The sequence below is a fragment of the Scyliorhinus torazame genome, chromosome 14 (assembly GCF_047496885.1).
Source record: "Scyliorhinus torazame isolate Kashiwa2021f chromosome 14, sScyTor2.1, whole genome shotgun sequence".
NCBI classification, from domain to species: Eukaryota; Metazoa; Chordata; class Chondrichthyes; order Carcharhiniformes; family Scyliorhinidae; genus Scyliorhinus; species Scyliorhinus torazame.
Genome location: NC_092720.1, coordinates 37,210,596 through 37,354,774, shown reverse-complemented (window position 1 = coordinate 37,354,774; position 144,179 = coordinate 37,210,596). Strand labels below are relative to the sequence as shown.

At 48.9% G+C, this 144,179-nt stretch overlaps 1 protein-coding gene across 6 annotated transcripts; it reads right to left on the bottom strand.

The window, feature by feature from the left end:
- Nucleotides 1-35,670: 35,670 nt before the first annotated feature.
- On the bottom strand, nucleotides 35,671-140,928 carry zbtb38 (zinc finger and BTB domain containing 38). Of its 6 annotated transcripts, none has more exons than XM_072473963.1 (2): nucleotides 140,873-140,928; nucleotides 35,671-41,263 (listed from the first exon to the last, which is right to left on the bottom strand). In XM_072473963.1, the coding sequence occupies exon 2, from the start codon at nucleotides 41,234-41,236 to the stop codon at nucleotides 37,097-37,099; it is 4,140 nt and encodes a 1,379-aa protein (XP_072330064.1). In that variant the 5' UTR covers nucleotides 41,237-41,263; nucleotides 140,873-140,928; the 3' UTR covers nucleotides 35,671-37,096. The 6 variants fall into 6 exon arrangements, with proteins under 6 accessions (XP_072330064.1, XP_072330063.1, XP_072330059.1 ...); XM_072473962.1 differs by lacking the exon at nucleotides 140,873-140,928 and adding an exon at nucleotides 108,826-109,257; XM_072473958.1 differs by lacking the exon at nucleotides 140,873-140,928 and adding an exon at nucleotides 108,672-108,792.
- Nucleotides 140,929-144,179: the final 3,251 nt, after the last annotated feature.

Genomic DNA, 144,179 nt, shown 5'->3' with positions numbered 1-144,179 from the left:
GAACATTCTTTATGAGTCTACCCTGTTGGAATTTTCTAACTTTCAATGAGATCCCCTCTCACTCTTCTAAACGCCAATTAATATAATCCTAACCGATTTAGTCTCTCTTCAGATGACAGTCTTGCCATCCCAGGAATCAGCCTGGTAAATCTTCGCTGCACTCCCTCCATAGCAAGAATATCATTCCTCAATAAGGATACCAAAATAGCATGTGGCCTCAACAATGCCCTGTACGGAAGAAGAACTAGGGGAGGAGATAGAGGAGGGTATGTGGGCTGATGCCCTAAGCAGGGTAAACTCCTCTTCCTCATGCGCCAGGCTTAGCCTGATTCAATTTAAGGTGCTACATAGAGCACACATAACGGGGGCAAGATTGAGCAGGTTTTTTGGAGTGGAGAACAGATGTGGGAGGTGTGGCGGGAGCCCGGCAAACCACGCACATATGTTTTGGGCGTGCCCGGCACTGGAAGGATATTGGAAGGGAGTGACGGGAGTGATCTCGCAGGTGGTGAAGACCCGGGTCAAACCAGGCTGGGGGTTAGCTCTATTTGGAGTTGCGGAAGAGCCGGGAGTGCAGGAGGCGAAAGAGGCCGATGTCATGGCCTTTGCGTCCCTCGTAGCCGCGCGGCGCAGGATCCTACTCATGTGGAAGGAGGCGAAACCCCCCGGACTGGAGGCCTGGGTAAACGATATGGCGGGGTTTATTAAACTGGAGCAGATAAAGTTTGCCCTGAGAGGATCGGCTCAAGGGTTCACCAGGCGCTGGCAGCCATTTCTCGACTACCTAGGGGAACGTTAGAGGGAAGACAGATGACCAGCAGCAGCAACCCAGGGGGAGGGGGGGGGGAGGGGGGGAGGAGGTTTAGTTGAGTTTAGGTCAATAGAGAATGAGGTTTTGTTACTTGTGTATTATTATTATTATTATTATTGTTAAAAAGTTAAAAATTTCTGTTTTGTTATTGTTATCGTTTTGTTTGTTTTGTAAGCGGGAAAAATGTTGTTCAGGAAAAAAATTTCAATAAAATATATTTTTAAAAAAACAATGCCCTGTACAATTGTATTAAAAACATTCCTATACTCAAATTTTCTCACTGTGAAGGTCAACATACCATTTGTCTTCTTTATTCCTGCTATACCTGCATGCTTACTTTCAGTGACTGATGCATGAGGACATCAAGGTCTCGCTGAGTATCCACCTCTCTCAATTTATACCTAGTCACATAATAATCTGCCTATGATTCTATGATTCCTATTTTTGCTACCAAAGTGGATAACTCACATTTATCCATGTTATATTGCATCTGCCATGCATATGCCCACTCACTTAGCCTGTCCAAATCCTGCTGAAGCATCTCTGTATCCTCCTCACCGTTCACCCACACACCCAACTTTGTATCATCTGAAAATTTGGAGATAATACATTTAGTTCCCTCGTCCAAATCATTAATATATAATGTAAACAGTTGGGGTCCTAGCACAGATCCCTGCGGTACCGCACTAGCCACTGCCTGCCAGTCAGAAAAAGACCCATTTATTCCAACTTTTTGCTTCCTGTCTGCTAACCAGCTTTCTATCCATCTCAAGACACGATCTGCATTCCCATGCACTTTAACTTTACATAGTAATCTGCTATGTGAGACCTTGTTGAAAGCCAGATGAAAGTCTAAATAAACCATATCCATCGGATCTCCCTGGTCAATCTATTAGTTACATCTTCAAAGAATTCCAGTAGGTTTGTCAAGCATGATTTCCCCTTTGTAAATCCATGCTGACTTTGTCTGATCATACCCCTACTTTCCAAATGCAATGCTATGAGATCCTTGATAATGAACTAGCAACTTCCCTACTACTGATGTTAGGTAAGAAGTCTTACAACACCAGGTTAAAGTCCAACAAGTTTGTTTCGATGTCATTAGCTTTCGGAGCACTGCTCCTTCCTCAGGTGAATGAAGAGGTATGTTCCAGAAACATATATATAGACAGATTCAAAGTTGCCAGACAATGCTTGGAATACGAGCATCAGCAGGTGATTAAATCTTTACAGATCCAGAGATGGGGTAACCCCAGGTTAAAGAGGTGTGAATTGTGTCAAGCCATGACAGTTGGTAGGATTTCGCAGGCCAGATGGTGGGGGATCAATGTAATGCGACATGAATCCCAGGTCCCGGTTGAGGCCGCACTCATGTGTGCAGAACTTGGCTATAAATTTCTGCTCGGCGATTCTGCGTTCTCGGGCGTCCTGAAGGCCGCCTTGGAGAACGCTTAATCGGAGATCAGAGGCTGAATGCCCTTGACTGCTGAAGTGTTCCCTGACTGGAAGGGAACATTCCTGCCTGGTGATTGTCGCGCGATGTCCGTTCATTTGTTGTCGCAGCATCTGCATGGTCTCGCCAATGTACCACGCTTCGGGATATCCTTTCCTGCAGTGTATGAGGTAGACAACGTTGGCCGAGTCGCACGAGTATGTACCGCGTACCTGGTGGGTGGTGGTCTCACGTGTAATGGTGTTATCCATGTCGATGATCTGGCACGTCTTGCAGAGATTGCCATGGCAGGGTTGTGTGGTGTCGTGGTCACTGTTCTGAAGGCTGGGTAGTTTGAACTTCAGAACAGTGACCACGACAGCCTCTGATCTCCGGGTAAGCGTTCTCCAAGGCGACCTTCAGGACGCGCGACAGCGCAGAATCGCCGAGCAGAAACTTATAGCCAAGTTCCGCACACATGAGTGCGGCCTCAACCGGGACCTGGGATTCATGTCGCATTACATTCATCCCCCACCATCTGGCCTGCGAAATTCTACCAACTGTCCTGGCTTGACACAATTCACACCTATTTAACCTGGGGTTACCCCATCTCTGGATCTGTAAAGATTTAATCACCTGCTGATGCTCGTATTCCAAGCATTGTCTGGCAACTTTGAATCTGTCCATATATATGTTTCTGGAACATACCTCTTCATTTACCTGAGGAAGGAGCAGTGCTCCGAAAGCTAGTGACATCGAAACAAACTTCTTGGACTTTAACCTGGTGTTGTAAGACTTCTTACTGTGCTCACCCCAGTCCAACGCCGGCATCTCCACATCACTGATGTTAGGCTCACTGGTCTATAGTTCCGTTTTTTTCTCTATCTCCCTTTTGGAACAGTGGGGTTATATTAGCTACCCTCCAATCTGTAGGAACCATTCCAGAGTCCAAAGACTTTGGGAAAATGACTGCCAATGGATCCACTATTTCTAGGGCTTCTTCCTTAAGTACTCTGGGATGTAGATCATCAGGATATGTAGATTTAGCTGCCTTCAATCCCATTAATTTCCCTGAAACATTTCTCTACTAATACTAATTTCCTTCAGCTCCTTACTAAAACTTGAGTTTCTCAGAACTTACGGTACATTATTCATGTCTTCCTTTATGAAGACAGAAGCAAAGTACGAATTTAGTTCCTCAGCCATTTTTTTGTTCCCCGTTATGAATTTCTGACTGTAAGGGCCCTACATTTGTTTTTAACAATCTTTTTTTCTTTACATACCTATAGATCAGGCTACCACTAGTTCTCCAACTGCTGGAGAGGACCCCAGTTGCTCAAATTAAATTCCGCCCATTGTATGCAAATCCATACTACTTAAGAAAAATGTATAGTTTCATCTTCTCAGTTAGCTGTTTCGGACTGCTGCAGATTAGTTTCCTGTGCCAAAATCTTTCACTATTTCAGGATCATCATGCAAAGCAAAGATAACCTGACTTCTTTTCTCCTTCATGAACCGTCTTCTTTGACAGCCTCTCCCCTTCCTCTTTACTCAACTCCAACAACAAATGTTAGGAGCTTATGAATTTCTGTCACTAAAATTATTATGTTCCATTCAGCTGCATCTCCCCTATTTCCTTAATCACCAAACCAAATCTCCTTCAGAATTTATCCGTGCGACAACAACGATCTCACCTCTTTCTCTCATTTCACTTCCATCTCCTTTCATGCCATTTACTTCTCGCTCATGTGGTCTCTGAGACCCACTTCCTGCTGTTAACCTGATGACTCAACTTTATTTCCTGGTCACCATGCTAATTCATTGTAACTGGTTCCTTCTCCTCACATATCGTCACTCTCCCTTTCAAAGTTGATATAATTATTCCATTCTTCCAAAACCCATCAATAACCCCTCTGTCCTTGCAAACTACTACCCCATTATCAACCTCCTTTTCCTCTCCAAGGTCCTTGAATGAGTTGTTCCCTCTCAAATCCATACATATCTTTCCCTAGACTTTATGTTTAAACCTCTTATTACAATCACAGGAGTCCCAAAAAGGTTTAAAGCAGATTGGTTTATTCCAAAAGTAATTGCAAGCTGCAAAGCAGGGAGGAGTACAACTCGTACCATTGGAAGATGCCCGTTCCCTTCCAGGCCGGCTTTTATCTGTGGAATTTAATGAGCCCTGCTGTTGGGCCTCAGCAGGGGAGCTTGTGTTCCATGAGCCCCATGGGGAGATCAATTGGGTAATCCCCATGGGTCTTATGGGAGTTAATAACATCCTTCCTCTCCCCAAGGCCCCAAGACCTTCTGTTGTAGAGGACGGAGGAGACCACCTTCTCCGCTTCACCCGTGGTAGCGCTTCCAGCAGTTGCGGGCTGGGTCAGGGGGAATATAATGGGTTGGGAAGCGACGCTTCTGTGCTTATCATCTGGGGGGTGCTGTTGGAAACTGCTCCCTGGGGAGTGTTGTGTCTTGGCCTTGGGCAGGAAGGATGGAGGGCTGACTCATCCGGCAGGGCAAGTCCAGGTACAGGCTTCCTGCTTTGAATGTGCTTTTGCACCATCCATTCCTTGGTTTTCTCCATGTATAATACCGGCCCAGTCCTACCCACTACGGCCACGGATATCCACCGGGCACCGGCACCAAAGTTTCGGACATGTACACAGTGTCCCCGGCTGAAAACCTCTGTCCTGCGTCTGTCTGCTGTGGTATTGTTTCTGGAGATGCTGTCTCTTCTCCACTTTCTCGCCAATATCGGGGAATGTCAGGCTAAGTTGGGTCCTCAGCCTTCGGCCCATCAGTAGCTCCGCCAGTGCCACCATGGTCGTTATATGTGGCATGGTACAGTAGCTGAATAGGAACGTGGCAATTTTGTCTCCATGGATCCCATGGCCTGCTTCCTCTTAAATATCTGCACCACCTGTTAAGCCAGGCCATTTGATGAATGGTGGTCTGGGGCGATCTGAATGTGTTTTACCCTGTTCAACTTCATGAAGTGAGAGAATTTCTCCCTTGTAAAAAAAGTTCTGTTATCTGTTACCAGCACCTCTGGGATACCACAGGTATTGAACAAGAGGGGCAACCTCTTGATGGTAACCCTCAAGGTGGTGAACGGCATTCGATTGACGTCTAACCATTTGGAATGGGTGTCCAGAGCCTTGAAAAGGTCTGACGAAGTCAGCATGCACCGTAATCTTGGGGTGGCCTGGCCATCCCAGGGTTGAAGGGGTGCTGTTGGTGGGAGCTTTTGATGTTCCTGACACACAATGCATTGTTTCACCATCTGCTTGACGTCGACATCAAGTCCTGGCCATTAGATGTAGCTCCTGACGAGCATCTTCATCTTGGGCACTCCCGTCTGCAGGTCCTGCAATATAGTTTTTCTTCTCGTCTCGGGACCACAACACGAGCTTCCCACAGAAGGATGCTGTCCTCCACATTAAGCTGTTGCTGCTTAGTTGCGAAAACCCGCAGCTCCTCAGGCAGCTTTCCCTGCTGTTGCCCTGTGTGGGACGATGTGCGTAACTTTGCTAAGGTCGGGTCCTCTTGCATCCCTCATGCACAAATCTGCGAGGCAGTGACCAGCAGGGTGTCCTTATAATTTGAGGCCGCTGCAATTTAATCTGCCACTGGTGCAGATGGGGGCCATGTCAACAATGGGATTGTTTTACAATCATAATGGACCACAGACCATTGCTTACTTTGTTCAAGGAGGATAGAACAATTCCACCGATAGCTTAGCCTGGGCACACTGTTAGGCGCTACTATTAACGGCAGACGAGTATGTGTTTGAGTATTACCCGGGTGTGCTGATCGCACATGCAGATGCTTTGAGCTCTGAATTAGGATGGGCCAGTTTATATTAATAAATTACTGGCCTCGATTCCGGATTTGTATACACATCAGCTAATCTTGGGGGGGGGGGGGGTACTTTAATTATGTTTTGGATCCTAGACTGGACCAATCTATGCCTAAGTCTTTAATTCCTTCGGGGTGCCTAAAGCATTGGTGATTTTCATAGAGCAGATGGGGGGCAGACACTTGGCAGCTTTTACATCCGAGGAACAAGAACTTTTCATTCTTCTCCCATGTTTATCAGGTCTATTCTCAAATAGACTTTTTTGTGCTGGATAGGTATCTCCTCTCTGGAATGAAGAGGGAGGGGAAGGGGGGCAATTGTTATCTCACACCATGCTCCATACTTTGTGGATTTAGTGTATAAGTCTGGTTCCTTTCAATGCCCAATACCGAATATTTATTGACAGCGCAATATTCTCACTCTCCTCGATTCATATTATTCATTGGCAGTTTTTACTACCACAACAATAATGCTCATCTATTTGCAGAATAAATTTTAAAAGAAACACTGATCACTTTTGTTGTGGTAGTAAAAACTGCCAATGAATAATATGAATCGAGGAGAGTGAGAATATGTGCTGTCAATAAATATTAACACCCAAGATTATGCTGAAAAACATTGTTGAGAGATTGAGTATGAGTCAACAAATTCCGGTGCTTTAGTAGCCTTGAATGTGATAACTATCACCTTACATTCGCCAGGCTAGAAGTACTGGCGAGGAACCAATCAAACATGTTGCCATGAAAACAGCAGGTCACAGCTGCCTTACTGAAGTAAAAAAAATCTTTAAGCAGCAAAAGCTCAGTCTGATGATGTTGCTGAGTTTCAGAGTATTGGGTCATCAGCTGCACATTTTTCTCAGAAAAAAACTTCTGCATCCCTAAGTACTTTGCCTTCTGAAAACCTAAGTGTTGAGTTGGGTGTTCCGATGCACAAATGATCCAACACGGCTGTAGATGGTACAACTCTGTTTTATTGTCTTAACAACGACAACTACTAACTGCTGGCTTGGGTACATGCTTCACCAGCTAACCTGTGGACGCAGCCCTATCACTATCTTAGGGAGGCACTCAGCACATGATTTATGTCTGAGTGGCGCGCTGTGAGCTCTGTGCTCTGAGCTATCTCCTGGTAGAATGAGCGGGAACTGTGGTGTTCCCTGTTTTATAGTGCGTGTGCTCTCACTGGTGATTGGCTGCGATGTTATGTGTGTGCCGGTTGGCCTAACTACCTGTCCATCAGTGTGGGTGTGATTGCACCATTATATGCTGATGTGGATATCATGACATCCTCCCCTTTCACAAGGATATGTGCCTACATGCTAATAAATAGAAATGTGTACTGAGTGCATCTGAGTATGTGTGTGCAATATTTACAACATGTACATGAGGCTAAACTATATACAGAGGAAGGTGTCAGGTGCAACAGAACAACGAGGATGTACCAATAACAGAACAAATGCAATCAGCAAACGACGAGAGAAAACTTCTGGAACAATGAACGACAAGAAAAGAAACTCGTCAACAGTACTGTAAAACAATTCAATGAGTCCAATGTGCTAACAGGCTCATAAGTCAAGTCTCGCAGGTGGGCGAAGAATTCGGGTTGATCGCCTCAAGGGTGGGTCAGGATCCACTGGCTGAGGAATGGACCTGGCCACGGGTGAGAGAGGAAGAGGCAGAGTGGCAGGCAGCTCAACAAAGTCGACATCAGGGACAACAGGAGGGCATGGCACTGGTGCATGATCTTGTAGCAAGCGCGGAACCAGACGAAGAGCCTGCCGATTACAGCGGCGAATGGAGCCATCAGGCATGCGAACCAGGAATGAGCAGGGAGCCACGTGGCGGAGAACCTCGGCGGTTGCCGACCAGCCACCCTCCGGTAGGTGTATGCGTACGTTGTCTCCAGGCGCCAGGGCAGGAAGATCAGTCACCCAAGCGTCATGTGCCACCTTCTGCTGAGCACGCTGTTGTTGCATCCTTCGCAATACTGGAGCATGGTCGGGGTCAGGAACATGAATGGACGGCACAGTGGTCCTGAGGGTGCGACCCATCAACAGCTGGGCTGGCGAGAGGCCCGTGGACAGTGGGGCCGAGCGATAGGCCAGGAGGGCTAAACAGAAGTCAGACCTGCATCAGCAGCCTTGCAGAGGAGCCGCTTCACAATGCCCTTTTCCGCCTTGCCATTCGACTGAGGATGCAAGGGACTGGACGTCACGTGTGTGAAGTTGTATGAAGTGGCAAAGGAAGACCATTCGCGGCTCGCAAAGCAAGGGCCGTTGTCAGACATGACGGTGAGGGGAATTCCATGGCGAGAAAAGGTTTCTTTGCATGCCCGGATGACAGCTGATTATGTCATGTCGTGCAGGCGTATGACCTCTGTATAACTTGAGAAGTAGTCAATCAGAATAATGTAGTCCCTGCCGAGCGCATGAAAGAGGTCCACTCCCACCTTCACCCAGGGGGACGTGACCAACTCATGGGGCTGAAGTGTCTCAGGGGGTTGCACCAGCTGAAACCTTTGGCAGGTGGGGCAGTTGAGCACCATGTTGGCGATGTCGTTGCTGATGGCCGGCCAGTACACAGCCTCTCGGGCCCTCCGCCTGCACTTTTCAACTCTGAGACGGCCTTCGTGCAGTTGTTCGAGGACAAGCCGGTGCATGCTGTGTGGGATCACGATACGGTCCAACTTCAAGAGGACACCATCAATGACGGCCAAGTCGTCCCGGACATTGTAAAATTGTGAGCACTGCTCCTTGAGCCACCCTTCCGTCATGTGGCGCATTACACGCTGTAGAAGGGGGTCAGCCGCAGTCTCACGGCGAATGTGGGCCAGACGTGCGTCAGTGGCCGGCAGATTGGCCGATGCGAAGGCTACTTCTGCGTCGACCTGACAAACGAACCCCTCCGAGTCGGATGGTGTGTTAACCGCCCTGGACAGAGCATTTGCGATGATGAGATCCTTCCCCGGGGTGTAGACAAGTTGGAAGTCGTACCTCCGGAGCTTGAGCAGAATGCGTTGGAGGCGAGGAGTCATATCGTTGAGGTCCTTCTGAATGATACCAACCAGGGGGCGATGGTCGGTCTGCACAGTGAACTGCGGAAGACCATATACATAATCGTGAAATTTGTCGATGCCAGTCAACAGGCCTAGGCACTCCTTCTCAATCTGCGCATAGCGCTGTTCTGTGGGGGTCATGGCCCGCGACGCAAAGGCGACCGGGGCGCATGATGCGGTGTCGTCCCATTGCAGGAGTACCGCCCCAATGCCGGTCTGGCTGGCGTCAGTTGAGATCTTTGTTTCCCGCGTGGTATCGAAAAATGCCCGGTGGTGAGCTTGACCTTGAGCTCCTCCCATTCACTCTGGTGTGCGGGCAGCCACTGGAATTCCGTTGTCTTTTTGACCAGGTGGCGAAGAGCAGTCGTGTGCGAAGCAAGGTTAGGAATGAACTTCCCCGGACTTCCGGTTGCGGCGATGCGGAGCTAAGCCGTGCGTTTCGGCAGCTCCCGCGAAAACGGACTTTCGGGCTCGACAGAGGAGCCCCAACGGAGCATTTTTTTTGGTTGATCCCGTGTGGGAAGGAGCAGTGAGGACCCCCCCACAATATTTGGCAGGGAGCAGCGGTGGAGCAACGAGGGAAGAGGCCATGGAGCAGAGAACAAAACGAGGGGAAGAAGGCAAGATGGCGGAGGGCGGAGTGCAAGCAGTGTGGGGGCCAGACCAGCAGGAGTTCTTCATGAGATGTGTGGAGGTGCTGAAAAAGGAGGTGCTGGCGCCGATGCTGTTGGCGATCGAGGGGCTGAAGGAGACCCAGACGACCCAGGCGGTGGAGCTTCGTGAGGTGAACGATAAGGTGAACACCAACGAGGACGATATCCAGGGCCTGGCGATAAAAATGGAGGTGCACGAGGCGGTGCACTGGAGGTGGGCCGAGAGAATTGAGGTCCTGGAGAACAGGTCGAGGAGGAAGAACCTCCGGATTCTGGGTCTTCCTGAAGGAGTGGAGTGAGCTGATGCTGGGGCGTATGTGAGTGCGATGCTCCATTCGCTGATGGGTGCGGAGGCCTCTCCGACCCCCCTGGAGCTGGAAGGGGCTCACCGGCAGATGAGCCGCCAAGGGCGATAGTGGCAAGGTTCCATCACTTCGTGGATAAAGAAAGTGTGCTGAGATGGGCCAAGAAGGTGCGGAGCAGCAGATGGGAGAACGCGGTGATCTGAGTATACCAGGATTGGAGCGCGGAGGTGGCAAAGAGGAGAGCTGGATTCAACCGGGCCAAGGCGGTGCTGCATAGAAAAAGAGTCAGGTTCGGCATGCTGCAGCCTGCGCGACTGTGCGTCACTTACCAGGACAGACACCATTATTTTGAAACGCCAGAAGAGGCTTGGACCTTTATACAGACGGAAAAACTGGACGCGAACTGAGGGGATGTGGTTGTATATGGGGTTGTAAATATGGGTAAAGAATATTTTGTGGATGGGATGATGGATGGGGATGTGGGTAGTGTTCTGGTTAAAATTCCTAAAATTTCCTTTTTTCCTTTCTGTGGACAAAATGATGATGATGGGGAATGTGGGCGTCGGTCCTGGAGGGAGGTGAGACTCGGGGATGAGGGAGCTGGGGTTTTGGCCGCAACAGGAGCTGCGCCACAGGGGGCGGGGCTGGTTCAGGAAAGCGCGGGCTTTTTTCCCGTGCCAAAAAGGGGGGGGGGGGGATGGAGGAAGGTAAGGAGGAGGAGAGACTCCCACACGGGGGAGATCAACGGGGAGGCGGGGGAAGCCGGGGTCAGCAGAGGTCAGCTGACTCACGGAAGTAATATGGGGTGGGCAAAAGTGCTAGATGTGGATCTAGCGGCGGGGGGGGGAGAGATTCTAGGGTTGCTGCTGCACTGTCCGAGGGGGAACTGAAAATGGAAGAGGTGGTCGGGGCGGGGGTTCCCCACCTGGGGGACTGGAGGGTGTGGGAGGCGCGAGCACGGGACTGGCCTAAGATAGGAGATGGCTAGTCGGCGGAGGGGGGGGGGGGGGGTTAACCCCCCAACCCGGCTGATCACGTGGAATGTGAGAGGCCTAAATGTTAAGAAGACCCGAGTGTTCGCGCACCTAAAGGGACTGAAGGCAGACGTGGTCATGCTTCAGGAGACACATCTGAAGGTGGCAGATCAGGTCAGGTTAAGGAAGGGATGGGTGGGACAGGTGTTCCATTCAGGGTTGGATGCGAAGAATAGAGGGGTGGCAATACTGGTGGGAAAGCGGGTGTCATTTGAGCCAAAGAACATAGTAGTGGACAAGGGAGGCCGATACGTGACGGTGAGTGGTAGGTTGCAGGGGACGGAGGTGGTGCTGGTGAATGTATATGCCCCAAACTGGGACGATGCTGGATTCATGAAACGGATGTTGGGGCGTATTCCGGACCTGGAGGTAGGGAGTTTGATAATGGGTGGGGATTTTAACACGGTGCTGGACCCAGCATTGGATCGTTCCAGATCTAGGACGGGGAGGAGGCCGGCTGCGGCCAAGGTGCTTAGGGGGTTTATTGATCAGATGGGGGGACTAGATCCGTGGAGATTTGCCAGACCTTTGGCCAGAGAATTTTCTCTTTTCTCCCATGTACATAAGGCCTACTCCCGGATAGATTTTTTTGTTTTGGGCAGGGCACTGATCCTGAAAGTGGAGGGAACGGAGTATTCGGCCATAGCCATTTCAGACCATGCCCCGCACTGGGTGGAGCTGGAGCTGGGGGAGGAGAGGGACAAACGCCCGTTGTGGAGGTTGGATGTGGGACTGCTGGCAGATGAGGAAGTGTGCGGGAGGGTGCGGGGGTGTATTGAAAGATATCTGGAGGCTGACGACAATGGGGAGGTGCAGGTGGGAGTAGTATGGGAGGCGCTGAAGGCGGTGGTCAGGGGAGAGTTAATCTCCATCAGGGCTCACAGGGTGAAGAGAGAGGGCAAGGAAAGGGAGAGGTTAGTGGGGGAGATTTTAAGGGTGGACAGGAGCTATGCAGAGGCTCCGGATGAGGGACTACTCAGGGAGAGACGAAGTCTCCAGACGGAGTTCGACCTGTTGACCACAGGGAAGGCAGAGGCACAGTGGAAGAAGGCACAGGGGGCGATGTATGAATATGGGGAGAAGGCGAGCCGGATGCTGGCACACCAGCTCCATAAGAGGATGGCAGCGAGGGAAATAGGTGGAGTCAAAGATGGCAGGGGAACTACGGTGCGGAGTGCAGGGAAAGTGAATGAGGCTTTTAAGGCCTTTTACGAGGAACTGTATAGGTCCCAGGGGGAAAAGAGGGGATGCGGCGATTCTTGGATCAGTTGAGGTTCCCAAGGGTGGAGGTGCAGGAGCTGGCTGGTCTGGGGGCACCAATTGGGATGGAGGAGCTGGTTAAAGGACTGGGGAGCATGCAGGCAGGAAGGCCCCGGGGCCGGATGGGTTCCCGGTGGAGTTTTACAGGAAGTATGTAGACCCGTTAGCCCCGTTGCTGGTAAGGACCTTCAATGAATCAAGGGAGGGGGGGACCCTGCCCCCGACAATGTCGGAGGCGACGATCTCTTTGATCGTAAAACGGGATAAGGACCCACTGCAATGTGGGTCATATAGACCGATCTCGCTCCTTAATGTAGATGCTAAGTTGCTGGCAAAAATGTTGGCCATGAGGATTGAGGACTGTGTTCCTGGGGTGATTCATGAGGACCAGACGGGACTCGTAAAGGGTAGGCAGTTAAACACTAATGTGCGAAGACTGTTAAATGTGATAATGATGCCATCGGTGGAGGGAGAAGCGGAGATAGTGACAACCATGGACGCGGAGAAAGCCTTTGATTGGGTAGAGTGGGAATATCTCTGGGAAGTGTTGAGGAGGTTTGGGTTCGGGGGAGGGTTTATTAGTTGGGTTAAGCTCCTGTATAAAGCCCCAGTGGCGAGTGTGGTCACGAACCGGCGGAAGTCGGAGTATTTCCGGCTGCATCGAGGGACGAGGCAGGGGTGCCCCCTGTCCCCTCTGCTGTTCGCATTAGCAATTGCACCTTTGGCCATGGCGTTACTGGAGTCGGGAAAATGGAAGGGGGTGGTTCGAGGGGGAGAGGAACATCGAGTGTCGCTGTATGCAGACGACCTGTTGCTGTTTGTGACGGATCCAGTGAAGGGGATGGTTGAGGTAATGCAAATCTTACGGGAGTTTGGAGACTTTTCGGGCTATAAGCTCAATATGGGAAAGAGTAGCTCTTTGTGATCCATCCGGGGGACCAGGGAAGAGGGATAGAGGACCTACCGCTGAGGAGGGCGGAAAGGAGCTTTCGATCTTTGGGGATTCAGGTAGCTAGGAGCTGGGGGGCACTGCACAAACTCAATTTGACGCGATTGGTGAAACAGATGGAGGAGGATTTTAAAAGGTGGGACATGTTGCCACTCTCGCTGGCGGGTAGGGTACAGTCGGTTAAAATGGTGGTCCTCCCGAGATTTCTTTTTGTATTTCAATGCCTCCCAATTGTGATCACTAAGGCCTTTTTCAAGAGGTAAGCAGGAGCATTATGGGATTTGTGTGGGCGAGCAAGACCCCACGGGTAAGGAGGGGGTTCTTGGAGCGTAGCAGAGATAGAGGAGGGTTGGCATTGCCGAATCTGGGTGGTTAGTATTGGGCAGCCAACGTGGCAATGATCCGTAAGTGGGTGATGGAGGGAGAGGGGGCAGCGTGGAAGAGGTTGGAGATGGCGACCTGCAAAGGAACGAGCCTGGGGGCGCTGGTGACTGCACCGCTGCCGCTCTCGCCGACAAGGTATACCACGAGCCCGGTGGTGGCGGCAACGCTAAAGATCTGGGGGCAGTGGAGACGGCACAGGGGTGCGACGGGAGCCTCGGTGTGGTCCCCGATCAGAGACAACCATCGGTTTGTCCCAGGAAGGATGGACGGGACGTTTCAGAGCTGGCATAGGGCAGGGATTAGAAGAATGGGGGACATGTTCATTGATGGGACGTTTGCGAGCTTAGGGGCGCTGGAGGAGAAGTTTGGGCTACCCCCGGGAAACGCTTTCAGGTACATGGAAGTGAGGGCGTTTGTGAGGCGGCAGGTGAAGGAATTTCCGCTGCTCCCGGCACAGGGGATTCAAGATAGGGTGATTTCGGGCGTATGGGTCGGAGAGGGCAAGGTGTCGGCGATATACCAGGAGATGAAAGAAGAGGGGGAGGCTTTGGTAGAGGAGCTGAAGGGTAAATGGGAAGAGGAGTTGGGGGAGGGGATTGAGGAGGGGCTATGGGCTGATGCCCTAAGTAGGATTAATTCCTCTTCTTCGTGTGCCAGGCTTAGCCTGATACAATTTAAGGTGGTTCATAGAGTGCACATGACGGGGGCGAGGCTGAGTAAGTTCTTTGGGGTAGAGGCCAGATGTGGGAGGTGCTCAGGAAGTCCGGCAAACCATGTCCATATGTTTTGGTCATGCCCGGCACTGGAGGGGTTCTGGAGGGGAGTGGCGGGAACAGTATCTAAGGTGGTGAAAGTTCGGGTCAAGCCAAGCTGAGGGCTAGTACTATTTGGAGTAGTGGATGAGCCGGGACTGCAGGAGGCGAAAGAGGCCGGCATTCTGGCCTTTGCGTCCCTAGTAGCCCGGCGAAGGATCTTGCTAATGTGGAGGGAGGCGAAGCTCCCCAGCGTGGAGGCCTGGATAAATGATATGGCTGGGTTTATCAAGTTGGAAAGGATAAAGTTTGCCTTGAGTGAGTCTGCGCAGGGGTTCTACAGGCGATGGCAACCGTTCCTAGACCATCTCGCGGAGCGTTAGATGAAGGTCAGACAGCAGCAGCAGCAACCCGGGGGGGGGGGGGGGGGGGGGGGGGGGGAGGGGGCGGGACATCGTTCATGGCGGGGGGGAGGGGGGTTCCTTTGGGGGGCATGTGAGCAAGAAAGCACATGAAGGATCCCGAAACTGACATGTACGGGAAGAATCCAATGTACAAAGTTCTGTATTTTATTGACTTGCCACGTTCATGTCTTGCCACACGAGTTCTCTTTCTTTTCTTTGTTACGGGGAGGGGGGGTCGTTTGTAAGATGGAAAATATTGTTGTTGAAAAATTCTTAATAAAAATATATTTTTAAAAAAGGAATGAACTTCCCCAGGAAGTTGATCATCCCGAGAAAGTGCAGCACTGCCTTCTTGTCTGACGGCTGCTGCATGGCTGCTGCATGGCTGCAACTTTGTCGGCATCCGGCCACACACCAGACCAGGAGATGTGGTCCCCCCAAAACTTTAGCTCAGTCTGGCCAAAAGAGCACTTGGCTCGGTTGAGGCGCAGGCCCTGATCTCGTATCCGTGTAATGACTCGCTGGAGACGACTGATATGCTCCTGTGGTGTGGTGGACCAGATGATAACGTCGTCTACGTAGACGCGTACCCCTTCGATGCCCTCCATCATCTGTTCCATGATGCGATGGAACACCTCGGAGGCCGAGATGATGCCGAATGGCATCCTATTTTAGCAGTATCTGCCAAATGGAGTGTTGAAAGTGCACAGCTTCCTGCTGGACTGATCTAATTGAATCTGCCAAAAATCCTTTGAGGCATCAAGCTTGGTGAATATTTTTGCCCGAGCCATTTCGCTCGTGATTTCTTCTTGTTTGGGTATGGGGTAGTGTTCCCTCATAATGTTGTTATTCAAATCTTTTGGGTCGATACAGATCCGGAGCTCACCGGAGGGCTTCTTGACCCACACCATGGAGCTGACCCATGGCGTTGGCTCCGTGACCTGGGAAAGCACTCCTTGGTCCTGCAGGTCCTGCGGTGCCTGAGTGGTGCGGGGACCCTACGAGGAGCGTGAATGACCGGGGTGGCGTCCGGTTTGAGCCGTATTTTGTACGTGTAGGGCAGTGTGCTCATGCCCTCAAAAACCTCCTGGTTGTGCGCGAGGAGTGAGTGGAGCTGCGCCCCAAAGTCTGCATCTGGGAAATCGGACGTGCCTTCTGGAGACAGAGTGTGTACATGCTGAACGAGGTGGAGGACCTTGCACGCCTAACAGAGAGTCCTTCGAGGATCCAACGATTTCAAACGATAATGTGGCTTTGTGTGAGTTGTGTGTAACCTCGAGCTGGCAGGACCCCGTGGCCGGGATGACGTTTCCATTGTAGTCAACCTACTGACAGTGGGATGGCAGAATCGGTGGTTTAACCTTCAAGGTCTGGAAGGCTGACCATGCGAGGAGATTGGCGGAGGCACCAGTATCCAGGCGAAATGTGATCTGTGATCGGTTGACCATTAGTGTGGCACACCACTCATCACCCGGATCAATGCTGTGCACTGGCAGCGGCTGGTGGTTCGGACTTGGGGACATCCGGTTCTTGTGGATTACCGCAACGCGGAAGGGCTCCCTGTATTCGGTATCGCTGGTCTGCATACTATCAGGATATGACTCAGTGTAGGGGTGCTGAATCGCCCACACGTCCCTGCGAGGCTGGCGGAATTGTTGGGAGTTGGCAGGTTGAGCTGCTCGACAGCAGGCAGCGTAGTGGCCCATCCTGCCACAGCGGAGGCATTGTCGCGCTTTGGCCGAACATTGCTGCTTTAAGTGGGCGGAGCCACAGTTGCCGCACATCGTGACATCATGGCGTTCGTTGTGCCACCGCACATGCACGGTGCGGTCCAGCGTAGAGCGAGCCTGCGCATCACGTCCCTCTGCGTCAACGTCCCCTCTTTTGGCGCGTACAAGGTGGGAGGCCTCGGAAAGCGGGTGAAATGGCCGCCCTCGTCCGGGCCGCGGGCCGGGAGGAACTCGATCGACTGGACCTGCTCCGCCTCATAGGACCCGTGCCGTGCCGTTTCGGCCGCCTGGATTTGGGAGTACCGGCTGGTCGCGTTTTCATGGAGGACGCAGGTCTCGATGGCAGTCGCTAGGGGAGGTGCTTTATTTTAAGGAGCTGCTGGCGTAGGGTGTCCGAGATGACCTCAAAAACTATCTGATCCCGAATCATGGAGTCGGAGGTGGCCTCATAGCCGCAGGACTGCGCGAGGATACGGAGGTGTGTCAAGTAAGATTGGAAAGGTTCATCCTTACCATGCAGGCGCTGCTGGAAGAGGTACCTCTCGAAGCTCTCATTGACTTCCACGCTGAAGTGTTCCTCGAACTTCAGAAGCACCGTCTTATATTTTGTCTTGTCCTCGCCTTCCGCGACTGCCAGGGAGTTATAGATGTGGATGGCGTGTTGCCCCGCCGTGGAGAAGAGGAGGGCGATCTTCCTGGTGTCCGATGCATTCTCCCTGTCTGTGGCTTCTCGGAAGAGCTGGAAGCACTGTTTAAACAGCTTCCAGTTGACGCCAAGGTTTCCAGCGATTCGGAGCAGCTGCGGCGGTCTGATGTTTTCCATGGAGCAGGATGGCGGATTTCTGAAAGGGCGCAGGTAGGTCTCACAGTCGCTGGTTAGCTTCCACTACTGGTATCATGTCGTGTTGGGTGTTCCGATGCACAAATGATCCAACACGGCTGTAGATGGTACAACTCTGTTTAATTGTCTTAACAACGACAACTACTAACTGCTGGCTTGGGTACGTGCTTCACCAGCTAACCTGTGGACGCAGCCCTATCACTATCTTAGTGAGGCACTCAGCACATGGTCTATGTCTGAGTGGCACGCTGTGAGCTCTGTGCTCTGAGCTATCTCCTGGTAGAATGAGTGGGGACTGTGGTGTTCCCTGTTTTATAGTGCGTGTGCTCTCACTGGTGATTGGCTGCGATGTTATGTGTGTGCTGGTTGGTCCAACTATCTGTCCATCAGTGTGTGTGTGATTGCACCATGATATACTGATGTGGTTATCATGACACTAAGTACTGAGTAATGAAGAGAAAATCATCCAAGTTACCATAAGTCCAAGTACGATTTCATTCTGTCTTACCTTTCTTGTCCCAGATGATTGAGATGAATAAAAGGCTCAGGGATTCATTTGTATAAGATAAAGAAACCGCTTTTTTATAGTGTCTTATCATGTCATCAAACTGGCCCAAACTAGTTTGCAGCCAGCAGAAGTGTATTGAAGTGCAGTCATTGCTGTTATGTGGCTGTTTGCAGCAGGCAATTTGGTCAGTTGAATATCCGATCATCTGTTTTATGGTGGAGGGTGGAATGTTAGTCAAGGAACTAGACAAATTCCTGCTCTACTTCAAATGAATCTGCCATTGGATCTTTTGCATTCACTTCAGATGGCAGATACACTTGAGTAAAATGTACTCAAAATCCATCAATGCAGAGAAACGCAGGAGTGCAAAGATTTATTTGTGCAGCTGTTGAACAACAACGGCTTGTACTTTTGTAGCACCTTTAACATGATAAAATAACCCAAGGCACTTCATGATATACATATAAAACAAATTATGACACCAAGTCACATAAGGTGATATTAGGTCAAATCACAAAAGGTTTGGTCAATAGCATAGGTTTAAAGAAATGTCTTCAAGGAGGAAAGTGAGGTAGTGAGGCAGAAAGGTTAGGGAGGGTATTCCAGAATTTAGGGTCTAGGTAGCTCAAGGCACAGCCATCAATGGTGGAGAGAATAAAATCATAGATGCTCAGGAGGCCAGAATTAGAAGAGCACAGATATCCTGGAGATGCTGTAGGAGATTACAGAGGTAGGGAGTAGCCAGGCCATGCAGAGATTTGAAAACAAGGATAAGAATTTAAAAATTGTGGTGTTTATCCAGTGTAGGTCAGCAAGCACAGGGCGATAGGTCAACTGCATTTGATGTGAGTTAGGATTTGGGCAACAGAGTTTTGCATGATCTCAAGTTTACAGAGGATAGAATGTGGGTGGCTGGGCAAAAGTGTATTAGAATAATCAAGCCTGGACAGAAACATAAATGTGGCTTTCAGCAGGAGGAGAGCTGAGGCAACGGATGGATGATGTTATGGAGGTGGGAATAGGATTATCTTTGTTAAGGCATGGATATGGGTTACTGAAAACACATCCAGGGTCAAGTATGACACAGATATGAAGTAGCAAACAGTCCGGTTCAGCCTTGGACAGTTGCCAGGGCAAGGATGCAAATGGTGGTGAGAGAGCCAGGTTTGTCACAGGGATCAAAGACAATGGGCTGGATTCTCCGTTTTAGAGACTAAGTCCCCACGCCGACGGTAGTCTTTAATACCAGGATAACTGGCGCAAAACGACCACCGACTCCCCGTTTTGCTGGGGGCTATCAGGGAGGCAGCATAGAGCTCGCAGCTTGAGCTGCTGATACGGCCCTGAGCACTTCCGGTTCCGTGGTTGTGCATGCGCACGGCGGCAGCCTGCAGCGGCCGCGTCGTGCTCCATGGCAGACTCAGCACGCGGACCCGGACCGCAAAAGTAATTCCCCCTTCGACTGCTCGCGCGCCCCAGACCGCCCGCCCACAGTACCCCCAGCCCCAAATGAATGTTAGACAAGCAGTCTAGCAACTTAGAGACAATGGAGAGTGGGGGAAGTGGTGGTGAGGTAGACTTAAATCGTTAACATGAACAACGAAAAGTGGGGCGGGATTCTCCGGCCTCCCAACCGCGCGTTTCTCGGCAGCGGGAGGGCGGCGTGCCATTCGTTGGCAGCGGGATTCGCTGTTCCCATTGAAGTCACCCTATGCCATTGGGGAACCCATGGGCAGGGGTGCACTGCCGGAATATTCCGGCCCTGATGTTGCCAAAGGGCAGCATGTGGTTGAGAAAAAGAAGGGGGCCCAGGATAGAATCTTGGGGGCACCACAGGTAACAGTGCAGGATTGGGAAGATAAACCATTGATGCCTGTTCTTAGTAATGATTAGATAGATAAGAATGGAATCTGGCAAGTGCAGACCCACTCAACTGGATGGCAGTGCAGAGGTTTTTGAGGAGGACGGTGTGATCAACTGCATCAAATTCTGCAGTCTGCTCGAGAAGGAAGAGGAGAGATCGTTTACCTTTGTCACAGTCACTTGTGACTTTGATAAGAGCTGGTTTGAGGCTTTGGTAGGGGTGGAAACCTGATTGCAGGGAAGGAATTCCATGAAAGTTGAGAACAGATTTGGGAGACGACAACACTTTCAAGGGCTTTGTACAAGAAAGGGAGGTTGAAAATGGTGGGTGGCAGGTCTTAAGAGCTATATTTTTTAATAGGGCTGATGACAACAGATTTGAAAGAGAGAGGATTGTTAACACCGTCAGCTAACATGGGGGCCAGGAGGAGAGGCTGTGTGGTCTGTGGTTTAGTGAGAATGGGGTTGAGAGAGCAGGAGGTGGATCTCATGGACAAGATTAGTTTCCTTTCCTGTCATGTCCATGTGAGCTAATCTCCCTATCCCATTTGGCCTACTTTTTAAGGTTCCTCCTGGTCTAAGTCAGAACTTATTTCCTTCTCTAGTTTCTTTTCCTGTCATGCCCACTTGAGCTGGAGAAAGAAAGAAGAGAAAGTAAGCAGCACGGTAGCACAAGTGGATAGCACTGTGGCTTCACAGCGCCAGGGTCCCAGGTTCGATTCCCCGCTGGGTCACTGTCTGTGTGGAGTCTGCACGTTCTCCCCGTGTCTGCGTGGGTTTCCTCCGGGTGCTCCGGTTTCCTCCCACAGTCCAAAGATGTGCAGGTTAGGTGGATTGGCCATGATAAATTGCCCTTAGTGACCAAAAAGGTTAGGAGGGGTTATTGGGTTACGGGGATAGGGTGGAAGTGAGGGCTTAAGTGGGTCGGTGCAGACTCGATGGGCCAAATGGCCTCCTTCTGCACTGTATGCTCTATGTTCTATGTTCTAGACCAGGAGGAACCTTAAAGAAAGTATGGCCTAGTGGAATAGGGGAAGGGAGGGATGTGACTGAGGCAGCTGATCAGCTGACCTTAACCTTGGTGACAAAGAAAGCCATGAGGTCCTCACACTTGTCATTGGACATGGAGGGAGGAGACGGGGAGAACATTTAAGAAGTTTTCTTGCAGTGGAGAAAAGAAGCCTGTGGTTATCTTTGCATTCTGGGTTGATCCTGGAATAGTGAGCAGTATTCGCAGATAAGAGCAGCGCCCAATAGTGATTTATGTGGTCCAGATCTGGCAGTGTATGGCGAAACCATCATATCCATTGAAGTTTACATCAATTAGACTTACACCAGGGGAATCAGCCAGAGTGAGTAAAGATTTTAATGGCGATTAGGACATCAAGGGATACATTTTTGATTTGTCCTTTGGCAAGCCTCTAAACTGTTGTATGCAACGTTGAAATATGTTGCATGGAAAATATATTGCCAATTTTGTCAAGCAAGGCCAGTGAGCAATTTAAACCGAGCACCTTAAGTTGGGAATGAGTTGAATGCTGAAAATGTAAGACACAGTTGAATCCTGTCAAGAAACTTGGTCAATCTGTCTCACTGCTCACTTGACATGAAACCTCTTTTTAAAAGTTTCATAAATCAGTATTGGTATGAATAGTGAGACAGTAACTCGGTACACGTGACAATCAATCTAAATCAAAACTTCACACGGACAGTGACCCAGGGCCGGGGTTGAACCTGGGTCCTCACCGCCATGAGGCAGCAGTGTTAACCACTGCGCCAACATGCCGCCCTTTTTTACTGTTTTTTTAAATAAAAATCTTTATTGGCTTTTTCAAAATTTTAAACATAACTTACAATACACATATTTAACTAACAATTAACAATCCCTCCCTCAACCCCCAAAAAATTCATCAACTAACTACCTCCCCCTTTTAGCTGCTGTCTGAGGCTAATTCCTTTAAGTGAGATATGAATGGATGCTATATTTTGTGAATCCCCTCCTCATTCCCTTTTAATTTAACCTTCTTTAGGCTTAGAAACTCAATTAAGTCTTCCAACCATTTTGATGCACAGGGTGGAGCAACTGACCTCCAATCCAGTAGGATTCACCTCCTCGCCACCAGCGAGGCAAAGGCTAAGACACCCCTGTCTGGACACCCGAATAAGACCCCTAAGGGACTGGGTTCTAGGTCCAACTGTAACACTGTTGAGATGGTGCTAAAGAAGGTGTTCCAGAATTTCCTCAGTTTTCGGCACAACCCAAACATGTGCACCATAATTGGCCGGTCCCCTCCTGCACCTTGCACAAATATCCTCAACCCCTTCGAACAGGGGATTTATTCTCTTCCTCGTCAAATGTGTTCCGTGAACTACCTTCAATTGTATTAGTGCCAACCTTGCGCACGAGGTTGTTGCATTTACCCTCCGTAAAATTTCACACCATAGCCCTTCCTCCAACATCTCCCCCAATTCCTCCTCCCATTTGGCCGTACCCCTATCCAGGGATTCTGATCCTACTTCCATAATTTTCCCATATATAGCCAAGGTAACTCCCCCTTCTATCCCCAGCACCATCAACGCTTCTTCCAGCAAAGAAGAAGGGGGTAACATTGGAAACGTAGGGAAGATCTTCTTTACGAAAGCCCGTATCTGCGTATATCTAAAACCCTCCCTTCTTTCGAGCTTGTATTTCTCCCTCAATTCTTCAAATGTTGCAAAACAAGTCTTTCAATGAGATCACATCTTTTTCCTCCCAGTCTTGGAACCCAGCATCTATTTTTGCCGGTCATACAGATGGTGTTCTTGGATCAGTTTCGATCCTGCCCCCAACTTAAAGTGTTTGCGAAACTGCATCCATACCTTGAAATGAATGAAAATCGCTTCTTGTCACAAGTAGGCTTCAATGAAGTTACTGTGAAAAGCCCCTAGTCGCCACATTACGGCGCCTGTTCGGGGAGGCTGTTACGGGAATTGAACCGTGCTGCTGGCCTGCCTTGGTCTGCTTTCAAAGCCAGCGATTTAGCCCTGTGCTAAACAGCCTCTTCAGTGTTGAAACCACAACCGGCTCTTGGAGAATTCCCGCAGCGCCAATGGGAGTGGCGCTGAAGCCAGCGCCCGTAGCCCCGACCCCATACTTGCCCCTTCCTCCATCCATACCCACACTGTATCTGGTTCCCTACCCCAGTACCAAAGCTTCTCGCCGTTCACCGCCCAGTGAGTGTGTTCTGGGTGCCACGTGATTGGTGTCCTCATTGTATAGTCCTTTGTATTTTCTTTTCTTATAAATTTGAAGTAGCCAGTTCTTTTTTTCCAATTAAGGGGCAATTTAGCATAGCCAATTCACCTACCGTGCTCATCTTTTCAGGTTGTGGGGGTTAGACCCACGCAGACATGGGGGGAATCTGAAAACTCCACACAGACAGTGACCCGGGTCTGTGATCGAACCAGGGTCCTTGGCATCATGAGGCAGCAGTGCCAACCACTGTGCCACTGTGTTACCCCTGTCCTTTGTATTTTGTTACTGTTAATAAACTAAAATATTCCCAAGTGGTGCAGGCGGTGTTTTTTGTTGCTTCTGCTTTTAGCTGCAAAATGCCCGCATGCCCGGTTTTTCTGTTTGCTGCTGCCTCTTCTGCTTCTATGGTCTGCAATAAAGCAATGGGAGGGTGTGAGTAGGCAAATTACCAGTCTAAAGCAGGGGAAGAGGCGCTCTTTCAACTATTCTGCTATGCTCTGTGTTCATGTGGCTTTCAGGTAATGATTGTTCTTGCCTTGCGAGACTGTTACTTGGACCTGTCTGGGCGGCGGTGGGGGTAGGGTGGGTGGGGGTAGGGGGGTGGGGGAAGAAAAAGGGAGGAGTGCCTGACTGCTGTTGCTGCTACTTGCAAACTGTGCGCTTGTTTGCTGCCACCTCTTTTGCTTCAGTTACCTGGAGTGAGGAAGGCGAGAGAATGAGTTGCAGCTACTGCCAGTGCTTATGAAGGGGAGGATCGCAGCTGATTCAACTGAGCAGCTTGCTGAAGGTATGAAGAACTGCTTTGCAGTTTGCTGGTGCTTTTATTACACTGCTGATTGTTCAATGTTTCATGTCTGGAAGTCTTGCGTTTGCTTGCTACAGCCTCCTTTACTTCTGAGGTCTGGACCAAGGACTGGGTGGAGTTGGCGACCAGACACCAGTACTACAGGAGGGGAAGAGTGGCGGTTCACTTCAGCTGCGCAACTTTAAGTCCGAAAGAAGTGCCTTTGAAGATTGTTGGTGGCTTATTGTTTACTGTTTCAGGTTTGGAGGCCGTGCAGATTGTTAGTGCCGTTTCATACTGTTGCGTGTTTATGTTTAACATTCTGAAGCCGTGTGCTTGCTATTCTCCTGTTGCTGGTTAATGCCTGGAGGCTGTGGGCTTGTTTGCTGCAGCCCCTTTTGCTTCTGGGGCCTGGAGACCACAACCATTGCCAGTGCTGCAGCGGGAGACGGGTGCTCATTCGCTCTTCCGCCATGCTCAGTGTCAGTGTGGCTTTCCGGTGTAGTGTTGTGTTATTGCCAGCCGACTTTTCACTGATATGAGTCTGCTGCTGGGAGCTGCAGGAGGGGGAAGAGGGCAGCGGGTTAATTCAAACGCTTGCAACTTAATTGTACTGTTGCCTGTTTGTTATTTAATGTCTGGAGGCTATGTTTGTCTTCTGCAGCCCTTATTGTCTGCAACAGGAGTCTAGAAAAGGGTGCTCTCTTGTTCTTCCACCATGCTCTGCGTCAGTGTGACTTTTTGGTTAGTTTGCTATTAGGAGCTGTGTGAGGGGGAGGAAGCGGAGGGTTGTTTTCGATACTGGTAACTTATTTGTACTGTGATTATTTCATGTTTAATATGTATTTGGTTCCTTTGTGGCTTTGTGTTCGTACTGAAATTTTGTAGTGAACAAGTGACTGTGTCTATGGCATGGTGCCTTTTCCTTGTCAATTCATGGTTAATGTGATACGTGGACTGCTAAGTTGTTTGTTTAACCCTCTTGCATAAAGGCATTGTTGACCGTTAATAAAGAAAACATTCACAAGTGCATTCCTGTGGGTACACGTGCCATGTCTCAGATGAGTGTTACAGCCTAGCATTTCAATCAAACCGTGAGGCCGGGACACCTGAGCCCTGGAGGCATCAGCACCACAAAGGTAGCGGCCACCAGTCAGACATTCAGAAGCTGGGCTTCAGCACTGGGGATATCCCAACGATCTAACGGTGAGTGTGTGGATCAGAGGAGGCCACCTGAGAACCTAATGTTCCTGACAGGGGTCTCGAGTCTAGGCGTCCCTGCTGTGGCCGGAGATGAGTGTGCGGAGCGGGGTTCTCCAGCACACCTGGCTCGGTGGATGGCACGGTGAGAGAAGGCGGGATAGGTAAGGGTGGGGGAGGCTTGGACGATTTGAGGGTCACTGGGTGGAAGCCCTAACTGATTGTTGGTCTCTCTCCTTCTCTAATTCCTTTCGATACCACAATGGATGGCGTTGTCGACCCCGCAGCGACAGCCCTTGTAGTTCTGGTGGCAGCCCAGATGGCCAGACACTGGAGAAGGCAGCAATGTTGACTCAGACTGGAGTCGTCACCCCATGTGCAAGGGGCCACCGGCCGCCCATCAAGCCGAGGAGGAACTCAGAGAGGTTTGCCAGCGATGGCCCAAGATGTAGAGGCGTCATTGGTTGAATGAGGAAATGATGGATAGCATGTGCTGCAGGAAATTTCGTTTCAACAAGGAGATGGTGCGGCACCTGTGCCCTGTCCTCGTGGACCTGGCACTGCGTGGAGGAGGAGACCTTCTCCTGCTGGCTGTGAAGGTCACCACAGCCCTGAGCTTTAATGTCACTGGTTCATTCCTTGGCTTAAGCGGGCACTTGTGCAGCATCTTTCAAACTATAGCTCACAAGTGCATCCGTGAGGTCACAGATGCCCTGTATGCCCAGGCAGCAGACTATCTTAACTTTGAGCGGGACTATGCCCATCAAGATGCTGGGGCAGCAGAATCTCTGCCATTGCTGGGATGCCCCAGGTCCAGGGGTAATTGATGGCACGCATGTTGCCTTGCGTGCACCAGGACATCAGGGAGTGCCCTTCATTAACAGGAAGGGATTCCAGTCCCTGAATATTCAGATCGTGTGCGACCACCATCTCCGTATCATGCACATGTGTGCACACTTCCCAGGGAGTGTGCATGACAAGTACATCCTGTGTAGATCCCCAGCATCTTCGAGGACCATCCCAGGATGACGGGTTGGTTCTTGGGGGATAAGGGTCACCCGTTGAGGTCCTGCCGGATGACGCCAGTGCGGAAGCTGTAGACTGAGGCTGCAACCCGATATAATGGGCCCATGCTGTCACCTGTACTGTCATTGGGTGGTGCATCGGAGCCGGACCGGGAGGGGCTGGAGGACAATCCTAAGGAGGACCCACGGGAGCAGCCGGAGTATGGAGGACAGGTGGCGGCGAGAGTCCGGTTTGCCCGGTGGGCCAGGGAGGCCCTCATCCTAGCCCGCCTCTCATTGGACGAGGCTTTGTCCATCAGCTCACCCCAAGAGGGGATGGGGGTGCAGCCTGCTGTGGAGAATAATGTAACATGGCTTCACATGTGTCACGCCGTTCATGTTTCATGGAAAACATTTAAAACTTCCATTGTCCCTAGCTACAGACAGTGCCCCCCCACCCCCCATTGCCTGCTCAGTGATCCTCAAGCTTCTTAATCTTTCTTGCTTTACTATTCTGTCTAGATCTGTCCCCAGGATGCCCATCAGATGTGAAGGCAGCCTGCTGGTTTCTGCATCCTGTGGCCTTTGATGCCCTTGGCGGTTGTCCTCTGGAGAGCCTGGAGCTGGAATCTCACAGCCATGCCCTATTGTCTGCATCAGCACCGGGATAACCTTGCCAGAGGCTCAGCATCTGACTGGAACTCCTCTGAGTCCTGGAATCCAGCAGACCGTCAATTGCTGACGTCCTTGAATGTTCCATCTTCACCTTGTGTGCATCAGCATCTGTGTGGTGCTCACCAGATTGTTCCCCAGAAACTTGTCCACTAGTGCCGCCCATCGGGGTGTCTGCGCTGGTGGAAGGTGGGGGTGGGAGGTTGGGCACCCCGGAAGGCCAGTCCGCATCAGGTGGAGATCCTGTGAGAGAAGGAACCTGTGGTCAGTGAGAGGGAAGGATCATTTTGACATGAACAATTCACTGCCCCTTCGTCCAGGTCATCTGGGCGAAGGGGCAGTGGATCCTCACCTCTGTGGAGCAGGCCAACCTCACTGCTTTCTCCTCAGTCAACCCCGTGATATCCGTTCCTTATAGGGGGTGAGGACTCTGGGGCGTCATTCTCCGACCCCCCGCCGGGTCGGAGAATGGCCGTTGGCCACCGTGAATCCCGCCCCCGCCCCCGCCGAAGTCTCCGAAGGGAGAAAAGTCGGCGGGGCGTTAATGGCGCCGCTGCCGCGGAGAATGTCACAGGTCTGCGCAAGGCAGCCGATTTTCGGCCTGCCGATATTCTCCCTTCCGGATGGGCCGAAGTCCCGTCGACGTGATGACCGTTCACGTCGACGTCAATCAAACCTCCTTTTCATCGGCGTGACCCGGTGCTCCAGGCTCACGCCGACCAGCGAGGAGGTGAGTGACGGCCTGGGGGGTTGGCTCTGGGCAGGAAATGGCGTGGCCGCAGACTGATTGCGTGAGGAGAAGTGTGTCTCGGCTTGTGTGTGTGTGCGGCGGGGGGGGGGGGGGGGGGGGTGGTTAGAGTAGGCTGGGCTCCGGGGGAGTGCCGGGAGGGGGTCCGTGCCGGGGTGGAGGTTGGGGGTTGGGGGAGGTCCGTGCCGGGGTGGAGGTTGGGGGGGGGGGGTCCGTGCTGGGGTGGAGGTTGGGGGTTAGGGGGGGTCCGTGCTGGGGTGGAGGTTGGGGAGGGGGTCCGTGCCGGGGTGGAGGTTGGGGAGGGGGTCCGTGCCGGGGTGGAGGTTGGGGAGGGGGTCCGTGCCGGGGTGGAGGTTGGGGGGGGGGGGTCCGTGCCGGGGTGGAGGTTGGGGGGTGGGTCCGTGCTGGGGTGGAGGTTGGGGGTTGGGGAGGGGGTCCGTGCCGGGGTGGAGGTTGGGAGGGGGGGTCTGTGCCGGGGTGGAGGTTGGGGGTTGGGGGGGGGGTCCGTGCTGGGGTGGAGGTTGGGAGGGGGGGTCCGTGCTGGGGTGGAGGTTGGGGGGGGGTCCGTGCCGGGGTGGAGGTTGGGAGGGGGGGTCCGTGCTGGGGTGGAGGTTGGGGGTTGGGGAGGGGGTCCGTGCCGGGGTGGAGGTTGGGGGTTGGGGAGGGGGTCCGTGCCGGGGTGGGTGATGGGAGGGCAAATGAGTTGGTCCACCTGGCCAGGTGCCAGCCTCCAACAGTTGGACCCATGCGGTCCATGCCACCTGGCTGGGGGGAGGAGGGGATATGGGCAATGATGACATGTCGTCGTTCCCCTCCCCCCCACCAGGCCGTCATGTTTTCAGACCATCCAGCGATGTTGGCCGCCGTGGTGGCAGCCGCTCATGTCTATGTTGCCCTGGATGAGGAGGAGGAGGAGCGTGCCAGAGAGGCGGCGCAGGCTGCCGCAGAGGGGCAGGCGGCAGCCGCCCAGGCTGGAGGGACACCTGACCGACAGGACGAGGAGGGGGAGGAGGACGTCGCGGCCCCACGGCAACGGAGGCACCCGAGGGCGCCCCGTGTGTACCGGCCCCGGCAGTCATACCAGGACCTCACGGACCGGGAATGCAGGAGGAGACTCTGGATGAGCCGGGAAACCGTGGCACACATCTGCCACCTGCTGGCACACCTGTCACCGCGTGGCACTGGCTGGGGACACCCTCTCCCCGTGTCCGTCAAGGTTACGGTGGCCCTGAACTTTTATGCAACGGGGTCATTCCAGGCACCGAGTGGGGACCTGTCCGGCATATCGCAGACATCGGTACATCGGTGCATCCGGGCAGTGACAGATGCCCTTTATGCCATGGCGCACCGCTACATCCGCTTCCCCGTGGACCGGGCCAGCCAAGATGCCCGGGCCGTGGGCTTCTCTGCCGTTGCCGGGTTCCCCATGGTCCAGGGCGCGATCGATGGGATGCACGTCGCCGTGCGGCCACCTGCAGAGAACAGGGCCGTGTTCACTAATAGGAAGGGGACCTATTCAATGAACGTACAGGTGGTCTGCGACCACCGCATGATGATCCTGCACGTCTGCGCCCATCACCCAGGCAGTGTACACGACTCATTCGTGATGTCGCGGTCATCCATCCCCGGCATGTACGAGGGACGCCATCCCCGGCTGAGGGGCTGGTTGCTGGGCGACAGGGGCTACCCATTGCGATCGTGGCTGATGACGCCTATACGGAGGCCACGCAATGAGGCGGAGAACCGCTACAATGATGCCCATGTAGCGACAAGGGGAGTGATCGAGAGGTGCTTTGGCGTGCTGAAGATGCGTTTCAGGTGCCTGGACCTCTCTGGGGGCGCCCTCCAGTATCGGTCAGATAGGGTCGGCCGCATCATTGTGGTGTGCTGCGTCCTGCACAACATAGCCCAGCAGAGGGGCGCTGTGCCGCAGGCAGAGGAGGGCGGAGTGGAGGAGCAGCAGGAAGAGGCCCAGTCCTCCCCAGATGAGGGGGATGGGGGCAATGGTCAGGGCAGACGGGGTAGACACAGGCGGGTGGCTGTCCACCGTTACCGGCTGGCCCAGCGGGCACGGGACAGACTGATAGACGCCCGCTTCACTGACTAGATGGGCGTGGGAATCGGGTAGTATGGCCACAGACCGCACACCATGACAACAGCCGACCACCCACACCCCCCACCCATCCACCCACCCAGCACCCTCACCCCCCTCCCCAACCCCACACACCCCACCCGCATGCACACCACCCCCCCACCCCCAATTGCCGATCCACCGGCGGCACAACGGGCCGGGCTCACCCAGTTGCGGGTGGACGCGTGTCTATCGCAGGCCATGGAGGATGATGACAACCCGCCTCCGATGAGCTCCTGGCTCTACATCGTTGGACTATGTCTGACCCATGGCCACAGTACCACCATCCACCCGGACCATCCCTGCATGCGGCTGTGACACTGCAGCGCACGGTCCCGTCCTCTGCCCGGGGGATGTTGATGGCGGCCCAGGGGGAAGGGGGCAGACTCACCTGGGGCTGAGGTAAGACCACCCGTCACACACACACTTGCACTCAACGTACATGACACGCCCGCACACTTTGGACAGAGCACAAAGGCAGCTTCTGTAGGTGTAACATTGACTTTAATAACCAAAGGAGTTCATGCACGTGCCCTAGCCCCTAAAACTCATCTGTGCCCTGCACCCGTGCCAACTTACTCAGTGTCTAATTGTTTGGCCTTACGGGCCCTTTGACTACGTCTACGTGGTTCCCCAGACGGTACAGCAGAACTGGAGGTGGACTCCTGTGATTCCTGCCCTCTGACACTGGATCCCTTTGGCGGCCGTTTCCTGGGGTGCCCTGGCCTAGATGGGCCAGGCTGCGGCCCGGGCGACTGGGATGGCGAGCTGCCAGCCTGTCCTGCCCGTTGCCCACCCGATGCACCTGGGACGGAAGGGGGGGGGGGGGGGGGAGTCCGAGGTGTCGCGGTGTACCGGGACCTCCCCTACAGAGGGAGCCGGGACGGACCACACCACCTCCTCCTCCCTCGGGGTGCCCGATGGCCCCCAGGCCTCTACATGGGTGGGGGATGTGAACGGACTGGCCATCCGACGCGCCCCCGACATCTGGCGCTGCCAGTCCTGGAGGCCCGTGCTGGTATCGACAGGGGTCTGCAGGTTTGCAGCCATGGAGCCCAGGGGGTTGTCGAACCCTGTCTGCGACAGTGCGACGCCAGCTCGCACATGGCCACTGGCGCCGATGCCCTCAGCGATGGCCTGCTGAGACTGGGCCATGGCCTGCAGAGACTGGGCTATGGCCTGCTAAGACTGGGCCATGGCCTGCTGAGACTGGGCCATGGCCTGCTGAGACTGGGCTATGGCGTTGAGCGCCTCTGCCATCTGGCGCTGGCACTGGCTCATGGCCTCCTGTGAGAGGGCAGCCATTTCCTGGGCCACAGACGCCGCCTGCACGGAAGGCCCCAGGCCTCGCAAACCGTTCCCCATGTCTGACACCGTCGCACCCATTGCCTCCACCGCGGACGCCACCCGTGCGGTGTCAGCCTGGGTGGCACGCATGACCGGGACCACTCCCAGCTCCTGGACGCGGGTGGACTCCTCCACCTGCGACCGCAGCCGCCGCAAGCCACCCATCACCCTATTCGCTCGTCTCCGTGTCGGTGGTTGCATCGGATCTATGTGTGGGTGTGGTAACTGCAGGAACCCGGGATCCATCTGGGCGGCAGATGTTCGCTTGGCCTGGGCTGCCCTCCGACCGCCCGGTCCCTCTGCTGCTCCTACCTCCACCTGCTGTACCGGGACGGCTGTGTTGTGCGCACCAGTGAGTGTACCAGACGCCTCATCACTAAAGTGCCCAACCGTGGTGAGTGTTTCTGCGATGGTGGAGGGTGTTGGTGACAGCAGTGGCGTTGTGTCGTGCTCTTCGTCCCACTCTGAGTCCATGGCACTTTGGGGTGGGGGTTCGTCTCCACCCATCCACTCTGAGTCACTGTCCGGTATTTCGTCTTCCCGGGTAGGGGTGTCCTGGGTAGTGCTGTCCCGGGTAGTGCTGTCCCGGGTAGTGCTGTCCCGGGTAGGGGTGTCCCAGGTAGGGGTGTCCCGGGTAGGGGTGTCCTGGGTAGGGGTGTCCCGGGTAGGGGTGTCCTTGGTAGTGGTGTCCCGGGTAGGGGTGTCCTGGATAGTGGTGTCCTGGGTAGTGGTGTCCTGGCTCGGATGTGACGGGGGCCTGTGGCTGCCCCCCTCATCGCTGGGTGGTCGCTCCCGCACGTGACGGGGGTGTCGTCTCCCTGTTGCTCCAGGTCTCTCCGTCTCCCGTGGTCTCCGAGGGGCATCCTGCGGGTGTCGCATGCTGGAGGGTGCGGGTCTCTCCGTCTCCCGTGGTCTCCGAGGGGCATCCTGCGGGTGTCGCATGCTGGAGGGTGCGGGTCTCTCCGTCTCCCGTGGTCTCCGAGGGGCATCCTGCGGGCGTCGCATGCTGGAGGGTGCGGGTCTCTCCGTCTCCTGTGGTCTCCGAAGGGCATCCTGTGGGCGGTCTGCATCTGCGGGGATGGGTGCCTGGACGTTTGGTCCTGCGATATACAATGAAGCATGCATGGTTAGACATCAGGCAGTGATCAGGTGATACGGGGGAGGGGGATATAGGGGAGGGGGGATATGGGGACGGGCTGTTGGTGGCTCACTTGCTCGTGGGGCCCCGACCTCTGCATCAGCAACCTCCCGGTCCTCAGGTCCGCCAGCCATTTCCAGGGCCCTTTCCTCGTGTACGGTCAGTGGCCTCTCATCAGCGGGCCCTCCTCCAGTCCTCACATGCTCCCTATTGTTGTGTGCGCGCTTCTCCTGTGGGGGGGGGGGGGGGGGGGGTGGTGGCAGGGGTAAAAAGGCAACAGTGTTAGGCAGGTATATGAATGCACGCCATCGGTTGCGCGTGCATTGCAGAGGTTAAGGTTAGGGCTGGATTCACTTGGGGATATGGGGGATATGGGGGAGGGGGGATATGGGGGATATGGGGGAGGGGGGATATGGGGGAGGGGGGATATGGGGGATATGGGGGAGGGGGGATATGGGGGAGGGGGGATATGGGGGAGGGGGGATATGGGGAGGGGGGATATGGGGGAGGGGGGATATGGGGGAGGGGGGGATATGGGGGAGGGGGGATATGGGGGAGGGGGGATATGGGGGAGGGGGGATTTGGGGAGGGGGGGCATATGGGGGAGGGGGGATATGGGGAGGGGGGGATATGGGGGAGGCTCACCCTGCCTGCTCTGACGAGGTCGTTCACCTTCTTGTGGCACTGGGTGCCTGTCCGTGGTGTTAGGGCCACAGCGGTGACGGCCTCTGCCACCTCCCTCCACAGACGCCGGCTGTGGCGTGGGGCAACTCTGCGGCCGTGCCCGGGATACAGGGCGTCCCTCCTCTGCTCCACCGCGTCCAGGAGCGCCTCCACATCGCGTGACTCGAACCTCGGGGCTGAGCGACGGCCAGCCATCAAGTCGGGTGTTGCGGTCGGCTGTTGCGGTCGGGTGGGGGGGAGCTGCATGGCCTTATGAGCCGTCACGCCATGCAGCGCGTATGACGCTGCACGGCGTGAACCACTGCGCAAGCGCGGATCCCGTTACGTCGCTGCTAGCCCATTTCGGGCCGCAGACTATCGGCCCATTTTTATGACGTGACGCAAGTGGGATTTGCGCCGTTTTTTGCGCCGATCGGCGGACTTTCCGCCGATAATGGAGAATTTCGCCCCTGATATCTGGAACTCTGCAACCCATTTGGGCCCTTTCACGCCTATTATTGGCTAACTTCCCCTGTGGGGATAGAGAGGGATCATTGTTGCATGGGTGGGAGGGCCTACAGCAGCTGGCATGTATGGACACCACACCTGGACATGGAGGGGTTGTGCTGATGGATGTGCTGGGGCACAAGCATAGTGATCGATGGAAGGTGCGAGGTGCCAGCCACTGACTTGTTGGGGGCGGGGTGGTATTGAAGATCAGCAGGAAGAACTGATTCCAGGGGGCCGGTGTTAACTTACCCTTGCGGCCCGTGGAGGTTGTTGATCTTCTTCCTACATCTGTACGGCAGTCTTCCTGGTCACGTTGCCCAAACCGATGGCGGAATTGACATCCCTGCTGCTGGTCCTCTGACCCCCTTGGGGTAAACAGGACTCCTGTCTCCCATCCACGGCGTCCAGAAGTCTGGCCAGGTCAGCATACTTGAAGTGAGGAGCAGGTTTGCGTTTTGTCAGTTTTTGTATGAGAGATTGAAACAACTTATGCAAACATGGATATCAAATTCAGATCACGGAGTGATGTTGTTACAATCCTCTGTTATGCCTGCATTCAGATAATGTGTTGTACAGGCAGCTGTAAACATGAGGCATTCAGATTATTTACCGCGACAAGCATTACGATAGTCACAAGGCTACGTAAGGCAAGGTCCAGAATTTATAACAGGCTGGTCCGTCATTTGTTCCAGATTAGTTTGCACATTTATGTACAACTGTTGCAGCTTACTTTCCATCTCAGTTATGTGGTCCTGTACAGTATCCTGCATTTATTTTTGCCTGCCTGCATTGTGTTCTGCATATTTGCAGATCAGAGTGTACCTCACTAATTACTTTGTTCCCTCCATTTTTCAGTTTCCACAATTCCTTTGGGAACCCACATCAACTAACAACATTGATAGCTGATGTGGAATTGTTTGTTACTTTCCGTATCTTGCAACTGGTAGCTGTAATATTATAGAGCAGCCATTTTCAAACTCAGGGTCACGACCCCCGCGGGTGTGTCGCGGGCGGGCTGGTGTTGATAAGGTCGTGAAGCGATCGTTCACAGCGTTGCTGATCGCGGGAAGTGCCCAACGGCCGCAACTGGCTTTTTAAAATGCCGGCTGCAACCAGCTTTCAAGAATGCCGGCTGTCCCACGCATGCTTGCCCCGTCAGGTCTAGCAGTGCGCAGACCCAGAACCCAGTGGGGCAGACCGCCTCTTCCTGACATCAGCGCACTGTTCCAGGACCAGATTTCTTTTTAAATCAATGGAGTCTTCCCACTAGAAGCAGAGGCAGAGAGCAGGTCACGCGCCCCGTGCACGGACGTCACCTGCTCTGGGTGCGAATGTATGGAGGAAAGATTCCTCCATTTTGTAACTGCCAGCAAGCAAGCAACAGGACTGTGTGAAAACGGAAGATGGATATGTTTCTTGGTGTTTAATGGGAAATTGAGTAGTGGTGTTTAAGGCGTAATTGTAAGCTGTTATATTTAGGTGTAAAATTTAAAAGTTTAATATTGTATCCCTAGTAAAGTTTTGTTTTAAGAATAACCAGGCCCTATTTCTTCTTGCAATTACTCATGGAGCGAATCATTCTTTCCACACAAACTAAAATATTGGGTTTTCAGTCCAGTATCCTAGCCACTGTTGCGATCTGATCTGGGATCGTAATAAATTGCAGCCCAAAATACATTGAATTTAACAAAGTAAATAAATAACAGCAAAGTGCACATTTAGTATAAGCATTTGCTAAAAGAGTTCTGTTTGAGCCCCATAAAGTTTAATGATTGACACGATGAGGATATATTTAGTAAATTACTTTTCATTGATGTATATATGTAGTCCTGGAAAGCTAAAGAAATCTTTATCTCAATATCTGTAAACATCCATTTAATATGTCCCTCCAATTCTGGCCTCTTTAGCAACCCTGAATTCCTTTGTCCGACCATAGGATGGCAAGGCCTCCCAAGCTCTGAAACTCCAAAGGCCCATCTTTGGCCAATTTTATTTTTGTCATCGTCCAAATGTCTCCTTTTTTGGGGCTCAGGCATTAATTTTCTGAGTATGCTCCAGTGAAGCACTTTGAAGTTTCACTACATTAAAAGGCACTGTGTGAATGCAAACTGTTGTTGAAGGGAAAATATTTTTTTTTTTTTTTTTTATAAATGGACAGAACAGAAATACTTTGAACATAAATGATACACTCTTCTACCTTGAATAAAAATGCAGACAGATTATCAAAATAATTCAAGGACATCAATATTAAAAAGGGCCAGATTGGGAACAACGGTGATGGGAATTAAGACATCACTATACATCATGAATATTTACCTGCTGTCATCTAAATAGTACTTAAGAATGTATTGAAGATAAAACTGATTACGGAAAATAAATCAGAATGTCACACATTTTTCAACACGGCAAAACTAAAAATTTATCTTGTTTAATTTGCTTTATTACATTACATTAATTCCATCATCAATGTCATCTACAGTGTTCGCATCCTTTGAACACAGAAAGTACCTTTCCCCTGCCACACCACTCTCTCTCCACACCCCACTCAAAGAAAAACCTTGGTTTGACAAATTGTTTTACACTTTGTTACATGGAACATTAATCCAACAAGTCACAAGTTTATAGGATGGAATTTCAAATTATTGCCAATATGTACATCAGGAAAACTCCTATGTTTCAAAAATAATTTTATGGGCAAAAAAAACAAAACTAAAGGATCTTACACTCTGGAAAGAGCAATTTGACAAAACAGTTTTTTTTAACCCAATGGTCAAGATACCATTAAGTGCCACTTTGAAGAGAAAAAAAAGTGGTTTAACTAAATTGGTTCTTAAAAAGAACAAATTTTCGACAGGCCTTTACTTGTGAGCACAGTGTACATCACATATCTATATTTGTACCTTACTGTAATGAAAGGGACAGATATATATACACACACATAAATATACATATATGTATCTGTATACACAAGACTGCTATGTGTTGTCATGATTTCTTTTGTAATACAGTCTGGTATTTTAGAAGTCAAATATCTTGGACAGTTGTTGCTTTACATTAAAACTATTTGCTCTTTATTCATTTGAAAATAAGTTTAATTTGGTTTCCAAATTTGCTTCTGCTTAACCAATACTACATGAGCTTGCTTCTCTGCTTTGGACATTTGCATAAATGACTCAGAAATGCGTTGCCTGTATTTTTTTTATTTGAAAATAACTGCATTTAAAGCAAAGGGCTACATTTTAGCAACTTTCTGGGAGATTAGGGAGTTAGGAGAAAAGGTGATACCTACTTCCTTCCAGAAAAAAATGGAACTTGTCTTCTTTCCCAGTGTCCCATGAGAATTTGACCACAAATACCTTCATAATCTCTTAGAATCACAGAATCCCTATAGTGTAGGAGGCCAATTGCCCATCGAGTCTGCACCAACCCTTCGAATGAGCACGCTACCCATTTACACTCCCCCGTCCACTCTGCCCTATCCCCTTAAACCCATAGCCTAACCTGTGTATCCCTGGACATTAAAGGGCAATTTAGCATGGCCAATCCACCTAACCCGCATATCTTTGGACTGCGGGAGGAAACCGGAGCACCCGGAGGAAACCCACGGAGACACGGGGAGAAAGTTCAAATTCCACACAGACAGTGACTGAAGGCCAGAATTGAACCCGGGTCCCTGGCGCTGTGAGGTAGCAATGCCACTGTGCCGCCCATTTAAAAAGCACAATAATGTGCTTTTAATTTAAATATTTGGGGTTTTAAATAACCTCCCACCCCATTCTGTCGCGCAAAAAGTTACTAACTCCCCAGGATTTAACCTTTTCACATTGCTTTGTAGACCATCCCTTCTCCCTGATAAAACATATTAGAAGAATGTTGATAGAAAGCAAGTCTGCCATCATCTCTGTCGCTATTCTCACACTGATAAGAAACATTTGTGCAAAGAGGCAGATTAATGTCTAGATTTTGCTGATGAACCTGCCAAATGTTCTCACTATTCTGTGGTAGTGTTCTCTGTAAAAGATCTGGACCCATATCTGGAGCACTTGACCATGGGTATGTTGCACTTTTAGTCTTCTGTAATACGGTTGGCAAATCAGGTTCACTGCAATCAGGGCTCAACTCTGTGTCGAGTGAACAGTGAATCTGTTCAAGGTTACCTGAAGAAGTTGGCAATTTCCGTTTGTTCTCTGCCTCTGCTCTATTGTTAAGCTTGGATTCTGTTACAGTTGAACAAGTCATCACATTTTTATGGAGATCACTTTGATAGTTCGAGAATCCTTCTGCATCCTCACAAACAGAACGCTTTAAGTGTTTTCTTTGGTGCATACCAAGTGCAGCTGCTGTTTTGCATACCTTAAAACACTGAGAACAAGCATGTCCCTTGATTACCTGCAGAGCACGCTTTTTTTCCAAGTGTCTCTGCTCATGATTCTTCTTAGTTGTCAAGTAGAGGAAACGCTGAGGGCAGAAGTGACAGCGGTACCGCTTCTCCCCGGTGTGGATCCTTTCATGCTTTTTGAGAGTTTCACTCAAAGTGAAGGCCTTGTTGCAGTAGAGGCATACAAACTCTTTAACACCCAAATGAATGCGTTCATGTTTATGGAGGTTTCCTTGGACTGAAAACCGTCGCCCACAGGTTTTGCAAGAGAAAGGTTGCTCACCAGTATGACATCTTACGTGCATCTTCAATGTAGAAGAGTTTGGAAATACTTTTGCACAGATGGTACATGAATAAGGCTTTGTAGTAAAGTGACATTTTAGTTGACTTTTCATCTCTTCTTCAGAATGTTCTATTTTATCACCACGTGCACAGCTAAGCTCTGGAGATGCATCATTAATCTCTTTATTTATAGCCATTTCTTCTGGGGAGTCAAAATCCTGTCCTTCTCTGGTAGCAGAAATGGGATACGAGTGTCCATCAACCTTGCGTCCACCTTTTTTCTTCCATCTAGATTTCCTCAATTTATGAAATGCTTTGGCTCTCTTTTTTGGTTTATATGTATAGTAAGGCCGCCAAAGTTTGTCATTTGAATCATGATCACTCATTTCATCACACGTTTCAATGCCTCCAGCAGGATCCGCAATACTTCCAGTAGGATCTGTGTTACTAGGTGACTTGGTAATTTGTTCATTTTCTTCCACTTTAATATCCTGGATTATCTTTTCTTCGTTTAGAATCATCCATTTAGGCTTTCTACCTTTTTTACGGAACTGTTTGGTTCCAGTCATCTGTCTTTGCACAACTGCTTTGTCCCCAATCTTCACTGTTATTTGGCAAAGAGGAGCTATCTGACTGTCTGTGGAGGTTCCAGGGAAGGCAGGCTTTGCAATGTAGGTTTCTGTTCGGCTTCCTCCAGAAAAGGTACTTGAACGATTCTTTTGTGTAGTCCTCTGTCCAGTGATTTGTCCAGTTCCCTTTGTTGTTTCTGCTGACTTCTTATAGGCATCTTTACTCAACATCTTAGCACAATCTTTAGAAATATTTTTCCTTGAATTTGTGTCGGAAGAATCTTTACTTTGATTAGTCTGTGGAAGTGGTTGATAAGCATCAATACCAGACTGTACACCAGTGTTGTAAGTAATGACAGAAGAAAATGCATTTCCATGCTTTATAACAGATGAAACCCTATTGCTGTGCATTATAACAGAGGGAACTGAGTGCCCATAATTAATAACGGAGAGACCTGTATTTTTCACATTAGCGGCCAAGCCTTGTTGCCCATTATCACCTTTATCATCATTATGGGTTACATCTTTTGTTGAAGTGCAAGAAAGCAATGGGTCGCTAGGACGCAGGCCAGTGGAAAGACTGCTGTCTTCACATTCGGCCAAGAGGCATGATGCTCTTGCACTTCCTTCAGCCAATTCATCCTGAGCTGTGGTGAAGGGCACTGATGCACAATGGAAATGGGAAGACTGCTGTGAAGGAATAGCTTCTGAAGAAAGCAACTTGTCCTGTAAACACTCTGAAGTAGATGATAAGTTACCAATATCAAGAGAACTGATATTTTCATCAGCTGAAGAAACTCCTGTAACTTGATTATTGTTGTGATCATCTGAACGGGATCGAGTGTAGGTTTTATAAGGTCTTTTTTGTTGCTTCATAGGTAGAAGCCTATAGAGTTTAAACGGATACATCTTGGCCCTGTATCCACCACTTGCTGCTTTCTTGCTGGTGGGAAGACCTGGGTCAATGCCATGAAAAGATTTCTGATGGGTTTTCAAAGTATAGTAGGTCATAAAGGTCTCTAAACAAAAGATGCACTGATATCGTCTCTCTCCCGTGTGCCATATTTCATGTTTCGTACGATATTCGGCTAATGCAAATACCTTATTGCAGTAATGGCAGGGATACGTTCTCCGCCAAGAATGAACATTAGCATGTCTCTTTAAACTGGACAGAGTTACATAGGAACGCTTGCAAACACTGCAAAAATACCAAATGTGTCCCCCAACAACTTTTACAAAGTGATCTGGTTCTGGTGAGCTGCTGTATCTCCTTGACCGCACCAAATTCACTGAACGCTTGTTGGAATTTTCTGGTCCCAAAGCATGGGAAATTGAATTTGGATCTTCCTCACTACTGGCAACTTCATTGTCACTGGAAAAATTCTCCATTTGCTCATCAGTTGATTCACGGTCAGACACAACTGTGTCTGGTCCTCTGCACAGATGTTCATGAGTCTGCAGCCTCTTCAGGTGAGCAAATGGTTTACCACAGTGCCTACAAGATAAGGGCTTTTCTAAAAGTGTTGTATGAATCTGGGAATGAACATTCAATGATACTCGCGTGCTAAAAGACCGTGGGCAATATTTACAAATGTAGGGAGTTTGGCGTGAGACAACTGGCACAGTTTCAGGCCAAACAGCATTAGGTACAGATTTGCTCACAGGAGGAGAATCTTTGTCTGCACCTTTGCCTTTGCTTATAGTTTCCTCAGTACTCACATTAGGTCCATTTAATGGGCTAGTAACTGGCACAAAATTTACTGGGCTATTATCATTTGCAGTTTGGAATGCATTCAAGTTAAATCGTAGAACCTGAAAGCCAGTTGAGCTGGCAATGTTTAGTGGTTGGGAGGCTTTGCAAATTTGGTCTTTTAACTGCATCTCCTGTATAGCTCCAGAATTAGAAGTATTGCTGTTAAGGTTACATAAAGGCTTTTCATTTTCTTCCATCGGTTCCTGTACTTGAAGACCATAAGAAGGATCAACACTTTCTTGATCTTTTCTATTGGAAGATACAGCATAGGAATGTTCAGCAAAAGTATGAGCAGGTATCTGTTGTATGCCCATTGCATCCTGGGCAACACATACCATGGACAGCTTATCAGTTTCTATTGCTTTTTTGCTGACGTTAGTGGTTAAGTCAACTGGAAAATACATGTCAGTGCCAGCCTGCATGTCAAAAATTGAAAATGCATTTGTGATTCGGGGTCCATTTACAAAATGGAAATCTTCACTGCCTTTGTCACTCACAGAATTGCAGACCTCTGCTTTGAGATTCTGAAGGCTCATTGGCAAGGAGAGGGAAGAAACAGGAGAAACTGATTGAGAGGAATTAGGTGAACAGCTGTACGGAGCATTGAGAGATCCAACATGGTGCTGAGTAATGGGCATCAGATTTTCCAAAAATGATATCCCTAATCTTTTTCCAGCATCAACAAGGTCTTTAACTCTCTCAGACCCTTTGACAACCACCTTTGCACTGTAGATGAAATGGAGTATTTCTGCAAACACATCTGCCTTGAAGTCAGGCAGTTCCAGGATATGGCCAACCAACCACAACTCCTGGGTCGAAAAGAGGTTCTTAAAGTAAACACTGGATGCTGCCAAGACATTTTTGTGGGCTTTAAACTTGGCATCTTCGACAACAATGGTAACGTCACAGAAGACACCTTTGGAGCGCTGTTCGTTCAAGCAACAAAGAACCGTGTGGCTGTGGGAATTGTCCATCATATCTGTACTTGAAGGTATGACAATCACCTGGAAAGAAAATAAATGAATTCAAGTCAGCTCTAGAAATAGAATTAGTTCTGACTAAACATATAAGGCTGTGTGTGGACCGTGCATCTCTACAGCTATACATTTAAAAAAAAGACGTGTGAACACACTTGAAGGTTCCCCTGAATTTTGTTAGGTTAATATGAAGAAGCTGCTGTGACAAGGAACAGAAAAGTTCTCCCAGAATAACGTTGCTTCCTTCACACCGTCTCAGAGTGTATTTTTTTTAAAAAATTCGCATCCAAAAGCCCCTGAGCAAAATAAAGAACTCTTCAGGTGGAATCTTTCTGGGGGGGGGGGGGGGGGGTCGGTTAAAAACAGCCTGTGGGGATGTTTTGGCGGCATGCTCCCTCCTCGTGCGGGGGTGGGCTGGCAGCCACGCGGAGGCTCCAATCAGGGGGACCTCTATTCTGATGGAGCTGGCAGGGACTCTCTCGGCGTCGGGCGGAGCCGGCCAAGCACTCGGTGGTGGTCTGCGCGCTCCCTGTTTTCAGACACCTCCTGCGGCCTTCGGGAGCGCCTCCGTTTTGAGGGCCTCCCGCACCCCGTCCGTCCGCTGCCTTGTGCTCACCTCCCTCAGCAGCAGGGCCCAGGTAGGACTGCTGGCCGGCGTCCAGGCCGCGCACTGACGGACTCTCTCTCTCCCTCTCTCGTTGGGCCTCCCACATTGACGGCTGTTACTGGGTCACCTCCCATAAGCTAGGACATGCAGCAGGCGGCCCAGAAGTCCATTATTTCCAAATTCGGCAAGTGATTTCACCTTTTGTTCCCCTTCTGCTATATTTTCGTAAAAGAGTGTTGAGGTGAACTAGGCATGGGAGACGCAATTCTTTTCTGCGGGGGGGGGGGGGGGGGGGGCGCCTGGCATTTGTTGCTCATCACTTAAGGGGATTTGCCTTTGGTAAAAATCTGTCCTTTAATCAACATCACAAAAAGATTATTTTGTCTTTTTCCCACCACAGTTGTGTTGGCAGAATACGAATGTCAGTGAAGCCGACCGAACCAAAGCAGGAGGTGGTAGTGAATTGGCAGAATTGCCTTTACTCCCCCATTGCCAAAATTACCCCTATTAAAATCGGTGGAACTGGATATAGTATGAGGCATCTAAGAAATGGTAAATGTAATAAAGCCCACTTTGTATCATTGCCCATGTTCAATTTCACTCCCAAGAGTAGTTAATACAATTTGAAGTTACGGTGGAAACATGGGGCGGGATTCTCCCAACGGAAGTCGGAAGTGCTGATGCCGGAGTAAAAACCGGAGTGTTTTACTCCGGCGCCCGTTCCCAGACCCCTATTCTCCCACCTCCATGGGGCTAGCAGGGGCGTCGCACGATTTACGGGGGCAGGGCCTCGGCACGGCATCAGAGACCCGGCGCCGCGTAAAAGACTTTGGTACTGCGCATGCGCAGTTGGGCCGGCGCCAACTAGCGTATGCGTGGTGGCCATCCTCCCCCAGGCCGCCCCGCACAAACATGGCGGATGGATCCAGGCTCGCCGGCGGAAGGAGGCCCGCCGACAGAGATGCCAGCCCGCTGCTCGATTGGTCCCGATCGCGTACCAGGCCACTCAGAGGCCCCCCCCCCCCCCCCCCCCCCCGGAACGGAGCCACCCTCCACCTCTCCCTCCCCCCCCCCCCCAAGCCTTCGCGCCGAGTACCCGCCGGCAGCGACCAGGTGTGGACGGTAGCGGTGGGACTAGGCCATTTACCGCGGCCGGAGAATCGCCGCTTGCCGTTTGTGTCGATTCTCCGAGCGGCCCGGCGCGATTTGCGTGCCGTTGGTTTCGGGGGGGGGGGGGAGAGAATCGTGTGCAGCGGTCGAGGCGGCGTGGCGCAATTTGCGCGGCGCCCTTGCAATTCTCCCACCCAGCTGGGGGGGGGGGGGGGGGGGGGGGGTGGGTGGAGAATACCGCCCATGGTTTTTCATTAACATTTGATTCAATAGATGTCGAGAATAAGCGGGTAAGCAAAGTCTTCACTGGTACTGGGAGAGGGTTGGGAGCCATTATATGAACCACAGGAATAGTTCAAAAATCGACCGAGTTACAATCCCCATGGACACCATGTGGTGAATGTATTCACCAGAATAAGTTGTCTGTAGAGTACTGTAATATGATCCCTTTTCCCCTCTGCCGCCATCCACCTCCCCCTGTCTACCCCCACTCCTCAACCGTCACCGACACGCCGGACCGAAGCTCCAGACGACACGCTCCCGGAGCCAACGACTACATCGGCAGCACCCGGAGCACCGCTGGGGCTGAGGAGGTCCAATAGAACAGTCCGGCCTCCAGACAGACTGAACATTTGATGACCCCACTTCACCCCCGCTGGACCTCTTTTTTTTTTTAAAAACGGGGTGAATGTGGTGAATGTATTCACCAGACTAAGTTGTCTGTAGATTACTGTAATATGATCCCTTTTCCATGTAGTGTACTGGAACCCTGGTGGGCTCTGCCCCCCCCCGGCTGGTATATAGAACGGCCGCCTGGGGCAGCGCTCAGTTGTTACAGCGATCTCAGGCAGGCAAGTTCTTGTGTAATAAAGCCCATGTTCTCTCGCTCTCATCGTCTAGCAGTGGATTAATGGTACATCAATTTATTACACAAAGACATCACTACGGAAGCCGCTCTGAAGCCTGATAAATTGGAACTCGACGCACGAGCAGCAGAAGCTAAGGAAATCTTCTCCCACTGGCTCCGCTGTTTTGAGGCCTACCTCGACTCCTCTGCAACGCCTCCCTCCGACGCCCTCAAGCTGCGCCTCCTCGACGCCCGGGTGAGCCACCGAATCCCGGGTACGATTTAGGACGCAGCCACGTACGAAGCGGTGGTCGCGATCCTAAAGACACAGTGGCAGCAGTGCTAACCACTGCGCCACCGTGCCACCAATTAAGCCCATCTACATGGCAGTGTGAATCACATGAACTTTGGTAGAAATGATGATTAGCTATCCTTGAGACCCCAACTCTCTTGTATGACGTAAATGGGCTATTTAAAGCATAATTATTTACAATCCGATATTCTCAACACCTTCCTGCGATTAGAGTCTAGCTGTCTAACCACTATAGAAACAATGGCAGCAGCATTTGTGTTGTAAAAAAAATAAATTTATTTTCCTTTTTCACATTTTCTCCCACATTTACACCCATCAACAATAAACAATAATCAGCAAGATATGTCTATCCCCATAATAACAACGATCCCATAACCCGCATGTTTACATAAACAAAGAACAAAAAGGAATCAGGGATTACCCGTAGTCACCCTTAATCTACACAGCTTCCCAACCCCCCCACCCACCCCCCCCAACCTCTCAGAGAGTACCGTACATGATACCCCAGAGTTGTACCCCCCCCCCCCCCCAAGTCTCCAGCTCCTCCCGTCCACTGCCTCTTGTAAAACTCCTCCTCCCAACCTCTGTTCCTTCCCCCCAACTTTCCACCCCGGCTAGACCACTTGGACCCTGTTCTGCCAGGCTCCGATGGCCGCAGCCCCTCCCCCCACCTCACTCCTGTTCACTGGCCGGCTTAAACCGGCCAACGTGGAGGCCCCCGTCCGGGTCCCTTTCCCCCTAGGAAAGCCCAAAGATCCCCTTTTAGCACACAAACCCCGCATATCCACCTACACACCAAAGAGCCCTCATTTCGAGTGAAAGTCCCATCCCTTCCCTTGTCCAAATATATACAATATTGGCTCCTTTAGCCTCTACACCTGCGCGCAGTGATACAAAAAAGAAGAAAATACAGTCATGAGGTTACATTGGCACATGGCCATTCCTCAATTTGTCAGTTCTGCCACAGTCCTTCTGCCTTCGCAAACTCCTCCGCTGCTTCCGCCGTTCCAAAATAAAAGTCCCTGAGCTTAAAAGTCACCCTCAAGATTCGCTGGATATACAATGCCGCACTGCACCTTGCTAATGTACAGTGCCCTCTTCACCCGGTTGAAGGCAGCCCACCTCCTCGCCAGCTCCACCGTAAAGTCCTGGTATACACGTATACCAGCTCCAGCCCACTGCACCACCCGCTTCTGCTTGGCCCAGCTCAGGACCTTCTCCTTCACACTGTACCTGCGGAAGCACAGAATCACTGCCCTTGGTGGCTCACTCGCCTTTGGTACAGGCCTCCACGACCGATGAGCCCGATCCAGTTCATATCGGGTGGGATCCTCCCCCTCCCCCAATAGTTTTGCCAGCATCGCGGCAAAATACTCAGTCGGCTTCGGTCCTTCAACTCCTTCGGGTAGCCCCACAATCCTCAAATTCTGTCGCCTGGATCTGTTTTCCAGGTCTTCCATTTTTCCTTGCAGATCCTTGTTAGTGTCCATCACCTTCCCCATCTCCTTCCCCATCGAGGCAAGTTGATCACCGTGCTGCAATAACGTCTCCTCCACTTCCTTCAGCGCCTCCCCTTGCTCTCGCACCTTCGCCACTGCGCTCGCCACAGCCGTCATCACCGGGAAATCGCCTCCTCCACCAGCACACTCAAAACCTCCCTCATCTCCTTCCTCACCGTCTCCATGCATTTCGCAATCTGCGCCAACTGCTTTTCGAATTCCGTAGCCACCACCTTAGTTATTTCTTCAGCCGTAAGCACTGCGGCTTCCCCTGGTGCTCCAGCCTCCATTTTCTTTGCTGACCCCGCGGTGACCTTTCCACTGCCCAACGGACTTTCAGCCGCTTTTTTCACAGCCATTTTTTGGCTGTTTTTTGACATCCTTCTTCTCTGTGCGCTGTCTCCCGACTTTTACTGCCGTCGCTGACCCTAGGATCTGGCGTTACTCCCCGACAATGCCGTTCCCGAATGGGGCCAGCATTTGTGTTTAAGTGTGAACACCTTGCACCTTCTTTCCAGTCATACAATTCAGGCTTTCCTTTAATTAACAGCCTGTTAACACCCAGGCCTGCTATCAGGCAGACTTCAGAACAGGTCATACAACCGCCTTCATTTTACACTAAAGACATAGCGCAAGATTCTCTGGCCTCCCCGTGATGTGTTTTTCACCAAGACAGCCTGCTGGTGGCAGCATTTACATCAGCTGAACCGGAGGATCCCACCAGCGTGAACAGCCGGAAGCTGAAATGAAATGAAAATGAAAAATGAAAATCACTTATTGTCACAAGTAGGCTTCAAATGAAGTTACTGTGCCCCTAGTTGCCATATTCCGGCACCTGTTCGGGGAGGCTGGTACGGGAATTGAACCGTGCTGTTGGCCTGCCTTGGTCTGCTTTAAAAGCCAGCTATTTAGCCCAGTGTGCTAAACCAGCCCATATCTCACCCATATCCCCGAAACATAAAACAATCTTATAAAGCTCATATTTATGACAACTGACAATGCAGTGGTGCAAATTCAATACTTTTTTTGAAGTCCTGTATCATGTGCCATTGGGATTATTTTTGTGCTTGCTTCCATATACAAAAAGGATAAGTAAGAGAGGTATGTCCGCAAGCAGGGAAACAAAAAAAACTAGGTCATTTATCAAATTAAGAAAATAGATATAGTTTGCCTTCTATTAGGAATTTGGTGAATTTTAATTTCACTGCTCACAACCTACTCTGGATGCTCAGTCACTTCTGACAGCTCAGGCCATTCGGAGTTTCAACTCAGCTCAGGCCATTTGGAGTTTCAACACAAGTGTATAAATATTCCAACATGTCTCCAAAGAAGAGGCAGAGCGTTTAGCTCACACAAGACAGAAATACAGAAAACCTTGCAATTATAAATCTGACTGTAGGATCTCTTATTGGACGAGGGTCCGGTGGACGTGCGAGATTGAGTTTTATTGCAAAAATCAAGTTTGTACACTTCAAAAAAACTACAAAAATACAAAATAAAAGAAGCAAAAGCCCAGCAGGGCATGAGGAAGAAAACAACTGGAGGAGAACAAAGGCGAAGAGAGAGAAGACACAGGCAACACTTGTGCCAGTATTATGCCTGTGTTTGATACCCCCCCTCTTGCCCCCTATTGGTTTACAAGTTTAAAATTGTGACTTCTGAATAGTGGTCTTTACCATCACTCACATTGATACCTGACTTACTCCCTTTGCAGTCTAGCCGAGAGGTTAGCGTAAGGTTTCACCGCCAAGCTGATCTCGACTTACTTAGAACAACGCAGCTTGTATTTCAACTGCAATTACAATATTTTTAAAACTTGGATTTTAACTTTCCCTACACTGTCGCACCCTTTTGCAAGTGATACCCCTACTGGAAATGCCCCACTTTCGGAACACAGTCATAATTTTGAATGCCAATTGCTTGACTTTATTTTAAATCCCAGCCAGTTTGATTAACATCACCTTTAAAAATAAATATTTCTCAAAAGTTTCTAACTGGCCAATATAACTCCCATTGTTTTACTGATGATGACAGTACTAAATAATATATGAATTAGGAGCAGTAGGCCATTTGGCCCATCAAGCCTACTCCACCATTCAATAAGATCATGGCTGACCTGATTGTGGCCTTAACCCAACTTCTGTGCCTGCCTTCCATAACCCTCTACCCCCCACCTCGGTAGATAAAAAATCTGTCTAACTCAGCCTTGAATATATTTAGTAACCCAGCCTATGCACATACATACTAGGAGGAATAGGCCATTTGGCACCCGTAGCTTTCTCTGCCATTCAATAAAATCATGGCTGAGATCAGTCTTCAGTACTCTCAGTGGGAGAGAAATTAAGCATTTCCGCCTTAAATGGAAGACTCCTTATTCATGTACAAGAACATTCAAATACTTCTGTAGTACAACATTCTGCAGTCTCTCCATTAAAATAATATTTTATTTATATTTTCCCTGCCAAAACGGATTTTCCCAAATCTGTATATTTTCCCAAATATTTACCCACTCACTTAACCAATCGATACCTCTTGCATACTCTTTGTATCGTCTTCACAGCTTGCTTTTCTACTGAGTTGACCTTCTAGAATCATAGAATTTACAGTGCAGGAGGCCACTCGGTCCATCGAGTCACCCTACTTAGCTCACACCTCCTCCTCATCCCCGTAATCCAGTAACCTCACCCAACCTTTTGGACACTACGGGGTAATTTATCATGGCCAATCCATCTAACCTGCACATTTTGGACTGTGGGAATAAACCGAAGCACCCGGAGGAAACCCAGGCAGACACAGGGAGAAAGTGCAAACTCCACAGTCACCCGAGGCCGAAATTGAACCCGGGTCCCTGGAGCTGTGAGGCAGCAGTGCTAACCACTGTGCCACCATGCCGCTCCTAGGTGGTAAAGATTGCAGGTTTAGAAGGTGTTCTCAAAGGAGCCTTGGTGAGTTGCTGTAGTGCACCATGCAGATAGTATACATTGCTGCCACTGAGTTGGTGGTGGAGGAAGTGGATGGTGTGCCAATCAAGTGGCTTGCTTTATTCTGGATGGCATTGAGCTTCCGCAGTGCTGGAGTTGCACTCATCCAGATATGTGGAGTATTCCATAACATTCTTGGCATGTGCCATGTAGACAGTGGACAGGTTGTGGGGAGTCAGGAGGCGAGTTACTTGCTACAGAGTTCTCAGCCTCTGACCAGCTCCAATAGCCACAGTATTTATATGGCTGGTCTAGTTCTGTTTCTGGTCAGTGATAATCCTCAGGATGTTTAAAGATGGGGTTTCAGCTAAGGTAATGCCATTGAATGTCATGGGGAGGTGGTTTGATGCTCTCTTGTTGAAGATGTTGAACAGCAGTGGCTGTTTAGCACAGGGCTAAATCGCTGGCTTTGAAAGCAGACCAAGGCAGGCCAGCAGCATGGTTCAATTCCCGTAACAGCCTCCCCGAACAGGTGCCGGAATGTGGCGACTAGGGGCTTTTCACAGTAACTTCATTGGAGCCTACTTGTGACAATAAGCGATTTTCATTTCATTTCATTTCAATGCTTGACTGTTGCTTGCCACTTATCAGTCCAAGCTTGAATATTGTCCAGAGACAGATTGGAGACAGATTGCTTCAGTATCTGAGGAGTTTACAGTAACCTGATTAACTCATGCAGCAATATCCTAGGAGTGAGAAATTAACCTCTAATGACTACAACCATCTTCCTTTGTGCTAGATATGACTCCAACCAGTGGATAGTTGTTCCCACATTCCCATGGACTTCAGATTTGCTCGGGCTTCTTGATGCCACACAGTCAAATATGACCTTCATATCAAGGTCAGTCACCCTCCCCTCAGCCCTTGATTTCAGCTCTTTTGTCCATGTATGGACCAAGGCTGTAATGAATCAGGAGCTAAATGGCCCTGGCAGAATCCAAACTGAAGGTCATAGAGTACGTTTTTGCTGCGTAAGTATTGCTTTTTTTTAATAAACATTTTATTGAGGTATTTTCTGGTATAACAACACAATAAACAATGTACATGAAACTATAAACATAGTGCAAAAGCCGTCTCCCTCCCTCACAGGTCCCACCTTTATTAACCCCCTACTCTAAGCGAAACTAACCCACCCCCTTCTGCTGACGATTCATTTTCCACAAAGAAGTCGACGAACGGTTGCCACCTCCGGGCGAACCCTAACACTGACCATCTCAAGGCGAACTTGATTTTCTCCAAACAGAGAAAGCTAGCCATGTCCAATAGCCAGGTCTCCGACTTCGTTGGCTTGGAGTCTCTCCAAGCTAATAGTATCCGTCTCCGGGCTACCAGGGAAGCAAAGGCCAGAACGTCTGCCTCTTTCTCCTCCTGGATTCCCGGGTCTTCCGACACCCTGAAAATCGCCACCTCTGGACTCAGCGCCACCCTTGTTTTTAACACCGTGGACATGATATCTGCAAACCCCTGCCAAAATCCCCTAAGCTTCGGACATGTCCAGAACATGTGGACATGGTTCGCTGGTCCTCCCGCACATTTTGCACACCTGTCTTCCACCCCAAAGAATTAGCTGATCCGGGCCACTGTCATGTGAGCCTGGAGAACAACCTTGAATTGTATCAGGCTGAGCCTGGCACATGTTGCGGACGCATTGACTCTACTCAACGCGTCCGCCCATAGACCATCCTCTATCTCTCCTCCCAGCTCCTCCTCCCACTTGCGCTTCAGCTCCTCGGTCTGCATCTCCTCTGACCCCATAAGTTCCTTGTAAATGTCAGAGACGCTCCCTTCTCCTACCCACCCTCTGGAAACTACCCGGTCCTGAATCCCCATTAGCGGTAGGAGCGGGAAGGTTGACACCTGTTTACGTAGGAAGTCCTGCACCTGCAGATACCTGAATTTGTTTCCCCTCGCCAACCCAAACTTCTCTTCCATCACCCTCATACACGGAAAGCTCCCCTCTATAAACATATCCCCTATCCTCTCAATCCCTGCTCTCCTCCATATCCGGAACCCCCCATCCATACTTCCCGGGGCAAACCGGTGATTATTACAGATTGGAGACCAGACCGATGCTCCCTCTGCCCCCACGTCTCCTCCATTGCCCCCAGACTCTCGGGGCCGCCGCCACCACGGGACTGGTGGAGTCCCCCCCCCCCCCCCCCCGAGGAGTCCCCCCCTTACTCGTGGGGTCTTGCCCGCCCAAACAAAGACAGAGATCACTTTGTTGACCCGTATAAAAAAGGACCGCGGAATAAAGATGGGGAGACATTGAAACACGAACAGGAATCTTGGGAGGACCGTCATCTTCACCGACTGCACCCTCCCAGCTAATGACAACGGGAGCGCATCCCATCTCCGAAAATCGTCCTTCATTTGGTCTACTAGCCGGGCCAGATTTAATTTATGCAGCCGGTCCCATTCCCGCGCCATTTGAATGCCTAGGTACCTAAAGCTTCCCCCTACTAATCTAAAAGGCAGCTCTCCCAATCGCCTCTCCTGTCCCTTCGCCTGGACCGCAAACATCTCACTTTTCCCCATATTTAGCTTATACCCTGAAAACCGGCCAACCCTAGAATCCTCATGATTTCTTCCATCCCCTCTAATGGGTCCGATACATACAGAAGCAGGTCATCTGCATAGAGCGAGACTCTGCTCCCCTCCCCTCCCCCTCCCCCCCCCCCACCCCCGGGACCAGCCCCTTGAGGCTCTCAGAGCAATTGCCAGTGGCTCTATAGCAAGCGCGAACAACAGTGGGAAGAGGGGGCATCCCTGTCTCGTCCCCCGGTGCAGTCTAAAATAGTCCGATGTTGTTCTATTCGTCCGTTCACTTGCCACAGGAGCCTGATACACAACCTGACCCAGTCAATAAAGCCCCGCCCAAATCCAAACCGTCCCAGTACCTTCCACAGATAGTCCATTCTTGCATAAGTATTGCTTAATAGCACTGTTGATGACACCTTCCATCACTTTGTTGATGATCAAGTGTAGACTGGTTGTCCCAACTAATTGGCCAGGTTGCATTTGTCCTGCTTTTTGTTGACAGGGCATAACTGGGTCTAGTCAGGTAAATGAAATGAAATGAAATGAAAATGCAATTGTAGCTACACTGGAACAACTTGGGCTTGTCAAGTTCTGAAGTACACATCTTTGGTACTACTGGTGGAATGTTGTCAGGGCCCATGGCCGTTGCAATATCCAGTGCCTTCAGCAGTTTCTTGATATCATGTTGAGTGAATCGAATGGCTGGAGACTGGGATCTGTGATGCTGGTGACCTCAGGAGGAGCCAAGATGGACCATCCACTCTATTTCTGGCTGAAGATTGTGTCAAATGCTTCAGCCTCGTCTATTGCACTGATGTGTAGGGCTCCCCCATCATTGAGGAGGATATTTGCAGAGTCCTCCATTTAGTTGTTCAATTGCCCATCAGCATTCATGACTGGATGTGGCAGGGTTGCAGAGCTCAGATCAGATGAAGTTGGTTGTGGGATCATTTAGCTTTGTTTATCACATGTTGTTTTCGTTGTTTGGCATGCAAGTTGTCCTAAGTTGTAGCTTCACCCAGGTCAACAACTCATGTATGCCTGGTGCTGCTCTTGGAGGGAGACTGCATTAATAGTGAATTTATTGAGCTGTTACAAAACACCAATGGAGATGGCCTTGCATGGAGAAAGCGGCTTACTTCTCCCTGGCAAGATGTGTCTATATGATGCATGGTAGGAGGGAAGGGGAAAGGGGTTGACAACAGACAATATTTGAGACAACTTGTTAATTTTTCTTGCATATTTAGATTTCAAATCAAATTCTGTCTCATTCATTTCTCCAATACAACTATTCAATTTTAAAAAAAGAGACTGCTCAATCTGTTGTCCCATGCCACGCCACTTTGAATGAGGGTATGATTAAGGGATTAGACAATAATGACAAGGATGTGTCAAACGATTTGTCTGATATTTAAAAATGTGAATAGACATTCCAGCCCACGTCACTGTCTGAATAGCTCACAGCTTGCACAATGGAACCCTGTTCTTTTTCAAAATCTCACTTTGATAGCCATACATGTTCCGTCTAGTTATAAGCTCCATTTCAGCTAAACCAATAGCATCACTCTATTGTTTCCCAATGTCCTGATCCAGTCAGTGTTATGATCCTAGCCACTGCTAAATTGTGACTAATAATTCAATATCAGCTCTTATTATAGGAGGTAGCACATGGTTAGCACTCTTGTTTCACAGCGCCAGGGTCCCAGGTTCGATTCTCGGCTTGGATCTGTGCGGAGTTCTTCCGGTGTCTGCATGGGCTACCTCCAGGTGCCCCGGTTTCCTCCCACAAATCCCGAAAGACGTGCTGTGAGGTGAATTGGACATCCTGAATTCTCCCTGTGTACCTGGACAGGTGCCGGAATGTGGCGTCTAGGGCATTTTCACAGTAACTTCATTGCAGTGTTAATGTAAGCCTACTTGTGACAATATTAAAAATTATTATTATCACTCCAGGATTATTAAACAACATTTTGTGGATCCCAATCTACAAAAATCACAGATTAATGGCCTTGGATAAAGCACACTGTAGGATATTCGGCAAATATTCCCCAGTTCTAATTGTTCTGATTCAAACCTATCCATCCTGCTCAACCACACTTTTCACATCATCACTTCCTAAAACAAATGGTGCTTCCAAGCTGAGCTGCTCTCTTTTCAAATACATGCAATCAGTTAGACAGAAAGTGTCCAACATAAATAGAAAATATTATACAACTAAACATTGTATAGCTAGCTCATTGAGGATGCTCCCCACTAATGAAAGGTGAATAGCTCGCTCACACCTTTATTTCGCATTTCACCTTCACTTCGGTGGCCTAGGAGATTCCATTTTTTTGCCATCCCAGATGGCGCCGTGAGGCAGCAGGGCTAACCCACTGCGCCACCGTGCTGCCCTGCTAACTGCTGAGTGGACAACTAAATTCAGCTCAGAATATTCAGGGGCAGCACGGTAGCACAGTGGTTAGCACAGTTGCTTCACAACTCCAGGGTCCCAGGTTTGATCCCGGCTCTGGGTCACTGTCCGTGTGGAGTTTGCACATTCTCCATGTGGTTGCGTGGGTTTCGCCCCCACAACCCAAAGACGTGCAGGCTAGGTGGATTGGCCACGCTAAATTGCCCCTTAATTGGAAAAAAAATGAATTGGGTACACTCAGCAGTTAGCTTGCATTATCTTAAAGAAACAACTAAATTCAGCTCAGGATATTCACTCAGTAAAGGCACCTGGGACAGAGTTCATGTCGGTGGTTTGACCTGTAATCTATACAGCGGACCATATAATTGAACTGAAAAAATACAGAAAACATGAAAAATTAAACAAGAAAATGCAGCTGAAATAGTTTTAAACATTTTTGCACCATAATAACCTGACTGGAAGGAAAAGTATTTGCTGCAAAACATTTAACACTGAATATTGACAATTGTGTAAAATATTGGTTCACTGGATTGTTTGCTTAGGGTGTCAATGTTAGCTATTATTTGGACTATTTGGCATCATCATGGAGTGTAGAATTGACATTAACCTTACTCTGCTTCTGTTGCTGGGCAAGTTTTTAAAAGTTTCAGTGTGTAGGCAAAAATGTTGCCAGTCATTAATCAATAGTATATTTGTAACTGTTTCAAAACAGATGAATTTACAATATGCATCATGGTTAAAAGCTATTGCCATAAAAGGGAAAAGGAAATGGGTGTGTAGGTACCATGTAGGTGTATATGAAACCAGGCAATGATAATCTGTTACCAGGATGATTTTGACAATAATCAAGTGTTCCACTGCCCCCAGTAAACTGATGATTGGGTTACAGTATGAGAGATGGACACAAAGTTATATGAGAATTGAAGGACAGGGAAGGAAACAAACTGCAATGTGGACCAGATCATAGAGATCATTAAAATAAAGTTACACAGAAAATGGCAATATGGCCCACAAGTATGGCAGTACTGGCCCATTAACCGGAGACATTTTGCTCTACCGGCATCTCCCTGAGCTTTCCCTCTATTCCAGTATTTTTCTTTCAGCTTTTATCTTGTTCTCCTTTAAATAAAATGGTCGACACAGTTTCAAAATCAAGTGCAGCAAAACATTCCACATCCTGGCTGCACTGTTCTGGGAATAAGCACATAGGAGAATGTGGGTGCAGAGGCAATGATCCCCTTTTTAAGTTGCGTGCATGCAGCAATCTGGAAAGTACTGTGCAGGCTACTTGCAAATAATTTTATCCAAGATATCAAATGTGCACCGTCACTCCAAACCAAAAATACCACGTGTTGTAACAGTTAGACCATGCAACCACAAAGAAAATTTGGGGGGTGAATATTGCTGGCCAGCACATTTAAATTTTCATCAAGTAAAGGTCTGTGGGGTGCACCAGCTTGTAAAACGTAACTACATTTTCTTGTAATGTTTTGGAATTCCATTGATCAGGTACAAAATAGAAGCTCATTTTGAAGCATGAAGTGGTCTTACCAGAATAGCTCTAACTGGTTTGTAAAAAAAAATTCCATTAGAGACTCTCAACCAGATGTATTCATTAAACTGGTTTCAAGTCAAACACATGATGTAATTTTAGCATCAGAGCAAAGCAATTTATACAAACTCACAATGAATAATTTACTTGACAGACCTTGACATCAGTTATCTTGAAGAAAGCTAAAAACTAATCAGAAATATTGTAAATCAGTGGCATACACACATGTGTTTTGGCATCAAACAATTCAATTTCACCATTAAACACTTTTAGAAGCTCTTTCCCCACAAGGTGGTGCTAGGGCAGAACATTGTGAAAATTACTGCATTTGTATTTTCCCCACAAAAGCAAACAAAATGAATAAGGACAATGCTATCATTTAAGTTTTGAGCAATACCTTATTTGTAAACTAATGCATTTGATAGTGTTATATCACCTCTCCCCACCTCACTTTAAGGCAAGATGAATTTATTTTCTCTAAAGCTTTTGGGAAAATCTGCTGCAATATAAACATGGGCTGAATTTTGTGTTTTGAGACTAAGCGCGGTGGTGGGCGCCTCCGCGGGTGCCTTTCCCGCTGGCCAGAATGGCGGGATCTTGCCAGATTCTGCGCTTGGAACCTCATTAATTATGCATAGGCGCATTCCCCTCCGAATCTCCTGGCAGAAAGGCAGTTGATTTCCCGGCCTGCCATCAGCTGGCGGGTTCCAAGTTCCCGGTGCCATACCTATCTTCAGCAGACCATGCAGGATGTCAGCAACAGAGAGGAAAAAGGTTAGCAGCTGCAAGAAGAGGTTTGTTCCTCAATTCAACTGTCCTCCCCCTAGCCCATCATGTAAGGTGCCCATGCCCCACTAGGCTCTTTACCCACCGCATCTGGAGATTTAGTGTATTCTCTTCCAGTAAACCATGTAGTATCTCTTTGACTCCTGTGTGCATGACCTTTTCATGCAGCCTTGTCAGGGTCCAGCTTCCCTCTCTGCGCCTTCCATTGTTTTGTCTTCTTCATCCACCTCCTTGTCGCTCTGCCTACCATTAGGAACCTTTGCATAGCCCTTCTTCCGCTTGTCTTTTTCAGCCCAGGCAGCTCTAATCACAGCTTAAACCTACAAATCCCTCAATTACAGCACAGTCCTTGAAAGTAACAGGTTTTCTTTCAGTCAGAAGCTAAGGTTACTTGTGACATTGCAACATTGACTGGTCAGATTAAAACAAAAATTGGGAGCGTCTAGCTTAAAGAAACACAAAATCTGTGGTGGAAACGTCCATATTTCCATTTGGTGTCCTGTCTTCGTGTCCCAACACCTGGTAATCAATTTTTGTTTGCTGTTTTTCTTAAAGGTTCTTTGAAGCAATCCAAATAGCTAGTATCCACTGCCTCCCTTGAGCGACTATTTTAGAAACTAACCAACCATATAAATTTAAAATGCCCAATTCATTTTTCTCAATTAAGGGACAATTTAGCTAGGCCAATCGACCGACCCTGCACATCTTTGGTTGTGGGGGTGAGACCCAAGCAGATATGGGGAGAATGTGCAAACTCCACACGTTCAGTGACCCGTGATCGAACCGGGGTCCTCAGTGCCATGAGGCAGCAGTGCTAACCACTGCGCCACTACCGCCCCTAATGAATTTAAGTTCTGAGTGTCTTTGCGTCATTTTGTGTTCTGGGTCTGGATGGAGATTTGGTGGATTTTCTATTCTTCCAAAGTATGCTGCTAGAGTCTGTAGTTTCTCAAAACTATTACTCTTACTGCAAGTATTTACACAATTGGACCTCCAGACAAAGTTGGAGCATCTCCTCCTTCCAGGTCTCTCCTGCTTCTCAATCATGTAATCTGACGTTATTACATCAGCATAAAAATGTTAACCATTTACTCTACCTAACACCTATCCCCTCCCCAAAGTCTTTATCCCTATTGTATTTACATCCCCCTACATGTTCCCCCCAAAGTCTCAGACTTTGCAGGTTAGTCTCAGAGGTGCCTTGACCAACCACCCTGACCTTGTTATGATCTCCTTTTGAGGTCAGAGGATATTTTGTACTCTCCCTTCGGTCAATGTAATTGATCTTTTTCTCGGTGGCTGTAGCACTTTTCGTAAATCTTTTTTCTTCATCAGGATCGGAGTGCTAGGTTTCTCTCTAATGGACATTAAGACACTGGTTTCTCCCTGGTACTGTGGTCTGTCTCAATCCTATACTATGTTGCTGGAGACTTTTTTTTTCAATGATTAGGTCTTCCTTCTGTTGGTTTTGGACCCACACTCTCTCCTTGGGCTTCAGAACTGGTAACTTATGTACTCTGCCTGTGAAAGTTGAAGCCTGGTTGCTGTTCTGGTCTTTCACTGCTTCACCTTCTTGTGCTTGTTCATTGTGATATTTTGTTTGAGTTTCTGTTCTAGAGATAGAAGCTGTATTCTCAATTTCCTACCCATTGATAACTCAATGGTGAGAAAGTATTGAGTAGTGGCGAAGTTCAATAACTCAGAACTAGATTAAGGTCTTTGGTTTTATCAATAAATATTTTGACAGGATGTACCCCTCGCTCAGATTCTCCATTTGCTTGAGGGTAGCAAGGTCAACTGACTACATGAATAAAGGTATTTTTGGTTGCAAAATTGTGGAATAGCGCATTAGCAAATTGCGGCCCATTGTCGGACACGATGATGCCATGCATTGCATAAATTGAAGGATTGATGACTGCCTCTGCTGTGATACTATACAATCTGTTTACCTAATCCACTGTCCATAGTAATCATTGACAATAAGGAAGATGTTCCCCCTAAATTCAAGTAAGTCCATTCCCAGCTACTCCCAAGGTCTTGATGGAAAGGTAGACGGTAACAGTGGTTCTTTTTGATCTTGGCTATTTACAGCAAAAAACGACTTCCTTTGTAGAGCGAGTAATGCTTGGCCACTAGACTAATTGCTGTGCTCTCGCATGACATTTTGCTATTCCTAGATGATATTCTCCAAAAATCCTACGAAGGTAGCATAGAAAATAGAAGCAGACAATTTGGCCCTTCGAGCCTGCTCAGTCATTCATTATGATCATAAGAACATAAGAACTAGGAGCAGGAGTAGGCCATCTGGCCCCTCGAGCCTGCTCCACCATTCAATGAGATCATGGCTGATCTTTTGTGGACTCCGCTCCACTTTCCGGCCCAAACACCATAACCCTTAATCCCTTTATTCTTCAAAAAACTATCTATCTTTATCTTAAAAACATTTAATGGACGAGCCTCTACTGCTTCACTGGGCAAGGAATTCCATAGATTCACAACCCTTTGGGTGAAGAAGTTCCTCCTAAACTCAGTCCTAAATCTACTTCCCCTTATTTTGAGGCTATGCCCCCTAGTTCTGCTTTCACCCGCCAGTGGAAACAACCTGCCCGCATCTATCCTATCTATTCCCTTCATAATATTGTATGTTTCTATAAGATCCCCCCCTCATCCTTCTAAATTCCAACGAGTACAGTCCCAGTCTACTCAACCTCTCCTCGTAATCCAACCCCTTCAGCTCTGGGATTAACCTAGTGAATCTCCTCTGCACACCCTCCAGTGCCAGTACGTCCTTTCTCAAGTAAGGAGACCAAAACTGAACACAATACTCCAGGTGTGGCCTCACTAACACCTTATACAATTGCAGCAGAACCTCCCTAGTCTTAAACCCCATCCCTCTAGCAATGAAGGACAAAATTCCATTTGCCTTCTTAATCACCTGTTGCACCTCAAAACCAACTTTTTGCGACTCATGCACTAGCACACCCAGGTCTCTCTGCACAGCAGCATGTTTTAATATTTTATCATTGAAATAATAATCCCTTTTGCTGTTATTCCTACCAAAATGGATAACCTCACATTTGTCAACATTGTATTCCATCTGCCAGACTCTAGCCCATTCACTTAGCCTATCCAAATCCCTCTGCAGATTTCCAGTATCCGCTGCACTTTTTGCTTTACCACTCACCTTAGTGTCGTCGGCAAACTTGGACACATTGCACTTTGTCCCCAACTCCAAATCATCTATGTAAATTGTGAACAGTTGTGGGCCCAACACTGATCCCTGAGGGACACCACTAGCGACTGATTGCCAACCAGAGAAACACCCATTAATCCCCACTCTTTGCTTTCTATTAATTAACCAATCCTCTATCCATGCTACTACTTTCCCCTTAATGCCATGCATCTTTATCTTATGCAACAACCTTTTGTGTGGCACCTTGTCAAAGGCTTTCTGGAAATCCAGATATACCACATCCATTGGCTCCCCGTTATCTACCGCACTGTTAATGTCCTCAAAAAATTCCACTAAATTAGTTAGGTACAACCTGCCCTTTATGAACCCATGCTGCGTCTGCCCAATGGGACAATTTCCATCCAGATGCCTCGCTATTTCTTCCTTGATGATAGATTCCAGATTCTTCCCTACTACCGAAGTTAAGCTCACTGGCCTATAATTACCCGCTTTCTGCCTACCTCCTTTTTTAAACAGTGGTGTCACGTTTGCTAATTTCAATCATGGTTGATCATCCAACTCAGTAGCCTAATCCTGCTTTCCCCCCATATCTTTTGATTCTCTTTGCCCTAAGTGCTATATAAACATAGAAGCTGAAGTGCTCGCAGTTTGATTATTCTCTCATTGAAGACGAGGAAGTTATCAATGACTGAAGTACTTGCACTGGTCAAATTACTGCTGTAGTATCGGAATAGTGGGGATATAGTCTGGCCATCCTTTCAGACAATATTCTCAGGTTTGGAGACATTCTTCATCTCGTCGCTGGGCTCGATTTATTTCCCCGAAACCTTTTTCAAGAAGCTAAGTGCCAAGTGAATCTTTAAAAATTAATTGAGATGTGAGCTTCGCTGGCTGGGTCAGCATTCACTGCCCATCCCTATTTGCCCTTGAGAAGGTGGTGGTGAACTATCTTCTTGAACTAATGCATTCCATGTGGTGTAGGTACACCCACTATGCTGTTAGGGAGGGAGTTCCAGGATCTTGACCCAGTGACAGTGAAGGAATGGCGATATATTTCCACGTCAGTATGGTGAGTGGCTTGAAGGAGAACTTACAACTGGCGTTCTTCCCAAGCATCTGCTGCCCTTGTTTTTCTAAATGCCTAAAACGAAAGTGGTCGTGGGTTTGGAAAGTGCTGCCTAAGGGCCCTTGGTGAGTTTCTGCAGTGCATCTTGTAGATATATACGGCTGCCACTGTGCCTCAGAGGTGTCAGAAATGAATGTTCGTGTAAGGGATGCCAAACAAGCGGGCTGCTTTGTCCTGAATGGTGTTGAGCATCTTGAGCGTTGTTGGAATTGCACTCATCCAGACAAGGGGAGAGTATTCCACTATAATACTGATATGTGCCTTGTAGATTGTAGACAGGCTATAGGAGCCAGGAGGTCAGCACGGTAGCATTGTGGATATAACAATTGCTTCACAGCTCCTGGGTCCCAGGTTCGATTCCGGCTTGGGTCACTGTATGTGCGGAGTCTGCACATCCTCCCCGTGTGTGCGTGGGTTTCCTCCCACAGTCCAAAGATGTGCAGGTTAGGTGGATTAGCCATGATAAATTGCCCTTAGTGTCCAAAATTGCCCTTAGTGTTGGGTGGAGGTGTTGACCTTGGGTAGGGTGCTCTTTCCAAGAGCCGGTGCAGTCTCGATGGGCCGAATGGCCTCCTTCTGCACTGTAAATTCTATGTTAATCTACTTTCCACAGGTTTATCAGCCAATGATCTTTTCTTGTAGCCACAGTATTTATAGGGCTAGTCCAATAGTAACCCCCAGAATATTGATGGTGGGGGATTCAGTGATGATAATGCCATTGAATGTCAAGGGGCAATGATTAGATTCTCTCAATGGTTAGATTGTAGGAAATGGTCATCGTTTGACACTATGGCGTGAATGTTATTAGCCACTTGTCAACCCAAGCCTGGATATTGTCCAAGTCGTGCTGCATTTGGACATGGACTGTTTCAGTGTCTGAATCGTCATGAATGGTAAACATTATGCAATCTGGTAAACATTATGCAGTCATCAGCGAACATCCCCACTTCTGACCTTATGATGGAAGGAAGGTAATTCATGGTTGGGCCCAGCACACTCCTCTGATGATGTCCTGGAGCCAAGAAGACAGACCTCCCAATAACCACAACCATCTTCCTTTGTGTGAGGTAGAAGTTCAACCAGCAGAGAATTTTATCCCATTGACTCCAGTTTTGTTAGGGCTCCTTGATGCCAGTCAGTCAATGTGGGGCTTGATGTCAAGGGCAGTCACTCTCACCTCGCCTCTTGATTTCAGTACTTGGGTCCCATGTTTGAACCCAGGTTGTAATGAGGTCAGGAGCTGAGTGGCCCTGGCAGAGCTCAAACTTTGTGCAGGTTATTGGTAATCAAGTGAAATGAAATGAAATGAAAATCGCTTATTGTCACAAGTAGGCTTCAAACAAAGTTACTGTGAAAAGCCCCTAGTCGCCATATTCCGGCGCCTGTACGGGGAGGCTGTTACAGGAATTGAACCGTGCTGCTGGCCTGCCTTGGTCTGCTTTTAAAGCCAGCGATTTAGCCCTGTGCTAAACAGCCCTGATTGTGCAGTTTATGACCCTCTCCATCACTTTTCTGATGAAGAGAGTAGACTGATAGGGTGGTAATTGGCCAGGTTAAATTTGACCTGTTTCTTGCGTACAGGACATACCTGGGCAATTTTCCACATTGCTGGGTAGATGCCAGTGTTGTAGCTGTACTGGAACAGCTTAGCTACAGGTGCGGTAAGGTTTGGAACATAAGTCTTCAGTATTATTGTTGGAATATTGACGGGGCCCATAGCCTTTGCAGTGTCCGATGCCTTCAGTCATTTCTTGATATCACATGGAGTGAATCAAATTGGCTGCAGACTAGAATCGGTGTTGCTGGGGACCTCGAGGAGGCTGAAATGGATCATCCACTTGGCACCCCTGACTGAAGATTGTAGAAAATGCCCGAGCCTCAAATTTTACATTGATGCGCTGGGCTCCCCCATCATTGTGGATGGTGTTATTTGTGGAGCTTCCTCCAGCGAGTTTGTCTAATTATCCACCACCAATCACAGTTGGATGTGGCAGGTCTGTCTGATGGGTATTTATGACAGGGCAAGATCTTCCACACTGGTGGGATCTTCCGGTCCCGCTGATGGCGCACCCCTGCCGCTGGTTTCCCAGCAGCATGGGGTGTATTCCATGGGTATTCCATTGACAGCACTGGGACCAGAATATCCTATTCAGGGTTGTGAATTTCTTCCACGAGTCTTCAGGTGACTTTCTGTAGCCAGTTAAAATGGCTAACTCCCGATTTAGAATGGCTAACCCCGATTTAAAATGGCGAACGGCAAAGGCTGATGGGAAAATCAGCCAACAGGACTAAAACAAGCAGCTACAGGTAAGACTGTGCTGTGTATTCACCTCTGGGAAGGCCAGACAAGATCGATACCAGTAACCATCAGCACAACAAAACACCAGCCATCTGCATACTAATGAGCAATCCCCGGGAACAATGTGCAACATTTTAGACACACAAAGCCAACTCAGACTCGGTGGCGCCAGCAAAAGCCTACACAAAGGGAGGTGAATGACCACCTCAAGACCGCCCATCGATCAAGTAATCGCTCCAGCATTGGAGAAAATCGAACCAAGTGATTGGGACAAAGTCCAATCACTTGGAACCAGGTACAGGGTCCGCCCTGAAAGGCAGGAAACCCCTGGGGACTATAAGAATAGAGTCCAAGTTCAAATAGTTCTTCTTGACTGGGTCACTCAGCAACGCGAACCAACCCTTGACAGTGACCGGTCCAGCCATCGCTGAAATAAAGTAAGTCTTACTTCAACGCTCGCTACGAGATAGGCACTACTAGCTACCAATCTGTACCAACTTCGAATCCCGCAGGCTCAGAACCCGAACGAATCTTGTGCTCAGTTATAAAAACAGTAATAAATTATAAAATATAAATTATTTTTCGAAATTTAGAGTACCCAATTCATTTTTTCTAATTAAGGGGCAATTTAGCGTCGCCAATCCACCTACTCTGCACATCTTTAGGTTGCGGGGGCAAAACCCATGCAAACATGGGGAGAATGTGCAAACTCCACACAGACAGTGACCCAGGGCCGGGATCGAACCTGGGACCTCGGCGCCGTGAGGCAGCAGTGCTTACCACTGCGCCATCGTGCTGCCCTAAAATATAAATTTTAATAAAAGATTGGAAATAAAAATTCACCAAGTAAAAAATGTACTTAAAAAACAACCGAGTGTCTTGAGTCAGGGAGATGGGGCGGTGCAGAACGTTGGTGCGCACGTATGAAGGATTGAACTTGGTCACTTGAGTGGCATTGTAAAGTCAAAACCGACATTGTAAAGTCGAAACATGGTGTCAATTTATAAAATGTTGCAAGTGCCATTCGTCGTAACTTAAAAGAACTGCCTGTAGTAGCAAGATCTGCATGTAGTAGCAAGATAACAGCTTAAGTAGCAAGTCTATTTTTTCATGAAAATTCTAATGCGTTCAGCTTATAACTGAAGTGTTAAAAAAAAACACATCTTTCTGAGTCAGCAGAGTAGAATTGATTGCCTCACCTTCTCTGAATGCTAGCTTACTGGGATGTCAGATGTGGTATCTGTTCCCCTTTGAATCATCTGTTTCCTGGATAGATCCACCTTTCATGTCAGCATATATATATATTTGGACTAATACTGGTTGAAATCTTGCTTCCCTTTTTCTCTGGGACATTCGTCCAAGTGGCACACTTAAATATCTGCATGTATTCTCATTTGTATAGTCCCTCAATTTCATCTTTCTTTCTTTCAATACCTTTTCCCCATCTTTCCTTGGGCGCCGCGGCCAACCTTTTAAATGGAGCTGTGCTCTGCCCCGCGCGCTTTATCCACTTTTGTGTCAAAAACACTGTACCTTTGATTTCAAGTAGCCTTCAATTTAATCTTTAACCAATCCGACTGACACATTCCCTCAAGTTGTCAATCATTTTGAACAAACACCTAGCAAGAAATCATAATCTTCATGCCAGGTGAAGAATCTTACATTCGGAAACAAAAACCCATACATAAAAGTGGCGAGTTTGATTCGTTAACTTCTGACTTCAATAATAAACGAACGGAACAACTTCAAATAAAAAGATTGCTGTTTTTTTTTTTAAACTTCCCAGATTGCTATTTTAGTTATGACCTTGAAAACTTGGCTGGGGTTTGCTGCTTCTGTGCTCATACACTTATGATTTTTCATCTATTAAAAATGTGTAGAAGTCATGAGCTTCACATCTAGCAATATTGTGAAAAATTCCTAATTTTATCCAGGCATCCATGACTGCACCATTAACTATTTGTTTTCCCAGAGAGTCAGATTCCTAAAACCACCATTTTGAGGACACGCAGCTTGTTAGTGTGTTTCCCCATCAGTTATAATGAGAACATGGCAGTTATCAAACTGTGACTGAAATTATTCAGATGAGCAGATGAGGACTGTTCTGTTGATTCAGCTGAGTCAGGGGTTAAAACCTTAATTCTGAAACCTAGGCAGTTTTTAAATTGAGAAACCAAAATGCAGGACACCACAAAGGGTTGAGAATTGCAATGGGAGTGGTGATTAAGTCAGAATCAAGATCCTAAAAGTAGAGGCAGGACAGACTAAAAGAGTCAAAGAGTTTTCCTGCCAAAGAATGAAGTGGAGTGATATGACACATTTGTGAAAAGTAATGGGATCATAGAAACAGTCAGCCCTTCAGCCCCTCGAGCCTGCTCAGCATTTAGTAAGATCATGGCTGAATTGTGGCCTAACTCCATATACTGCCTTTGACCCGTATTCCTTAATACCTTTGCCTAACAAAATTTAATCTGTCTCAGACTTAAAATTAACAAGTGATCTGGCATCAACTGCCATTTGTGGAAGAGAGTTCCAAACCTCTACCATCCTTTGTGTATAGAAGTTAACATCTCTCCTGAATGGTCTGGCCCTAATTTTTAGACTATGCCCTTTAGTTCTCGAATCTCCAACCGGGGGAAACAGTTTATCTTTATCTACCCTGGACTGGATTCTCCACCTTGCGACACCTTGGATACAGCGACGATGAGGACAGGCTGCACCCAGTCGAGGAAAAGATCGGGAAACAGTTTATCTTTATCTACCCTGGGCTAGATTCTCCATCAAGAACAAAGAAAAGGCCCTCCAAACCTGTGCCGACCATGCTGCCCGCCTAAACTAAAATCTTCTACATTTCCTGGGTCCGTATCTCTCTATTCCCATCCTATTCATGTATTTGTCAAGATGCCCCTTAAATGTCACTATCGTCCCTGCTTCCACCTCCTCCGGCAGCGAGTTCCAGGCACCCACTACCCTCTGTGTAAAAAAAACTTGCTTCGTACATCTCCTCTAAACCTTGCCCCTCGCACCTTAAACCTATGCCCTCTAGTAATTGACCTCTCTACCCTGGGAAAAAGCCTCTGACTATCCACTCTGTCTATGCCCCTCATAATTTTGTAGACCTCCTCAACCTCCGTCGTTCCAGTGAGAACAAACCGAGTTTATTCAACTGCTCCTCATAGCTAATGCCCTCCATACCAGGCAACATCCTGGTAAATCTCTTCGGCACCCTCTCCAAAGCCTCCACATCCTTCTGGTAGTGTGGCGACCAGAATTGAACACTATACTCCAAGTGTGGCCTAACTAAGGTTCTATACAGCTGCAACATGACTTGCCAATTCTTATACTCAATGCCCCGGTCAATGAAGGCAAGCATGCCGTATGCCTTCTTGGCTACCTTCTCCACCTGTGTTGCCCCTTTCAGTGACCTGTGGACCTCTACAAATAGATCTCTCTGACTGTCAATACTCTTGACACCTCATCTCGCGACACCTTGGATACGGCAACGATGAGGACAGGCTGCACCCAGCGGAGGAAAAGATCCAGGCTATCAAGGGAGCCCCAAAACCTGAAAGTACAATGGGGCTTGTAAATTATCATGGGAAGTTTATCCCAAATGTGGCTACCTTGTTGGTGCCCATGCACATGCGATTGAAGATAAACCAAAAAGCTTTTGCCGGAGTGAAACGACAGTTACTGTTGGCTAAACTATTGACGCACGATGATCCATCGAGATCACTCGTCCTCACAAATGGCACCTCCCTGTATGGCATTGGAGCAGTGTTGTCCCACCGGTGGGAGGATGGGATGGAACATCAGATAGCATACGCGTCCAGAACTCTGGAGGGTGCAGGTCGTTGCTACGCACAGATAAAGAAAGGAGGACAGGCTGTGAAGTACACGTTAAAATAATTTCACTAGTACGCCTATGGGCGTCATTTCATGGTGATCACAGATCATAAGCCCTTACTCCGCCTCTTCAAGGAAGACGAGATGATTCCACCGTTAGCTGGGCACTTGTGTTGGCAGCTTATGAACATACATTTGAATATTATCCAGGAGCACAGGTCGCACATGCGGATGCCCTCTGACGACTTCAAATATGAAAATGCTCTTGAGAAGCATGTGTGGTGGCCAGAATTTGATGGCGAAATAAGGCGAATGGGACTGCAATGTGCGGCTTGCCAGGAACACCAGAAGCTCCCTCCATCGGCCTCGCTCCACCCTTGGGAAAGGCCAGGTTGCCCTTGCATGCCGACTTCACGGGGCAGTTTATGGGATCAATGTTTCTGATCTTTATAGATGCTCACCCAAAATGGCTTGAGGTGCACCGAATGTCTTCTCCCACCATGCGAATCACCGTGGAGAAATTGACCCACCATTCTGCACCCATGGAATTCCAGAAGTGCTTATCACAGACAATGGAACTACATTTACCAACATTTACGCATGCCAATGGGGTGAATCACATCCAAACCACTCTACCATCCATCCTGAAATGGTTTGGCTGAACGAGCAGTCCAGACGTTTAAACAGGATATGAAGAAACAGAACACGGGTTCTCTTGAAAAGAAGCTGGCGCCGGTCTTATTCAACTACTGAATGATGCCGCACATCACAACCGGGGTAGTGCGGGCGGAATTGCTCTTGGGCCAATGCCTCTGGACCTACCTGTTCTAACCTGCCTACTTACCATTGCCTGGGGACTAATGACTATCCCACAATCCTATGGGAGTATGAGCTTCCCCAATGAGGGGGGCGGAGAAACTCCTAGTATAAATAAGCTGACCAGTTCAGGAACCAGGAGGAAGGAGTATGTAGCAAGAGAAGTTACAGCTACTGTTATGTATATAGGTTATAATAAATAAATGTTATTACTTTGTATCCTTAAAACTCGTGCTGGATTCTTCGTGGCGCTTACAAAACTGGCGACGAAGGTAAAAGTGAATAGCTGTCTACACTGCTGAAGCCACCTCCCTGGATTTTTGTTGGCTACAGGTTGGAAGTTGTTTTCTATTATACCATGCCTCTGTACGGACGTTTGGATGTTTTTGATGCTGCGCTGGAAAGCTGGAACCAGTACACACAACGGATGAGTTACTATTTCCGGGCAAACAATATCACCGAAAACGAGCGCCAGGTGGTCATATTGCTCACCGCCTGCGGCCCGCATACGTTTGGGGTGATTAGGAGCCTTACGTACCCAGCTGCGCCGGACACCAAAACGTTTGATGAACTTGTGAATATAGTGGGGCAACACTTTAACCTAACCCCGTCCACGATAGTCCAGTGTTACCGGTTTAATACCGCTGAGAGGACCCCTGGAGAATCCCTTGCCGATTTTCTATCCAGGCTACGCAGGATTGCGGAGTACTGTGACTATGGTGAGACCTTGTCAGAAATGTTACGCGACCGTTTGGTTTGCGGTATTAACAATGCAGCCACCCAGAGAAAGTTGTTAACGGAGCCAACATTAACTTTTCAACAGGCCATTCAAATAGTCTTGTCCCGAGAGAGCACAGAGCGAGGAGTACAGGAGCTACAGGGAATGGAAGTGCATGCCTTGGGGCGCAACCCTTTCCGTCCAAAAACGTCCCCCCGCACTCCTGCGGTACCTTGGGCGAGGCAACGTCCGGACCGACGCCAGTGGCCATCGGACATTCCTCCCCGAAGGGAGCCTTCTCCAGAGCCAATGGATGAGGAGCCATGTTCGTGTCAGACTTGTAGGCGCCGACCCCGTCGCGGACGGCGGTCCTGGGGACACTAGAGGCGCCGTCGTTCCGACCGAAACTGGGACCAGCCCAGAGGCCGTACCTTCCATGTGGATGAACCTGCGGCGACTACTCCTGAGGACGTGGAGACCGAGGACGACTGCCTGCAGCTGCAGTGTGGCAGCTCCCCGTGTGGCCCCCATTAAGGTGACAGTACGGGTCAATGGCCACCCGCTTGAGATGGAGTTGGATACTGGCGCAGCGGTCTCCGTGATCGCCCAGAGGACATTCGACCGCATCAAGCAGGGTATACAGACCCTTACATTAACCGACTCACAGGCCAGGTTGGCCACCTACACGGGGGAACCACTGGACATTGCAGGAACTACAATGACCCCTGTTGTCTATGGACGCAAGGAGGGGCGTTTCCCACTTATCGTGGTGCGCGGCCATGGGCCCAGCCTGTTGGGTCGGGACTGGTTGCGCCATTTGCGGTTGCAATGGCAGCACATCCTCCAAACAGTTTCTGAAGGGTTGACTGAGGTGCTAGGACGATACCCAGATGTATTCCAGCCTGGTTTGGGGAAAATAAAAGGGGCCGTAGCCCGTATCCAAGTTGAACCAGGAGCCACGCCGCGCTATTTCCGGGCGCGCCCAGTGCCTTACGCCTTGCTCGAGAAGGTAGAAGGGGAGCTCACTCGTTTGGAGAGTTTGGGTATTATCAGGCCTGTCCGTTTTGCTGACTGGGCAGCACCAATTGTACCTGTAATGAAGCCAGATGCCACAGTTCGCTTGTGTGGCGACTATAAACTTACAGTGAATACAGTTTCCCGACTCGACCGATATCCAATGCCTCGCATAGAGGATCTCTACGCGAAACTTGCAGGTGGACTCTCGTTCACAAAATTAGATATGAGTCACGCCTACCTGCAGTTGGAGCTGGACCCTGCCTCCCGACCATATGTAACGATTAATACACACCGGGGCCTGTATGAATATACACGGTTGCCCTTTGGAGTATCCTCTGCCTGCGCAATTTTTCAACGTGTTATGGAGGGCATTTTGAGAGGTTTACCACGTGTGGCTGTCTACCTAGATGACGTTTTGATTACAGGGACGTCGGACATTTGGAAAATCTGGAGGCTGTCCTTGGAAGCTTTTTGGAGGCTGGAGTCCGTTTACGTCGCACAAAGTGCGTATTTCAGGCAAAGGAAGTAGTCTACCTAGGTTATCGGGTGGACCGCGAAGGTCTGCACCCCGTCGCAGAGAAGGTGCGTGCAATTCAACATGCCCCCACCCCGACTGACACTTCGCATCTTCGTTCTTTTCTCGGTCTCGTAAACTATTACAGGAAGTTCCTCCCCAATCTGGCAACTACGCTGGCCCCTTTGCACCTTCTGCTAAAGAAAAATCACACCTGGGTTTGGGGTCAGCCACAAGAAACCGCTTTCCGGCGGGTAAAGCAACAATTGTCGTCGTCTGGGTTACTAACCCACTATGATCCTGGAAAGCCTTTGCTCGTCACATGTGATGCATCCCCGTATGGTATTGGGGCCTTCCTGTCCCACAAGATGGAGAACGGGGCCGAGCAACCGATAGCTTTCGCCTCCCGCACATTGACTGCAGCGGAGAAAAAGTACGCGCAGATTGAGAAGGAGGGCCTGGCAGTGGTTTTTGCGGTGAAACGCTTCCACCAGTACGTGTATGGCCGCCATTTCACTATCGTGACTGCTCATAAGCCCCTGCTGGGCCTTTTCAGAGAGGATAAGCCAATACCGCCCATTGCTTCTGCACGGATCCAGCGCTGGGCTTTGTTGCTTGCTGCATACGAGTATTCTCTGGAGCACAAACCCGGTACGCAGATAGCAAATGCCGACGCACTGAGCCGATTGCCTTTATCGACCGGCCCCATGTCGACCCCCACGACCGGTGAGGTGGTTGCAACCCTAAATTTTATGGACATCTTGCCTGTCACGGCATCACAGATCCGTGAGTGGACCCAGACGGAGCCAGTCCTGTCAAAGGTTCGGCACATAGTCCTGTATGGTGGGCAGCATAGACAGCTCCCAGGCGAGTTGCGGGCATTTTCCTCCAAGCTGTCAGAATTCAGCGTGGAAGACGGCATCCTCTTGTGGGGGACGCGTGTGATTGTCCCGGAAAAAGGCCAGGAGCTGATACTATCAGACTTGCACAATGGGCATCCAGGCGTGACCAAAATGAAAATGTTGGCCCGGAGTTATGTCTGGTGGCCAGGCCTCGACACCGACATTGAGAAGGTGGCCCAAAACTGCTCCATTTGCCAGGAGCATCAGAAGCTTCCGCCGGCCGCGCCCCTACATCACTGGGAATGGCCAGGGCGGCCTTGGGCACGCTTGCATGCAGATTTCGCAGGTACTTTTCAAGGATCCATGTTCCTTCTACTAATTGACGCCCAGTCCAAATGGCTAGAGGTGCATAAGATGCAGAGGACAACGTCCTGCGCAACAATTGAAAAGATGCGTTTATCATTTAGTACGCATCGCCTCTCCGAGGTGCTGGTCACGGATAATGGCACTCCATTCACGAGTGAGGAGTTTGCTAGGTTCACAAAGATGAACGGCATCCGCCATATCCGCACTGCCCCTTACCACCTGGCTTCAAATGGGTTGGCAGAGCACGCAGTGCAGACATTCAAAAGAGGCCTAAAGAAGCAGTCTTCCGGATCAATGGACACGAGACTGGCTTGCTTTTTGTTTACGTACAGGACCACCCCCCATGCAGTGACTGGGGTAGCTCCCGCAGAACTCCTAATGGGCCGGAGACTTCGCACCCGTCTCAGTATGGTTTTCCCGGACATTGGCGCAAAAGTACGCCACACACAAGAACGGCAGGGACAGGGATTTTCTCGGCATCGTCCGATTCGGCAGTTTGCGCCCGGTGACCCAGTATTCGTTCGGAATTTTACTGGTGGTGCCCAATGGGTTCCTGGTGTAATCTTTCGCCAAACGGGCCCTATATCTTACCAAGTGCAAGCCCAGGGTCGTCTCCAGCGAAAACATGTAGACCACGTTCGGTCCAGAAGATCATCCCCTCAAAAGATTCCCCGTCCCCGGAGCTCATTTCAACAGCCGCAGAGACCAGAGACAAGGGAAGGTAGTCCTCACAATCTTCCACTGGTGCCTCACTCGAAGCCTGCGCAGGTCGTTACGGGACCAAATGGAGATGGAGACGCTGACATGACGGAGGCAGCAGACTCTGACTCCGAGATGGAGACACAGGATGCATCAGAGGGGGAATCCTCGGGTCCACGGGCCGTGGATGTACAACCGCGCCATTCATCACGGAAGCGCCGTTCTCCGTCTCGTTACACGCCGCCTGATCCAGCACCGCGTGCAAATGGCGTCCGGCCTGCGGCCAAACGAGTCCGACGCCTTCCTTCGCCAGGGTCTTCGGTGGATTCCTTGGACTTTGGGGGGGGGGGGGGGGATGTTATAACCTGCCTACTTACCATTGGCTGAGGACTAATGACTATCCCACAATCCTATGGGAGTATGAGCTTCCCCAATGAGGGGGGCGGAGAAACTCCTAGTATAAATAAGCTGGCCAGTTCAGGAACCAGGAGGAAGGAGTATGTAGCAAGGGAAGTTACTGCTACTGTTATGTATATATGTTATAATAAATAAATGTTATTACTTTGTATCCTTAAAACTCGTGCTGGATTCTTCGTGGCGCTTACAAAACTACCTGAGCTTAACATTCCTGTGTCTTGGCGGGAAGGTAGAAGTGAAGCAAGGCCTGCAGAAAAGGTACCATGATCACCGAAGATGTGATAGAGGTTTTGAACAAGGGGACTCTGTATATGTTTGATATATTGAGGACGGCGGCCAATGGGTCCCAGGGACTAGTGGAGAAAACGGGGCCAGTTTCTCACGTCAGGACTAGAGAAAGGACAGTGTGGAAACACTGGGACCACCTCAAGGGCAGGAAACCCACCTCGGAGGAATCCATGCTGGGTGGATCGGTGTCTCAATCACCCTGTCTGTCATCCTTTAGTCAGGAAGCACCCCCATCAGGTACCTGTGCCCGGACCAGCATGACTTGGCTGTGAACCATGGACCTGGAACCCTCAGTACTCTCGGAGGACATCGCAATCGGAGATGATACCCCAACACTGCCCCTTCGTCGTTCTACACGATAAAGACAATCCTCAACACAACATACACCCCCTGGACTTCCGGGTGAGGCGATGACCAGCTAAGTCGCACGTTTCGGCACCTCCCATTTTAATGGACTTTTGGGCTCTTATCGGGAGCCCCAACGGCAATTTTCAAAGGCTAAACCCACTGTGAGGCGACATAGAAGGGAGTCCCCCCGGATGTGAATGGACAGAAGAGATAATAGCGGCCATAATGCGGAGGATCCTCTGGAGCAGCGGCAAAGAAGGGAAGTGAGAAGCAAGATGGCGGCGGAGGGAGGCCAGTTGGTATGGGGCCTGGAACAGCAGGAGTTCCTCCGGCGATGTGTGGAGGAGCTCAAGAAGGAGGTGCTGGCGCCAATGCTGCAGGTGATTGAGGGGTTAAAGGAGGCGCAGAAGACCCAAGAGATGGAGCTCCGTGGAGTGGAGGCAAAAGCTGCCGAAAATGAGGATGAGATACAGGGCTTGGTGGTGAAGACAGAGACGCACGAGGCACTGCATAAGAGGTGCATGGAGAGACTGGAAGCCCTGGAAAATAGCTCGAGGAGGAAGAACTTAAGAATCTTGGGGCTTCCCGAAGAGGCAGAGGGAGCGGACGTTGGGGCATATGTGAGCACGATGCTCCATACCTTAATGGGAGCTGAGGCCCCGACGGGCCCCCTGGAAGTGGAGGGAGCGTACCGAGTCCTCGTGAGAAGACCAAAGGCAGGAGAAATACCTCGAGCATTAGTGGTTGAGGTTCCACCGCTACAAGGACAGGGAGATGGTCCTGAGATGGGCGAAAAAGACACGGAGCAGCAGGTGGGAGAATGCGGTGATCCGCGTGTATCAGGATTGGAGTGCGGAGGTGGCGAGAAGGAGGGAGAGTTTCAATCGGGCCAAGGCGATGCTCCACAAGAGGAAAGTGAAATTTGGAATGCTGCAGCCGGCAAGACTGTGGGTTACACACCAGGGTAAACAACACTATTTCAAGACGGCAGAGGAGGCGTGGACATTTATTGGAAGAGGAGAAGTTGGATTAGATTTGAGAAAGAGTGTTTGAAATTAAGTAGCGAGGTGGTGGCAAGGGACTGCGAATCAGGTGGGGGAAAATTTTCTTTCCCCTCGAAGGGGAGGGGGACACGAAGAAATGTGGGCGCCGGTGGGGAAGGGGAGGGGGAAGGAGAGAGGGAGCTGTGCCATCAGGGGCGGGGCCGAGAGGGAAGCGCGGGCTTTGTTCCCATGCTATGGAAAGTGTGGCGGGAAAAGGGGGCGCAGGAAGGAGGGGGCCTCACATAATGGGAGGCTAAGGATAAACGGGGGAAGCCGAGGTCAGCCAGAGTTTACTGACTTCCGGAAGCAATATGGGGTGAGCAACTAAGCTAGAGAGGGATCTAGCGGGGGGGGGGGGGGGGGGGGGGGGGGTTAACTGGGTTGCTGCTGCTAAGGGGAAGGGGGAGCTGTTACGGGATGGGATGGTCGGGACGGGAGGGCACCGTCCGGGGGATAAGCGGGTGCGTGGGAACCGGGTGAGGAGCTGGTCTAAAAAAGGGGATGGCTAGTCGACGAGGGGGGGGGGGGGTAAAGAGCCCCCCAACCCGGTTGATCACGTGGAATGTGAGAGGGTTGAATGGGCCGATTAAGAGGGCAAGGGTATTTGCGCACCTAAAGAAGCTAAAGGCAGACGTGGTCATGCTTCAGGAGACGCACCTGAAACTGGCGGATCAGGTCAGATTAAGAAAAGAATGGGTGGGACAGGTATTCCACTCGGGCTTGGATGCGAAAAATAGAGGGGTGGCAATACTAGTGGGGAAACGGGTATTGTTTGAGGCGAAGACCACAGTGGGGATAGATACGTGATGGTGAGTGGTAGATTGCAAGGTGAGGTGGTGGTGCTGGTGAACGGATATGCCCCGAACTGGGATGATGCGAACTTTATGAAGCGCATGTTGGGGCGCATCCCGGACCTGGAGATGGGAAAGTTGGTAATGGCGGGGGGGGGGGGACTTCAACACGGTGCTGGAACCAGGGCTGGACCGATCCAGATCTAGGACCGGGAGGAGGCCGGCAGCGGCCAAGGTGCTTAAGGAGCAGATGGGAGGAGTGGATCCCTGGAGATTTACTAGACCAAGGAGTAAAGAGTTTTTCTTCTTCTCCCATGTCCACAAAGTGTACTCCCGGATAGACTTCTTTGTCCTGGGAAGGGCGCTGATCCCGAAGGTGGCAGGAACGGAGTATTCGGCTATAGCCATTTCAGATCATGCCCCACATTGGGTAGATCTGGAAGTAGGAGAGGAAAAGGAGCAGCGCCCACTCTGGAGATTAGATATGGGACTGTTGGTATGTGTAAGGGTGAGGGGAAGTATTGAAAGGTACCTAGAGATTAATGATGACGGAGAGGTTCAGGTGGGAGTGGTCTGGGAGGCGCTGAAGGCGGTGGTTAGAGGGGAGCTGATCACCATCAGGGCCCATAAGGGGAAACAAGAGGGTAAAGAAAGGGAGAGATTGTTGGGGGAGATTTTGAGGGTGGATAGGCAATATGCGGAGGCTCCAGATGAAGGGTTATACAGGGAAAGACGGAGATTGCATACGGACTTTGACTTGTTGACCACGGGTAAGGCGGAGGCACAATGGAGGAAGGCACAGGGAGTGCAGTATGAATATGGAGAGAAGGCGAGCCGGCTGCTGGCCCAACAACTTAGGAAGAGGGGGGCGGCGAGAGAGATCGGAGGGGTTAGAGATGGAGCGGAGAGGGTGAACGGGGTGTTTAGGGTATTTTACGAGAGGCTATATAAGGCTCAACCCCCGGAAGGGATAGAGGGAATGAAGCGTTTCCTAGACCAGCTGGAGTTCCCGAAGGTTGAGGAACAGGAGATGACAGGACTGGGAGCGCAGATTGAGGTGGAGGTGGTGGTAAAAGGAATTGGGAACATGCAGGCAGGGAAGGCCCCGGGACCGGATGGGTTCCCGGTGGAGTTCTATAGGAAATACGTGGACCTGCTGGCCCCACCTCTGACGAGAACCTTTAATGAGGCTAGGGAAAGGGGGACACTACCCCCGACAATGTCGGAGGCGACGATATCGCTGATCCTGAAAAGAGACAGAGACCCGCTACAGTGCGGGTCATACAGGCCCATTTCCCTCTTGAACGTAGATGCCAAGCTTTTGGCCAGGGTGATGGCGACGAGGATAGAGAACTGTGTCCCTTGGGTGGTGCATGATGATCAAACGGGGTTTGTTAAAGGGAGGCAATTGAATGCTAATATACGGAGGCTGTTGGGGGTGATGATGATGCCCCTGCCGGAGGGGGAGGCGGAGATAGTGGTGGCGATGGATGCAGAGAAAGCATTTGATAGAGTGGAGTGGGACTACCTGTGGGAAGTACTGAGGAGATTTGGATTTGGAGAGGGGTTCATTAGATGGGTTCAGCTCCTGTACAGGGCCCCGATGGCAAGTGTGATTACAAATAGGCAACGATCTGACCAATTCCGACTATATAGGGGTACAAGACAGGGATGTCCCCTGTCCCCATTACTGTTTGCGTTGGCAATTGAGCCATTGGCCATAGCGCTGAGGGGCTCTAAGAAGTGGAGGGGGGTACTTAGAGGAGGAGAAGAGCATCGGGTGTCATTATACGCGGATGATTTGTTGTTGTGTGTCGCGGACCCAGTGGAGGGAATGCCTGAGATAATGCAGACACTCGGAGTTTGGAGAATTTTCAGGATATAAATTGAATATGGGGAAGAGTGAACTGTTTGTGATGCACCCCGGGGAACAGGGCAGGGGAATAGACGATTTACCGTTGAGGAGGGTAATAAGAGACTTCCGGTTTTTAGGGATCCAGATGGCCAGGAATTGGGGAACCTTGCAGAAGCTTAACTTGGCACGACTGGTAGAGCAGATGGAAGAGGACTTTAGGAGGTGGGACATGGCACCCCTGTCATTGGCGGGCAGGGTGCAGGCGGTTAAAATGGTGGTCCTTCCGAGGTTTCTTTTTGTGTTCCAGTGCCTCCCTGTACTGATTACAAAGGCCTTTTTTAAGAAGGTGGACAAGAGTATTATGAGCTTTGTGTGGGCTGGAAAGGCCCCAAGAGTAAAGAGGGGGTTCCTGCAGTGCAGTAGGGACAGAGGGGGACTGGCACTGCCGAGTCTAAGTGATTATTATTGGGCCGCCAACGTGTCAATGATATGTAAGTGGATGAGGGAAGGGGAAGGAGCGGCGTGGAAAAGACTGGAGATGGCGTCCTGTATGGGAACTAGCTTAAAAGCACTGGCGACGGCACCGTTACCGTTCTCCCCGAAAAAATACACCACAAACCCAGTGGTGGTGGCAACTCTGAAAATTTGGGGGCAGTGGAGACGACATAAGGGAGTGACGGGTGCCTCAGTGTGGTCCCCGATAAGGAACAACCTTAGGTTCGTCCCGGGAAGGATAGATGGGGATTTAAATTTTGGCAGCGAGCAGGAATTGCGAAATTGAAGGACTTGTTCTTCGACGGGACGTTCGCGAGTCTGGGAGCACTGACAGAAAAATATGGGTTGCCACCTGGGAATGCATTTCGCTATATGCAAGTGAGGGCATTTGTGAGGCAACAGGTGAGGGAATTTCCGCAGCTCCCGGCGCAAGAGATCCAGGACAGAGTGATTTTGGGGGCATGGGTGGGTGATGGTAGGGTGTCAGATATATCTAGGGAAATGAGAGACGAGGGGGAGACGATGGTAGAGGAGCTGAAGGGAAAATGGGAGGAGGAGCTGGGGGAAGAGATTGAGGAGGGGCTGTGGGCAGATGCCCTAAGTAGGGTAAACTCTTCGTCCTCGTGTGCCAGGCTCAGCCTGATACAATTCAAGGTTCTACACAGGGCGCATATGACGGGAACAAGGCCGAGTAGATTTTTTGGAGTGGAGGATAGGTGCGGGAGATGCGCGGGAAGCCCGGCGAACCACACCCACATGTTTTGGTCATGTCCGGTATTGCATGGGTTCTGAGTGGGTGTGGCAAAAGTGATCTCGAAGGTGGTGGGGGTCCGGGTCAAACCAAACTGGGGGTTGGCTATATTTGGGGTTGCAGATGAGCTGGGAGTACAGGAGGCGAGAGAGGCCGACGTGTTGGCATTTGCGTCCCTAGTAGCCCGGCGAAGGATTCTACTTCTGTGGAAAGAAGCGAAGCCCCCGGGTGTGGAGGCCTGGATCAACGACATGGCAGGGTTTATAAAACTGGAGCGGATAAAATATGCATTAAGAGGTTCGGCTCAATGGTTCACCAGGCAGTGGCAACCGTTCCTCGACTATCTCGCAGAGCGATAAGGGAAAATAGAAAAGGCAGCAGCAGCAGCCCGGGCGGGGGGGGGGGGGGGCTCATTTGGGTCTTCAGGGGTTTTATGTGTGTGTTTATATATTAGTTATTTATATTTGATTTCACAAAGTTACTATTTTAGTTATTATTTCTGTTTCTTAATTTGTTGTTGGCAGTTGCCGTTAGTCAGCATATTATTTATTTAAAAAAACGATCAATGTATATATTATTACAAAGTTGTAAAATGGGAAATTTTTGTTTGATCGAAAAACTTTAATAAAATATATTTACAAAAAAAAAACATACACCCCCTGACCCAGCCCCACAGCTGATAGAAGCACAGGCACGTGCGAAATGGCAAAGAAGGCCCCTTCAAAAATACATTGCAGGGGAACCTTTGGACTTGGGAGGGGCGGGGGTGGAGGATATAATAGCTCTCACGAGACCCATGGGGCCACATTGACGGTGAGACCTGTAGAATATGAGTTTCCCAGCTAGTGGACAGAGGCCTGCCCAGCTGGAGCTCTTAAACACGCTGTTTAAAAGCCAGCTTGAACTGGGACCGGCACTTCTGGTGGTCCTGATTGGGACCCAGAGTTGTAAGCTGTGTTGCAGCCTTTACATTAACTAAATAAGCATTAGTGAACTTACCTTGTCGGGCCTCCTGACTTTTTATAACGACATACTATCTTCTTTTTGTAGGCAACTTACACTTTTAACTACTGAAAATGACATCACTTGCATACTGATCACCGATTGCACTCTCCACGGAACTATAGTCCTTTTAGCCCATGGTTGCTCACAGCTTCCAATGGGTTTCCGTATCCCCGCTTCACTGAACCCGGTGACCATCTTCAAGCGCTTTCCTCCGTTTTCAGAGAGTTTCTTAAATCCACTACTAGCAGTAAAACCTGTTCCAATGTATCTCCTTCTGCTAGCCATGGCAGTGGAGAGTCTCCTGGATTCTTTTAGCTGGCTGCAGGATGCATCTCTTCAACAAGAAACCATCTTCATCCCTCATCAGACTGGTATTCCACAAAGCAAATCAGCCTCATCTCTTTGCTGACCATCCAGTACCACTTCTATCCATCTATGATACACATTGAATTGTAGAGAAGTCGGTCAACTGATCTAAAAAAAGTCGCTGTCTGCACTTTTCCCCACGGCAATATGATGTACATTAACTTTCCATCCATTGAAGTTTACATAGAATTTACAGTGCAGAAGGAGGCCGTTCGGCCCATCGAGTCTGCACCGGCTCTTGGAAAGAGCACCTATCCAAGGTCCACACCTCCACCCTATCCTCATAACCCAGTAACCCGACCCAACACTAAGGACAATTTTGGACACTAAGGGCAATTTAGCATGGTCAATCCACCTAACCTGCACACCTTTGGACTGTGGGAGGAAACTGGAGCACCCGGAGGAAACCCACGCACACACAGGGAGGATGTGCAGACTCCACACAGACAGTGACCCAAGCCGGAATCGAACCTGGGACCCTGGAGTTGTGAAGCAATTGTGCTATCCACAATGCTACCGTGCTGCCCAGTAGAAATGTTAATTAGCTATCATGGATTCCAACTCCCTTTCATGTTAAAGTAAATAGGCTGTGAACAGTTCCGTTCACAATCAGATACTAACAACATCTTTCTGGGCAATGGGAAACACTGACTCTATTTGTTGTAAACTCAGACTGTTACCATTGTCCCTGAGCGTTAATACCTTGCATCTTCTTCTCTGTAAAACAATCTAAGCCTTCCTTTGATCTCTGACAATCAAACCACCCACGTCTACTGTTAGGACAGCAGAATAGGTCACAAACTCCTTTCATTTACCCTAAATTTAAAACTACAGTCCCAAAATATCTTATAAACCCCACAATTCTAACAGAAATACAAATTGATTGTAATTACAGCATTATTTACACAGTTTTTAATGAATATGGGTATTTATGTTGTTGGCTTCATTATTGCATAGATATAGCACAGAAAATCTAAAAGCAGGTTCATTAGATTTAAAATAAGCTCCTCATGCGATACTGCACACTACTAAATCCTTAACTTTTAAAAACCATAGCTTTAACGTTTGCTTTTTAATTGAAGACAATCGGATGAACTGGAAAATTATAGGCATTACAACTGGAGCATTAGCACCGTACGAAATGGTTTTCACAGTGAAACAAAGGCATTGTCACATGCTCGAGCCCAAGCTCCTGACAAAAACACTGAAACAGTATTGGAATGGTTATTAGGCACTTCTCCCACGCAAACAAAAATGCTTTTGAAATGAGCTCAACATATCGATTTAAGCGAGGCAGTGCAACACTGGAATGAACAAATTCAAACTTCTACAAATCATTCAAATGTATTATTCATCTGTCAGAGACAGCGGTCCTTGGAAAAGATTAAAAAGGTATTTGTGCATGCAATTTTACTCTTTCAGCTGTTTAAGCAAGTAGGCTTGAAGGCAACTCCTTTGACATGTCAATTTTTGTTCGATTATGCAGCTGTAGATTGCCAGGGATCTTTTTTGTTGAAAGCACTATATGAATGCAAGTTATTCTGGTTGTTGTGCATCTCTCCAAAGATGTCTGCTGCAAAATTCAGATTTGTTGTACCCGTTGTTTGGGTACTACCCTCGGTCCAAAATGACATCCAAGAGACATGCGCACACTTCTGGGTGAATTGCATTGGATGCATACTGTTGAGGGTGTTACTTTTTGCACATGTAGCCCATGCATTTCCAGCGGGGGTTCAAAGTCAAATCGGCTTGCACTGCTGATTTAATGCCTGTGATGCCATTTTGGAGCTTAATGCTCTTGCTAATGCCATCTCTTAAAACACACTTGGCCAAAGCATTCAACAGCAGGATGCCCCCCCCCCCCCCCCCATCTAAAATGATCAACTACCTACAGCTTTTTTTGAAAATATTTTTATTGAACTTCTAACATTTTCTATCAAAAACACATTAATAAAATAAAAGCTCTAAACGACTACAGAAATAAACCCAACCAAGGCCCAACCCTACTAACAGCCAACAGTGACCAATTCATTAAAATGCAATATGATCGGCCGCCATCTACGGTAGAACCCATCAATCGACCCCCTCACAGTGAACTCGACTTTCTCTAGGTACAGAAACTCCATCAAGTCACCTTGCCTCGCTGAGGCAGAATCTGCTGCCGAGCATTCAATGAGGCGAATGCCAGGGCATCCGCCCCACAGTGTCCTGAACTCTGGCTGGTCCAACATCCCAAATATAGCTACTAACGGATAGGGCTCAAAATCAACATTTAGCATTGCTAATATGGTGCTGAAGAAAGATCCCCAAAAACCCCAGATCCCCAAAAACCCCAATTCGCGACAGGACCAGAACATGTGTGTGTGGTTCACAGGCACACCTGAACACCGCTCACAATTATTTTCAAACCCCGCACAAATCGACTCATTCTGGCCTTGGGTGAGCTGTGCCCTGAACAGTACCTTGATCTGGATCAAGCTCAACCTTGCACAGGATGGCATAGCCTTCACCCTGTGGAGTGACTCACTCCACACCTCCTCCTCAAAATGGGTCCCAGCTCCTCCTTCCACCTGGCCTTCACCTCTTCCATCGAAACCTGTTCTTCCCCCAAGATCCACCGTACAACCCAGATGTGCTGCCTTCTTCCGACTCGGCACAGGAGAGTATCTTCACCAATAAAGTGAACGCTGACACTACCGGGAATGTGGGAAATGTCTGCCGAACAAAGTTCCGTACCTGAACAGTTCCGCTCCCGGCAAACCCAAGACCTGCTTTCTCCTTCAGTCCTCCAAACTAGCAAACCAGTCCTCCACAAACAAATCCATCACTGTCTCCAGCCCCTTACCTTTCCACCCCCCCAAATGCGGCATCCAATTTCACCGACTCAAACAAATGATTACTACATAGAGGCGCCCATCTTGACACTGCTCCCAGCTTAAAATGCTAATAAAGTGGAGACGACCATTAAGCTCGACGAATATTTCGCCGGAGCAAACGGCAGAGATTCTGTCACCAGTGCCTCCAAGCTCTAGACTCTTTGCACGACCCCAACTCCATCCCCACCCAAGTAACTTCCTGGTCGCCACACCACCCCAACACTTTCTCTACATTGGCCGCCCAATAATAAAACATCAGATCTGGTAGCGCCAGCCCCCCTGCCTGCTTATCCCTCTGTAGGGCCCCACTCCGAATCCGAGCAGTGCTCCCCGCCCATATGAAACTGTTCAATCTCCCGGAAGAACGACTTTGGAAGAAAAACTGGGAGGCATTGGAATAAAAGCAAGAATTGCACGGCAAGATATTAATCTTGAACCCGGCCCGCCAGTGACAATGGAAGGCTGTCCCATCTCTGTAGATCAGCCCTGACCCTGCTCGCCGGGCTAGTGTAATTCAATTTGGAAAGCCGACCCAATCGCAAGCCACCTGGACCCCCAGATACTGGAAACTAGCCCCAGCCAGACGGTACTGCAGCGCCCCCCCACTCCCAACCCAGCTCCTCCCCACAAAGGGCTAACCATAAGTACTCGTTCGTCCCAAAGTTTAATTTATACCCAGCGAAGGAGTCGGACCTCTTCAATATATGCATGATATCCCCCATAACTGTCCCCAGGCCCCATAAGTACAGCAAAAGGCCGTCTGCATAAAGGGACACCCTGTGTTCTACTTCACCCCTCACAATTCCTCTGCACTTGTCAGAGCCCCTCAAAGCGATAGCCAATGTGTCGATCGCCAATGCAAACAAAAGAGGCGACCGAGGACACCCCTGCCTCAGCCCCTTATGAATCCAAAACGAGTCCGACCTCATGGTATTAGTGCGCACACTAGCAGACGGAGCTTCGTATAACATCCGCACCCATGGCATCAACCCAGGACCCAGCCCAAACATCTCCAGAACTGCAAAAAGATGGCTCCACTCAACCGTATCAAACATTTTTTCTGCATCCAGAGACACAAGTATCTCCAGCTCTGGCCCCTCCACTGGTTAAGAACTATGTTGAGTAACTGCCTCACGTTGGACGACAGCCCTTCACAAAGCTGGTCTGATCTTCCCCCCACCATCTCCAGGAGACGGAGCTCCAACCTCAACGCGAAGACCTTAGCCAAAAGCTTTGCATCCACAATGAGCAGCAAAATTGTGCGGTACGCCCTGCACTGTGGGTTCCTTATCCTTCTTCAGGAGGAGGGAGATGGATGCCTGCCCCAAAGTGTCTGGGATCGTTAAACATCCCCAACACCAATAGGGCCAACTAATCCGCAAACTTCATATAAAGTCCTCCAGTGAACCCGTCTGACCCCAGCGACTTCCCGGTCTACATATTTCCCAAAGCAGTTCGGCCCTCCTCCGACTCTAGAGGCGCCTTCAACTCCTCCCACAATTTCTCCCACCTGGGGGAATTCCAAACCCTCTAAGAACTCTGCCATCTCCTGCTCGTCCTCTGGTAGCTCCGACTTTTAAAGCCCCTCATAGAAGGTCTGAAACTCCCCATTCACCTTTTCTGGGGCGGAAACCAACCTACTCCCTGGCTCCTGCACAATCACCCTAACAGTCTCCTGTTGCCATAACTGATGAGCAGAAAGGTGGCTTGCCTTCTCCCTATATTCATACACCACCCCCTATACGTGCTGCATGTGGTGCACTGATGGCCTATGGACAACAGGTCAAACAGCTTCTTCCTGCATGCCCATAACTCTGGCTTTGGGTCACTCGCATACTCCCAATCTATGTCACGAATCACGTCTACCAGCTCCCGACACTCCCATCTGGCCTCCCTATCTAAGTAAGCTTTGTATGAGATAATCGCCGTTTAATCACTGCCTTTAACGCCTCTCACAAAGAAGAGGGCGAGACCATCCCATTCTATTCAACGTTCTCCTTACGATCCTAGCAATCTTCCCGTAAAATCCAATACCAGATAACTTTCCTACATCCAGCCTCCATCCCTTGCGCTGGACTTGACCTGCCTCCAACATCAAGTCCACCAAGTGCAGCATGTAGTCATAAGTAACTGCCTCCGAATACTCTGCGTTTTTCACCTCAGGGAGCAAGGTCCTACCCATGACAAAATAAATCAACCCTCAAGAACACCTTATGTACTGGGGGAAATAACAAAAACTCCTTACCCCCCGGGTGCGTAAATCGCCTCGGGTCGGCCCCTCCCGTCTCCTCCATGAATGTGGCTAAAACGTTGCCATCCCCGAAGCGGCCAGCAATCTTGGCCTCAAGCGATCAAAATTTGGATCCAACACGCAATTAAACCCCCCCCTAAAGTCAATTGGCGTGTCTCTAATTCCGTAATTGCAGCCAGCAACCATCTAACAGTGTCCCAATTTGGGGCATACACCTTCAGCAACCCCATGACCTTCCCCTCCAGTGTACCTGTAACAATCAATGTATCAATCTCCCTGATTGGCCAGAACCGTCCCCGCCGGAAAACAAATCCTCATGCTGACCAGAATCGCCACCCCCGGGCTCTACTGTCAACCCGAGTGGAAAACCTGGCTCACCCAGGCCTTCCGCAACCTGGTCTGGTTCCCCACCCGCAGAGGAGTTACTTGCAGGAACACCATGGTGGCCCCAATCCCTTTAAATCGGGGAAAAAAAATCTCCTCCCCTCTTCACAGGCCCCGCATGTTCCAGGTGACTAACCTTGTCGTGAGTCTCTCACCCCACCCTCCTCCTCTTGTCAGCCATCCACACCATGATGCAATGCTCCTACACAAATTCCTGGATCCGAGGTCCACCTAACATGACTTCCATCCCCACTCCTAGGGTGAGACAAAGAGAATCCCCTTGTCAATGTTAGTTCCCCCCCCTTTCAACGCTTGCAGGCTGCCTGCCGCCACAACCTCCCTGCCCCCACCAAACAAACAAACAAACACACAAACAACCAAACCCAGTGCACCCCACACAACCTGTCCCAATGAGTAGCAGCCTCTCACCGCCCCTCCACGATTTTTCACTAGCCACCCCCTTTCCTTACTGCTGGCAAAGTGGACCACACACAGAGACCCCTCCAATATCCCTCCAAAAATCACAATGCACCAATTCCTCCTGATCTATTCCCCCACCAATGTGGCCAAACCCCAACAACATTATCAAGCTTCTCTCCCTTCAATCCCCCCCTTCTTACAGCCCCAACCCCCAAATAAACAAAAACATAACAAAAAGAGGCACAAGTACACTGCAGACAAACCCCTTCAGAGTCCCAAACATTCCTCCTCAGACCGGTCCCAGCTTCTTTCTGATGAAGACCTCCGTCAGCTCCGCATGTTGAAGAAATAATCTTTCGAGTTTTTGTAACCCGCAGTCGCGCCGGGTACACTATCCCGATTCGCACACCCTATAAAAAACACTACCGTCGCCTTTTTGGATCTGCAGGTCTCTTCGCCAGCTCAGTCCCAATGTCTTGATATAACCGCACCGTGTGCACTGCACCGTGTGTCCGTCTAGTCAAATCAGGCAAACCGATCCTCATGCTGCGACAAGGCCTCCTCCACACCCTTCAACATCTCTCCTTGCGCTTTCGCCACACTCGAGGACTTTACAAGCTGTTCGCAAATCGGACCTAAAGCCTCAACAGTGTCTTTAAATGATTATTTTATCTCCTTGCCCCGCCGCTCGATCTGCCTTTTCATCTGTTTCCAGCTCCTGCGCCATCACCAGAGCCAACATGTATACTAGGGGCTTTTCACAGCAACTTCATTTAAGCATACTTGTGACAATAAGCGATTATTATTATAACGTATTGGGCGCGGTAGCCATCTTCCCTCCTTCAAGTTCTTTCGATGGGCTACCTTCCTGAGTTTTCTTCACATTGGACTGCTTTGTCGATGTTTTGACATATCTCCATCGGGTGAAAGTCCACCAAATCAACTAACGGGTTAGACACCAAAATCCCCGAAGAAAATGGCAGGTAAAAGGGATCAAAAACAAAGATCCTGCCGGGAGCCACCTTTTGTGCGTCTTGCTCTTACATGATGTCACTGGAAGTCAACTACCTACAGTTTTGTTGCTAGTCGATTTTGTCTGGCTATTGTCTTGATTCAACGTTTTTGATGTTTCCTATAGTCGTTTCAGCCATCCACACCATGATGCAATGCTCCTACTCAAATTTCTGGGTCCGAGGTCCACCTAAGATGACTTCCATCCCCACTCCTAGGGTGTGACAAGTGCTGAGGATTTAAAAAAAAAACTAATTTCAGACTGCTGCACAAACCAGTTGTTTCCAGACATGTGCGCACTGGTAACCATCCCCTTAGACTTCGATAGGCAGAAGAGAATAAACTGCTGGAAGAGAGGAGTGGGGGAAGGGTTCCAAGTCGAAGGTTATATCTGTACATGGTGTTCTGGAGGCAATTCTCTTCCCTGAACCTCAGTAAGGAACAATGCAAAATGTTATTTAAATATTAATTGTGTGTTTAATTACATTCATACGGTGGGCATTAACTGGGAATTCACGAATGCGCCTATATATGTTATATATATGTATACATAGGAGCAGACTGAAAGTATGGTTGCTGGGCTTGGATGGTTTGTACTGACCCTCTGAAAATAAGTGTAACAATCAGGCTCCAGTTCTATCCTTTGCTAGCTGGCTATTTGAATTGTGACACAAGGCATCTATAGTCTTATGTAAGGACATTTGTCACTGAAATCTGCCACTTACTACAGCCACAACTGGAACCTCAAGAGGAGAAGAACAGCATTGCTCGTGGCCGTCAATGTGACTATGGTGGTGAACTTTATACATCTGGTTTCTTCCAGGCTGGAGCATCTTGCAGTTTGCCACTGTGTAATGTTCTTGACGGATGAAAAATGAAAATGAAAATTGCTAGTCACGAGTAGACTTCAATGAAGTTACTGTGAAAAGCCCCTAGTTGCCACATTCCGGCGCCTGTTCGGGGAGGCTGGTACGGGAATTGAACCGTGCTGCTGGCCTGCCTTGGTCTGCTTTCAAAGCCAGCGATTTAGCCCAGTGAGCTAAACCAGCCCCTTGTCTACATACATAGTAGACAAAAGAATAATCAAAAGAGAACATTGACAAATGGTACATCGACAAACAGTGATTGGTTGCAGTGCAGAACAAGGGGCCAAACAAATGTCTGGATGTGCGAGTTTCAGACTTATGTACCTTCTGCCTGATGGAAGGGTCTGGAAGAAGGCAATGCCTGGGTGGGAGGGGTCTCTGATAATGCTGTCTGCCTTCCTGAGGCAGTGGGAGGTGTATACAGAATCAATGTGGGGGTGACAAGCTTGTGTGATGTGTTGGGCTGATTTTACCACACTCTGCAGTTTCTTGCGATCTTTGACCGAGCAGTTGCCATACCAGGCTGTGATGCAGCCGGATCGGATGCTCTCTGTCGCACATCTGTAGAAGTTTGAGAGAGTCGATGCAGACATGCCAAATTTCTTTAGCTTCCGTAGCAAGTAGAGACGTTGTTGGGCTTTCTTGACTGTTGCATCAACGTGAGTGGACCAGGACAGACTGTTGGTGATGGTGAACCCCCAGGAACTTAAAGCTATCGATCATCTCCACTTCGGAGCCATTGATGCAGCCGGGTGTGTGTGTCGTGCTACGCTTCCTGAAATCGATGATCAGTTCCTTGGTCTTTCCAACATTGTGTCCAGCTGGTGCGCAACCATATACAGTGAATCATATAGGTCAATGTCCAGTATCCTGGCAGCAGTCATGATGTCTTCACTCTGAAGAAGTCCACTGTGCCAGCAGCATTTGAGCCACCATGGCAAGCCAAAAGGTGACTTTCTCAGTGGCAAGATCTATCTGTTGGTAACTTAGCTGATCCAGTGCCTAACCCAGACAATGAAAGGCATGCTGCCACATGAATTGTGACAGAACTGACTCCCAGCATGCTGAAACACTGCTTCCATTGTTTGAAGCGCTCTGAAGTATTTGGCAGATGGGTAAAGATTTGTTGTGATCTGTTCCATACTGCGTGACCTCGGCTTGATGAGGGGACCGCCGTTGTCATCAGCTATATGGTGAGCATCTGAAGCAGAACTTTCAGGAGGGAAGAGGCAAAATAGACAGCCTCTTTCAGCTCAGCTGTCCTTACCAGTGACTACAACTCCAACTCCACATGAACCAACAGTCCATGTTCCCTCTTACGCAGAGGATCACAGCATCCATTTGACTAGATGCAAAATTAAAAGCCTGCACAAAATAAACATTCTAAACCAATTTATGAATGAAATGATTCCATGTGCCATACAAAAGTAAACAAATCACCATGTGTATTCCCTTAGTACCGGTCTTCCACATGCCTTTGCTCGTCATGGTGCTCCGACCCTAGGTAGCGGAAGACACATGACTTGCACTGGAGACTGCAGCTGGCCTTGGGGTTGACCCTAAGCAACTCTGGGCTTAGAGGCCTGCTGGAGGCCACATTTGGATTTCCATTAATCAAATAATGGTTAATGTACATTCTGAATTCTCCCTCCGTGTACCCGAACAGGCACTGGAATGTGGCGACTAGGGGATTTTCACAGTAACTTCATTGCGGTGTTAATGTAAACCTACTTGTGACACTAAAGATTATTAAAATACAGATTGTTAAAGATTATTAAATTGATGCAAATCAGGTTTGCACCCTCCCTCGGCCTTATTGGGGAGGGCCCGGAACGACTTGCTGGCGCGAATCCCATTTTTGCCCCCTTGCGATATTTATCCGCCATTATGGGATTTGCGCCTACGGCTAACGGGCCTGCTAAATTCTGCCCAGTATAGAGAAAAGCCACAAGCTAAAACCCTAATCTCGAGTCTAGAGGGTGAGCGACAATTCGAAAGACTTGAGCCTCAAATTTTATTCAACTGCAACAGAGTAATAAAACACCCGAGTGGCTTCCACACCTGGGCCTCATCTGCACTTTCCCCTCAACCACCCATTCATTTTTCAGGAAAGTGGCAGCTCAGCTGGTTAGTGGATAAGAACAGAATATCAAGAATCTACTGTAAGGATCCAAAGCAAATTTATTGACACTTAAAAAACCTAGCTGTTTGGCTCCTTCAGGTCCACACTCTTTTAACACAGAATCTCCCTACTCCAATCTAGTGTTAAAGTAGCAGTCATACTGACATTAACATAGTTTTTCATTAAATATGAATTCCAAGCTGTGTTGGTTTCCAGGAGGTGGTTCGTGCCTGTGAAAATCTGGAGTTGTCATGAGACTTCAGCAGATGGGTCCCATAGACCATTTTAACTGCCCACTCACCTAGTTTCCAACAGCAACTGGTCACCTTGAGCTTTATAATCAGGGAAGGGGGATTTGTGAGAGGTGGAGGGGGCCTAATTTGATATCGCCGAAAAAGATATAAGGATCACAATGTGCCATTAACTCGTGTCCGTTCACCGTGATGCTGGCAGTATGCCAACTTTTTGTTGGCTCCTTTATAACCAGGATTGCAACATGCAGCCAACACTAACCACACTGAGTGCCTGCTCACCTCAGCAGTGGACCCAGAGGCTAGTGCCAGTTACTTAGCCCACGCCACTTCACTATTGTGGCCGATCATAAGCCTCTGCTTGGACTTTTCAGAGAGGATAAGCCAATTCCGCCCCTTGCTTACGTGCGGGTCCAGCGCTGGGCTTTGTTTCCTACAGGTATTCTTTAGAGCATAAACCAGGGACCCAGATAGCGAATGCCGATGCACTGAGCTGATTGCCTTTGTTGACTGGCACCATGTTCACCTCCATGACAGGTGAGGTGATTGCAACCCTAAGTTTTACGGACTCCTTGCCTGTCATGTCATTGCGGATCCGTGAGTGGACCAAGACAGACCCGGTCCTAGCCAAGATTCGGCACAAAGTTCTGTATGGTGGGCAGCGTAGACAGCTCCCAGGCGAGTTACGGGCATTTTCCTCGAAGCTGTCAGAATTCAGCGTGGAAATGGTGTCCTCTTGTGGGGGACGCATGTGGTCATCCCGGATAAAGGGCAGGTGCTGATACTAAAGAACCTCCACAATGGTCATCCGGGTGTGGCAAAAATGAAGATGTTGGCCCGGAGTTATGTCTGGTGGCCAGGCCTCAACGCCAACATTCAGAAGATGATCTAACACTGCTCCATTTGCCAAGAGTATCAGAAGCTTCCGTCGGCCGCATCCCTTCATCACTGGGAATGGCCAGGGTGGACTTGGGCATGCTTGCATGCAAATTCCGCTGGCCCTTTTCAAGGATCCATGTTCCTTTTATTGATTGATGCCCAATCAAAATGGCTAGAGGTACACTGGATGGCGGGCACAACGTCCCGCACAATGATCGAGAAGGTGCGTTTGTCTTTCAGCATACCTGGACTCTCGAGGTGCTCGTCACGGGCAGTGGCACTCCTTTCACAAGTGAGGAGTTTGCAAGGTTCATGAAGATGAACGACATACGACATATCCGCATCGCTCCATACCACCCGGCTTTCAATGGGTTGTGGAGCGCGCAGTGCAGACATTCAAACGGGGCCTAAAGAAACAGTCTCCCGGGTCTATGGCCACTAGATTGGCTCGGTTTTTGTTTTCTTCTCGGACCACTCCACATGCAGTGACTGGGAAAGCTCCCGCAGAGCTCCTAATGGGCCGCAGACTTCGTACCCGCCTCAGCATGGTTTTCCAGGACATTGGCGCAAAAGTACGCCGAACTCAGGAATGGCAGGGGCATGGCCATTCTTGGCATTGGCCAATCCAGCAGTTTGCGCCCAGAAACTGGTGTTTGTTCGGAATTTTGCTGGTGGTGCCCAGTGGGTCCCCGGCATTATCTTTCGATGAACGGGCCCAATCTCTTACCAGGTGCAAGTCCAGGGTCGTATTCAACGCAAGCATTCAGACCACTTTTGGTCCAGAAGGCCGCCTCTTCCACACATTCCCAGTCCCAGGGAATCACTTCTCCAGCCACAATGACCACCTGATTCGGACACACTGGAGGTTCATCCTCACGATCTCCCTCTGGTGCCGCACTCACAGCCTGCTCGGGTTGGTGCAGAACCCCAAGGATATACGGACACCTTCTCATTACACGCTGCCTGATCCAGCGCCTCATGCAAATGATATCCAGCCTGCTGTAAAACGGGTCCGACGCCCTCCTTTGCCGGGGTCTTCGGTGGATTCCTCGAACTTGAGGGGTGGGGGGGGAGGAGTTATAACCTGCCTGAATACTATTGGCTGGGGACTATTGGCTATCCCATAACTCTTAGGGAGTATGAGCTCCCCCAATGAGGGTAGCGGTGGGGGGGGGGGGGGGGGGTGGCAGAGAAATCATTAGCAGTTTCACCTGCATAAATAGAACTGGCCAGTGTGGTACCAGCTAGAGGAGTAAAGCAGTGGTGAAGTACTACTGCTGCTGTAGATATAAAATTGTAAATAAAGATATTTTCTTTTGACTCTACAAACTTATGCTGGATTCTCCGTGGCCCTCACAAAAATAACGTTGCATCTTCAGAACTCATTCAATCTTCCCACCCACCAGGCCGCCCATGACGCAGGTATGAATTACTATTGTGGAAATGACATCAACCCGAATCTTCCTCTTTCATATCTCATGGCTAACCAAGCGATATTGGTACCGAGCCAGTGGAGCTGGCTATTCTGCTCATCATTGCTGGAGGAAAACAGACTATATCAGCAACGAGCAGTGATACCCAGGGAAGACCCAGAGCCAGGAGACCAGAATGGCCTGAGGGCAGGCTCAGGGGCCAGAGACTGCACCAGCCAAACAGGGGCACATGGGCGCAGAAGGAGAACAAGGATATATAGGACCGGAGTGCCGTTCATGGAGCTGTTGGATAACTTGTGCCGAAGGAGAGTCCGTCTCACGAGGGAGACTGTACCGCATTCCTTCCAACTTGGTGCCGCATGGAGGCAGAGGATACCCTCTCCCTGTGACCATGAAATTCACAGCAGCCCTCAACCTTACCCTCTCCCTGTGACCATGAAATTCACAGCAGCCCTCAACCTTTACAACGGGGTTGTTCCAGGGCTCAACATGTGTGACATTTCGCAGGCATTAATCCATAAGTGCATCCATGAGGTGGCAGATGTAATCTATGTAAGGACCTCGGACTGGATTCATTTTGACCTAGACCAGGCCAGCAGGATGAGAGGGCTACAGGATTCGGCAACATAGCTGGTCACAGGTGCAAGAGGCGATCGATTACACTTGTGTCGCTCAACGCACTTAGTGGCATCAGGGTGTCCCCTTCATCAACAGGAAGGGATTCCTCTCCCTCAATGTCCAGCTGGTGTGTGATCACCAGATGAGGTTCATGCACGTATATGCCCGTTCTCCAGGGAGCATGCATGACAGCTGCATCCTCAGGCAATCGCAAATCCCTGGAATTGTAGGGTCACTCCAGGTGGCAGGGATGGATTGTCGGGGACAGGGATATATACTTGGCTGATGATGCCTGTGCGAAAGCCTGGGACCAAAACAAAGGCCTGATACAATGAGGCTCACAGTGCCACCTGGTCTGTGATAGAGCGTTGTATTGGGTTTGGTTTTGTAAAAGTCATTCAAGGGATGTGGGTATTGCTGGCTAGGCCAGCATTTATTTCCCATCCCCAGTTGCCCTTGGGAAGGTGGTGGTGAGCTGCATTCTTGCACCACAGCAGTCCATGTGGTGTAAGTACACCCATAGTACTGTTAGCGAAGGAGTTCCAGGATTTTGACCGAGTGACAGTGAAGAAACATCGATATATTTCCAAGTCAGTGTGGTGTGTGACTTGGAGGGGAACCTCAATATTTGGGCAAACATTGTGCTGACTCACTCGTGTACCTGAATCTTTCAACCTGCTCAAACCGCCTCAAAATCAACTTAAGTTTTAGATGGTATGTCACAATCAGTCCTTAATGTCTCAAATGAAATGCAAAAAGGAATTCTGACCCCTCCTTATTGCTATCTTTTTGTTGTGTATTTCATTGAAAAAAGACTCAAATCAGGGGATTCACTGCAGCCATTATTTTCTAAATTTATTTGCACCTCCCAACAGAAAGAGGGGGGTGCAGTAAAGAGGCTACACAACAAACTATTGTGCTCTGCAGCCTGTTGATGTGTGTTTCGCGGAGGTTTATATTGCTAATTTCAAATGGTTAACTTTTGACCAATGACTAACCCTCACTCCGCTCACGAGACAAAGGTGGGACGATAATTCAATGATAGTGATAGAACGAGGACAATGATGAGATAGCTAGGCACATGTCGTCAGGCAAACTGACCGCTTAAAAAAAACAGCAAAGAGTCTCATGGGTCGGTGAGTAATGTTGAAACAAATTGACCCCTTTGAATTCTTTGAAAAGCAAGTCATTAATCTATAAGGGTCTGGTGAACAACAGCCCCATGCAAGGTTCCTTGGTTCGTGGGGACATTAAAAACCCAGTAGCTAGAATAACGACCTGCAAGTAACACAGCACAGACACAATTTTGACTCCCAAAAATAGGTGGGTTGGAGCCCTGTCAAGGTACAAGAAATCTGAGACAGGGTCCTAGCCTGCCTTGAACCCACTCAATTATCATGAGGGACAGATGACCAATTCACTTGTAAGAAGTGGATTGGTTATTTCAGTATTATAATTAACCCCTACCTTCATTTAACAGATATTCTATTTTTGACCACAAGCAGTTAGAAATCCTGGGCCTCAGGAAATGTAGCAGCTTAATGAAGGCAAGAGGTATTTAAGGGGACGGACGGGGGCGGGGACAACCTCCTGTACTCCGTGTTCAGGATCCCACTGGGTCCACATCCAACCACCTCCACTTTCCCAGGACCAGGATCCCTCCACTTGGGTCTTTTGCTGAGGTTCTTCACCTCAAATAGCATCCTTCCCCAACCCCCTGCACAGACTTCTCCTTCACATTAAAAATGATCTCATTCTGCACTTTCAAATTTATGTTCCTGTGCAGCAACACATTCTAGATCATCCCTGTGGAACAAAGTAGGAATTCCCCGGATAAGATAAAATGTACTTCTACAAAACAAAGGTATCACATTAATAATCAAAATGTTATTACACACTTACTGGACTGCAAGATATAAACTGACACACTGAACCATAGAATTAATGCGGTGTAACAAAATAGTACGGTGGGAATTTGAGAGTATATCCGTAACTTCCAGTAGAACAAAGCCCGCTCAATCCAGTGTGATTATATGTAATGTTGAAATAGTTTCTACCATGTTTAATATGCTTTGTGACAGTTGAACTGGGCTAGATTGCAGTAAATTTACATTGTTTTTCAAAATACAGTGTGTGCACATCATTCATCATGGTTACTATTAGCTGTTTTCAAGTCTAGTTAATTTCTACATTGTTTTCTATGCATATAGACGTCATGCACTGGTGGACAGAATAAATAATAAATAAAAGTATTATCCTTAAAATGCAGTACTGAAGGGTCATTGTAAATCCGTGGTAAGCATAGACGATAGGTAGAAATTAACGAACAAAGTTTATTACGATACAAATCCAAACTCCTCCACTCCCCTAAGGCTCTCCTTTCTTGACCTGAACCCAGGCCGGGGCTTGAGAGAGAGTTGGGCTCTCCTTGTTAAGGGGAAGCCCCGCCCCCTTAAAGGGGCATTTCATATTCCAGGGAGATCACAGGAAACCATGGGCGAAATTCTCCGGAAAACGGCGTGATGTCCGCCGACTGGCGCCCAAAACGGCGCAAATCAGACGGGCATCGCGCCGCCCCAAAGGTGCGGAATGCTCCGCATCTTTGGGGGCCGAGCCCCAACCTTAAGGGGCTAGGTCGGCACCGGACGAATTTCCGCCCCGCCAGCTGGCGGAAAAGGCCTTTGGTGCCCCGCCAGCTGGCGCGGAAATGACATCTCCGGGCGGCACATGCGCGGGAGCGTCAGCGGCCGCTGGCGGCATTCCCACGCATGCGCAGTGGAGGGAATCTCTTCCGCCTCCGCCATGGTGGAGACCGTGGCGGAGGCGGAAGGGAAAGAGTGCCCCCACGGCACAGGCCCGCCCGCGGATCGGTGGGCCCCGATCGTGGGCCAGGCCACCGTGGAGGCACCCCCCGTGGCCAGATCGCCCCACGCCCCCTCCCCCCCCAGGACCCCGGAGCCCACCCGCACCGCCTTGTCCCGCCGGTAAGGTAGGTGGTTTAATCTACGCCAGTGGGACAGGCATTTTAGCGGCGGGACTTCGGCCCATCCGGGCCGGAGAATCGCGCGGGTGGCCCCGCCAACCGGCGCGGCGCGATTCCCGCCCCCGCCGAATATCCGGTGCCAGAGACTTCGGCAACTGGCGGGGGCGGGATTCACACCAGCCCCCGGCGATTCTCCGACCCGGCGGGGGGGTCGGAGAATCTCACCCCTGATTGCCACCTCTCTCTACCTCCCCTGCCCCTCTCCGTCCCCCCCCCTCCCCCCAAACGTCCAGAGAAATGTGCACCGGGCCTTTTGACAGTTTTGCATGTGGACGGCATTCAGGCGCAGACTATGCAGCGTCAGGAGGCATGTATCGGACTGGGAAACGGTGTTTGCTTGATGAGCGCCTGGCGGTGGCGTCGTTGTGGGTACGGCCACAAGGGGCGGCATGGGTACTTCTGACAGTGGTAAACGTCCATCTCGGTTTCAGAGTCGGAGTGAGGCAGTTCCACATCCAGCATCTTGGTATCCTCAAAAACAATACCTGGATCTTCACCAACCAGCGGAACCGGGGCGGCGGTGGTAACAGGGGTGGCAGGGTAAGCGGCGAAGGCGGCGGCTCTGGGATATCTGAATCACTGACCTGTACGGCTGGATTATCCGGTACACGGCTTTGGATATGGTCTACGTGGCGATTTGACACCTGGGCCTGTGCCTGTTTTCAGTAGGAAACTGCTCCCATTTTCATCAACATGACGCCCGGGATCCAAGCAGCTCCGTCACCGAAACGCCGGATGGGTCTCCTGGGTGAACTCACGCAGTGGCTTACGGCAGCTTGCGACCGCCTCTGTTTGGCCCCGAGGGTGGTGGACTTTCCTGACAATATCCGGAAAGACAAGACTTGCCCAGGTGCGGAGGCGGCAACCCATCAGCATCACGGCTGGCGTAATGCCTGTGGTGACATGTGGGGTCGCCTGGTAGCAGAATACCAAGTGAGTATAATAAAACGGGCTTTGTTCTACTGGCCAAGTGAGTCTCCCAAGAACTCGATGTCTGCTTCTTCATTGCAAGCCTGCTTAGCCAACCCATTTGAAGCTGGGTGGTAAGGAGCAGTCCTCACATGATGGATCCCGTTGGCGGACACGAACGCTGCAAATTCTACACTCATGAAAGCTGTACCATTGTCTGATACCAGCATGACGGGAATGCCGTGCCTTCTAAAAATGTGTTGGGAGTTTCTTTATGATGTCCCGGCTATCATCACCTATACCTTGAGGACGTCCATCCACTTGGAGTGGGCATCGACAAGGATGAGGAACATTGCACCCTGAAAGGAGCCCGCAAAGTCAATATGGAGGCGTGACCACGGACGACCCAGCCATTCCCATGGGCTGCAGGAGGCAACGGTTGCACAGTGGGTAGCACTGTTGCTTCACAGCTCTAGGGTCCCAGGTTTGATTCCCGGCTTGGGTCACTGTCTGTGCAGAGTCTGCATGTTCTCCCTGTGTATGCGTGGGTATCCTCCGGGTGCTCCAGTTTCCCCGCACTAGTCCCGAAAGACTAGCTGTTCGGTAATATGGACATTCTGAATTCTCCCTTTGTGTACCCGAACAGGCGCCGGAGTGTGAGGACTAGATGCTTTACACAGTAACTTCATTGCAGTGTTAATGTAAGCCTACTTGTGACAATAAAGATCATTATTATTATTATTATGTGGCAAATGCTGGGCACCAAGTGAAAATGTGAAATTGTCAATATTGGGAGCAAGAATAAAAGAGAAGCGAATGAACTCAACGATGAGAGATTGGGGAGCTCGAGTTGCAGAGGGATCTCCCTATCCAAGTGCATTAACCACATAAAGCTGCCATACAGGTACAAAAAGGAATCAGGAAAACTCCTCGAATGTTATTGTTTATTGCTGCTCCTAATTCATATTTTCAGGTTTGTGTTGGGAATTGTGGCTGCTGACGCGTTATTTGAAGCGGGAAGTACTCTATCCTTTATGCTAAGATCCTGCATCTTTGTGGTGTAGGCCTTCAGGTCCTGCGGTAGAGCCCAGTGCTGAGCCCCATATTGTGCCAAGTGACAGACGCATGATAGCTGAGGGTTAGTCTGGGTCCACCCGCGAAAGCAGGATGCAGTGACCAGTAAGGAGTCCATAAAATGGAGGGTGGCAATTACTTTGCCGGCCCCACTGATGTAGGTGGCCTAGTTTGCAGGGGCAGATGGCTTGAAGCATGGGAATCTTTGCCCCGGAGTGGTGTTCCAGAACATAATCATATACTGCCAGCAGCAGCGCCCATCATTGGATGTAGTCAGAAGCAATGGGGGGAAATCGCCCAATCTTCTTGGAAGAGGAGGGGCTTGTGCAATGCCTATAGACATACTGATGAAATTTCTTGACCCGAACATGGCGGTCAAACCCTCCTCAATCTGCATGTATCGTTTCTCTGTGCCTGCAACTGTTCGTGAGACGAAAGCAATGGGACGTTCAGATCCGTTGTCCATGGTGTGGGCCAGCAAGGCCCCGATGCCTTACGGAGAAACATCTCAGATCAACAGGAGTGGTCATGATGGGTAGAAGTGGGTTTGCAGCTGAGCTGAGGAAAGCTGCTGTTTCAACCTGGTGAAAGCCATCTGCTGTTCCTGGGCCCACTCCAAGCATTGCCCCTTCTTTAACAGACGGTGGATGGGGCTAAAGTGGGGGCCAGGTTCAGGAGGAACTTGCCATAGTAATTCACCAGGCCTAGGAATGATCGGAGTTCGGTCGGGTCACATGTTGAATTGCCTGTACCTTTTCTTCCATCAGGTGCAAACCATGGCGGTAAACGCAGTAGCCGAGGTACATCACTTTGGCGGTGTTGGAAGTCACATTTCTCCCGCCTGAGCATCCCAGCCAGGTTTCACAGATGCTCCTGGTCGGAAGAGCCTGTGATCAGGACGCCATCCAGATAGACCACCACCAAGATAGGCCTTGCAGGATATTCTCCATTATGCGCTGGAATATTGTGCACGAGGAGGAAACCCCAAAGGGCAGGTGGGTGTATTCATATAGCCCCCGGTGCGTGTTCACAGTAATGAACATCTGGGCTCGGGCCAGGACCAACTGGAGGTAAGCATGACTCATATTGGGTTTTGTAAATGTGCGACCCCCGCTCAGGTTCGCGTAAAGATCCTCGATCTGAGGGACCGGATAGTGGTGCAATTGAGACACATGGTTGACCGTTATCTTGTCTTCCCTGCATAAATGCACTGATCCGTCAGATTTCATGATTGGGACAATCGGCACTGCCCAGTCAGAGAACTGCACCGGGCGTATGATGCCTAAACTCTCCATCCGGTCCATTTCTGTGTCTAGCTTGGGTCATAGGGCATATGGAACAGGTCGGGCAAGGAAGTAGCACAGTTGAGACATTGGGTCCACACTTAATTGGGCCACTGCTCCTTTGAGGGTGTCAAAGCCATCCTGGAATACAGATGGAAATCTGGTCAGAACAACTTCAGGGCCATGTGGGTGCATATGGCACACCTGCTGTCAATCCAACCATATGTGAAGTAACCAGTCATGCCCCAACAAGTTCGGACTGTTCCCGAGGACCACCACCAGAGGAAGACTTGCGGATTGCTGATCATACTCGACCAGAACAATTGAAGTGCCCGCTATTGCCAGCGGTTCCCCCCCCCCGTATAAGTGGTCAACCGTGCGTTGGTGTCCAACAGGGTCAGTGATTGAAGGCCAGACCAAATGCAGTCAAATGCACGGCGACTGACTACAGACATTGCCACCTGTGTCGGGCTCCATGCAGATGGGGTGTCCATTTATTTGCAGAGAGACCTGGGTGGGTGCCAGTCTTGGCACAGCCACTTATGGGCTGATCTCGGGACCTCCATTGGGTCACATTTCCTACAACTGTGACTACTTCAATGGCTATAAAACACTTTGGATTGTCCAGAGGTCTTCAAAATGTGCTTTAGAAATGCACAATTTTTTTTCTTAGATGCTTCTACCTTCAGTGTTTACTGCAATGGGCAAGCTACCTAAATGTTCTTACCAATAAGGTCAGTGAATTTATGTGCTGAAACAATCTAAAACAGCTATTGTAAAACTGGTGGATTCAACATTGTAGATTCTACCAAAAAGTGAATCACAAATAGGACACTCACCCTGCATCCACAACCATTAATGCCAAGGTTTTTCAGGATATTCACAAGATTGAAATATCTGAACCCACGGAATGAGAGTACACATTTATTTTTAAACACTTCACAGTAGTTGTGGTCTTTACTCCTTCATGTCCCCTAGGGGCTGTTTAGCACAGGGCTAAATCGCTGGCTTTGAAAGCAGACCATGCAGGCCAGCAGCACGATTCAATTCCCGTAACAGCCTCCCAGAACAGGTGCCGGAATGTGGCGACTAGGGGCTTTTCACAGTAACTTCATTTGAAGCCTACTTGTGACAATAAGCGATTTTCATTTTTCGTTTTCATTTCATTAGAAGCCCAGAATCAATGCAGCAGGTTTAACAACCACACAGAGCAGCCTTGGCGGTACTGTTTCCCCAGATAAACCAATTTTAGTTACTGGTGTCTAATAAAGGACAAAGAACAATACAGCACAGGAATAGGCCCTTCGGCTCTCCAAGCCAGTACCGATCATGGTACCTGCCTAAACTAAAACCGTAAGCACTTAAGAGTCCATATCCTTCCATTCCCACCCTATTCATATATTTGTCTAGATGCCCTTAAATGCCGCTATCGTACCTGCTCCCACCACCTCCCCAGGTGCGTGTTCCATATATTTACCAACCTCTTGTGTAAAACACTTGCCTTGCCCATCAGTTCTAAACTTTTCCCCATGCACTTTAAACCTATGTCCCCGAGTACATGACTCGCCTACCCTGGGAAGTACCACCTCCTATCCACTCTGTCCATGCCACTCATAATCTTGTAGACCTCTATCAGGTCACCTCTCAACCTCCATTGTTCCAGTGAGAACAGACTGAGTTTATCTAACCTCTCCTCATAGCAAATGCCCTCCACACCAGGCAACATCCAAGTAAACCGCTTCTGTACTCTCTCCAAAGCATCCACATCCTTCTGGTAGTGTGGCGACCAGAATTGTACACAATATTCCAAATGAGGCCTAACTAAGGTTGACATGACTTGCCAATTTTTATATTCAATGCCCCGATTGAAGGCCAACATGCTGTATGCCTTCTTGACCACCTTATCCACATGCGTTGCCACTTTCAGTGATCGGTAGACATGCACGCCCAGATCTCTGCCTGTCAGTACTTGCCTGTCAGTACTCGCAAGAGTTCTACCATTTATTGTGTAATTTCCACATGCATTGGACCTTCCAAAGTGCATTACCTCACACTTGTCTGGATTAAACTCCATCTGCCATTTCTCCACCCAAGATTCCAACCAGTTTATATCCTGCTGTGTCCTCTGACAATCCTCTTCACTATCCGCAACTCCACCAATTTTTGTGTCTTCTGCGAACTTACTAATCAGACCAGCTACATTTTCTTCCAAATCATTTATATACACCATGAATAATATTGTAACAATACAAGGGTGGGACAATTCAGTTGTAGAACTATTAAATGAGTACTCTGCCTAGATTATTCATCCTCTTTGTGCCTTTCTTCTGAATCTCAAACAAATCAAAATTTGCAATTGATCTCCAACTCTATGGTTCAGTGCACTGGTTTATACTTTTCACACATTCACAATACCATCTACTATACAAATTGTACATGCCCATATTATACATGAAATGAAAGGATTATAAAGGGGAGCTTTATAAGTATTAGATTTGATTTGACTTTCCTCTTTAGTTCACCTTGGCAATAAAGATGAAAATATATCCCATGTAATCTTGAGCTTTATAAGTGAGAGGCACAGAGTACAAAAATAAAGAGGTAATGCTAAAAAAAAAAACCCACATTGATTGACCAGAGTTAGAATACTGTAATTAATTTTGGGCACTAAACTTTAAAGAGGATGTCAGGTCTGTGGAGAGAGTACAGTAAAGATTCATTAGTAAGATGTTACCAGAGGCTTTAGTCATGATAAATAATTAGAGAATTTAAGGCTCCTTTCATTAGAATAGAAAAAGGTTGAATGCGAGACGTGTTTAACATTGAGCCTTTTTGATAAGGCAAATAACAAAAAACTAGTTCCATGCACTGACTGTCAATGCAGTAACTACGAGTGAGTTGAGTTCACCACAAAAAGAATGAAGGAAACGGTATGACTATTTTTAAGAAACACAAATCAAGACATTTATGCCAAAAAAAACGGTGGTGGAAACAGAATCCACAATAGTTTTTAAAAAGCAGATAGCTAAAAACAATAAAAGGAAATGGAGAAAGGTGAGGACAATGCAAGTGTATGGATATGTGCTTCTGGATCAGAGGTGGGCAACCAGCTACTGTATGACTGAAGTGATATGCACATAAAACAAGGGGAAGTGAAGTGAGGTGCATGCTGATCGCACACAACATTGACTGTGAGAGCCGTGCACTCCCTCCGCGTTCAATCAAGCATAAGTATTTCTTTTGTTTTTACCATTTGAAGTTGATAGTTTTTATGAATGATTCAGCATTTATGAATGATTAATCAATTCTATAATTTGTTATGAAATATTTGGCTTGTATTAAATGTATTTAATCTTATTCATAGCATCATGGTTAGTGAAGAGGCCGGATTTCAATCTTGCAGCCCACAGATGAAGGAGGGCCACTCATGTGGCTCGCTCACTAGCGTAGATTACCCATCACTGTTCTGGACAGTCAACATGGGTAAGATGGACAGAATAGCCTCCTCCTGCATGGCACAATCTATGATGTAACCATTTGATAGGTCAGAATGTTGCTGGAAAAAAAATACATTTTGTTGAAGCTTTTCGTCTTGTACCCATCAGGACAAGTCGCAAGAGTACCAATCCAAGGGAAGCAATAAATTCATACCATATGAGAAGAGGGTGCTGATTGGTTGCCAGTGGACTCAGATTGGTAGAGGCAATGCCATGGAGAATGCACCAGTTGATGGTGACTGACAGATAACTGCCAAGCATTGTTTGAAATTTAAACCAGGCAACATGGGCGGGATTCTCTCAGCCCGGGGCCGGGCCGGAGAATCCCGGCGACCGACGCGAATCGCGCCACGCCGTTCCGACGCCAGCACACGATTCCATTGGCGCCAGCGTGGTTAGTGCGGCACCGGTCGTGGGCCGCTCTACGCGGCGGCCGGCCCACCGATTCTCGGCCCGGGATGGGCCTAGCGGCAGTTGTAAAAACGGCGAATCCCGCTGGTGCCATCCACACCTGCTCTCAGCCGGCGGGAACTCGGCGTGGAAGCGTCGGGGGGGGGGGGGCCTCTGATGTGGCCTGGCCCGCGATCGGGGCCCACCGATCAGCGGGCCGGCCTCTCTCGCTGGGGGCCTTGTTTCTTCCGCGCCGGCACCTGTAGTCCTGTGCAATGTTGCGTTGGGGCCAGCGCGTTGAAGGAACCACTGAGCATGCGTGTGTTGCCGCTGGTGCCATTGAACATGTGCGCGTTGGCGCCTGTGCCACTGTGCATGCGCGGATCCCGCGGCGCTCATTTGACGCCGGGATCAGCAGCTGGAGCAGCGTGAATCGCTCCAGTGCAGTGCTGGCCCCCTTGTAGGGGCCAGAATTGCTGAACCTGACGCCGTCGAGAAACAGGACGGCGTATCTGACGGTGTCAACAATTAGCCTCAGGATCACAGAATCCCACCCCTTGTCTTTGATTTTCAAGGCATTGCTGAGGGGTGAACCAGTGAATGGTTTGATTTAATGGGCTCCATCCTGTGCTCAAATTCACCTTTGAAATGGAGTAGTTAAATTAACTCCCTTTTCTTTACTCACTAGTTGAGAAATCTGTCAGGATATCTCTACCAATGACTATCATAAGTCCATTTACATTGGTCATTCTGTGCATTGGGATTCTTACAGTTCCTCATGTCATAAGGCAACCTCTAAATAAGCCAGAGTCATTTGCTCACTCTGCAAGCTTGACACTGAAATAGGACACAAAGCCATCCTGTGGGGCTACCTTGATCATAGGGAGATGGTGGCACAGTGACATTGTCACTGGCTAGTAAACCAGAGACCCAGAGTATTGCTTTGGGTCACAGGTTGAAATCCCATCACTACAGATGGTGAAATTTGAATTCAGTAAGTATCTGGAATTAAAAGTCTAATGATGACCATGAAACCATTGTCGATTGTCATAAAAGCCAATTTGGTTCAGAAATGTTCTTTAGGGAAGGAAATCTGCAGTCCTGACCCGGTCTGACCTGCATGCAACTCCTAATCCGCAGCAACATAGTTGATTCTTAACTGCCCCTCAAGGTCAATTGGGGATGGGCAATAAATGCTGGCATAGCCTGCAAATTAACGTTCCATGAACTAATTTTTAAAAAGATCATTTTGTGCTGTAGATCGTGCAAAATCATTAACATGCCTAAGGCCATCACCTTCAACCCTAAAGAGTGCCCAGATTACCCTGGGAGCAAGGCAATGTTGATCAACAAGTGAAGCCAGCTGTTTCACACTGCAACTGTGCAGTAGCAACACGACTGGTATTAACAGGATGCTGCTGTCAAGCCAAAAAGACTCTATGCTTATCACGCAAATATGTACTGTGGTATATGAATTTCAGAACCAGCGTGATACTAGGAATGTAGGCCGTACATTGCAAAGACTGGCAGATCGTACACACAGCATGTCCGTTCTGCTGTTCGCAACGGGTAAGATGCAGGCCGTACCCAACCAGCCCGTGCTTGCAAAATTCAAAACAGTGTCCAATATTAGATGTGATTCTGCAATTGGACAACATTTGCCAAATAATCCTCAGTATGCTAAGAATTACACTGACAACCAATTTCTGATAGTCAGTTATTTCATAGATTTCATAGAATTTACAGTGCAGAAGGAGGCCATTCGGCCCATCGAGTCTGCACCGGCTCTTGGAGAGAGCACCCTACCCAAGGTCCACACCTCCACCCTATCCCCATAACCCAATAACCCCACCCAACACTAAGGGCAATTTTGGACACTATGGGCAATTTAGCATGGCCAATCCACCTAACCTGCACATCTTTGGACTGTGGGAGGAAACCGGAGCACCCGGAGGAAACCCACGCACACACGGGGAGGATGTGCAGACTCCGCACAGACAGTGACCCAAGCCGGAATCGAACCTGAGTTAGGCTTGCAGTGTGCAGCATTTGTGCGCACTGGGCTGGAAGTGACATATATTAATATACAGGGCCCTGTTTGCAGACAAAAAGAACAGGCACACACATTGCACCTGTTTCAGCATTAGCTGGTTCATTCCTCAGGGCAATGTCTTAACTAATCAGAGTCAAACTGCCTGGTTTAAATTTCAAACAATGCTTGGTAGTTAATGGTCAGTCACCATCATTCCCCATGGCAGCACCTCTGCCAGAGTCTGCTTGGCACCCAATCAGCACTCTCTTCTCATACAGGACAAATTTGTTGTTTTCCCATACTGGTATTCTTGCAAATTGACTTGATGAGTGCAAGATGAAAAGCTTCAACAAAATGTCTCTATTTTCAGCAATCATCTAAAATATCTCAAACTTTATCTTATGAGTGAAGAAATTGAAACAGACGCTCATCTGCAGCATCAGCATTGCTTCCAGCAATGTTCTAGGCTTGCACTAGCCGGGTGCAAATCTGCTTAGCATTATGTTGGGGGGGGGGGGGGGGGGGGACGGGACTTCAGAACATTACATTTAAGTGTTTTTTCCAAAATAAATTTAGAATACCCAATTTTCTTTTCCCCCAATTAAGGGGTAAGTTAGTGTGGCCAATCCACCTACCCTGCACATCTTTGGGTTGTGGGTGTGAGACCCACACAGACATGGGGAGAATGGGCAAACTCCACACGGACAGTAACCCGGGGCCGGGGTCAAACCGGAGTTCTCCGTGCCATGAGGCAGCAGTGCTAACCACTGCACCGCCCACGTAATTTTAAAGTGTTGAGTTCATTAGATTTTAGCTGACAGCTGCTGCAGAATGAACGCTCCTCATTTAGTATGTATAAAAATAAATCAGAAGTTTTACAGTGAACCCAGACACATTTTTGATCCACTCATGCCTTTTTGCTGTGGAATTGATCTGTAGGGATGTGATAATAATAATACTGCAGCAAATAATGAAATATCAAAAGTCCCCATTCATCACATTTTATGCAATTTTTCCTACATTAAAGTTGTACTTTCATATAATATAGCACACAGATGCACAACCCGCTGTGGATAGGCGACTCCCTGCACCCCTCTTCTCTAACCCTAACTGCTGATATCCCCAACTTCAGCCACTTGGTGTTGAGAGCTGCTTTTGTTCAACACCATCTGCAGCAAACATTTCCAAATGGAAGAATTGCGATCCAAGATGCTCCTGTTAACCTCCAACTCACGGCTTCAGAGGTATACAGATAAATAGATCACGGCATGCCACCTTCCCCCTCAGCCAAAATCTTTGTGTGGTCTGGGAAATTACTAGGAGAGTGAATTTATCTTTAAAAAAAGGGCGCTGTTCTATTTATGTACGTACATCTTTGAAGTCAACTAATTTTCCCACTACCGCTGAGTCATATAATGTCAACCAAGTTTCATATCTGACTGCTGTGGAAGGATAGATAATTAACACTCACAAAAGGAACATTTCAGTCTTTTATGCAAAAGAGTAGACTATGCACACAGGTCAAACCATGTGAGGTTGACATATGACTTTGTATTAATTCACACTGTGGTTTAAATGCTATTGAAAGTGCTGAATGGTGTAACTGCAAGTCTGCTCAGCACAACATTGCAACAAACATACACGCATGACCTAGTTCCATAGTACAAGCTGCAGAGCTATTAATTCAGCATTTCCAGTTCCAAATACAGTTTATGTTTGGATATTCTATTAAGTCTGTTCACCAACCTATCGCAATCAGTTACTTCTCTTGTCCCCACCAGCTTGCCTTTGAATAAATTTAGTTTCAGATGTTAGAGTCTACCGTATTGTACCCGCATATTTTTTTAAATGCTGAAGTGACTGCAAAGCAGTGTCCAAAAATTGAATAGGTCATTCAGCTGTATGATCATAAGGACAGATGCAATGTAATCAGCTTTTCCTTTGTACAATTCAATCCTATTAGAATTCAGTATTGTATGTCTGCCACATACCTGCATGAAGTAAACAGTTAAATAATTTAGCATGTCTGACAGCACCATTATTGTGCCACCATTCTGCTTAAGGTCTGCAGTCATTTCATAGACATTGAAGCAAATTTCAATTATAATAACCATGCAAATTCAATGCAACATACTTGATATATTTCTAGGAATTAAAATATAGTCACTGCTTCTGTTATCATTATAAAATAATTGCCATATTACAACAATGTTACTTCCTGTAAATGGCAGGTGCAGCAAATCCTACTTCTTGCAGTACATCACCATGCTATGCAGCAAGGCTGTGAGCACTCAACCACAGCAGAAAACAGCCATTTTGAAACCAACAGCAGAAAAACAGAATTGTATAATTAGAAAATGGCTGCTGCTGAAAGCCTTGCATTTCCGAATACTGATGCAAATGAACTGCACCACTCCAAATTGTGGATATTTTCCGAAATGAAATAGAGCAACTTTTATTTCCGTAAATTGCACACAGCATGAGAGGAGATTTTTCTAAACTGCATAATTATCTCGGCTAACGTTTTGTTAATTTTTCACTGAACGTACACGGAGTACAGATATTTTCAGTAGTGATCAGCACTGAATGGTATTTGCCACCTTGCATTATATTGTATTTGCACACATAAAGCCCGATATTTGGATTGCATTCAGAAGGCTGGCAGTTTGACAGATTGACGGTATTGCATTGGATACCAACAAACATTGTGCATATTTAAAAGAAAAAATAATTTAAAGCATAGAATTAAAAATGTTCTTTTACTGTTTACGTCACATTAAATAATGCACTTAATACCATACAAAGCGCAAATCCCTGAAGTTGAATTCATCCTAAATGGGTAGCCTTTTATCGTCTCTCCACTTGCTTCACTCTTCTCGTCAAACCCCAATACCAATTTACAGTAATGCACCATTTGTTTCCTGCTGCAGTCCCAAATCCTTGCGAGCACAAACACAAATGTTGCTAACTGAATAAAGTCAAACAATTAAGAAATATAGACAGTGAAACGCAAGTGGATGAAGGAGAAATCCCAAGCTTGGAATGCCATTGCTGGTTTGAGCTGCTCATGCTGACAGGATGCGGTTGTCAAAGAAACAGGTTATGCAGTAGTTGTTGGGAAACAAATTGTATTTTCAGCACTTGCAGTAGCTAATCTCCAAGCAATTGCTTTAAAACAAATTATTTGTGCTGCAGGTTGGAAGCCAAAAATTAGACAATGGGACAGCTTTCATTGACAATAATTTGGTCCACCTATTTTTAGTATAACTTCCACCTCTTTCACCCTTGTATTTAGTGGTTGAAGAACGGTAGGCCGGTTAGATTTACAATGACTGGCAAGATGTAGAATACCACAATTAGTAAAAAATGCACTCCGTTCCGAATATGAATTTACAATTAAATACTGCGCCATGATCTTTTCAGAGCTATCGAGAACGAAAAAGGTAAATGGCAGTGCTTCAGGGATGCGCTCATATCTTGGAAATGCAACATTTCCGATAAAGCAATTTTTCTCATACGAATCAGCCAGTTATGTCTTACACAAAATGGAAATCTGTCTTTTCTCGGCTTTCCTCTTTTAGCAAGATCCACTGCAGCATCTTTTTTTAAATGGGCACTTCAAAGATTTGTGATAAAGATGCTATGCCAGGAACTTCCAGATCAGCAAACACAACAAAATACTCAGTATATCTTACCTTACCTGCTGCTTGTTGTTAAGTGTAATAACCCTCCCCGCCCCCATCTCCCCAAGCCCTACGTACATCAGTCTAGAATGAATAACTGTGCATTCTGATGAACAATCAAACTCTTTCAATAAATATCCTCAACCAAGGATACAATGAAAAGATTTTTTTTTTAAAAGCCAGCTGTACGTAAATATCAAACCAAATAATATGCGCCATGCATGCTAAAACCTATCTGCGGAGAAAAAAACACAACGCAATCATAAATATTTTTACGATTTTCATGCAAAAATCAAAAGGAGACCAATAGACACTGGACATCTGTCGTGATTACCTTCTTTAAAAAAAAAATCTAAACTCTCCAGTTCTCAGGAAGCTGTTGTCGCACTTATGCTACTAATATCGAAGAAACGGTGTTCCTGAAAATTCTGCTCGTCAACAAGACTGCTATAAAAATTCCCGTCTGCAAACCTGTGAAAGCTGTTGCGCGAAGACCATTTCTCCCAGGGCTCAGAGCCTGAAGCTGACTACTGCAAAGGCCACTTGTCACACTAGGTGAGAATCAACCCATGATATCACTGTCGAAAATACCAGTCAGAAACATACAAGCGGTGGTACACAATGTACACGACTGCTAAAAATAGATTTCTTGCATCTGCTATCTGCATCATAAACCTGGATCGAGAGATTCAAATCCGAACTCTGGTGAAAACCAAAAGAAACAATATTTGAACTGAGAGATGTCCAGCAACTCCAATGGCATTATAATGCATGAAATTATTTTAAAAAACAATCCCAGTGCAAACAGCCTCAATAAGGTACTCGGATGATATTTAAGTAATCTATTACTTAGAGTTATATGAAGCATTTTTTAAAAATAAAGGATTATCTACTTTATGTTGGAATGCAGTCCTAACTATACTCACCAGTGCTGTCAAGGCAACGTATGCACAATATTTACATACTCACATTTGAAACACAGGGCATCGGACACAGGTATCAATACATGGCATGTTCGGAAAAGAAGTAGTACTAAACCTGCCTGCCATTTTTGGTTTGCAGTAGTAAGCTTAGCCCTGCTGTATACTGCACCACAGCTAGGGGAGGGGGAGGGGCAGCTCACCTTAATTTCAGTAGCTGTTAACTACATGGTGCTGATTCAAATGGATAGGAGGGAACAGTAAGACGTTGTCGTGCACCGATGATGCAAGATGAGCCTCGATCACCAAATTAAAAATAAAGGCAGCGCAACCAAATTCTGCTGTGATGGGAGAACAGGCACATCGCACACTTGAAACTGACTGCTTCCTGTCCAGTCAGTCTGCTTTAATGTTCAGTTCGAAAAACCCAGTACTTCATCGCAAATGCAGTGCAAAAATAAAAGAATGGCAGCAGCATCACCATTAGATGGAAGTGTTTGACAGAAACAGGCAATCCTGGGTTTGCGTTCGCCAAAATGCAATTTAATACAGATATTGTATCTTTCACTGAATCCTAAAGCAAATATTTGAGCATTTAGACTCTCCTTGAGAAGCAAAAATCTTAAAAAACCTTCAGTCCCTCGATTTCTCTGCTGCGATGCTGTAATTAAATCAGTCTATTTCTGCACCAACAACCACAGAGACAAAATCTCATGTCACATGAGCAATCATTGGTGTTTACAGAATATATTGAATATGGAAACAGAAGCATCGCAAATTTCTGCAGGGCTACACTGCCACTCAACACCAGAGTGTATTGTGAAATTCTATTTCCTTTAGATTATTTTCAATCGATTAGAAAGCCCAAATATAAATTGAAGATTTCACTGACATCATGGTTGTTTTACTCCTGGTCCCTTGTGCATGAAAGTAATTACCGTGTAGTTGAAAAAACTGTTTTAAATATTGTGACCTAAATAGCCACTGGGAGTTTGAGCAACATACAGCGACTAAGGAAGCTTGTAAAATAGAAGAATATGTTGCTAAGCCAGTTCTCAAGTGCCACATTATTACAGCTGTAATCTCCTTTGGGTTACCTTCATTAAAGCCCTCATGGAAAGAGGGAAGAGTCCCACACCGACATCATCAAAGCCTGCAGGCAGTGATGCAACTGAGCATTTATGAGCATTTATTTAACTATATGTTGTCAGGAAGGGAGACTATGCATACCAACAACAGCCACTGCTAATACGTTGAAAAAGCTGACATTTCCTCCAAACTGATTTTAGGGAAACTGAGTTACGAGGGATGAATGAGCGACAAAATCAAGAGCTGCCTACTACTGCCACCTCTGTCACTTGGTCACCTCGCTTCTCTTTCTCTCTCTAATTTTACATTGGTACATTGCAATTCTTAACATGGATCTCAGCTCTAATCCCCCCCAGTACTATGTACTATTGCTTATTACCCCATAAATAAATGCTGCATTCTAGAAGTGCACAATTTTTGATTTTACAAGAATTCCCTGCCAACAGCCCTACGTTTTAGCAACAGTGGGTGAGAGGGTTAGGGAGCTGGATACAGACTGGATAATTTGATTTTAAAGTTAACATGGATCTTAATTTAGACACCACTTTCCTGTTTGAGCCAGCTTATTGGCCAATAGAAGTTATTTCATTGGCTAATAATACTCGTGTGATGACTGATAGACCAGACTCTGGGTCAATACCAGTGAAGGCAGTTTAGGTTTTAGTTTCAGCACAGTTCCATTTCTACAACAGTGACACCAACCAGCATAAATACAAATGCAAAGCTTTCTACTCATTAGGCTCACATCCATTGTGAGCATTAGAACTAACAAAACCATTTCTCACAGTGAGGAGTCCCCATCATCCAACAGGTTCGGGATTCTTGCACCCTGTGTGGATGAGAACGGGGACGGTAGGGAGGATTGACAAACTGGCCATATGGTACATGGAGCAGCTATGCGGGGCGGGGGGAGGGGGAAAGAGAAATTTAGTCAGAGTTGGGGATGGTACAGTTAGGAGAATAGACATTTTTCTGAGCCATGTGCAAATTGGCATAGGGTACATGAAATTAGAGAGACAAACAAGTGGCTCAAAGAAGTGGGTTTTGGTTCTTGGGACACTGGCATCATGTACTGGTGAAAATGAGGGGCTGTTGTTGGGATGGCCTGCATATGAACTGTGCTGGGACCAGTGTTCTTACAAGCTGCATAACTAGGGGCATAGAGAGTGCTTTAAACTAAATGGGGTGGGGGGGGGGATGTTTGAGAGGATATTTAAGCTTACAAAGCTTAAGGATATGACAACATTACAAGGTAGTTATTTAGATAATGATACCCAGAGTGTACAAATATTTAAAAAAACAATAAATAGGGTCATGCTAACAGGGCAGAATTAATGGCTCTTTACATAAATGCATGTAGCATTCGGTACAAAATAAATTAATTAACGGCACAAATTGAGGTTAATAGGAAATAAAGCAGGAGATAGAAAAGGCATGTAAAAAAGTCAATATTACCGCAATCATGGGGGACTTCAATATGCAGGTGGACTGGGAAAATCAGGTTAATAGTGGATCCCAAGAAAAGGAATTTGTGGAATGTCTGAGATGGTTTTTGGAGCAGCTTATGACAGAGCCTACTAGGGCACAGGGAATTCTGGATTTGGTGATGTGTAATGAGGCAGACTTGATTAGGGAACTTAAGGTGAAGGAACCCTTAGGGAGCAGTGACCACAATATGATAGAATTTACCCTGCAGTTTGAGAGGGAGAAGCTGCAATCAGGTGTAACGGTTTTACAATTAAATAAGGGTAACTACAAAGACATGAAGGAAGAGCTGGCTAGAGTTGATTGGAAAAGGAGCCTAGCAGGGAAGACAGTGGAACAGCAATGGCAGGAGTTTTTGGGGGTTATTAGGGAGGCACAACAGAAATTCATCCAAAGGAGGAGGAAACATGCTAAGGGGAGGAGAAGGCATCCATGGCTGACGAGGGATGTCAAGGACAGCATAAAAGCTAAAGAAAAAGCATATGAAGTGGCAAGGACTGGTGGGAAGCCAGAGGATTGGGAAGCCTTTAAAAGCGAGCAGAGGACAACTAAAAAAGTAATAAGGGGGGAGAAGATGAAGTATGAGTGCAAGCTAGCTAGTAATCTCAAGGAAGATAGGAAGAGTTTTTTTCAATATATAAAAAGGTAAGAGAGGCAAAAATAGACATTGGACCACTGGAAAATGTGGCTGGAGAAGTAATAATAGTAAACAAAGAAATAGCAGACGAACTGAATAGTTACTTTGCATCACGGCGGAAGACACCAGTGGGATGCCAGAGCTCCAGGAGAACCAGGGGGCAGAGGTGAGTGCAGTGAGCATTACTAAGGAGAAGGTTCTAGGGAAACTGAAAGGCCTGAAGGTGGATAAGTCACCTGAACCGGATGGACTACACCCCAGGGTCCTAAAAGAGATAGCTGAGGAAATTGTGGAGGCATTGGTAATGATCTTTCAGGAATCACTGGAGGCAGGAAGGGTCACAGAGGACTGGAAAGTGGCTAATGTAACACCATTGTTTAAGAAAGGAGGGAGGCAGAAGATGGGAAATTATAGGCCGGTTAGCCTGACTTCGGTTCGGTCATTGGTAAGATTTTAGAGCCTGTTATTAAAGATGAGATCGCAAAGTACTTGTAAGTGCATGGTAAAATAGGACTGAGTCAGCATGGCTTTGTCAAAGGGAGGTTGTGTCTGACAAATCTGTTAGAGTTCTTTGAGGAGGTAACATGGAAGTTAAACAAAGGAGAACCAGTAGACGTGATTTATTTAGATTTCCAGAAGGCCTTTGACAAGGTGCTGCATAGGAGACTGTTGAATTAGTTAAAAGCCAATGGTGTTAAGGATAAGATCCTGGCATGGATAGAGGATTGGCTGACTGGCAGAAGGCAGAGAGTGGGGATAAAGGGGTATTTTTCAGGATGGTAGCCGGTGACTAGTGGTGTGCCTCAGGGGTCTGTGCTGGGACTACAACTTTTCACAATATACATTAATGATCTAGAAGAAGGAACTGAAGGCACTGTTGCTAAGTTTGCAGATGATACAAAGATCTGTAGAGGGACAGGTAGTATTGAGGAAGCAAGGGGGCTGCAGAAGGATTTGGACAAGCTAGGAAAGTGGGCAATGAAGTGGCAACTGAAATACAATGTGGAAAAATGTGAGGTTATGCACTTTGGAAGGAGGAATTTAGGCACAGACTATTTTCTAAATGGGGAAATTCTTAGGAAATCAGAAGCACAAAGGGACTTGGGAGTCCTTGTTCACGATTCTCTTAAGGTTAAAGTGCAAGTTCAGTCGGCAGTTAGGAAGGCAAATGCAAAGTTAGCATTCATGTCAAGAGGGCTAGCATACAAGACCAGGGAGGTACTTCTGAGGCTGTATAAGGCTCAGGTCAGACCCCATTTGGAGTATTGTGAACAGTTTTGGGCCCCATATCTAAGGAAGGATGTGCTGGCCTTGGAAAGGGTCCAGAGGAGGTTCACAAGAATGATTCCTCGAATGAAGAGCTTGTCGTCTGAGGAACGGTTGAGGACTCTGGGTCTGTACTGGTTGGAGTTTAGAAGGATGAGGGGGGATCTTATTGAAACTTACAGGAGACTGCGAGGCCTGGATAGAATGGACGTGGAGAGGATGTTTCCACTTGGTAGGAGAAACTAGAACTGGAGGACACTATCTCAGACTAAAGGGACAATCCTTTAAAACAGAGATGAGGAGGAATTTCTTCAGCCAGAGGGTGGTGAATCTGTGGAACTCTTTGCCGCAGAAGGCTGTGGAGGCCAAATCACTGAGTGTCTTTAAGACAGAGATAGATAGGTTCTTGATTAATAAAGGGGTCAGGGGTTATGGGGCTAAGGCAGGAGAATGGGGATGAGAAAATATCAGCCATGATTGAATAGTTGGGCAGACTCGATGGGCCGAGTGGCCTAATTCTGCTCCTATGTCTTATGGTCTTATAGCCATTACTCAGATATGGCTACAAGGAGTTCAAAGCTGGAAACTAAATATTCAGGGATATGTGACTTTTCTTCAGGACAGGCAGGAAGGAAAAGGTGGTGGAGTAGCTTTGTTAGTACAAGATGGAATAAGTACAATAGCAAATGATCCTGGATCGGAAGATGTAGAATCCATATGGGTGGAGGTAAGAAATACAAGGGGAAGAAGACACTGGTGGAAGTAGCTATACTATTGGATGGAGAGTAAATCAAGAGATAATAAAGGCATGTTAAAAGAGGCATACTTTAAACATGGGTGACTTCAATCTTCATGTAGATTGGGAAAATCAAATTGGCAGAGGTAGCCATGAGGAAGAATTCAGAAAGTACAGTTTCCTAGAACAATATGTTGTGGATCCAAACAGGGATCAGGCTATTTTGGATTTGTTAATGTGTAATGAGGCAGGTTTAATAAATGAAGAGTAAAAGATCCCCTCAGAAGCAGTGACCATAACACAGTAGATTTAACATTCAATTTGAGAGTGAGAAACTTGGATCAGGAGCAACTGTGTTACACTTAAATAAGAATAATTATAAAGGAATGATGGCAGAGTTCGTTAGAGTAGACTGGTAAAGGAATGGTTGATCAGCAATGGCAGGTGTTTATGAAAATTGTTCATATCTCACAACAGTAGTTCATGTATCCCAGTGAGGAAGAAGGATTCTAGGAAGGAGATATATCGACCATGGTTAATCTAGGAAGTTAAGGATAGCCTTAAACTGAAAGAAAAAACATAGATTAGTCATAAGAAGCTTGGAAGAGTTTAAAAATCAAAAAATATGACCAAAATAATAATAAAGAGAAGATGAACTACGAGGGTGTGATGAACGGTCACTGCCTTATCATCATGTAAGGTGATGTCCCCTTTAAGACCGGGCACGGAACCCTGGGGACTCCGCCTCTGGCTCCGCCCATCTGGGAGCCATACATAAAGGGCTGCCTCATGGTCTGTAGAGCAGTCAGCTCTCGTCTCTAGCTGTAGCATAGTTATTAGTCTAATAAAGCCTTCTTTACAGTTTAATCTCTAAGCATCATTATTGAGGGTACCTCAATTTATTAGGCTAAACTAGATTCAGGATGGACGCAGGCCTAAAACCAGAGAAGCTCAATCTGGAAGCACGAACACCGGAGGCAAAGGAAATTTTTAAATACTGGCTGCAGTGCTTCGAGGCCTACCTGGACTCCGCAGACTCCCATCCTGGGGCCATGCGAGCTGCGTCTACTCCACGCCCGGGTGAGTCACAGAATCTCCGCCACGCTCGAAAAGGCGACGACTTATGATGCGGCGATTGAGTTGCTCCGCAAGCGGTTTGTCAAACCCGTCAATGAGGTGCACGCCTGGCATCTGCTCTCTACCTGCCGGCAGCGCTCGGGGGAAATCGCTCGACGAGTTTTTTGTTGAAAAACTCACCGCGCTTGCCAGGGACTGACCATCAGGATGTGACAGGGGAAGTCCATATGACCCTGCACATCAGGGATGTTTTCGTGTCCGGAATCCGCTCGACCTACATCCGGCAGCGGCTGCTCGAAAACGGGGCAAAAGACCTCCAGGAGATGCTAACGCTCGCTGGAGGTGGCCCGACATAACTTGGGTACGTACCCCGCGGACTCTGCCAGCCCCCCCCCCCGGACTTCCTCAGACTCACCCATATTACCGGCCTGCGCCATGCGGCGACCCGCTCACCATGGGGGCACACCATGCTACTTCTGCGGGCAGGGCCAGCATCCACACCCACTCTGCCCAGCACGCTCCGCGATCTGCAGCGACTGCGGGAAGAAAGGGCACTTTGCGAGGGTCTGCCTGGCCAGACCCAGGGGCCAGAAAAACAAAGAACAGCCGGCCCGAAAATCAGGCCCGAAGGCCTCGCAATGCTGCTGCGCACCGACCCGATGCGTCATCAGCCTCGTGCGAATCATGGGAGCGGTCATCTTGTCGGCGGCCATCTTCTCGACCCGACACGTGCAACCGACGGCAGCAGCCATTTTACGAGTCCAATTCGGCTGACGCCTCCGACTACCCGCGACTGGGTGCGATCACCCTCGATCAAACTCGGCCAAAACACCTGCAGAACTCCATGATGCAGGTCCAGGTCAACGGGCACGACACTGCATGCCTCTTCGACTCCGGGAGCACGGAGAGCTTTATCCACCCTGAAACGGTAAGGCGCTGCTCCCTACGCACCCATCCCGCATTCCAAACCATAGCCCTCGCATCTGGGTCCCACTCGGTAAAAATCACGGGGTACTGTATTGCGGATCTCTCGATCCAGGGTGCCAAATACACCCGTTTCAAATTTTATATCCTCCCTCACCTGTGCCCCCCTGCTGCTCAGACTGGATTTCCAGTGCAGCCACCGAAGCCTGACACTGAAGTTCGGCAGACCCTTGCCCCCCCTCACGGTGTGCTGCCCTGCGACACTGAAAGTCACACCCCCCTCGCTATTCGCTAACCTCACTCCTGACTGTAAGCCCGTCGCCACCAGGAGCCGGCGCTACAGTGCCCAAGATATGGCTTTTATCAAGTCAGAGGTCCAGCGTTTACTGGGAGAGGGGGTCATCAAGGCTAGCAACAGCCCTTGGAGAGCGCAAGTGGTGGTAGTCCGGTCCGGGGAGAAGAAACGGATGGTCGTGGATTATAGCCAGACCATAAACCGATTCACGGAGCTTGATGCGTACCCCCTTCCTCGCATCGCGGAAATGGTAAATCGGATCGCCCAATACCAAGTCTTTTCCACGGTCGACCTCAAATCTGCCTACCACCAGCTCCCCATCCGACCAAAAGACCGCCCCAATACTGCCTTCGAAGCAGCCGGCCGGCTCTTCCACTTCCTCAGGGTCCCCTTTGGTGTCACAAATGGGGTCTCCGTCTTTCAAAGGGCGATGGACCAAATGGTGGACCAGTACGGTTTGCGGGCTACATACCCGTACTTGGACAATGTCACCATCTGCGGCCATGATCAGCAGGACCATGATGCTAACCTCAAAAAGTTCCTCCAGACCGCCCGAGCCCTTAACCTGACCTATAACGAGGGCAAATGCGTTTTCCACACCACCCGGCTGGCCATCCTCGGCTATGTCATGGAAGACGGGGTCCTAGGTCCCGACGCCGACCGCATGCGTCCCCTTAAGGAACTCCCTCTCCCCCGCAGCCTCAAGGCCCTCAAACGGTGCTTGGGGCTTTTCTCCTATTACGCCCAGTGGGTCCCCAAGTATGCGGACAATGCCCACCCACTCCTAAAGACCACCACTTTTCCCCTCTCGGCTGAGGCTCAATTGGCCTTCAACCGCATCAAGGCCGACATCAAGGCCGCCATGCACGCGGTGGACGAAACCATCCCTTTCCAGGTAGAGAGCGATGCATCAGACATCGCCCTGGCTGCTACCCTCAATCAAGGAGGCAGACCAGGAGCGTTCTTCTCCCGAACCCTCACCGCCTCCGAGGTCCGACACTCTGCAGTCGAAAAGGAGGCACAAGCCATTGTGGAGGCTGTGCGGCGCTGGAGACACTACCTCGCCGGTAGGAGGTTCACCCTCGTCACCGACCAACGGTCGGTCGCCTATATGTTCGATAACACGCAACGGGGCAAAATAAAAAACGATAAAATTTTGAGGTGGAGGATCGAACTCTCCACCTCCTCGTACGATATCAAGTATCGTCCAGGGGAGCTCAACGAGCCCCCAGATGCCCTGTCCCGCGACACATGCGCCAACGCGCAGGTGGACCGCCTGCAAGCCACCCACAATGACCTCTGCCACCCGGGGGTTACCCGGCTCGTCCATTTCATCAAGTCCCGCAACCTACCTTTCTCAATCAAGGAGGTCAAGGCCATGGTCAGGGCCTGCCAGGTCTGTGTGGAGTGCAAACCGCACTTCTATCGGCCAGACAAGGTTCGGCTCGTGAAGGCCTCGGGCCCCTTTGAGCGACTGAGTGTGGACTTCAAGGGGCCCCTCCCATCCACCAACCATTATGCCTATTTCCTCACCGTGATCGATGAGTTCTCCCGTTTCCCATTCGCCATTCCCTGCACCGACATGACATCAGCCACGGTGATTAAGGCACTGCACAGCATCTTCACCCTGTTCGATTTCCCTGCTTATATCCACAGCGACCGGGGTACATCCGTTCATGAGCGATGAACTGCGTCAGTATCTGCTCAGCAAAGGCATCGCCTCGAGCAGAACGACCAGTTATAACCCACGGGGAAACGGGCAGGTGGAGAGGGAGAACGCGACCGTGTGGAAGGCTGTCCTTCTGGCCCTGCGGTCGAGAAATCTCCCAACCACCCGCTGGCAGGAGGTCCTACCCGATGCCCTACACTCCATTAGGTCACTCCTCTGCACGGCCACAAATGAGACCCCTCACGACTGATTGTTTCTCTTCCCCAGGAAGTCTACCTCCAGGGTCTCGCTTCCACCTTGGCTGATGGCTCCGGGACCTGTTCTTCTCCGGAGGCACGCGAGGAGCCATAAAACAGACCCCCTAGTTGAAAAGGTCCGACTGCTCCACGCCAACCCCAGTTACGCCTACGTGGAGTACTCCGACGGCAGGCAAGATACGGTTTCCCTCCGGGATCTGGCGCCCGCTGGATCCTCCACCACAGACGCCCCTTCCCGCGCCGCTCCCCTGCAGGACCCGTCGCCCCCTACAACACACCCCCTTCCGGCCCTACCACCCGTTGGTGAGCTCCTACCTTGCACACCCTTTACACACCCCGCCGGCTCCGCTACCCCCGGCCCTGCCTAGTTCCTCTGCCCTGACCCGGACTGTAGCTCCGACCGCTGTGCTCCCGGATGTGCCCTCAACTGGGACGTCCGTGCCCACCGCACCACCGCCCGAATTGAGGAGGTCGAGGAGGACAATCCGGCCACCGAGACGGATGGACCTATGATGGCACATCACCCCCGCCGGACTCCTTTTTAAACAGGGGGTGAATGTGATGAACAGTTACTGCCTTATCATCATGTAAGGTGATGTCCCCTTTAAGACCGGGCTTGGAACACTGGGGACTCCGTCTCTGGCTCGGCCCATCTGGGAGCCATACATAAAGGGCTGCCTCATGGTCTGTATAGCAGTCAGCTCTCTTCTCTAGCTGTAGCATAGTTATTAGTCTAATAAAGCCTTCTTTACAGTTTAATCTCTAAGCATCATTATTGAGGGTACCTCGGAGGGTAAACTAGCAAGCAATATAAAACGGACAACAAGAGCTTCTTTAAATATATAAAAAGGAAGACAGAAGTCAAAGTGAACGTGGGCCCTGTAGCCATCTGGGATGGCCACTTACAACCAGGAACAGGGAAGGTTGCAAAGCATAGCGGGAAAAATGGACAATGCGAGATTCAGGCAGGCTCTGAGCCGGAATGTATATTTGCGACTGAGGAATCCAGACGGTATCGAAACCCCCAACCGATTAGCATTTTGATGGCCCATCTCCGTCTGACAAAGGACTGATACTTGAGCGACCGATACAACCCCACACATTTCGGTCCCACTCCCTGTACTCGGGAAGCGTAAACAACAGGGTCAATGACCGCTGAAGACACGCCGAGCCATCAAGGCACCCGCCACTTTATTGGTTTGAATCGAACAGTGATCAGGAATTACCCAATTAGTGGGGTCTAAACTGAAGGACCGCCCAAAAAAGTGCGAAAACCCCCAAGAATAAAAAGAGAGACCACCATGTGTTCAGCCTCTCTTGGACCTGGCGCTCCGGCAACGTCTACTTCCAAGTGCAGCACCACCAGAAGCAAGTTCAAGTTCAACGCCCGTTACCAGATGGATGAGCCTAATTGAGCAGCAGTTACTTCTACAGACTCGATAGATCCGGAATCGAACAATGGCCACTGTTCCTCTGACCTAATCCGGGTGCCTGAAGTTAAGTACAGGTTGTCATAGTCGATTGGTGTAGTTTAACTCTTAGTGTTTATGTTGCATGATTAATTGTGTGTGTAAATAAAGTACCCTTGAACTAACTAACTGGTGTTTGGCTCTATGAGTGATAGCCGGTTGAAATATGTGGCGGTATCATTTGATACCTGGCGACTCTGAGCAATAGAATATTGATATCCAAAGAAAGGAGGGCAACCTCACTGACTGCCATATTTACAGTAGGTAAAAAAGGCAACAGTTATTGGCGACTCCGCCGGGACTCGACCCAGAAGTGACCATGTCACGCCGAGAGAACCCACAAAACGTTTGAATTAGAAATCCAAATTGGCAAAGTAAAAGAAACCACAAGCAAAACCAGTATCGATCAACCTCCAAAATTCAGAAGATTGTAATTTGCATGTGTACTAACAAAGGGATATAAGATAACCTCAATAGATTTTGTTGCGTGAAACTTTCGGGAGTTGCGTAAACCGGAAAATAGCTTGAGCCGTACCCGTGTTTGCACCACCGCTTTATTCCCCCTTGTTCCAAATTCCCGGTAGAGACAGAGATAATCGTAGGGATGGCAATGAAGGCAAAGGAACGCCTTATACATCCACAAGAGCCCAAGGTCGCAGCGACCAACAGAGCAGAATAGTGTTCCATATGGGAAGAAGAGATTAGGAATGGTCAGAATTTTGTGCAAATGAGGAAACAGGTCCTGGCAGCATAGGACAAACCTGGTCGGACAGCCTGACCGAGAGCCACAAAAATAATTTAAGGTTCGTAAGCCGATGGCAATCGTGTCCTGCTTGGCACAATTGCGAGGCACAGAGGAGGTAGTGAGGACGCTCCGTAGACAGCTTGAGGAGAAGATGAGAAGTAGAGAGGGAAACATTAGCGAGTGTGAGAGATTAATGAGCAACTCCGAGAGCAGCTAGCGGCGAAGGACAAGGAGATGGATGATGTCAAGAGGGCACACCAATCTTGTCTCGCCCACCTCAGTAGCTTTCAGATTCAATACGATAAGGCCTACCAGGACATGCAACGTGCAGTGCTGGTAAGAGAGGAAACAGAGAGCCAAGTAGAACTATTGAGGAAACAACGTGAGGATTTGAAGGCAGCCCTCCGAGCACTCCACAGTTCCACCACGGAACAGAGGCAGTGTTCGGTGGATCATGCCAGTGCGGGCAGCAAATTGCAAGATTGCAATCACTGCTATCCGTTCAGAACGGGTTCAGAGATACCTTTGGCCCACGGTTAGATCAGGAAGACGGCCCCGACTGGCAGGAACTTCGTGAAACGGTCCAACGGTACGTGAACAAGACAGAAAGCCGAATAGAGCCCCCCAGGCCCCGAAAAGAAAAGCACCCGCACCACCGACTGCACAGGCAGCACCCAACCCAATGAAACCCATCACCACGCAGCGTAGAGTCACAACAGAAGACCAACCCGATTTTGTGTACACCACTCCACTAACCATCACCCGGTTAAGAGATGCCTGCGATAAAATTGAGACTTTTCACCCCATGTCAGACCCACACCACTTTTTCGAACGAGTTGGGCAACAGACCCTCATGTACGGTCTGGACGAGCAGGAAGAAGTAAAGCTCATAGTGATGAGTCTTGACCAGTCGGTTAGTTCAGCCCTTCCCGACCCACAAAATGTAGGAGGAGGTAGCCTCCAAGACATGAAAACAGCCATTTTAGACGCCATTGGCTACAATGGAGGAGATCCGGTAGAAGGACTCAACCGGTGCAGACAGAAAAAGAGAGAGCATCCAATAGCATTTGCTGGATGCCTCTGGATCCACTTTACCACAGTATTCGGGGAGTTAGCCCGCGCCCAGTTATTGGTAGACAATACGGCCAAATGGACCCGTATTCTAGTATCCCATGCCACGGAGGCAGAACAAAAGGCATGTGCCAACTACGACCCCTCAGACCCAGTACACAATGAAGTGTGGGTACTGAAGCGCTTATCCAGAGCTTGGGAACAGTCCCTACAGAGAAAGACAGACCAAGAAAGAGTAGACGCCACCATGAATCCAGTAAGGGCACACCAAAATCCCGCATGGGTAAATGAAGGCAGAAATAATACTGGGCTAAATCGCTGGTTTTTAAAGCAGACCAAGGCAGTCTAGCAGCACGGTTCAATTCCCGTACCAGCCTCCCCGAACAGGCGCCGGAATGTGGCGACACAGGGGCTTTTCACAGTAACTTCATTGAAGCCTACTTGTGACAATAAGCGATTTTCATTTCATTTCATTTCAAGTGCAGGAATGCTACAATTGTGGACAGAAAGGACATTACGCTTAAGAATGTCAAGCCCCCCTGGAACAGCAACGGAATCAGCCCACAAATGCCCCCCCTTGGAACAATGCCAGACCCATCCACAGCGTTAGCGCCCGAGCAGATAATTTGGCCATAAACGGCACCGATTGACGGTGTTTTATGCTCCCCAACTTGGGTCTGCGATATCCTTTTGGATAAGTCCGGAAGACAGATAGTTGCAGGCACAGTCCGGGGACACCCAGTAGAGTTCCTTTGGGACACAGGAGGGTCCCGAACCACGTTAAACTCCTCCACAATGTACCAGCGAGGTATATGGCCCACTACAGACACCATTACCCTTAGTGGCTTTACAGGTCACCTCCAGCAGGAACACATTACAGCCCCTGTGGATGTCCAGATCGGTAACATTAAAACGAAACACTCGGTCGCTTTGGTAGATTTACCCCAGACAGCAGAACACATCTTGAGAGTAGATTTTATGAGTGCACACAACCTTTCTTTCGACCCTGTAAATAAATGTGTGGAAAATGACCAGAGCAGCATGCCACACTCACAGTAGGAGACTACGCACACAGGATTAGCTCAGTGGGAGAGTACTGGTTTGAGCCACAAACCATTACCACAGATAAAACGGTTAGAGAAGTCTTGAAAAGACAAAAGCATCATTTGCCCAGCACAAGCACAACTGCGGCAAAATTCCAGGAGAGGTTAACATTACAGGTCCCGATCCTAAGCCCCAGAAACAATACGGCTTTCCCCAGTAAGCCAAGGGAGAGATAGCCAAAGTAATCCAGAGTTTATTGAACCAAGGAGTGATTCGGCCCGTAGTATCAACGAACAATGCCCCGATTTGGCCCGTAAGGAAACCAGATGGTTCATGGCGACTGACCATCGATTAGAGTCAATTAAACAAAGTAACTTGGTTAGCAGTCCCCCACCGTTGCCACGAGTCCCGAGACCATGTTAAAACAGGGACTCCAGTCAAAATTTCTCACGGTTTTGGACATTAGCAATGACCTTTGGTCCATTCCATTGGACAAAACGTGCCAGTACAAATTTGCATTCACTTTCCAAGGACAGCAGTACACGTGGACGTGCCTTCCACAAGGCTTCCACAACTCCCCCTCCATTTTTCGCAGACAATTGGCGAACGGCTTATCAAAATTCTCCCGACCTGAATGCCTTGTTCAGTATGTGCGACTTGCTCCTACAGACTGACACCAAAGAAAAGCACATTTTGCTTCTTTCAGGATTATTAGGACTCCTCAAAGAAATTGGATGCAAAATTAACCCCAAGGAGGCCCAAATTCTCTAGGAAAAAGCCACTTATATAGGTATGGCCATCACGCATGGTATGCGTGAAATAGAACAGAAACGGATCGATTTGATTATAAAATTGCCCTTGCCCCAAAATGTTACAGCACTCCGGTCATTTTTAGGACTCGTTGGTTATTGCAGGAACCGCATAGACGGTTTCGCCACAAAAGCAGCCCCACTTTCCGAGCTCCTTAAGAAACAGGCCCCATGGAAATGGCTTCCACAGCACACGGATGCCGTTAAACGCGCCCTAAGCACAGCCCACGCTTTGCAAGCCCCAGATCCACACTCCCCATATGCGATAGAGATAACGACCACCGACCGAACCTTTTCGGCCGTACTACAGGAAAGGCACGATCGTTTAGGACCCGTAGCCTATGCCTCATGAGTTTTAGATCCAGTAGAGCAGGGATTTTCAGCCTGCGAAAGGCACCTGCTAGCAGTTTTCTGGGCGGTACAGTACTTCTCGTACATAACCGGACTTAACCCCGTAACCACTTTGACCGAGCACACCCCGACACAGCTTTTATTAGACGGTAAATTAAAAGACGGCACAGTAAGCCAAATTCGAGCAGCGTGCTGAACCCTACTCCTACAAGGACGCGACATTACGGTAAAACGGATAAAGACGCACACGTTTCTGGCCGACAATTTACACTGCAGGAACCCCACGCGTGCGAGGTCATTGCACCCAAGCACAGCACAGGCCCCTTTGTTCCCAAGTCGGTACCGAAAAAGACAGGCATCCGACCACAGACGACGCAGCCCACAGACAAAGCTTTGAAAATTTATGTAGATGGCTCCACCACAGTTCCTGATGGAAAAAGAATCACAGGATGTGGAATTTATGTAGAGGACGCGCAGGGACCCGCTTTAGAAGAAATCGCATTAAAGTTGCCTGGACATTTAGCTTTGCAGGAAGCAGAGTTAGCAGCCATCGCTTACAGCACCCAGATTCGTTCCCGACCCCGGCAGACATATATTCAGACAGTTTGTACGTCTGCAACAGCCTGACAGAATTCCTTCCCCTGAGGGAATCTAGAGGATTTATATCCGCCAACGGAAAACCCCTACCCTCAGCGCCATTACTCAAACACATCCTCCAGACAGCGAAAGGTAGAAAATACAGAATAGTTAAAGTTAGAAGTCACCATCGTTCCTCCCCACCCGGTAACCTGAAAGCAGACGCCCTAGCGAAAGCAGGCTCATGACATGGCCACTTTTGGCAACCCCCTGCGAGTGCCCCAGTACACGCGGTTCGGGTCTCACAGACCAACATTCAAGACTTAGCCCAAGCACAGAAAGAAGATGAGACACTAAAGGAAATTTTAAAAGGAAACTTCCTAGCTCCCTATGATAAGTTTTAAGATACTTTAACGATCCATGAGGGAATCGTTTTAAAGGACGGTATTTATGTAGTCCCCACCCAGGACAGGAACGAGATTATATGCAAATTCCATGATGGACACGGATACCAAAGGATAGAGTCCACCCTTGCCCACCTCAGACCTCTCTGCCCCGCAGTCACCGCCCTGACCCGCGAGAAAGCGGTCCAAAACACGTTGGAGAATATTAAAGCAGCACAGCTCGCTGCAGCTGTTCGACTAGGCGAAAGCAGAGTAAGGCCTGCTTTGATAAGACAGTACACCCGACAGAGTATACAGTCGGACAGCAAGTCATGATCTCCCAGTACAATCCTCTCCCCTAAATTTGCAGGGCCCTACTTAATTTTCGAAAGTAAGCCCCTCAGTTTACAAAATCACATATCCTAATGGAAAGTCAGGATAGTTCCATATAAACCAGCTTACGGTTTATGGAATGCAGTGCAGCCACTCGCACCACCTCTCATTGGCAATGGCAGACAGCGGAGACCCGCCCACTGACAACCCAATCCCGTCCTCCCCCAGCAGCGACAGCACGTCCACAGACACTACCTCGACCCCGCTCCCAGAGTCCAATTTCACCCGAATACTTGATTTGGCTGCTCGCGACAACGATAGCGACAGTGACAGCACAACAGACGCCCTTGTGAGACCCGAACAATGGAGACACAGACCAGGCCCCAGTCCCTACAGCCCCATAGACACCGACCACGATATGTTCTGCCCCTCAGAGTCAATCTATTTGCCGTTACCAGAACCTGACACACCACCTGACAATAGCGGCACCCCCCTTGCCCCTACCGCCCTACAGAATTCAAAACATTGGCACCACGATAATTCCTGTCGTCTGACACGGAACGATGAGATGGACCCCACATCAGCACACGCCGCATTGGCACTAAAGCTCCATGCACCTGTTTGGCACCCGGGAGATGGTGATGACTCAGTCTGACTCCCACCATGCTAACCCCTTGGAGACCCTCTTTGGAATGGAACCTTGAGGTGTCCAGATGAGAGAAAGGAATCGATTGAGATTTACGGTGTCCTATTCACTGATGGAACCTCCCGCTTTCATCTTTAGTTTGTTTTCAATATTGAATGTTCTCTCACTTGTACGGCTTTGTGTGTTGACCTCAGACACATTTCTTGATACAGCAATGACTACTCCTCCGATGCCACATGGCAGTTAAAGGCACAAGTTTGCTGCAGTCCATATATCCTCAAATTCTTACCGCTCTTAGAAGGTCATGCAGGCAGTGGAGTAACGGCACTTATCCCCGCCCTGCCTGAGGACCCCTATACATTTGGTCAGCCAAGCTCAGGTAGTGGAGCAACGGCACTGATCACCGTCCTACCCGGGGATTCCACCCATTCTTGCCGTGCCGCAGCTCATACGCTCCCCATTCGGAGAATTATTTTCGAAATTCTTTTGCTGTTCTTTTTACAACTGTGATTTAAAGAATGCACTTTTGCCACAACTTTTGTTCCTTTTCTGGCAACCCTTTGGTTGCTATTCCCCCACCTGCTATTTACATGTTCAAAACACTTGATTGAAAAGAGTTTGCAGAGGATGGAGAAATTGTCCACCCACTCAGCCCATCAAACACAGGCTGCGAGAGTGCTCGCATTGTGACAGAATTTCTTTTTCGGATGTCTTGTCTCCCAAATGGTTGTTTAAAAAAAGAGAGTCACATATGTTGACGATTCTAAATGGGAAATTGATTAAGGAGAAACAGACAGACAAACGAGATATTAAGCAACAAGATAATAACAGATAGTATGCTTGTACCCCCAGGAAGATACGGATACCTGAAGACGGAGAAAGACACGGACAAGATGAAGACGAACCTGATGATCTGCATCATGATCGCCGTTGGAGCAATACAGTTGCGCGCGTTACCCGACCCTACACCCCTCACCACACAGGCCCTAAACATGACCACCCAACACGACACCCCTAGTCCGGACACTACACCACACAGACACAGCCACTGATACCCCCACATGGTGTGATATCATAAAATGGTACTCCCTTTCATACACAGTAGAGGCCCTACTGGTTATAGCTATACTTTGCAGTGTCATCCAGACGATCAGACTTCGGAAATGGTGAAGGACAGCCTCCCGCCCTCCAGTATACACACTTAGAGCCCCTTTCCTCAGACTCCAACAAACCCCACACTCTTTCTGAACCTTCCTCCCTAATAAATTCCACGGTTGTTGTTTTTTTCATAAAGGTACTTTCTTTGTACATGGTCATTAACGACGAGTAGGAATGTGATGCTGCGACTTCCGGGTCGCGGCGATGCGGAGCTAAGCCGCGCGAGTCGGCAGCTCCCGCAGAAACGGACTTTTGGGCCCGCTAACGGAGCCCCAACGGACCTGTAAAAAAAAAAAAACAACACATGGGGAAGAACGGAGGAAGCCCCCTACAGCCCTGCATGGACCGGACCCACAGTGAAACGGCAAGGAAAGCGGCCCTGGAGCAGCGGGAGAAGAAAGAAGAAAAAAACAAAATGGCGGCGCCCACAGACAGAGAGGAGATGAAAGAGTTCATCAAGTGCTGCTTCGAGGAGCTGCGTAAGGAGATGGTGGCGCCTATACTGGCAATGGTGAAAAAACTTGGAGCAACCCAGAAAGCCCAAGAGGTGAAGATTCAGGAGATCCAGGAAAAAGTGAGTGAGAACGGCGACGAGCTCGTGGGCCTGGCGGAGAGAGTGGAGCGGCACGAGGCGCTGCACAGGACGTGGGCGGGAAGACTCGAAGACCTGGAGAACAGATCAAGGAGAAACAACTTGAGGATCCTGGGTCTCCCAGAAGGAGTGGAGGGGGCCGATGCTGCGGCATACGTGGGCACAATGATCGGGACGCTGATGGGTGTGGAGGCCCCCCCCCCCCGAGATTGCTGGAGCTGGATGGGGCGCACCGAGTGCTAGCGAGGAAGCCCAATGCAAAAGAGCCGCCAAGGGCGATGGTGGTGAGATTTCACCGGTTTACGGACAGAGAGAGGGTCCGGAAATGGGCCAAGAAGGAACGGAGCAGCAAGTGGGACAATGCGGAGATCAGAATATACCCGGACTGGAGCGCGGAGGTCGCTAAGCTGAGAGCGGGTTTCAACCGGGCCAAAGCGGTGCTGCACTGGAAAGGGGTGAAATTTGGAATGCTGCAGCCAGCGCGACTGTGGGTTACACATAATGGCCAACACCAATACTTCGAAACGCCCAAAGAGGCGTGGACCTTTATATTAGCTGAAAAATTGGACTCTAATTGAGGGTTTGTGTGGGAGGGGGGTGTTTGAGGGGTGAAGTATGATGTTTGTTGTACATAGGGGGTCAACCACGCGCAGGAAAGGATATATGGGCTGGGGGAGAGGGACAAGGCCATGACAGGAACAGCGCCATGGGGGGCGGGGCAGGCTTTGGGAAGCGCGGGGTTTTTCCCGCGCGCGGCAAAAAAAAATTTTTTAAAAGGGCGGGAAGGGGACAAAGGAATGTACATTGATTGGGAGAGTCCCACATGGGGGGGTTAAAGGGAAGCCGGGGTCAGCTGACTTACGGGAGGGATATGGGGGGGGGGAGCAAAAAAGCTAGACGGGGATCTAGCGGGAGGGGGGGGGGAAGGAAGAGGAGGGAGGTGGGGAAGGGGGGGGGGGGGGGGGAAAGGGTTGCTGCTGCACTGGCCGAAAGAGAACAGGACACAGAAGAGGTGGCTGGGACGGGGGTCCCCCAGCTGGAGGACTGGAGAGTGAGGGAGACGCGGACAAGGGACTGGCCCAGAAAAGGAGATGGATAGTCGGCGGGGGGTGGGGGGGTGAGAGTCCCTCGATGAGGCTTTATTAAGCGTGACTGTTCCCCCGCAGTTCAGTAGTAGACTGCCTGCGGGGGAGGACTCCAGGTACTTATACTCCGCCTTCAGGGCGGAGCTAGAGGTCAACGTCCAACCAGGACCCGGGATCTGTCAGCCAATGACATCATGGCTTCACAGTCCCACATGACCCCTAATGCATACTACCACAGCCCCGAACTGGGATGATGCTGGATTCATGAAGCGCATGTTGGGGCGCATTCCGGACCTGGAGATAGAACATAGAACATAGAAAATACAGCACAGAACAGGCCCTTCGGCCCACGATGTTGTGCCGAACCTTTGTCCTAGATTAATCATAGATTATCATTGAATTTACAGTGCAGAAGGAGGCCATTCGGCCCTTTGAGTCTGCACCGGCTCCTGGAAAGAGCACCCTACCCAAACTCAACACCTCCACCCAACACCAAGGGCAATTTTGGACACTAAGGGCAATTTATCATGGCCAATTCACCTAACCTGCACATCTTTGGACTGTGGGAGGAAACCGGAGCACCCGGAGGAAACCCACGCAGACACGGGGAGGACGTGCAGACTCCGCACAGACAGTAACCCAAGCCGGGAATCGAACCTGGGACCCTGGAGCTATGAAGCATTGTGCTATCCACAATGCTACCGTGCTGCCCTTAAGAACAAATAAATCTACACTATATCATTTTACCGTAATCCATGTACCTATCCAATAGCTGCTTGAAGGTCCCTAATGTTTCCGACTCAACTACTTCCACAGGCAGTGCATTCCATGCCCCCACTACTCTCTGGGTAAAGAACCTACCTCTGATATCCCTCCTATATCTTCCACCTTTCACCTTAAATTTATGTCCCCTTGTAATGGTTTGTTCCACCCGGGGAAAAAGTCTCTGACTGTCTACTCTATCTATTCCCCTGATCATCTTATAAACCTCCATCAAGTCGCCCCTCATCCTTCTCCGCTCTAATGAGAAAAGGCCTAGAACCCTCAACCTTTCCTCGTAAGACCCACCCTCCATTCCAGGCAACATCCCGGTAAATCTTCTTTGCACCTTTTCCAAAGCTTCCACATCCTTCCTAAAATGAGGCGACCAGAACTGTACACTGTACTCCAAATGTGGCCTTACCAAAGTTTTGTACAGCTGCATCATCACCTCACGGCTCTTAAATTCAATCCCTCTGTTAATGAACGCGAGCACACCATAGGCCTTCTTCACAGCTCTATCCACTCGAGTGGCAACTTTCAAAGATGTATGAACATAGACCCCAAGATCTCTCTGCTCCTCCACGTTGCCAAGAACTCTACCGTTAACCCTGTATTCCGCATTCATATTTGTCTTTCCAAAATGGACAACCTCACACTTTTCAGGGTTAAACTCCATCTGCCACTTCTCAGCCCAGCTCTGCATCCTATCTATGTCTCTTTGCAGCCGACAACAGCCCTCCTCACTATCCACAACTCCACCAATCTTCGTATCGTCTGCAAATTTACTGACCCACCCTTCAACTCCCTCATCCAAGTCATTAATGAAAATCACAAACAGCAGAGGACCCAGAACTGATCCCTGCGGTACGCCACTGGTAACTGGGATCCAGGCTGAATATTTACCATCCACCACCACTCTCTGACTTCTATCAGTTAGCCAGTTCGTTATCCAACTGGCCAAATTTCCCACTATCCCATGCTTCCTTACTTTCTGCATAAGCCTACCATGGGGAACCTTATCAAATGCCTTACTAAAATCCATGTACACTACATCCACTGCTTTACCTTCATCCACATGCTTGGTCACCTCCTCAAAGAATTCAATAAGACTTGTAAGGCAAGACCTACCCCTCACAAATCCGTGCTGACTATCCCTAATCAAGCAGTGTCTTTCCAGATGCTCAGAAATCCTATCCTTAAGTACCCTTTCCATTACTTTGCCTACCACCGAAGTAAGACTAACTGGCCTGTAATTCCCAGGGTTATCCCTAGTCCCTTTTTTGAACAGGGGCACGACATTCGCCACTCTCCAATCCCCTGGTACCACCCCTGTTGACAGTGAGGACGAAAAGATCATTGCCAACGGCTCTGCAATTTCATCTCTTGCTTCCCATAGAATCCTTGGATATATCCAGTCAGGCCCGGGGGACTTGTCTATCCTCAAGTTTTTCAAAATGCCCAACACATCTTCCTTCCTAACAAGTATTTCCTCGAGCTTACCAATCTGTTTCACACTGTCCTCTCCAACAATATCGCCCCTCTCATTTGTAAATACAGAAGAAAAGTACTCGTTCAAGACCTCTCCGATCTCTTCAGACTCAATACACAATCTATAGGAGGACTAATAATGGGAGGGGACTTTAATACGGTGTTGGACCCAGCACTGGACCGCTCCAGATCAACGACGGGAAGGAGGCCGGCGGCGGCCAAGGTACTTAGGGGGTTTATGGATCAGATGGGGGGAGTGGACCCATGGAGGTTTGCAAGACCGCAGGCCAGGGAATTTTCTTTTTTCTCCCACGTGCATAAGGCCTACTCCCGGATAGATTTCTTTGTTCTGGGCAGGGCGCTCATCCCGAGAGTGGGGGGGATGGAGTATTCGGCCATAGCCGTTTCGGACCATGCCCCGCACTGGGTGGAACTGGAGCTGGGAGAGGAGAGGGACCAACGCCCGGTGTGGCGGCTGGATGTGGGACTGCTGGCCGATGAGGTGGTGTGTGGGAAGGTGAGGGGGTGTATTGAAAAGGTACTTGGAGGCCAACGACAACGGGGAGGTGCGGGTGGGGGTGGTATGGGAGGCGTTGAAGGCGGTGATCAGGGGAGAGCTGATCTCCATCAGGGCTCATAGGGAGAAGATAGAGGGAATGGAAAGGGAGAGGTTAGTGGGGGAGATCTTGCGGGTGGACAGGAGATACGCAGAGGCCCCGGAGGAAAGATTACTTGGGGAAAGGTGACGGCTCCAGACGGAGTTTGACCTGCTGACCACGGGCAAGGCGGAGGCACAGTGGAGGAAGGCGCAAGGGGCGACTTACGAGTACGGGGAAAAGGCTAGTCGGATGCTGGCACACCAGCTCCGTAAGAGGGCGGCAGCGAGGGAAATAGGGGGAATCAAAGATGGAAGGGGAGCCACGGTACGAAGTGCAACAAAAATAAATAAGGTATTTAAGGACTTTTATGAAGAGCTGTACAGATCCCAGCCCCCAGGGGGGGGGGGGGGAGGGGGGGGATGAGGCGATTCCTGGACCAGCTGGGGTTCCCGAGGGTGGAGGAGCAGGAGGCGGTTGGTTTGGGGGCACCAATTGGGCTGGAGGAGTTGAGTAAGGGTTTGGGGAGCATGCAGGCGGGGAAGGCCCCGGGGCCGGACGGGTTCCCGGTGGAATTCTACAGAAAATATGTGGACCTGCTGGCCCCGCTACTAGTGAGGACCTTCAACGAGGCAAGAGAGGAGGGAACCATGCCCCAGACAATGTCGGATGCGACAATCTCCCTGATCCTAAAGCGAGACAAAGATCCACTGCAATGTGGATCGTACAGGCCGATTTCGCTCCTCAATGTGGATGCTAAGCTATTGGCGAAGGTACTGGCCACTAGGATGGAGGACTGTGTCCCGGGGGTGATTCACGAGGACCAAACGGGATTCGTAAAGGGCAGGCAGTTAAATACCAATGTGCGGCGGCTCTTAAACGTGACAACGATGACATCGGAGGAGGGAGAGGCGGAGATAGTGGCAGCTATGGACGCGGAAAATGCCTTTGACCGAGTAGAGTGGGAGTACCTCTGGGAGGTATTGCGCAGGTTTGGGTTCGGGGGAGGGTTAATTAGATGGGTTAAGCTCCTTTACAGCGCCCCGGTGGTGAGTGTAGTGACAAACCGGCGGAGGTCAGAGTACTTTCGGCTGTCCTGAGGGACGAGACAGGGGTGCCCCCTGTCCCCCCTGTTGTTTGCATTGGCGATCGAACCCTTGGCCATATCACTTAGGGAGTCTCAGAAATGGAGGGGGATAGTCCGCGGTGGAGAGGAGCATCGGGTATCGCTATATGCGGATGACCTGCTGCTATACGTGGCGGACCCAATGGAGGGGATGGTGGAGGTCATGCAGACTCTGAAGGAGTTTGGAGAGTTTTCAGGCTACAAACTTAATGTAGAGAAGAGTGAGCTTTTTGTATTACAGGCAGGGGACCAAGAAAGAGGGATAGGGGACCTGCTGCTGAGGAGGGCGGAGAGGAGTTTTCAGTATCTGGGGATCCAGATAGCCAGAAGTTGGGGGGCCCTACATAAATTGAATTTGACGAGGGTGGTGGAGCAAATGGAGGAGGATTTTAAAAGATGGGACATGCTCCCGCTCTCGTTGGCGGGTAGGGTGCAGTCGGTCAAAATGGTGGTCCTTCCGAGGCTTTTGTTCGTGTTTCAGTGCCTCCTCATCGTGATCACCAAGGGCGTTTTCAAGAGAGTAGGTAGGAGTATTATGGGGTATGTGTGGGCAAATAAGACCCCGAGGGTTAGGAGAGGGTTCTTGGAACGCAGCAGGGACCGAGGAGGGTTGGCTTTGCCAAACCTAGAGAGTTACTACTGGGCAGCAAATATGGCGATGATCCGTAAGTGGGTTATGGAGGGAGAGGGGGCGGCATCGAAGAGGATGGAGATGGCGTCCTGCAAAGGAACGAGCCTGGGGGCGTTGGTAACGGCACCGCTGCCGCTCTCGCCGACAAAATACACCACAAGCCCAGTGGTGGCGGCAACATTAAAGATCTGGGGCCAGTGGAGAAGACACAGGGGTGCAATGGGAGCATCGGTGTGGTCCCCGATCAGGGGTAACCACCGGTTTGTCCCGGGGAAGATGGACGGGGGGGGTTCCAAGGCTGGCATCGGGCGGGGATAAGAAGAATGGGGGACCTGTTCATTGACGGGACATTTGCGAGTCTAGGGGCACTGGAGGAGAAATTTGAGTTACCCCCGGGAAATGCATTTAGATATATGCAGGTGAGGGCTTTTGTGAGGTGGCAGGTGAGGGAATTTCCGTTGCTCCCGGCACAAGAAGTTCAAGATAGGGTGATCTCGGGGGTATGGGTCGGGGAGGGCAAGGTATCGGAAATATACCAAGAGATGAAAGAAGAGGGGGAAGCGCTAGTAGAAGAACTGAAAGGTAAATGGGAGGAGGAGCTGGGGGAGGAGATTGAGGAAGGGGTATGGGCCGACGCCCTGGGTAGGGTTAATACCTCTTCCTCGTGTGCCAGGCTCAGACTGATACAATTTAAGGTGGTTCACAGAGCGCATTTGACGAGGGCGAGGCTGAGTAGGTTCTTTGGGGTAGAGGATAGATGTGAAAGATCTTCAGGGAGCCCGGCGAACCATGTCCATATGTTTTGGTCATGCCCGGCATTGGAGGGGTTCTGGAGAGGAGTGGTGGGAGTAATATCCCAGGTGGTGAAAGTCCGGGTCAAGCCAAGCTGGGGGCTAGCAATATTTGGAGTAGTGGATGAGCCGGGAGTGCAGGAGGCGAAAGAGGCCGGAATTCTGGCCTTTGCGTCCCTAGTAGCCCGGCGAAGGGTCTTGCTATTGTGGAAGGAGGCGAAGCCCCCTAGCCTGGAGGCCTGGATTAATGACATGGCGGGGTTCATAAAATTGGAGAGAATTAAGTTTGCTTTGAGAGGGTCTGCACAGGGGTTTTACAGGCGGTGGCAACCGTTCCTAGATTATCTCGCGGAGCGTTAGAAGAAGGTCGATCAGCAGCAGCAGCAACCCTGGGGGGGGGGGGGGGGGGGGAAAACGAGAGACTGTCTGAGGGGATGGACGAGTGGGAGATAGCATGGAGGGTGGGGGGAAACGGTACGCGCGGCCAAGAGCCAGTGTATAAAGCTATGTAAATATACCATCTTGCCTTGTATATATCTTGCTCAGGGAGAATTTGCGTTATTTTGTTACGGGGGGGGGGGGGGGGGGGGGGGTTATTGTTTGTAAGGGGAAAAAATTGTGTTGTTAAAAAACCTTAATAAAAATATTTTTTTTAAAAAAGGAATGTGATGCTGCTGTTGTGTATTTTGTATTGTAAGATAAGTTCTTTGGTTATTGGATAGCAGCATGAGTGTAGTTTAGTTAAAGACAGTTAGAGGTTCCCCTTTTTGTGTAAAGAGACTGAAATGTATGTTTGAATGTTATAGTGCCCCCCTTAGAATTTTTAAAGATATGTGTTGTATCAGGGAAAACCTAGGTAAATATTTTGACCCATAGGACAGAGTAGGATAGAACCTGTCCTTGATGGAGGGTACCCGGCATGTCAGAGAACACCTTCAACCCTCAGTGTTGCCTTCTCCACCTCCTGGTTTACTGGGGTTAGCTGCAGGTCTTCACAAGATCTGAATGGTTGTGTGAATTTCTTTTCTCTGGGATCTATTGCATCCAGCCATTTCCTATGCCTATTGCGTACTCAAACTCACCATCACCTTCCATTGTGTGGATGTTTTTGTTGTTTTTACGCCTTATTTACCTGTTGCTATGTTTTTGATAACTAATTTATCGCCTTCTTTCGTTGTTCTGCACATCTTTGGCTTCTTCACAGGTTCAGCAGTTTGATTTTTGTGCAGGTGATTAACATCTGTCATGTGGTCGTCCATATTTCTTGCGCATCTTTCTCCCTGTATTAACCCTGCTGCCTTTCTCTTGATTTGAGTGAAAACCAGCAATTTAGATAGTTAGCATCTTATTCCGACTACTCATGGATTCATGTAGTCTGACAGCATAAACAGCTTGTGATAGATAGATAGAATTTACAGTGCAGAAGGAGGCCATTGGGCCCATCGAGTCTGCATCGGCCCTTGGAAAGAGCACCCTACTAAAGCCCAGGCTTCCACCCTATCCCCGTAACCTAGTAACCTGACCTAACCTTTTGGACACTAATGGGCAATTTAGCTTGGCCAGTCCACCTGACCGGCACATCTTTGGACAGTGGAAGGAAACCGGAGCACCCAGAGAAAACCTACGTAGACGTGGGGAGAAAGTGCAAACTCCACACGGACAGTCACCCGAGGCCGGAATTGAACCTGGGACCATGGATCTGTGAGGAAGCTATGCTAGCCACCTTGTCACCGTGCCACCCATGATATTGTGTGCTTGCCCTTTGCAATTAAATCTTTCTATATCTCTCGGTGCGTAGAGCCCTAAATGAGCAGCCTTTCATCTGTGTCTATAAATTTACATTTTCTGGTTGCATTTTTCAATCCTATGAAGTTGTCAAGAGGCTCACCTGCTTTACATTCACATTGGTAGATCCAATGATTTGACTTTGGCTGGAGATGTGTGAATGTTTCAAAAGTTGTGTCTGAATTTTCTGCTGTTGCCTTCACTCAGCTCCCAGCTATTAAACACATTTTGACCCTTTCCCTCCTGCCCACAAAACGATGGAACTGCATGATCCTTTCCTCGTCATTATTGCCTTTTAGAAAGCTACTGAATGCCAGTTTGCATTTTTGCTTAAACTTATCAAATGCCTGTCATGAGCCTCCCAATTCATCATGGGCTGGAGCTTCGTTATTTGTTGTTGAGGTGGCCATTTTGCATATTTATATTTTAGGGCAGCACGATGGCGCAGTGGTAAGCACTGCTGCCTCACGGCGCCGAGGACCCAGGTTCGATCCTGGCCCCGGGTCACTATCCAAGTGGAGTTTGCACATTCTCCCATGTCTGTGTGGGTCTCGCCCCCACAACCCAAAGCTGTGCAGGGTAGGTGGAGTGGCCATGCTAAATTGCCCCTCGATTGGAAAAAATGAATTGGGTACACTAAATTTATAAGACAAAAACCCAACGTCACCAGCAAGAGACAACATTAGCAACATCAAGCTCGACTTCTGCAACACCAGGAACAACACCCAACATTGCTCATTCAGCGTGCCAATTCACCATTGAGAGCGATGCATGCTAAATCTACGAGATGGAGGCACAATATCCTACCATTTAAGCAATATTGTGAATAATACTTACAGAAAGGAAAACAAGGTATAAAGTGTTCAGTTTATTTATAAAAGTGGATTGTTAAATTTCTTTAAAAAGGGATGTTGAAATGAAAATGAAAATCGCTTATTGTCACAAGTAGGCTTCAAATGAAGTTACTGTGCAAAGCACCTAGTCGCCACATTCCGGCGCCTGTTCGGGGAGGCTGGCACGGGAATTGAACCGTGCTGCTGGCCTGCTTTGGTCTGCTTTCAAAGCCAGCGATTTAAGCAGACCAAGGCAGGCCAGCCGCGGTTCAATTCCAGTACCAGCCTCCCCGAACAGGCGCCGGAATGTGGCGACTAGGGACTTTTCACAGTAACTTCATTTGAAGCCTACTTGTGACAATAAGCGATTTTCATTTTCATTTCAACATCCCTTTTTAAAGAAATTTAACAATCCACTTTTATAAATAAACTGAACACTTTATACCTTGTTTCGATGTTCTGCATTATTATTTGTAAAGAGCCAAGAGCTAGGAACTAATTGTTATGAAAATGTACATACGCACATCTTACTGCTGCACTGGAGTCATGTGCCAAGCAACAATGTCAGTCTATCAGTGTACCAGACACACGGAGGGCAGCACAAAACACACTCGATGAAGTTCCATTTTGAGTCGAAGGTATGGTTGTTTCTAACTGATGGGAACCAAAAAGAAATAACAGTAATTATTAATTTCACTCACCCACCCACCGCGCCCATGGCACCCCACGAGGAGTTTAGGTCGGGTGTCAGACAAAGTGGGGATAGGACTGGGAGGGGTAAGTCCCAGAAGAAGGCAGGGCAGTGTAGTGGGCCTCCTGGGAATTTGTGTGTTTGCGGGGTGTCCCATGCATGGCTGGGTCTGGGTTTTAATAAATATATAGCTCCTTTAAACTCTTTCAAAGTAACTATCAGGGTAAAACTGGCAGAACCAACCGAAGTTGGTGATTTAAATTGCTTCTGTCAGATGATTCCTAGCCCAGTGCAATTGTCCAGAGGAAGTTAGCACTTCTGGGCAACTGCTGGGTAAGCCCTTATGTGGGAACTTCCAAGAGGAATTCCTCAATGCATCATTGGGGTACCCCCTAAATGCAGTGCTGGGCATCCAGGACGTTATGGGCCATTAACTATGCACAACATCCAGCAGAATGAAAAATTGAACCAGACGAGCAATCAATGGGCCACATCACACCTTAACTCTCTTGATGCACCCAACAGGAAGCATGAGGTCTCGACTTTCCTCTGTCCTGTTCCCAAAATGTGTGTTATAAATAATCTGCTCTTAAAAACAAACATCATTTGTGTCTTTTTTGCACCTCAAGAGGGAACAGAAGCTGTAAGCTTTGTGCAAATGAATGGCAAAAACTTCTACATTCAAGTTTCCTCCAAAAGATGCAAAGGTCAAACTTCTCACACGCCTAGTGCTACCAATTCCTCTACTACTGTATTTAGCCTAATGTCAAGCTGATATTGCCTGGAAAGGCCTTTGTGTAAAAAGTCTAAATAAAAGTGGGTTTGCAGCTTCAGGACTTGTTGCAGAACATAGTTGACCTTTTGTGCTTAGTGAAGGAGGCTATGTTCAGTACTGTCCTACTCCTTTCCCATCTTGTGTTAAAGCTTATTTTTCCACAAATCCCCTTGCTAGCAGATGCTATTCGCTTGCCCTCTCCCAAACAACTGATTCCCTCCTCTGCAACTGTGCAGCACAGAGAATATAAAAGAAACCCCTCTTGAAAAGTATCTACTTTTAACCCTATAAGCCATCATTCTTCATGCTTTTCCTGTTCCTTGATCTACTACTTAGACCATAAGACAATAAGACATAGGAGCAGAAGTAAGGCCATTCGGCCCATCGAGTCCACTCCACCATTCAATCATGGCTGATTTCAACTCCATTTACCCGCTCTCTCTCCATAGCCCTTAATTCCTCGAGAAATCAAGAATTTATCAACTTCTGTCTTAAAGACACTCAACGTCCTGGCCTCCACCACCCTCTGTGGCAATGAATTCCACAGACCCACCACTCTCTGGCTGAAGAAATTTCTCCTCATCTCTGTTCTAAAGTGACTCCCTTTTATTCTAAGGCTGTGCCCCCGGGTCCTAGTCTCCCCTGCTAATGGAAACAACTTCCCTACGTCCACCCTATCTAAGCCATTCATTATCTTGTAAGTTTCTATTAGATCTCCCCTCAACCTCCTAAACTCCAATGAATATAATCCCAGGATCCTCAGACGTCCATCGTATGTTAGGCCTACCATTCCTGGGATCATCCGTGAGAATCTCCGCTGGACCCGCTCCAGTGCCAGCATGTCCTTCCTGAGGTGTGGGGCCCAAAATTGCTCACAGTATTCTAATTGGGGCCTAACTAATGCTTTATAAAGCTTCAGAAGTACATCGCTGCTTTTACATTCCAAGCCTCTTGAGATAAATGACAACATTGCATTTGCTTTCTTAATTACGGACTCAACCTGCAAGTTTACCTTTAGAGAATCCTGGACTAGGACTCCCAAGTCCCTTTGCACTTCAGCATTATGAATTTTGTCACCGTTTAGAAAATAGTCCATGCCTCTATTCTTTTTTCCAAAGTGCAAGACCTCGCACTTGCCCACGTTGAATTTCATCAGCCATTTCTTGGACCACTCTCCTGAACGGTCTAAATCTTTCTGCAGCCTACCCACCTCCTCAATACTACCTGCCCCTCCACCTATCTTTGTACCATCGGCAAACTTAGCCAGAATGCCCCCAGTCCCGTCATCTAGATCGTTAATATATAAAGAGAACAGCTGTGGCCCCAACACTGAACCCTGCGGGACACCACTCGTCACCGGTTGCCATTCCGAAAAAGAACCTTTTATCCCACTCTCTGCCTTCTGCCTGACAGCCAATCATCAATCCATGTTAGTACCTTGCCTCGAATACCATGGGCCCTTATTTTACTCAGCAATCTCCCGTGAGGCACCTTATCAAAGGCCTTTTGGAATTCAAGATAGATAACATCCATTGGCTCTCCTTGGTCTAACCTATTTGTTATCTCTTCAAAGAACTCTAACAGGTTTGTCAGGCACAACCTCCCCTTACTAAATCCATGCTGACTTGTCCTAATCCGACCCTGCACTTCCAAGAATTTAGAAATCTCATCCTTAACGATGGATTCTAGAATCTTGCCAACAACCGAGGTTATGCTAATTGGCCTATAATTTTCTATCTTTTTTTCTTGTTCCCTTCTTGAACACGGGGGTTACAACAGTGATTTTCCAATCCTCTGGGACTTTCCCCGACTCCAGTGACTTTTGAAAGATCATAACTAACGCCTCCACTATTTCTTCAGCTATCTCCTTTAGAACTCTAGGATGTAGCCCATCTGGGCCCAGAGATTTATCAATTTTTAGACCTCTTAGTTTCTCTAGCACTTTCTCCTTTGTGATGGTTACCATATTCAACTCTGTCCCCTGACTCCGGAATTGTTGGGATATTACTCATGTCTTCTACTGTGAAGACTGAGGCAAAGTACTTATTCAGTTCCTCGGCTATTTCCTTGTCTCCCATCACAAAATTACCAGCGTCATTTTGGAGGGGCCCAATGTCAACTTTTGCCTCCCATTTGTTTTTAATGTATTTAAAGAAACTTTTACTATCATTCCTAATGTTACTGGCTAGCCTACCTTCAAATTTGATCCTCTCTTTCCTTATCTCTCTTTGTTACCCTCTGTTTGTTTTTGTAGCCTTCCCAATCTTCTGACTTCCCACTACTCTTTGCCACATTATAGGCTTTCTCTTTTGCTTTGATGCATTCCCTAACTTCCTTTGTCAGCCATGGCTGCCTAATCCCTCCTCTGGTAACCTTTCTTTTCTTTGGGATGAACCTCTGTACTGTGTCCTCAATTACTCCCACCTTTTTACCTGTTCTCCAGCTCGGCAGATTGTAGGGCTGTCCAGACTATAATTGCTTCAATGCTGTTGCCATCCCAGCATTGGCAAAATAGCAAGAATTAATTCATCGGTGATGGAAACTTTACTTGGATGTCGAATCCATCAATCTACAGTTCACAACTCCTGCCATGGATGTCAATTTAAGAAATGATCATTCTGCAACAACAAGCCTCCAAAGGTCCTGGCCCCATTATTGACTAAAACAAAACAAAATCCTTCTGGCTGTGCCACACAGCTTCAACTATGGCTTCTCCCTTAATGGTATTGGTTTCTTGAAGGCTGATGAACTGCCCATACGTCCTCTTGCAGCCAATAATGCACCCTGAAGCAGGTCCTCTTGGTGCTTCCTTTATTTTAATTCGATCCAGGAGCAAGCTCAGGCTCCGAGCCCTAGGTTGTGTCTGAATGCACTGCTTATGTGCTTTGCACTAATCGCTCTCAAACAGTACCAGAAGGGGAAGAGTGACCTTCAGAGCACAAGAGCAGACATCTGAATATAAACATGTTAAAATTAAAATTATTTGGACATTTAAAAAGTAACGTTGTAAATTAAAAGCACCAAGAAATGAATCGCAGCAGAGATATTAATCTCCTTTAACTCTTTCATACTTACTGTATCCCTCTGGGAGTCTATCCACTCAGCTTATTGTAACGTTATTTCTGCAGTGGTGTGTGATTTGCCACTGATAAAAGGGATTGACACGTCTTCCTTACTTTGAATGCTCAGCTCCATTTGAGCCCAGATAACTGAATTCAAAGCACAAACCAGTCAAAATTGATCTTCCAACAATCATAGTTTTTTTAAAGAGTAAGAAGGAATAAAGTGTCACCCAATACCATAGTGATGCTTTGGCAACAAGGCAGGGCTTTGTAAATGCAAGCTTTTGTGTCTGCTGCTGTCATTAAAGAAAGATTTATCAGGGTTACTGGCCAGTACTGAAGTCAGTAACAGGCGCCACATGTGCAGGAATTTAAGATTCATGGCACTGCCATCATGGTCTGGTTAGTCTCAATTCTAGGAGCCTCATGCAAACCATTCACAAAAGAAACTGGGTGGATTGTAAACTGCAGGTTTCCTCATAAAATGATTTTTCCCAACAAGGTGAATTGGGGCACAAACAATTAGAGGGAGAATTAGTCTGGATTCTCTTCACACATCAAGTTGCAATTGACTGATGACGGAGGAGAATAAAAATTAGCTTTAGCTGCCCAGGATCTGGGGTGGGGCTAGTTGCACTGGGATTTTTCGTGTTTGGACTGACCTTTAAAATTCCATGGGGTGAGGAAGAAAGGGCAGATGTTCCATCAGGCTTCCCCTTCCCCCTTCACGTGGCTGTGTGTAGGGGCATCTTGGGTCTTCTGAATACACTTTGCAGGTCTCAGACGTGCTCTCACTTGCCGGCACAAATCCCTGAAGAGCATTAAGAGACCCCAACTCGGGGGAATGGCAATCAATCACAGAGGGAATCTGTTATGCATCAGAGAAGGCATCCCTGCGGATCTGCAGTGGCGTCAGCAAAAGTGTTTTACGCTGTCTTTCAGTTCTCCATCTTAGATTGTATGAGCAACACCTCTTAAGAAAATCTCTCATCGTGTATGTAAGAATCTAGAGAGTGGGCCCTTCCATACCTTTTCTCTTTGCGGAAAACTCAGACACAACAAAAGAGAAAACCGGCGATGAGGATTTTGCAAGAAACATTGCAGAAAGAAAATAGTTAACAGAAATGGTGGAGATGGTGTTGAGAGCGTAGAAAGATTCTCTGGACCGTACTCTCTCTCTCACACACACATACACACACACCGGGTGAAGCAAGCCGCCGATACTGAAGGTTTCACCAAAAAAAAAAATAATGGAACACAACCGTGGGAAATACAATTCTAAAACTTGCTTGCTGCTTAAGTGGGCAAAGTCTGGACTGCAGGACCGCACACGTGACAAAAGCTAAACGGGCTGAAGCAAGGGTATTCAGAAAGCTACTGACTTATACAGGCCGCTACTCGGGAGAAAAATTTCAAACCATAGGCAAAAATGAAATTGAATTGTAGATGAGGGGATGGTTTATGCCATACATCCAAAAGAATCGGAAGGGAGGAAGTTGAATTATAGACCCTAGTGGCCGATATCCGGAATGAAATGAAATGAAAATCGCTTATTGTCACAAGTAGGCTTCAATGAAGTTACTGTGAAAAGCCCCTAGTTGCCACATTCCGGCGCCTGTTCGGGGAGGCTGTTACGGGAATTGAACCGTGCTGCTGGCCTGCCTTGGTCTGCTTTCAAAGCCAGCAATTTAGCCCAGTGTGCTAAACAGCCCCCACCAGAATGGTGGGAGAAAAGGGTGCCGTGGATGAATTTGGTGAAGATTGAAAGATTTGAAAATTATATGAAGAAAGATTCCAATTATATATCATAGCGTATCAAACACTGGCGGACCTAAAGGTCGCAACATTTCTGTTTGGTAGGACGTAAAACTTCTATGCTGTTACAAAACTTAGCAAAACTGGGAAATAATTCCTACAGCGAATGTATTAATATTTTAGAAGGGCATTTCTCACTTAGACGATTGTTAATTGCAGAAAGTTCAGTTCCACTGCCGTAGTCAGGAAGAAGGTGAAAGCATTTTGTAGCGACTTTAAGAAGGTTAGCAAAATACTGCGAGTTTGGTGCAACACTTGATGACACTCTTCATGATAGGCTGGTGTGGACTCCAGAGTAAAGCTATTCAGAGGAAGCTGCATACTGTAAGCAATTTAACTTTCAAAGCGGTTGTGGAAGATGCCACATCCATCTATGGAGACATCAACAAAAGAAGCTTCACAATAGGGAACGGGATTCTCCGACCCCGCCCCCCCCCCCCCCCCCCCCCCCCCCCCGGAGAATCGCTGGGGGAGCGGTATGAATCCCGCCCTGCCGGCTGCGGAATTCTCCGGTGCCGGGGATTTGGCGGGGCCGGGAATCGCGCTGCGCCGGTTGGCGGCCGCTGGCAGCGGCCTCCCCCCGGCCCACGATGGGCCGAGTAGCTACCCGTTTTTTGCCAGCGTAAATTAGAGTAGGTCCTTACCAGCGGGATCTGGCGGTGCTGGTGGCCTCCGGGGTCCTCATGGGAGGATCTGGCCCATGGAGGTACCCCCACAATGGCCTGACCCGCGATCTGGGCCCACCGATCCACGGGCGGGCCGGTGCCCTGGGGCACTCTATTCCCCCGCCACAGCCGACGCGGAGATGAACCCCCCCCTGCGCATGCGCTGGGATGATGCCAGCACACGCCGGTTGGCGTGGTGCCAAACCCCTTCCCTGCCGGCCGGAAAGGCGCAAACCACTCTGGGGCCAGCCTAGCCCCTGAAGGTGTGGAGGATTCCGCACCTTTGGGGCAGCCCGAAGCCGGAGTGGTTCACACCACTGTTCAGTGCCGGGACCCCCCGCCCCGCAGGGTAGGGGAGAATCCCGCCCAGGGGCTGGAGCAAAGATCCACAATGTGGATACCATAAGGAACAAGGCGACAACCATGTCACCGATGTACACAGGTTGGACCCTCAAAAAACAAAGAAAAGTATAGCACAGGAACAGGCCCTTCGGCCCTCCAGGCCCGTGCCGACCATGCTGCCCGACTAAACTACAATCGTCTACACTTCCTGGGTCCGTATCCCTATATTCCCATCCTATTCATGCATTTGTCAAGATGCCCCTTAAATGTCACTATCGTGCCTGCTTCCACCACCTCCTCTGGCAGCGCGTTCCAGGCACCCACTTCCCTCTGTGTAAGAAACTTGCCTCGTACATCTACTCTAAACCTTGCCCCTCGCACCTTAAACCTATGCCCCCTAGTAATTGACCCCTCTACCCTGGGGTCACGAGTAGAGAGAATAAGTGCAATAAGGGCCATATTGACAAGGCATGTTGGGCTCAGAAAATTTCTCAACAC

Coding starts and splice junctions, on each gene's coding strand:
- zbtb38 (XM_072473957.1), bottom strand. CDS start 108,200: ATGGTCTTCGCGCAACAGCTTTCACAG. Junction 41,264..108,173: donor TCGCGCAACAGCTTTCACAG/GTTTGCAGACGG, acceptor TTTTCTTTCCAG/GTGATTGTCATACCTTCAAG.